Source organism: Eptatretus burgeri, chromosome 1 (genome assembly GCF_056783735.1).
Source record: "Eptatretus burgeri isolate ZD-2024b chromosome 1, Ebu_testis_v1, whole genome shotgun sequence".
NCBI lineage: Eukaryota > Metazoa > Chordata > Myxini > Myxiniformes > Myxinidae > Eptatretus > Eptatretus burgeri.
This window is the reverse complement of record NC_140961.1, coordinates 120,084,437-120,228,615: the sequence shown is the minus strand read 5'-3', so window position 1 is coordinate 120,228,615 and position 144,179 is coordinate 120,084,437. Positions and strand designations below refer to the sequence as shown.

Below are 144,179 nucleotides of genomic sequence, written 5' to 3'. Positions count from 1 at the left end.
GGACAAAAACTAATGGAACATTTTTCATCAATTCATGACCTCCTCATCCTACATTGTTTTCACTTCATGAATACAATTATGTTGTCAGGCCTTTCAGCCCCCACGGGCCCCCAATTTTCTTGCAAATCAAACTAAAACTCAACTTTATCACCTGATTCACCCCAACTACGACCACCCTCCAATGGCAGACGAGAGTCTGTCCCACTTGGGGCTATTGGGTGGTTGCTAGAGTACCCTTATTTCGGGTTTTGTGTGTGTGTGTGTGTGTGTGTGTGTGTGTGTGTGTGTGTGTGTGTGTGTGTGTGTGTGTGTGTGTGTGTGTCTGGAACGTGAGGCTCCACAGCACAAACCAGCAAACCGATTTCGATGAAACTTGGCGAACAGGTGCCGGATGAGCTGGGAGTGTACGCGTTTGAGTTTGGTTGCTAATCAACCACCCGTTGCTATGCAGCGGCCGAAGAACCGCGTACGGTATTTTCAATACTTGTCCTACAGTTTTGAATGTGGAGAAACGAGACTTCGCAATTAAATACTTGGAGATATTTAGGAAATTTTACTCAAGCCGATTTTGATTTAGATTTTACTTTTCAATGGTAGTCCTTCAAAAATAGGGTGTCTATTTACCGTCATTTTTTTTGTTTGTTTGTTTATATGTAATGGACAGCTGGGGAGGCCAGAGGAGTCAACCGATTTTGATGAAACTTGACAGGAAGGTTCATACCAGGATCTAGTTCTATGCTTTTGAGCACCGTTGCTATGGACACCACCGTTGCCTAGCAACGGGACTTTGAAATGTTTGAAAAATCATAAAAAAAATATTTTTTCGAAAATCAAAAATGGGCTTCCAGACTTTTATGTGCACTATAATCAACCTCTTTGTCAAAAAATTTCAGCCCGATCCGTCAAAAACTGTATGACTAGTATGCAATTATGTCGCGACTACACATGTCGCCGACCAGCTTGTTCATTATTTAATTCATAATCCCTTGAGATGATGGAATCTCGCTTTATGTGATGGACATACAAATAGATTGGATTTAGAGATAATTAGTTAATTATCTCACCACCTGGATGGAAATCAAACAAAAAGGACTCAATTAGTTTTTGCACATTGACATCTTGAATCATCATTGTGAGTTTCAAAACTTTCCTTTGAGCCTTGAGTTTTGAGTGGAAACAATCCTTTCCCTTGGAGTAGGGAAAAAATGAAAAATTATAGAAGGACCCCCCTGCCGGAGTGACTGAAGGAGATCATTATGGCTTTAGCAGCTCATTTCGACTCCATCATAGATGAGCTAATAAGTCATAATTATGTCAGAAATACCGTGTAATTATTATACCTCCTCCTCCTGCTAGATGGGAGAGGCTTATAGCTGTTCTCGGGTTTGATTCTACAATTAGCACCCCCAATTTTAATGGTACCCCAGAGTTGTTTAGACCCCTAGGAGTACTAAATCACCTTTTAAGTCTTTTTTTCTCCGACAAGGTCGGAGATGGGGAACATTAAATTGAGCTCCATCCGACCGACCAAACAACCTTCTGCCCATGTACTTTTGTGTACTGTGAACGAAATATTTCAAAACCATTTAACATTTAGCTTTCATATTGCAGATATCTATTCCTTATGACGTTATCTCAACCTGATTAGATCATGGGTGTGATTGGCTGAATTCTGTTGGCACAGCAATCATCTCGGTAACTTGGCTTGTGTACGTAATATTTCACGTACACAAGCCAAGTTACTGAACAGTTCAAGATTTAGCTTTCATATTGCACAGATCTATTCCTCATATCATCCAAAAGGCAGGGAACCAAGAGTATCACAACCAAGCTCCTTTTTTTTTTTTCCTGCATCCTAATTTCCAAATTTCAAAGCTATATTTTGGAGCTGGCTAGGACTTTCGGAATTAAATTTTCCATCAAATATGTGACTTGAAAGTATGTGGAGTTGACATTTTAACCTTGATGTAATTTTCAAGGTCATGACCTAATTGTAGACATTTATACATTTTTCACCATAAGTCGAGTAAGGTTGGTCCGATCAGAAAGAAATCATATGCCTCCGATTTAAGGATCTAAGACTTCAACCACAATGAGTACTAAGCCACCATTTAAGATTTTCTCCAATTTTTCTGCCAATGTCCGAGCTGTATCTCGGACCGGCTGGGGCTTTTGGGATGAAATTTTGCATCAATAATAGGAACAAAATACTATGGGGGTTGACAAAAAAAATTGTGACTGAAAATTTTTTTAAGCTCATGACCCAATTATAGTCATTATAATATTTTTCACCATAACTCGACTCAGGTTTGTCCGATCGGAATGCAATTGCCCTCCATAGACAACCTAGAGCAAGGCACATTTACATTTCATTTACATCATACCCTTCGGAGTTAAAGATCAAGGTAAAATGACAATGTGAAAAAAATATAATGTGGTCAAGGTCAAATATTGGTCTGAAAAAAACATTTTTTGGTTCACACTCAATTTTGCCAATGCAGAATCTCAAAGACCACGTGCCCTTCCAATATGTTCTTGCAACATAATAGTGGATCTGCACCGAAGTTGTGCACCTGTTATTTGATTATTGTCGCTGACCTACTTTTTCGGATTGTGACCTAATTAACAAAAAAACCCCATCTTTTGATCATAACTTGAATAATTTTCCTCCAATTTTCTTGATGTTGAGTTTTCTAGATAAAATGAAGATGGGGGGACACATTTTCTTAATCTACACTCTGTCCTTAAATGTTGAAGGTCAATATCAAATGGTGCTTTGAAAATATATGGCCATCATTGGATTGTGGGCCAAGGGTAAGTCAGCGTGCTCACCAATAGTCCAGCAGCATAGTCTGATATTTCGGATCAATTGTTCAAATTTGCATAAAAGCACCAAAATTGGTACACATGTAGAATAATGCATCCCGAACAATTCTAGGTATGGAGCCACCCAAGATTGTGCCTTGGTCAGCTTCGGCGACCATTTTCCAAAATGGCCACCATTCTACTTTAGCGAAATTGGCCATATGCTCTTATTTTCTTATTGCATTGGTGGTAGATATAAGGAAAGTGTAAAATTCAGTAAATTGACGATGAAAAGATATATTCAAATATTATGAGCCAGTATTTTCGGTAAAAAGGGCATTATTTGATTTGTAAATTGCTGCTCTCCTTAAACATTTCGCTGAAAAGTACCCATTATTTCATGGAGAGCAGAGTCAAATGATATTCATCACATTCAATGGGTTTGGAATCAACAAAAATTGCATTAAAGATTACATACTTTGCTCTATTTTGAAAAGGGAACTGATAATTATCAGTTTATAATCGTGATAATGAGTTTATAATCGTGATAATCATTATCACGATTATAATCGTGATAATGACAAACTCAGAAAATATAGTTAAATTATTGCACACTTCACTTTGAAGCGGCTAAGGTTTACTGTCGACTACCAATCTACCAGGACACATGGTACACGCATACATCAGTCTAGTACAATATGAGTTTTTGAGCTCAAGTGTACTGGCTCTGGATCAAGAAGTCAATACTCTTACAAGCAATGCGACTTTGCATTTGCACATTCTAAGCTAGGCTGATATCTCAGTCTGTGTCTACAGCGTCTGTCTACTGGCATTCTCCTTCACAAGCACACAGTCCAGTGCATTGCAGATTAGCCTTCTGTCATTTGCAGCGGTTTCTACAGCCTTATTTGCAGCCGCACGACACCAGCTCGAAGCAGCTTTTTGAACCCTCAGGGAGTGTGGTCCAGAGTGGTTCGTAGGATGCATCCTCTGTTTGCCGCCAGCCCCAGCTTGTTGGTGATGGAAGCACGGGTTGAGGGACCAAGACCTGCCCCCAGACATAGCCACTCTGGAAGATTGATCTCTTCACATGCTGTTCCAAAGCATCGTAGGTTGGTGGGATGTGCTGGACGGAGTTCCTCTTCGTGAAGAGTTTATTTCTGTCCCCGTTGACGTCCATATATGGACTTGTGTGGTCATAGAGGAGCACCACAAACCTTTCAATGCAGTGCATTGTGTCATCCTGGATGTTGACTGGCGTGGTGGTCAGGGTCACAAGAGAATCTGTCAGTTCTGGAAACGAGTTCCATGTGGCCCAGGCAGATTTCTTCCCATGCTCCACGAATGCTGATACCGTGTCACATCCGCTCATGGCGTGGAAGACAGGGAGGGTACGTGCCTTCTGTGGACCGAGGGAGGCAGCTATTTCATGGGCAGGGATGTAGCGGTAGTTCTTGCCTGTCCCAAAGGCAATCCAGAGTTCATCCATGCATGGTAGTGCCTGGGCTACCATCACCGCCAAGACGACGACGTCGGTGTCTACGATTCGAACTTGAATTAGACGGTGGTCATGTTCTGCAGCATAGGCCACATGTAGCATGATGCGAGTGTCCGCCTCTTCTTGACCGCATGGAGCCAGAGAGCTTTCGTCTTCCTGCCTTGGAAGGCAGATGACTGCTTCACCATCAGTGACTACCAGCTCCTTTGCCTCGTCATGGAAGGACTGCATCAGCACATCGGACAGGAAGGTGAAGAGCTCCACCTTGTTTGCGTCGACACGTAGGAAACTCTGCCAGTTTCCTGGTATGGCTGTGGTGCTCAGCATGTGCCGTCGCACCCCTTTTCCTCGTTTCTCCCTTGTCGCTGTCTTCAAGGAGCCATCTTTGTATCTATCCCAAATGAGGTCGAGACGTGAAGCACGACACAGCTGCCCCTCGACGTATGGGATGAAGACTTGGTGGGCATATTCTTCAAATGTCTTGGCAGTGCCAGGCTTCAACATCTATACAATGATGGCGCCATCAAGGACAACAGAAGTGACAGCAGGTGCATCAGACTGAGCTTCAGCAACGCCTTCAAGGTACACCAGCAAGTCGCTTTTGCTACCCAGGTGTAGCTTACCTGCATCAGATAACGCGGGAGGGCATGCTTGATTTTCATGATGGAAGAACTCATCCAGGTTCCCATCGTGGTTCTGGCAGCCTATGTAGAGCCTTGCAAATAAGGCTTATCTTTCTTCAAAGATGTTTCCTTTCCTTTGGGTGCTTTTGGTATTCTGTCTGTTCTGAAGAGGGGGAGTTTGTTCCTCTTTATAGGTTTGTCAATAGTCTTGGCTCTGTCGATGAGGCAATCCTTTGAGTATGCCTGAAACTGTTCTTTTCCAATCTACTTGGCAGTGTGAACTGTTTCAATCACTGCAGGATCGGCAATCTCCTTGGTGTCTAGGACCAGCAAATCTGGACTATCCTCCTCAAAGGGATTCCCCAGCTCTTCAATGACAGCCACAAGTGATTGTACATCTTTGGCAAATGCTTCCTGTGCACGTGGTGTTTCTTCATGGTGACGTGTCTCCTCATTGGCATTTGGATTGGCACCACCACAACAAAATACTTCTGAATCTGTCACCAATGCTGTGTGCGAAAATGGATTTTCCCACACAAATGACCATTGTTCCCCAATACAATGGTTGGAAATATAATAAATCAACAAAAATGACATTTGTATTATTTTCCTTTGTAAATGCACATCACATGGAGTATTTATCACCTCTGAGTAACCTACAAAGAGAATAACAATGACAGATTTCCCATGTTGTTAAAGTAGAATGGCAAAATCTGACCAAGGCAAAATCTCGAGTGGCTCCATATCCAGAATTGTTCAGAATACATTAGTCAACATTTGTACCAATTTTGGTGCTTTTATGAAAAGTCGAACAATTGGTTTTCTATGCTGCAGTACTACAAGGGTAAGCTTACCCCCTGGCAATCGCTTTATGATTGCAGATATTTAGTTTGGTTGTATTGTGTCAATTAATTTACTATAACGGATGATTTTGAATCTTTTTTTAATGCAATGTTTTGTCTTGTGGAGAAGCTAGAACATAGAATGGATCAGGACACACCAGAACAAAAGGAAAACAGATAGAGAGGGGGGGTACCAACAGCAGGGGTGAGGGACAAATAGAGGGAGAAACAAGGGATGTGGGGAAGAAAGAGAGCACAGGAGGTGAACAACATAGATACAGCTACAAACTCAGGAAGGATCAACTGGAGAGTTGGAAAGAGGTGAGCTTGGGGTGGGTTAATTGGGGTAGAAACGATCGTGGTTGTGGATGACGAGGGTCCAACAGAACGAGAGCGTGTCTTGTCAGAATTGAAAGACGTATTCCAAGTGTTTGACCAGCTTGTGAAGCTCTCAAGGTGTGAAGAAAGGGAAGAGGCTGTTGCATGCTTATCAGAAAGATGAGAGATGTTATCTCTTGACAAAGGTTATCAACAGAGCAAGCCTTTGGGGAGATACCATGAATGGATCTCTGATTTCTTGCCTTTATTGGGTCAAATACAATATTAGGTACCTGAGTACTGCATTAGGATCCTTCCTGTTATTTGACAGACTAAAAGTCCACTTCAGGCTGGCAGGATAGCCAAGGTGTATGCACCCTCCCTGCTGGGCTATCAAGACTTGGTAAAATCTCAGCCCAGCTATAAACTGTTATCCTGGTATTTCATAAGCAGGGTGAGGTATCAATAAATGCACCATCCCTTGGATGTACCTGAAACTGGGTATCCCATCTGCCAGAAATATTGGTAGATGTTAAAGATCTTATGTTGTCTTTCACAAAGAGGAGGTGAGCTATCACAAACACCCTGAAAAATTAACCATCCAATACTAAATTAAGGATAGAATGACCGATTTATCATTGGGATATAGAGAAGCAGATGAAATGTTTACAACGATTGGAAGAGGTCATCATTTCTCTCTCTCGAGGGTTTTAAATATACACCAATAAATGTTGAGGGCTTTTCAGTTGTGTTCTCAAAACGCATGGTGTGCATTTCCTTAACATTGCGGGATTCACGCTCACCAAATGCTTTGCAGTAGTCATGGATGCGACAGGCACTTAGCTCTGAGTCGATTTCATAATCACTCTTCTTTCAGAATGTGCAAGACATTTAATATGACAAATTAAAACCATTCCTTTCACACCATCAGATGAATAGGGCTGCCATGACAGTTTCATTGGCTTGGGGACACAATCCAAGATTAGTCGCCACTCCGTCGCAGGATATTTGAATGGCTCGTTTTTCCCTGATCTGGTACTCATTTTGACAACCTTGGAATGATGAGAGGCTGAGTCATGAATTACACAGAACACCTGTGCCCAGTTGCTCAAAGCTCGGATTTGCACTATCCTTTGGATAAATTACTTATCCGTTGGATAAAATTTTCAAACTTTTTCATACAGGGTGGCCTGAAAGTTCCTACCCTCATGAAGTCATCCGTAATACAACCGGGGCCTAAGTGTTCTGTGTGATTAATCACCAGCACTCTGCAAATTATCATCCTGGAAGACAGGAGATGTGCAATGTCGAGCATGTGCAACAACTACAGAATTACAGGAATGCCCATCAGTCACCAAGATGACAATGAATCTCTAGGAATACCATGCTTAATCAGCACCATAATGTGCTCAGATATGTGGCTCAGGTGTATATACTGTATATATGTGCTCCTAGTTGTCGATGCAACAAATATCACCCTCTTTCATGTCATAAACATTGATATGAGGCTCACAGATTTAAAGGTTTGTCTGCGCTTCAAACTTAATTTATCAGTGGACGCTAAATGAGTCAAGTCAACAGTTCAGGCTGTTGGCAGTGTATTTACCGTTTAACAAACATTGAACGATCTTGATTTAGAATGTATCATCTCTCCACCAAACCTGATGAGATTCAGGGAGTGTTCTTTTTAATAGACTGAATACTATTACACTACTTACATATGCAGATGCAACCGGGCATATTGGCGTGCACCTGTAATCCGGATAGTCGGAGGCTTGGGTTGGAGGATCGCTTGAGGACGGGAGCTCTGTGCTGGGCCGCGCTATGAGAGGGTCTAGGGCAGCCCGGAATCATGGCAAAACCCAATCCTCATCCCTGTGTCGTAAGAGGCAACCAGGGTTGCGTCAGGAAGGGCATCTGGCGTAAAACCTATGCCAAATCAGTATGCGCATCATACTCTTGGGTCTCACTCTTAGCCCTGATCTCTCATGGGCAAGCCACATTTCAAAATTGGCTTCCAAAGCTCAGCGCCAACTGGGCCTGCTCCACTATGCAAAGTCCTTCCTTGGCACACCTGAGCTCCTATCCATGTATAGGGCTTTCACCCGCAGCTTGATGGAATACTGCTCTTCCATTTTGGCTGTCGCCCTTGCCTTACCACTTGCTCAGCTTGACAGTGGGAAAGAAGGCTTTGAAGATCATTGTTATTTCTCGCAATGAAGCTGAGTTACTGGGCCAATCACTTCACCATGACTGACAGGTCAGTGTTCTCTCCGCCTTCCTCTGTCTCCCTTCTGGTCTTGTACCTCTGTCCTCTCTATGCTTTGTCCACCCCAGGTATCTGCAGGATGCACACAATCTAACAGTAACCCCCTTCTTGAGAAACTGCCTAAATCCATATCCACTGCTCAACTCTTCTTTTTTTCCCCATGCTCTTCAATCTCTTTCCTTCCAGCAGGTCTTCAAGAAAGCTGTTCACCACTGTCTCAGGTCATCCTCAATCCAAAACATTGATCTTTTCTACCCTCGTTAAGCACCCCCCACCATTCAACACCTCACCATAAGCCTGATTATTTCCAAATTCCAGCTTTCCCTCCTGAGTGTTTCCTTCTGCATCCATCTTCTCCAATCCATGCATACTCTCCTGCAACCAATTCCTCCCCATACCCATTGTTTTTTGCAGATCTGCTTCTATCTTGGCTTTCAACTCTGCTGTTGTTATTGTTATTTTCCCTGTGTCACCCCCCGTGGGCGGGTCACTTCGGTTTGTTCAACCACATCACACTTTCCACCAGTGTTTCCCATTCTGCAAATTGTTACAAGATCACAAATACAACAAAACATGCACTTCAATGCAGCAATGATAAAACAAATGCTGGCCAGCACTATGACAAAACAACTATATATATGATTGTCAACTCGAACCACATACCTCTCACACAATCACACACCACAACACAGCGAGCTGGGTCTCAAAACCCCTCTCTCTCTGCGGAGGTGGGATACCAACCTCCTCCTTTTGGCCAGAGGGGATGGCCTTTCCTCTGTCACTGCTGTACCAAGTACAGCGAGCTGGGTAACGAACCAGCTCAAGGCACGGCGGAGATTTTAATTCCCCGTGAAGAGATCCCTGATCTCAGTTCAGCCCCGTAGGCTTAAGCGGTCCCTGACCACAGGATCCTTTCAGGCCTATCAATAAAGATTCTCTCACATGTACTTTCCTTCGTTCATGTATGTTACCCATTAAGGGGCAGGCACCCCGTCGGGGATGGGCGAATGCTCTTCCCTTACCTTCTAGTCTGCGATGCTCAAGCGTTTGCCGTCCCTCTGGTTCATGGGCTGCCTGCAGGGATTAGTACATCCTAGTCACGGCACCAAATTGATGTGGAATTCTTAAGTATATTCAGTGCAAAGTCCTATTACACAATTTCGCAACACTCATAAATGATCCACTGTCCACACAAGGAAAGTACATTCAAATTAAAGAAAATTTATTCATGATCGTGGAGCCACAAAGCATCGAATGTAGGACATTACAATGGTTTGTGCTATAACTGAGCTTACATTCTTGCTCCACATATATGCCTTGGGAGGAGTATGGGAGGGTTGAGAGAACAAAGGGATGGATGGGAGTTTGGTCATGATGACCTACAGCTGGCCTTGATAAGTCAGCTAATTTGACATGGGAAAGACATCTTCGATGTTTTGTTGTACTGGTCAAAAGTTTGTTACACAAATCGTTGAGAAGGCCTGACTCAAGATACTACAAACAGACAAGGAGGGGAGAGTGGTGGGAAACAGAGTGAGAAATAAACAGAGAGAGAAAGAGAGTGTGAGATAGAGGGTAGTCGAGGATAAACGGGGTTTCTAAGGCATCCATGCAAATGAATGGGGAAAAGGGGGAAAAGTCTCTGGATCAACCCCGGAAAACCCATAACAGGAGACTGATTCCTCCCCTCCCATACAAATGTATAGGGGAAACTCTCTGACAACACCTAAAAAAACCTTAAACAGGAGAATGCTTTTCTCTCCCCCCCCCCCTCCTCAAAGTCCCTGTCGCATCCATCGTGTTTACCCTGTGGTCCCCACTCCATCCCTTTCCCTTCCACAGATTGCCTCATGTCTCTGTTCCACACTGTTTTTTCCCCTTCCCTCTCCCCCCCACCCCCGCCCCCTCTGACTCTCGGCCCATGGGGTCAAAAGAGGAGTCCGATCTCTGCCCCATTGAGCACATGTTAAATTGAGACTTACTGATTTCCTTTTATATTTTCATTCCACTCAGAGTGATCCAATGATTATTTGTCCATGTTCTATTCGAGGTAATAAATTAATTTTCCGATAACATTCATCACCATCGAGTATATTCACAAATATTATTTTAGAACTTCGTTCTTGGTTTATGTCTCTTTGTTGGACAGAAATAAAATGATAAACTCCTCTTAATGCTCTTATTTGACCACCTCCTGATCCACATATCATTTTGAGATTGTAGTAAATTGTTTTTCCATTGTTCAATTGATAACCATCAAAGTTTTCAGGCCATTCAAGGATATTTATTTTTTTCTTGACATCCTCTAACTTACTTGTAATTCAATTTATCCGCTTATTTGTTTTATTTACTTTTACCGCAGTTATTTATTCAAGAAGACTTATTTGATACTTCTCACATTCGTTATGTTTCCAATTTAAATACCAAGGCTGATGACATCTCCACTCTTTGGTTTGATTATTGCTTGGTTCTATCATTTATAAATCAGTAAAAAGACGCCCCTAAACACTGATACTTTAAACCATAAGGGATACTTCTGATTCCATTCTCTAAAATATACCTTTTATCATCAAAAGCTCCTCAGGCTTTCTTATTTATCTCTTCTGTATATAATTGATGTTTATAACTTCTTATTGTATTCATATTTCTGTACTCTTCCTTCTTTAAGGTTAAACAGGTGTAATAATGTTTAAAGTTTATTGTTTCCTTGATTATATTTTACTTTATTTCCTTTAGCTTCTTATCACAACTTTCAATGTTATAATTATGAATATACGTAAAAGCATAAGACTTTGATCTCAAACCCACAAATTTACTCATGACCTTCCCACCCAACTCATCCTTAAACTTACCAATAACCTTTTTATTCTTTCATGAAAACAACATACTTTCAGACTTATAATTACTTGTATCATGTTCGTCTTTTCGGCTGCTCCCGTTAGGTGTCACCACAGCGGATCATCCGTTATGATCCGCATATTGATTTGGCACAGGTTTTACGCCGGATGCCTTCCTGACGCAACCCTGGTCGCCTCTTACGACACAGGGATATGGATTGGGTTTTGCCATGATTTTGGGCTGCTCTACACCCTCTCATAGCGTGGCCCAGTGCAGAGCTCCCATCCTCAAGCTTTCAGGCTGCCCTACACCCTCTCATAGCCGCGGCCCAGTCCAGAGCTCCCGTCCTCAAGCGATCCTCCAACCCAAGCCTCCGAGTAGCCAGATTACAGGCGCACGCCACTACGCCCGGTCTTATAATTACTTGTATCATATATATCAATATTATCAATCATATCCTCATATACATCACTTGTCTTAATTTCTAATATAAAACTATCTGTATCCATATATAACAATTAATACATCAGCGAGGGGTGTCCTTGTCTGCAAAAAATGTACCCTAAGTTACTCACTGGAATTTTGAAGTTGACCACTTCCCTTAACAGAAAAAACTTGGTTACCACTTCCATAACCCGGCAATAAGTGAGAAAAGATAGAAAATAAGAACCCGGCAATAAGCCCCTCCTTCACACATGCCAGGACCACATCGGCTCTGAACTAGTAGACCAATTTGAACGATTCATTTCAAAGTGTTGTGAGGAAAGTGAGACATTCAGGTATTGGACCACCTTTCTACACCTGGTGTCTCAACTTGAGAACCTAATTTGGGGTGATCGCGAGGGAAACTAGAACCTTCAAGTACAAGTCATTCAAGATCTACTACCCTTGTTTGCTGCTTTTGATTCCATGAACTACTTGAGATGGTGCTCCCTCTACCTTGAGGACAGGAGGCTGCCTGAGATAGCACCAGAAGTGCATTCAGAGTTTATGGAGGGCAATTTTGCCATAAAAACGAACAATGGGACGTTTCAAAGTGGTTGGAGCAGACCTTGCGTTGGAACAGACTATCAGCAGAGCCCAGAAAAGTGCATCAGGAATAATTGGTAGTTCAAGAAAGAAGAAATTTGTTGCCAAGTCGGAACTGATATATCATGAGATGCTTGCCATCACAAACCTTCACAGAGAACTTGCTAGTAGAAGTTCCTCCTATGAGTTAGAAACCAACAGGTCATTCAGCAAAGCAGCAACCGAGTTTGAGGAGGCCAATATTCAAGTCATATTAAATGTCATAGAGAAGAATGAGAATCCCTTCCCCACTCCCCAAAAGAGAAAATGCTCCACAATATCTTAACCAAGGAAGTCATGTGAGAAGATATCAGAGAACAGCTGTTCAATGTGAAGACAATCGGCAACGAAACCTACTAGAAACTTCGTCGAGAAAGGTATATAGAGAAGACCGTTCGACTGTCAGACACGATTCATCGCATCAACCTTAAAACCTTTTGCTGAAATCCACAAGAATTCATTCCCACACAAAGGAAAAGCAAAACTCAACAAGCGAGAAGATGCTCAGATGAAACGTACACTAGAGATTGCAAAGATACGAGGATGGACTATGGAGGAACTCCTGCAGTATGAGGTGTACGTCTCCTCTCTTTGATGACAAAGGCCTAATGACCGAGCCAATTAAAAGTGAAATTGTCCATGAACTTGAAGTTCATCTCAGCGACCAGGACTCAGGAACACCGAGACCTGATGACTCAATGGGAACATGCTCTATAGTTGATGTGATGGCAAACATTCGCAAGATCCAAACAAAGAGTTCAAAAAATTTTGGTGACTTCTGTGATGTCTTTCTAGGCTATGTTGCCTCTACAGCAAAGGGCACCACGAGAATTGATTTTGTGTTTGATTCCTACATGGGAACGTCTTTGAAGGATTCTGAGCGGCAAAGGGGAGAGAAGAAGTCACCCATAGAACTGCATGATGTGTCCAGGGAAACCCCTCTCCCTCGAGAAATGGACAGGTTTTGGCGATCCAGTGTCAACAAAGCAAAATTTGAATCCCTCATTCATGCAGAGGTGCTGACAAGGAATTGGAGTGCTCCTACGTTGGAGATTATAGTCAGTCATTTCTGTGGACCAGACAGCATCGTCGTTTCGTGTTGGTCCATGACATCGAGACCTGAAGAGGTTCCACAACTCAAGTGTAATGTAGAAGAGGCTGACATGAGGATTATACCACATGCAATGCATACTGTTAAACAAGGTAAAAATCGTATCATAGTCCTATCGTCAGACACGGATGTGTTCATTTTGTTGATGTTCTACTGGAGCAAGCTGAATGTGAACGGCCTCGAAGAACTTTGGGTGAAGGGGTTGGTGACTCGACAAGATACATTCCGATACATATCCTCTCAAAGAGGATCGGACGAAGTTTGTGTCAGGTTTTGCCCGCGTCAACACATTAACTGGGTGGAACTACGCAAGTAAAGTTGGAACCAAGCATGCTGCTCTAATAGCCAATCCAGAGATGTACTTAAAGAACTTTGTGGTGACGACAGGTAACCTGGATACAGTAATTGATAAAGTAGAAGCCTATCTGACACAGGTCCTTAAGAAAGGAACAACGATGAAAACCATTAACCAGCTCTGAAGCAACAGGTATCATCATGCCAAGCGGTCATGTTTGGATGATCTGCCACCCACAAGTCATGCCATTCGGTTGCACATTTTGAGAGCCTAGTTTGCTACAAAAGAGATGGTGTCCCTCCTCTCATCATGCGAACCCTCTGACCCAAGACAATTTGGTTTCGACTTAATCGATGATCTTCTTGTCCCAAGCAGGGGGAACAATCCAATTCCTGAAGACATTGCAATCCACTGCACATGTCAAAAGTGTGGAACTCCGAGATGTCCTTGCCGCGGTTCTAACAATCCCTGTTGTACATTTTGCACTTGTCAAAGTGACTCGGAAAAGTCAGGATGTCAAAATGTATTTTGTGTCGTCAGAAAGTGAGTGACTGACTGACTCATAAGTTGATGCACATTTCCAAACCAGAATCACATTCCACCAGTTGCTATGTGTTTACTTACTATGTTGGAGTGGCAGTTTTCGTTTATTGTTTCGTTATGGTGGTCGTTAAGTACATTCCATTCATATCTGTCCATTCATATCTGTATTTTTTGTATTTATTCCAAAAAAATTGACCCCAATAGAGGACAAAAATATAGATCTGGCATGTGCTGTTTTGCATTTTCCACGGAAATTTTCACTTGATCCCAATTTCGGTGACCTTTTGACCTCTAGTGACCTCATTATTGGTCCAATCTCCATAAAGGTAATATGCCATGGAAGAGTCTTCTAAGGCAAATAGTTTAAGCGTTAATTTGTCTATCTAGGGTGAACGGGCATGACATAATAACCATTTAAGTTTCCCAACAGGAAATCGTTTAAGCGGTGGCCAAAAAGTGATCAGATTGAAAGTCGACCGCTTTCCATTCTGTGCTGTTTTCATTTTATTGCAACAAATTCCACTTTATTCATATGGTTCTGTTCCGTGGCACCTATGGTGATGGGATAGACTCTCACAGAGGGTAAAATATGGATGTGGCATGTTCTGTGGGGCATGTTTCAGAGATAGGTGAGATTTTCACTTGACCCAAATTTTCGTGACCTTTTGACCTAGAGTGACCTGATTCTTGAACCAATGAACCGAATTTGCATATCATATGAACGAGGGTCTCAAGACCGACATTTTAAGGGTAGTTTGTGTTTCTATGGTGTAAGACTGCAAAGTAACAGTCGTTTTCATTTCCACTACCCCCAATAATTGGCCCGACAATTTCCGTTGGAACCCCCAAAAGAGGCACCATGTTCTCACTTATTGCTGGATTATGTTAATGGTAACCAAGTTTTTCTGTGAAGGGAAGTGGTCACCTTCAAAATTCCAGTGAGTAACTTCGGTTACATTTTTTGCACACGAGGACCCCCCAAGCTGATGCATCAAATTACACATTATCCTTCCACTTTAATTATAAATTATTACAGTAATAATCATACATTAACGACTTTGACAAGTCAAGAATTGTTGTTCCTATATAAATAGGTTTATAAATTTCAATACTCCCTTTTGTCAAATTAATAGCACAAAAGTTCTCTGAAAACACCTCCGCTCCTTCAAAATTTGGTCTATTAATTAACTTTGAAGCCTGCTTACAAGATGTAGAAAGTCTTAAGTTTTGTCGATTCCTAACATTTTCCATAGTCTTTCCAAATACAGCATTAGTCATTAATTTATAAAAGTCCTTCTCAAAATCTGTTTTTGCTTCTGTTCTCCTTTTTGTAATAAAATCAATTCATTTCTTTAACCAATGACTTTGTTTAAATTTCAAAATTCGATGAATTTTTCTCACTCTCAACCCAGCAGATAAATATTGTCTCAAGTTCCTTTGATGTAAAATATAACTTTCTTTACCATTTAATGTTGTAAGTAGTTTTACTGGAGATGTACCTTTTATATTAAATGACTGTTGGTAATCACTTAACCATTCTTTTCTTGGACTTTCTTTATCAGGGGCATAAGGTAGGTCTTTATGTTTGTGATGAAGTTATTCTGGATATTTTAAATCAACCTCAAAATAATATCCAACTTCAGCTTCATCCAATTCTTTTTGAGAGGAGACAACAATATCTTGTAAAACTTTTTCATAATGTTTTTCTTTTACCCATTTAAGTTTTCCATAAGGTATAGATTGAGACATAGCCCACCTATACAAATTGATAACATCAAAATACATCAGGTCAGAGTTATCCTCATTCTTATTATAATCAGGAAGATATTTATTATTTGCTTGAGCATATCTCTTGGAACATACATGAGATATTCCTCCTCTTTTAGCCTTCTCTATCCTTAAAAGCAAATTTATATCACTGATTAATTCCAAATTTTGTTTTGTCATTTTTAGCATATTTTTAGCATAGAACTTCAAGACAAGCACGGGGTTGTGTAATAGTGAACGGGGTCTAATCCATAAGAATTTTTATTATGACAGATAAACATTTTTCTAGAAGTTTCAAACACATCAACCAAAAACAATACATCAGTTTTAAGATAAAAATAATGATATTCTCCAAGATTGTTTATATTAAACTTCTCCCATACCTTTTTAGCTTGTGTATAATCTCTATCGGAAATATGAGTTTTATTTAACTTTCCATAGATACTTTTCCTTGAAGGAAGTTGTGTTTCTATAAACTTCTCAAATGAATCCATATAGTCATACGGATATATTCCCTTTTGTGATAAGAGATCAATCTCTTCTTGATTTGAGAAATGTGATTTAAGATTCGGGAAGTTTTTAATATTTGATACTAAGTTAGATCATGGACTTGACATAAACTTGTATGTGTTAAAAAATCTGATATGGGTTATGGGGGATGTATGAATTGTTTATGTGAATGAGATGTATTTTTGATCTGTGTTAGGAATGGCAGAAATATCTCCAGATGTCTTTGAAAGTTCATTTAGAAATAGATGTGTGTCATAGTGAGCGTTGTTGTGAAGAAAGACAGGAATAAAATTTGGAGGCTTGTAATTAAGATTACAACGGGAATGAGCTGGACCTCTATATTTACAAGTAAGATGACAGTGATCCCTAACCTTGATGTCTCCCTCAATTTTCTCCTCACAAATATGACAGGTACTGTTCTTTCTAAATTCCTTTTTCTCTCCCTTTGTTAATGACATTGGTTAATAGGATTTCACCATAATTTCTCTTAGTCTTATACAGTCTTTTTTCCAATCGTCTTACAAACTCCTCTGAGCCATCTTCTCTATAAAGTTCTAACTTGTTGTATTAATCACCAACAGCTGATTTTCTATAATAACAGAAACAACAAGGAGTATGTTTTTGATGTTTATTTGTGTATGATTTATTTGGATTTGGAGAAAAAATATCTATCTTTTCAGGGATACTTTCAAAATCAGCATATATCACAAACCGAGGTTTTATCGATTTGTTAAAGTCTTTGAATGAAATGTTTGAACCTGCTTTTGGTAAATTGATTACGGTTGATTTATAATTACTACAATATTTCGAATGTTGATTAAATCCTTCTTTTGTGTGAAAGGAGTTGAGACATCTCTTCCAAGGATACTTTTTACATTTTCTCTTATATATTTGTGATTTGGTTAATCTTGAGAAATTTTTGATGAAAGCCTAATGTGATTTTTCCTTTGAAGTAAAGTAGAGAATGTCAATGTGTGTTTCATCATTTTTATAGTTGCTTGAAATTTTTAATATCTGAACTTTGTTTGTATCTGTTAATCCATATACATTAACAGATAGATTAATTATTCATTTTCTCAAATTTGGAATATCTCACAATGACATTGGAAACTTTAAATCTTAACATTTAATGTATTCTCGAATTTCTTATAATGGTCAACCCTTTCAGGATTCCATTGTGGAGGATGTAAGTGAGCAAGAACAGAGCATAGAAAACATTTATTATCTTTGTTTTGAATATTAACAACGGCTTTCTTAAGTTTTATCTCTTTTGGTAAATCAATATGAGAAGAAGGTTGAAGAGGATCTGATTTTAAGATGTGTATATCTAAAAAGATTATTTTTGTGAGAGTAAATCCACTACCGACTAGAGTGTTAACAACATCTTGTTCTTGTCTCTCGAGTTCATCTGAAACATCACATCTTACAAAATATTGAAATGATGAGAAGAAGAGAGGGTTTGTCCTCGTATAGGGAGTTGTTTCATCGTCTTGTCTTACCATTTTCAATTTTAGTCCCATATAAAACTTAAAAGTTTTCATTTCACTTAGTGTGTTTTTAATTATAGTTTCAATACTTTGTTTCACCATATCAACAGCTTCCATGATTAAAGATGGTCCAGTGACTTGAAAACGAAACAATCTTATTTTTATATGCCATTTAAAGGCCCCATCAGTGTTTTCAATGGAAAATTTAGCTTCCCTTTCTTCATTTTTCTGGTGTTTGAATGATTTAAGGTGTTTATTATAAAAAAATTAAAGAATGTCATTGTCACATCTATCATAATGTATAGTTTCTTGGTCAAGTGGAGATATTTGTCTGAAAAGATTGAATGTGTGTTTGTTGATTTGAAGGTGTTTTTTATAATATTTCTTTTGGTAATTCCAAACATCACAGTATGTTGTATTCACCTTATTTATTTAACAAAACTGTGCTTAAAATAAAATGTTCCTGATGAAAATTTGATTTAATTTATAGATGAATCTGTGCTTATAACCATTTTATCCTCCAACTTTTTTCACTTAATAAATACAATGTATAAAGACACAAAAGACAAGTTTCAATCATTCTCTTCATTTGTAAAAGATACTGAGAAATATGTCAAGGATGTAAAATTGAACAAAGATAAATATAACAACTATTGGATAAAAACAATTATGGTGAATAATATGAGTTCTTCAATTTCCTTCAGTGGAAGGGTTTTTAGTATATCTGGAAGAAAATCAATTAAAGAATCTCGAGAAAAGTTTCCCCTCTCCTTCTGGTAATACTGTATATTCAAAACTAGAAAAAGCAATGAAACAAGAAAAGGTATAAAAAATAAAAACCTTATGGATGAATCTTTAGAAAGAAAAGATAAGACCATCTGTAATATGCAAGGAGAAATTTGTATTTTTGTCTGTAAATCCTGATGAAATGAAGGATGTTAATATATCAGGTGAAATGACATTTCATTCAAGAGTAGTTAAGGATCATTTTAAAATTACCTTTAATACAAAAAATGGAGTAGTTGAATCTGTGAATGAAAAAAAGTGTATATATATATATATATATATATATATATATATATATATATATATATATATATATATATATATATATATATATATATATATATATATATATATACTTTTGTTATTTGGAATATGCTGTTTTGCATTTTCCATGGAAATTTTCACTTGACCCCAATTTCTCTGACCTTTTGACCTCTAGTGATATATATGTATATATATATATATATATATATATATATATATATATATATATATATATATATATATATATATATATATATATATATATATATATATATATATATATATATATATATATATATATATATGTATATATATGTATATATATATATATATATATATATATATATATATATATATATATATATATATATATATATATATATATATATATATATATATATATATATATATATATATATATATATATATATATATATATATATGTATATATATATATATCGATGGTATTGTTTTTTGGACTAATTAAATATGAGTCGTTATTCAACTGAAAATTTTGAAGCTTATGAGAGTGATGACAGTTATGATACCGAGAGTTTGTGTTCAAACGACAGTTATGATACTGAGAGTTTGTGTTCAAACGATAGTTATGAAAGTAGTTTTATAGATTATTGTGAAAGTACCGAAGATGATACTGAAGATGAATTTTAGTTTAAGTAAAGTTTTACTTTATAAATATGTTAGATTTTGAGCCTCTTGAATTCCCTGATTCTCCATATGACAAATTTGAGAATTGTCCTGCGTGTGAAAGACGGGGATAAAAACAGAGTCAAAAGCCTATAAACTATGTATATTCTGTGATTATCTTCTTATTAATGATAATAAAAAATATAAAAAGGAAAATAATTCTTTTAGATTTACACCAAAAATGAATTACTTCCAAGATTGATTTGAGAAATGAATGTAAAGTATGAGGATGATAACACACCTTTCCTTGCCATGGAAGAAACTGAACGTCGAAGATAAATGTTCAAAGGATTGTTGTTATATATTATTCACGATTGTCATTTTCAGGGAAATATCAACACAAGATATTGTATAAATAAAATAATGGATTATCTTGAAATTAAACCCGAACTTAGGATAAAATATAGAGTTTCAAAAAAAGCCAATAATAAATTAAATAACCTGTTTTCCAAATATATAAATGAATGATTTTTTACCCATTTGGGAAAATAATATAAAATTTAACAATCATAAAAATCTTCCAATTTCATTAAGATGTCTCATAGTTGGTTCAAGCGGATGTGGAAAAACCTGCTTACTTTTAAAGATGCTCCTGACTCCCAACTTTGTCGATTATAATTTAATAATTTTCACAAAGTCGAGTTTTCAACCTGAATATCAACTACTCTCATAAGGTTTTAATGCTGGTCTTCATAAAGAAGATATAATCGGTTTATTTTAACTTCAAAGCAAACTAAATGATAACAACATTGAAGATATAATATAACTATTTTGTGATACACAGAGATATAAAAAGAAATCAAGACTGATAACTTTTATTCTTCCTGATAATACAGTTGATATACCCTCTCCCCAAATTTTGGATAAATCAAAAAAGAACCTCGTTATTTTGATGATTGTGTTAATGAGAGAAACCAAACGGTAATGGACAGCTACTACACAAGAGAGAGAGACATTCTTCTTGTAATTGTATTTATCTTAGTCAATCATACTTTCAACTCCCTCGTCATTCCATAATAAACAATGCTCATACTTTTATTTTATTCAAGTTAAATTCAGTAAATAAAAACAATTTTTGGAGAGATAATTGTTCTACATTATGTAGTAAAAAGGAATTTCGGGATTATATGAAGGACACGATGGAAAAAATATAAATATATTGTTGTGAAACAAGATGAGATAGTAAGGGATATATTTTTTGTTTTATAAACAATTACATCCTTGGACTTATAAGGCATATGATTTCAAGGGGGAAGAGATTTTAGGTTCATTTTATTCACAGGAATTATAAAAGACAAATATAAACAGAATTTTTTTGACTCCGCCCCTTTTTTACTCCGCCCACACAAGCCCCTCCCATATACACGTAAACCCCACCCCACACAAGCTCCACCCACATTCATCATCTATATATATATAAAGTTGAAAGTGTGTCTGTCTGTCTGTCTGTGTGTGTGTTTGTCTGTGACCTATGCACGTGAAAAGTACTGGACTGATCCTCACCAAACTTCAGATGCTGACAGAACATGTACCCAGGAGTGTTGTGATGTAAAAGAATTGTACTTCCGACTTGCGGTTTCCGAATTATGACGTCATCACCTGATTGCTTAACGTTAATTTTTCAAGTTCAGCCGATTGAGATGGGACCAACGGAATTTGCTAGAGAATGAGAATTAATTAAGTCATTGATGATGACATGAAACCAGCCACACATTGTTGAGGCATTATGGTTTTTTATCTGATGCGGCAATAAATCTTAACATTTTTGAACTCGAGTCTTCTTCATATAAAACATGGCAGGGAAAATATAATATTATAGTGGTGATGAAAAAAAAAAATAATGGTGGCAGCCTCTACAATTTTACAATTAACTGTGACATATACTCCTTCAGACCCGCCGTCATCCACGGGATTCCTGTGCGGAGCACGGGTATCCCTGCTAGTATTCACATAATTAGTGATTACTTAATTAGGTAATTAGTTCCCCACACACAACATGTTTAATTAACAAAAATTATCCACCCATCCACACAAGCTCCATCCACACAAACCCCACCCACAGAAGCCTCATCCACACAAGCCCCGCCCACACAAACCCCACCCACACAAACCCCGCCCACACAAACCCCGACCACAGTAGCCCCGCCCACGTAACCCCCGCCCACACAAACCGCACCCACACAAAACCCGCCCACACAAGCCACGCCCACGCAAGCGCCGCCCACACAAACTCCATCCACCCAAACCCCTCTTACACAAGCCCCACCCACCCCCCTCATCCACCCTGTGTGCCCCCCACCTTTGACCCACCACCTCCCTCATCCCACTCCTCACCCTTCCCCACACACACACGGGGAGGGGAGGGGTGGGATGAGTGGGTTATGTGTCGTTGGGGGAGCGCACATACCCCCCCACCCCTCCTTTACATCTTTCTTCTTTTCTTGTAATTAATCATTAAATAATTAAAAGCAGAGCATTTATAATTAAACAACATTGAAAATATTGAACATTCATTGATAAAAATAGATGATCTTTTCCAGCAATCTGTTTCAGATGTCTTGAGTGCCAGGTCAGATTCCTGCAGACAATTAACTTGTGTGCTTGGTTCAACCAGACAGGTGTTTCAACTGAAAAATGAAATAAAAAAATCAAATCAAACTCAAGAGAGATAGAGACAGAGAGACAGAGAGACAGAGAGAGACAGAGAGAGACAGAGAGAGACAGAGAGACAGAGAGAGAGAGAGAGAGAGAGAGAGAGAGAGAGAGAGAGAGAGAGAGAGAGAGAGAGAGAGAGAGAGAGATATTCGGGGTCATTGGGGTCTTGGTGGTCATTGAGGGTCTTGGGCGTCTCAGGGCTTTTGGCATTCTTTGGGTTCTTGGGTGTCCTTGGGATCTTCGGGGTCTTTCGAGTTGTTCAGCGGTCTCTTGGGGGTCTTCCAGACCTTTTGTAGTCTTCAGGGTTATGTGGGTCTTCAGTGTCTTGGGGTCTTCGGTGTTTTGGGCAGCTTTGGGGTCTTCGGGGTCTTTGCTTTGGTGTCTTTGGATCTTGGTGGTCTTTGGGGTCTTTGTGGTCTTTTAGGGTCTTTGGGGTCTTGTGGGTTTTCAGAATATTTTAGGTCTTAAGGGTCTTCAGGGTCTTTGAGGGTTTTCAAAGGTCTAAGCCCTAAGGGGTCTCAGGAGTCTAAAAGGTCGAAAGGTACATTCCAATGGTATGTAGATAATAGACATATAGTCACACGGCTGGATGGACGGACGGATGGAGGGAGTGACGGAGGGACTTCGGGATGGTGGGAATGAAGGATGGACGCGTGCCAAGACCGACCTCTTTTTATTCGTAGAATATGTCAACACATTATGGTGCATTCGTCGATTTAAGTTGCGTTCGTCCGATATAATGTCGTTCGAAATTTTAAAGTTCAGTGTACTTCCATTCGTCTTATACCCAGGGTGTGCATCGTTGTGAATAAACTATGTAACTAAATGCATTTGTTTGCTTTGTTCACCCTCCAAAAATCTAAATCCATTGGGACCAGACTCTGTGCAGAGCATGGGTGCTGCCAAAGCAGTCTCCTGGGCTATTGGGCACAATCCTGTACGGGTCGTCACTCCGACGCAGGATACTCGAATGGCTCAATCATGATACTCATTTTGCTGACCTCGGAAGGATGGCAGGCTTAGTCAACCTCACCTGGTATTAATTCAACGGTAGAAACTGGATTTTAACTCAGGACCCGAGGATCCCAAGCCCACCACCCTAACCATTAAGCGTTCACCCTCCAAGTGTACTAATTTAATATGAACATGAAGTCACTTGGTCTCTGAGTGATACAAGTTGCCCTGACCGCAACTGGCTTTGCATATTAATTATCTGTTAAAGGACATTTTGAGTTGGGGTGATTTGCGTCTGCATGGAAAGCACCCTGTGCCCGGCATAGTGATCACTTGAACGCGATTTGGCTGCTGGGTTTGAGAGAGTACCAACACGTGCTGAACCAGCCCAGATACTCCACCGAAGCACGGAAGCACCTGCTTCTCACCCTCTGTAGTCCCTCCACTCTCAACCTGCAACATAAATTGTCTATTTGTATAACTGCAGTGTTTCAATCATGTTCTGCATTGCTTTGTTTCATTTTTGTTTCCAATATGTACTTGAATAAGGGTTGTGAGGTTAGAGTGACCATATTTTTCCCCATGGTAACACATCCCCCCATAATTGCACTGTTCTGGGTAAGTCGTATCCAACTGACGTTGTTTCGTATAACGTCGCTATTTTCATTAATGCATCCACGACGTAAGTCAGTGCCTTTATTATATACGTCATTAACGCTCAGATGGATTCCAATTGAGAGTATGAAAGACGATGCAATCTTCCTTTTCCACTGCATGATTTCCGAGATCCATTCTAAATTCGAAGGCCATTAAAAACAAGGAAGACTGAGGCACAAATGTCAGCAAACTTAGAGCAACACTGTCATGCCATCGTCACTGATGCCTTCATTTCAGTGAGAGTTCCTCTGAAATTTTAACTGTCCCCAAACCACCTCCCCTGCTCATCCTGTAATCACAAGACTTGATGAATCAAAAGTGAACCTGTGTATATGTGACTGAAGGAGGATTTCTTCATCTTATCAACTTTGATTAGTAACATAATTTCTTGATTTGCAATCTCCATGAGACAAGGTAATGAGAGTCAAGTATGAGTATAAGTGGCAATTCAAGAATTAATCTTACCTCGTCTTTTGGGATTGGGGCCTGATTTCCCAGTAATTGATAAATCATCTCAATTGCATAAAAACACCTTCATGCTGATTTGTTTGAAAATAAACTTCTTCAAGCAGACAAATTCAGTTCTGCTGTTATAGTTTATGAGTAAAGCGATTAAATCATCTTTGTTTTACTTTCCATTATTTTGTGACAATGTTAGAAATCTTGCCAGTTCTTCCTTGTGCTTTTTGTCATTTTTTAAAATCTCTGAGCACATGTTTGCTCGTTTTGCTTGGCTTAAAAATGTGTTTCGTCACTTCTTCGGATTGCATTTTCTCAAATGACAGTGGAAAAGGTTTGAGAAAAGAAGGAGATATCATATTGGGAGGACTATTTCCTGTACACTTTGGCATCGGTGAAAAAGAGGAGTCATTTACATCAACACCAGCATTGCCCGGATGCACAAAGTAAGTCTTTTTTTATGCGATAACGTTTTTTGCTCCACATTAAACGAATCTTGTTCTTTGATATCTATAATACAGTTTTGTCGTACTGCGTTTACCAGGGCTGTGACGTGTTATTTGCCTGAAATAATCGGTTAATGCGATTTTCAAAATATTTTTGATGAACGTTTCCAGTTTTTAATTTTTTATGTAATTTTATTACATCCGCCACCGAAGGTGAAGGAGGTTATGTTTTCACCCCTTTCTGTCTGTTTGTTTGTGTTCAGGATATCTCAAAAAGTTGCATACGGATCCGAATGAAATTTTGTGGAGGGGTTTGGTGTGTGACAACGACGAACTGATTAGATTTTGGTGAAGATCCAGATCTGGATCTGACTACTAGAATTTTTTTTAGTGATTCTTCACCATTGAGAGATGGGGTCAAAAACGATACATAGCAAGGCATCTCAAAAAGTTGTGGGTGGATTCAGACGAAACTTGGTGGACAAGTTGGGTGTGTGATAAGGACAAAGTGTTACGATTTTAGGTGAAGATCCTAATCTGGATCCGGATCTGATAATTTTTAAAGTGATTGTTCACCTTTGAGAGATAGTTGAAAAATGTATTGGGCCCCATATGTTTTCATGGATCAGGCATTACGTGGCGCAGGTATGCGCTGTACCGAGTGCCCTTCTAGTTTTTCATTGGATTCTCAAGACTGAAAAATCATTTTTATTTAATTTATCTGTTTCTCTAACTCAGACCACAAATTTTTCAAAAGACAGTAAGGAGGTTGAAATGCTTTAAGACAAGCCATGTAGGAGTTTCGCAAGTAAATGGTCCTTTATATATTTTGATTTTCATAACAACATGAAGTAAATTAGTTTCTTCATTTATATTTTTCGAAATCTTTGCAGGCACATAGAGTAAATGCTTATTCGAAACTTTGTGAAAAACTGGGCATCACGTTTGTTGATGATTTTCCAATGCATCGATTTATTATTAAAGTTCAAACATTGTCCGAGTCGATGCCTATCGTGTTTCTCACCCATTCAGGTAGTTGTGGCCAATAACTTGGTACAGACCTTTTTCGCCAATACCTCAGCAGAGTTCGCAGGTCTTCACTGATTATGACACGAATGGTGACGCTAAGACCTAAGTCGACTTGGGATTTTGCTGGGCTAACTATGTTTGTGCTGATGGTTTGCAGAATTTAAATTTAGCTGTTAAAGCTGGCTGGCGGGATGACCTAGAGATATGCACACTCACCTCTGGGCTGTCTGCGTTCGAATCTTGGGCCAGCTATAAACTGTCATATTGTTGTTTCACAGGCAGGGTTATTCATGGATGTGTGTGCCGTCCCTCGGATGGACGTTAAACTGGGCGTCCTGTCTGCCGACATTGGTTGTTGGACGTTAAAGCTCCCACAATGTCCTTCGCGAAGAGTAGGCAAGCTATCACTGGTACCCTTAACAAATTCCAAATTCCTTTCCTGATTGGAGTATTGAACCATCCAAGATTGTCGTCCCAACCCTAACAGCAAGCCCGAAAGAGCACCACAGATGATGTGCATAGAACATGGTACACGAATGAATGCTCAAGCTGACTTTTATATTTCTCTTCCCTGATATTAAAAAAAATAAACATGCTCAGTGATAACCTCCGACACTGAAGGTGGAGGACGTTATGTTTTCACCCCTTTCTGTGTGTTTGTCTGTTTGTCTATGTGCAGGATATCTCAAAAAAGTTGTGGACGGATCCGGATGAAATTCTGTGGATGGGTTGGGTGCGTGGCAAGGACGAACTGATTAGATTTTCGAGAAGATCCGGATCGGACTATTAGAATTTTTTAAGTGATTATTCACCATTGAGAGAAAGGGCTAAACTGATATACAACATGATATCTCAAAAAGTTGTGGACAGATTCTCGCAAAACTTGGTGGACACGTTGGATGTGTGACAAGGAAGAATTATTCAATTTTGGTGAAGATCTGAATCTTGAGCCGGATTTGACAATTTTTTAAGTGATTCTTTACCATTGAGAGATAGGGCTAAACCGATATATAGCACGATAGCTCAAAAGACAGTAGACGGATTCGGATGAAACTTGGTGAACACGTTGGGTGTGTGACAAGGAAGAAATGATTCGGTTTTAGTGAAGATCCGGATCTGCATCTAACAATTTTTCAAATGATTCTTTACCATTGAGAGATCGCACTAATCTAATATATGGCATGATATCTCAAAAAGTTATGGACAGATTCGGATGAAACTTGGTGGACAAGTTGGGTGGTGACCACAACGAATCGATTCGATTTTTGTGAAGACTACTATAATTTTTTAAGTGATTCTTCACCGTTGGGAGATCGGGCTCAAAAACGATATTTAGCACGATATCTCAAAAATGTATTGGGCCTGATATGTTCTCGTGGGTCAGGCATTACAGGGCAGAGGTATGCGCTCCACCGAGTGCCCTTCTAGTTTTCATTGTGCTTACTGGGCGACAAGCATAATTGTTTGTGTACTGCCATCGACTGATGGAGTTGCGTTGTTTTTATTGGAATACATCGCATTGGAACACTCATTTGAACTCAATGAGTCAATTTCATAGCATTTATGGCGGATTATGATGGGGGTGCTTTCATACTTGTGTGTTAAAGGGGCCACACTTTCGGCCACTAAGGGCCACCAATGGCTCGCGGGCCATGCACCGAAGAACAAAATATTGAAGGTACCCTCCGAACAATCTTCACATGTCGTGCAATTTGTTTGTAGGGGAACCTGTGTTGGGTTGACACTTGATACATCATCAAAATAAACCCCATCTCCTGCCGCAAACACTTTGTTTCATGCATTCAACGCCTCCAGCCGCATCCTCCGAGCCATCTCCTCTTGTCCCCCAATGCTCTCCATCAAATTCACCAACAGCTCAGGCACGTTGCGAATCTGGGATTGATTCCTCCTTCGGGATCACAGCGAGTTAAAGCGAACTAGCCAGATGATGACTTTTACCAAAAAGGGAAATAAACATCATCAGGAGAATCAATCCCCGGACGTCCCAAGGACTCGAAAATCCAAACAACATCGAAGACAAGCGAGATGGACGGCAGAGAATGAATTGAGGTGTCATGGAGGGACAGAGCTGGGTTGGCTCTTTGTGGACTAACGGATTCCGGGTGGAAAGGCCATGTTATGAATCGTACACGGACAAAACACAAGTCTGGATCATACTGCTTCTCTCTCCCTCTTTTGCTTTGCTTGCAACTTCCAGCACAAACCAAGGTTGAAGGAGCAGCTTCATGGACCGGGCCGTTTGCAAAAATTTCACGGAAACTGAGGGGACGGACTCGGGAAGTGAATCGAAATATCAGAAGCACTTGTTCGAATCAGACGAGCAGATCCCGAACAGTTCAGGTTACATGACTTTGATAGGTGCTTAACGCAGAAAAATCGAAGGATTGTTGCACGCCAGCTAAAAGTGTAATTTCTTTTGCATGATTATTGACTGGAGTTCTGAGAGCAAGAAAATCCATGGCTCAAGCTCAATTCTTAACATGATGGATTATATTCCATTTTTGCTGACAGGGGCGTGTGGAGACAGGTTTGTGAGAAGCCAATTTCTCGTGTTTTGGAAATGGCAGATTTGAAATTGCAGACGTCATTATGACGTCATATTAACGTCATACTTTATTTTTTTTTGCAGCCATGAAAAAAATCCGACAGTATGGTTCCATGCAATGATTAATTGAAACAATAACAATTTTGGTCAGCGTGTTATGATAATTTCATGAAGCCACTTCACTAAATTTTGCTTAGAGTGTGAATTGCACAATATCTCAAAAAGTTATGGAAATATTAGGAAGAAATATGGTTGACAGCTTGGGTGTGTGACAAGGAAGAGTTTATTGGATTTTGGTGAATATCCAGATTCAGACACTATAATTTTTAAGTGATTCTTCACCATTGAGAGACAAGGCCAAAAACTATTAGCCTGCAACCTGAGATGATGAATTATGCTCAGATAATGCATTTCGCTGCAATCTCTCAATTATACGATTCCTATACAGTTTCAGTTAGCAGAAAACATGCCTGACCTCGTGTAAATTTTTTTTTAACTCTGAACTCCTGCAAGTTATTTCATGCAGAGAGGTCAACGTTGGTCATGGTGAGCTTAAAAAGTGCCAATTTGAGCCCCGATGGCAACTTCTCGGTGCAGTATTTTCCTTACGAAATGTATTTGTGCCTCCGTATTCTTGTATTCTGGACAGCCGTGGACCTTCTTGGGTATATATATATATATATATATATATATATATATATATATATATATATATATATATATATATATATATATATATATATATATATATATATATATATATATATATATATATATATATATATATATATATATATATATATATATATATATATATATATATATATATATATATATATATATATATATATATATATATATATATATATATATATATATATATATATATATATATATATATATATATATATATATATATATATATATATATATATATATATATATATATATATATATATATATATATATATATATATATATATATATATATATATATATATATATATATATATATATATATATATATATATATATATATAAATATATATATATATATATATATATATATATATATATATATATATATATATATATATATATATATATATATATATATATATATATATATATATATATATATATATATATATATATATATATATATATATATATATATATATATATATATATATATATATATATATATATATATATATATATATATATATATATATATATATATATATATATATATATATATATATATATATATATATATATATATATATATATATATATATATATATATATATATATATATATATATATATATATATATATATATATATAAATATATATATATATATATATATATATATATATATATATATATATATATATATATATATATATATATATATATATATATATATATAAATATATATATAAATATATATATATATATATATATATATATATATATATATATATATATATATATATATATATATATATATATATATATATATATATATATATATATATATATATATATATATATATATATATATAAATATATATATATATAAATATATATATATATATATATATATACACATCTGCCCTCCTTTCGGGGGTGGCTCCACCTGTGGACCTGCCGTTGTGTGTAGGGCTAACCTGTCTCACCACTACTGGGCGGTGCTCACCCCCCCCCCCCAAGTCAGGGGCCTTGCTGCTTCATAATGTGCTGCGGCATCAACCGCCTGACTCATGTTGAGTGGGTGCCACATGGCCAGCTGAGCCCCACAGTCAGAGTCCGACAGGACCTGCATGAAATGGTCCAGCACCAGTCTTTCCTGGGTGGATGCTGCCATGTCCGCATATGCGATCCCTACTGCGCAGCGAATGTCGTAAGCCAATTCCCCAATGGACTCCTGGGGTTTCCTTTTGCGGTTTGCAAGCTGAGTTTTAACAAGCTCGCTCTGCTGTTCTATGCCGAATCGATTGTTTAGAGCCAAACTGAGGCCTGCCAGCTTCATGGCCCCAGGGGGGAGGGTGGTGCGAGCCTCGGCTGCCACACTGCACAGTGCTTTTACAAGGTGCATCCCACCTTCGTCCGGGCCCCAACCGTTACTCCTACACACGTGATCGAACTGCACCAAGTATGCCCTCATGTTGCCCTTGCCGTCATACTGTGCAGCTGCACCGCACGGCTTCCCAGGGTTTGAATCCCATACGCCGGTCCATACTGGACTGAGGCTGGGGCGAATCCTCCGGGTCCACATGGTGTACCGTGCACGGGGGACTCATGTCTCCCATCTGTCCAACTACCCGCAACTTCTATCTGAGTCGATGCATGACCGACATTCTCTCACTCAACATCACACTCCATTCTCGCACATTCTCTTTCACTCGCTTTTGCACACACTCCATTACATTTACACTCTGCGCATTGGGCACTCCAAGAAACCCCGGGTCTGTCACTCATTAGCATCATGCACCTAACCGGACTCGCCATGATTCACCTTCTCTGTCCTCAACTCCTCCCGGTTCATCTCAAGGACCTGAATCCTCTTCGCTTGATCTTTGAGCACTTTGTAACGCCGTAAATATAACATGTCCATGCATTCAATAAGCTCCTCCTTTACTCTACCACCTGCTTCTACCTGTTTTGCTTTGGTTTCAGTTATCTCCTTCCTTACATCATCCACCTCCTCTTTTACCTTCGTAAATTCCTGATGCGCCCCTTGTACTTCCCCTTCTAACATTGACTTAGTTGTTTCTATTTGTGTTTTCATCTCCCGTTCCTTTGTCCCCATCATCAGCCTCACCTCCTCTACTCTCTTCGTCAGTTCCTCGTGTACCATTTAACATTCTTTTTTAATTGCAGCCATCTCACTTTTTGATTCCTTCTGGGTGGCTCTTTATCGCCCCTGGATTCCTCTCCATTTGTTCCTTCAATTAATTCTGTCCTATCGTCAGTCCTTCTACTCCTTCGTTATGTTCCCAATCTCTCCCATCAGTCTGGCCTCGCTCTCCCTCATCTCTTCCTGGACACCGGTCCAACACTTCCTTACCTCCTCTCGCACCGCCGCCATTTCTCTGCCCATCGCTTCACTCATCCCCCTTTTTATTTCATCGCCCATCACGTCCATTTTTCTGCTGTTTTCATCCATTTTTCTGCTCATCACGTCCATTCTCCCGTTGTTTTTTTCGCTGATCATTTTTATTTGTGCCTTCTTTTCTTCACTCATCCTCTCCATTCTGCTGCTGTTGTTTCGGTCCATCATAGTTATTTGTGCCATTAATTGCCTCATGCACAACATAGTGTCATTATTGGGCTGCACTGGCTGCGATAACCCACCGTTCTGCACTATCAGTGCTGCACTTTCCTGAGGCCGAGGGTGGGGGTTATTTTCCACCTCTCCCATTGCTTCCTCTTCATCCTCCATTGTGACTTCATGCGAGCCCTGGATCGATTCCTTATCCATATTTATATCATCTACATGGCCCACCCAGATCTGCCTGTGTTGGTCCGCCATTGTCCGCACCAATAAATTGAAATATAATTTTCTCGAAATAGCTCTGAATTTTGAGGTGCATGAAGTGCACCACAGGTCCAAATATCCCACTCCTGACACTAGTTTGTTATGGCCTCGGGTACCGAATGTACTATGAGGGAGTTAAACCTCATTTCTCCTCGGAAGAACTGGACCTGGGGTCACTGCTCATAATTAACTTTATGGAATGGTGGGTTGCTTGAACACGAACGCCAATCAGTTAACCACGAGTTCCAGTGTCCATTGTCTAAGTTGCCATTTAACTAGAGGTCACGTGGCCTCCTGACCAGGGAACGTGCCCTCGGCGATGCACCAATCCTTCTTGTTTAGATCTTAAGTCAAGCAGCCGAGCATTTACCTCAAGTGCACGCAGACTATGACAGGTTACTTCGTTTGGGAATTACCACCCAGTCTATCTTGGTTCAGACAATGCTGGATCAATTGAAGGAAAGGACAAGCACGGACAGGTTGAAACATCAACAAGGAATTTATTAATAAGAAAAATAAATAAACTGAAGAACTTTTTATTTCCTTATGGTGTAAATGGATGAATTCAAATAAATCAAATTGATCTCCAACAAATAAAGAATTCAACAGACATTGATAGAATAATAGACAAAGAGCAGATGCATATCAGTTTGCCTTACTTAACAATTAAACACTAGACATGGGTTCCCAGCAGATCATTCAGGGGTGAAAGAAATTCGGTCTCGGCTTACCAAGGTAGAAGTCATCGTGTAGCCAATAAAATATCCCAAAATGTGTGAACATGCCTTGGTCCGCTGCCAGCGCCCTGCCTCGCCATGCACCCACCTGCAAACAGGCTCGACCACCAATTGACATCATGTCATCACCTCGAGGAACCAGGGACACCAATAATCAGGTACGCCAAGAATCAGGTACACCAAGAATCAGGTACACCAAGAATCAGGTATGCCAAGAATCAGGTATGCCAAGAATCAAGTACTACAAGAATCAGGAACGTCAAGAGCAGGTACCAAGCAGAACCAGCAGGAATGGTCCAATCGTCACCAACTGTCAGGAGCTATCAGGAGCCGTAACCAATGGGCAACTGTAAGGACCTATAACTAATGGGCAGGAGCTATAAAGAACCATCACCAGCTGTCAGGAACTGTCGCCAATGGTTAGAAGCTATAAAGAACTGTCACCAATACTCAGGAGCTGTAAGGAACCGTAACCAACTCTTAGGAGCTATCAGGAGCTGTAACAAATGGACAGCTGTGAAGAGCTGTAAGTAACAGTCAGGAACTGTCAGAAACCATAATGATCTATCAGGAGCTGTCAGCAACTATCAGGAGCTATCACTAACCATCAGGAAGGCGGTCCTCACATCCTTTCTTTAAGGTAACCAGTGTGGGCAGAGCATCAAGCAGACTTCAGCCAAATCCAGCTTACCTATTGGCGAATCGCTGCACGTGACTTCCAACTGTCAATCTCACGATCATCCCTTCCTCAACATCGAGTGAGACGCAACGCCCAATCAACACAGGCCCTGCTTACGACACCATGTTTGGGGCACTGGACAAGCGCAAATGGAGAAAGCAGCCATTTGCCAGAACAACTGAGTAGGGGCGTGAAGTGCTCACAAAGCGTCAACAATGGCCATCACCTCCCCTGCCCGGGCGACACGTTCAGAAGCCAACCAGAGTCCACAGAGCTGCCGAATGGGGCATCGGGCGTCAATGGAAAAAGGTGGATGTCAACGTCGGTGAAAGAGAAGTGGAGGTCAAACTTCAATGAAAGAGAGGTGGGTGAGGTAATTGATGCACAGCCGTATTTGACCATCAGAATGAATGAAATGTGAAAAACCTGCGGTGTGTTTAATCAAATGTCCTGTCGGTCCAAAGTTTAAATAAATCATCTATTTCCAAGCCAACGTGTCCTGATGGAAACAGGTAGAATGAATCTCTGTTGGGCTAACAGCTATCTCTCGCATGCATGAACGTATTGTAAAGAGGAAAAGGTTTTCTCATAAGAAAGGGAAACTGTTCTATACCCTTCTCCAATGCATCAAAGAGTTAGAATCCCACCAGACAAGGGGATGGGTCTATTCTGAACATGCATTTCTGGAAATAGATACCTGAGGACCTGGATGTTGTGTGCATTAGTCAGATCCAATTCTGAAATCCATATCAAAAAATATAGATATGTGTATATATATATATATATATATGTATACATATATATATATATATATATATATATATATATATATATATATATATATATATATATATATATATATATGTATATATATATATATATATGTATATGTATGTATACATATATATATATATATATATATATATATATATATATATATATATATATATATATATATATATATATATATATATATATATATATATATATATATATATATATATATATATATATATATATATATATATATATATATATATATATATATATATATATATATATATATATATATATATATATATATATATATATATATATATATATATATATATATATATATATATATATATATATATATATATATATATATATATATATATATATATATATATATATATATATATATATATATATATATATATATATATATATATATATATATATATATATATATATATATATATATATATATATATATATATATATATATATATATATATATATATATATATATATATATATATATATATATATATATATATATATATATATATATATGTACACATATTAGCCTGGTGTTGGCGCAGTGGTTAGGGCAGCGGCTTGGGATCCAAAAGCTCCTGAGTTCAAGCCCCGTTCGGCCACTGAATTAATACACCAGGGGGTTGACTCAGCCTGTCATCCTTCCGAGGTCGGCGAAATGAGTACCAGTGTACTGGGCCGGTGTATACCCCGGTTAAAATAGGTGTACCATATCCCTGTGTCGTAAGAGGCGACCAGGGTTGCGTCAGGAAGGGCTCCGGCGTAAAACATGTGCCAAATCACTATGCGGATCATACGGATGATCCGCTGTGGCGACCCCTAACGGGAGCAGCTGAAAGACGAAGAAGAAGATGTACACATATTGGGTGTCATTGCCTGCCTTGGAGGTGCGCCGGCTTCGCAGAAACGCAACAATAAATTGTTGGAGTTTCTGCCTGGAAATTTCACTTTGAAGTCTTGTATCTCAAAAGTGTCAGATACTGTTTGACATGTCCTATAAAAGTATCTTCAGATTATGCAATCAGCTCTCCAAAATGAATCAGAGAAGGGAATCAATTAGGATAATATATATATATATATATATATATATATATATATATATATATATATATATATATATATATATATATATATATATATATATATATATATATATATAGTACATTACCACACAGAAAACCTGTTGGAATCACTTGTCAGGAATTTTGTTGATGTGGGTTCCTTTATCCTTCCGAGAATAGTGTTACGGATCCAGGGTTCGAGGCTTGCCACAGGGGAAGTACTAGTGTACCTCCTGAACACCCGATCCTGAGGCTGGCAGGTACAGATAACTCCGCACGCCGACAGGTTGCAAAGCAACCACAAACGCAGATTGGTACTGCCAATGCTGACAGGGTTACACTACTCTGCATGATACCTTACCTATGGATGGACATACCTGACATATGGATGGCTAACCCGATACAACTTCTACAATCTTGTCATCACGCAAACATAACAGGTACCATCAGAAAAAGACCCAAGGAAAATTAGAGAGCATTTGGAAAATAAGAGAGCAATTGGAGAGGTTGAAGCATTTTGGAGCAGCTGTGGAGTTTGTGGTGAGGATGTTGGAGCATTTGTTGCAGTTGTGGTGAGGAGGTTGTGTATGTGTTATTGTGAGGATTTTTAGGAAGGCGTTATGGTGGTTGTATGAAGGTTGTAGCATTGTTGTTGGAGTATGGAGAAGGTTGAAATGAAATGTCCTTTGGGGAATGATGCGCAGTTTGAAACGGGGTTCTGGTGGTATATGCTAATGAAGCTGTCCTGTTGCTATCTACTTGTGCCTGCTTGCGTGCATGAAGGAGAGGTTGTGTGTGTAAAGTGAAGGAATAAAATTAATGAAGTTATGGTTAATGTATTTAAAGAACTACCTAAAAGCCCTCGCAATGCATTTTGTTCCATCAACCCACAAGACATAAGGGAAGGGCTATCTAAAATGGATACGAATGAAATAACTGTCTCGGGCCCACTATATGTTTATGTTTTGTGCATTTGCCTTGAGGAACGGCGGTTTCGCAGAACTGGGCACTCCATTTATTGTAACTCAATGTCAAATTTTGTATTTGTCATGCTTTGTTAATTGTTCCCTGAGCAGGCATATAATTTATCTAAAAAGGCATTTTTCTTTTCATTTAAAAAAAGTCTTTCATGTCCTATCTGTACAATTCACTGCTTTAGCTGAAAAAAATGAATGTATATTTTTTTTCAGTTTCTACATCGGAGGCCTCCAGTGGGTTATGGGAATGGTGTTTGCTGTGAATGAGATCAACGAAAATAGCTCCTTGCTTCCCCTGACAACACTTGGCTATGCCATATATGACACATGCTTTAATATGCCTAAAACGATGGAAGCCTCTTTGCAATTCATGAAAATAGACTCACTTGACAGCAAGATTTGCACACATCCCGTTATTGTTGGCACCTATGGATCTACACTTGCTATGATGATGGCTCGTCTGTTTGGACTATATTCCATTCCTCAAGTAAGAATTGTATTACAATCCGTCTTTATGAAAGCCCATCTCGATTTCAGTTGGCTAAAAAGTTAAACAATGGAATTTAAATATTTAAAGCTGATAAGAGTATGCAACCACAGTTGGGAGATGAGTCTGATATTTTTGGGAGTGAAGCCTTGAGATTTGTAAGATGGTGTTTTATTGCTTGCTTCAGGGTGGAACTGCATTTGATGCAAGCCTGATGGAATGATCCAAAGTCGCCCTCAGTTGGTTTAGCTTTCCATGTTGAGAAATCAAGCTCATTGACTGCAACCACCTCTCCATTGGATTCAGTGTACCAAGGACTGGAAGGTCGATAAGTAGCCACACACAGGACGGGATAAACTGGTGCCTGAGAGAAAATAGGCCTTTTGAAAGCATTCTCAGTTTCATTCAATAGCAGGTGTTGTGCAGATGGTAGCTCAATCATTTTGTGAGATGGCAGATTGAAATCCCTGCCAGTTTGCCTGTGTGAACAGCCATGGACTTTGCCAAGAAAGCTGTGAGAAGGGCCAAGATGGGTAGGAGAGATTTGATGGAAAACTAGTCATCACTCGGTCCAGGAGGAAGGACATACCATTTGCAGAAATCTGAGTTGAAAAACTTACGTTTGGTCAGACTCAGAGTCACAAAAAGCCTTTGATGCAATGTTCTGGCTGCTTGCTGCAGAACCAACACCCAGCCAGCTGGCATATTGACAGTTGAAATTTCCACATATAAGGAACAGCAAGTTAGGATGGATGGTTATGTTGATCCATATTTGAGGAAATAGAGTTGTATCTGGAGTTGTCAGAGATGGGTGGATGGTATATACCACCCAGGCTAACATAGGTTGGTTTCTGAGAGGACGAGGCTTTTAAGTGCTTATGGAGTTGTGATTGAAGCAGGACATGCAATCAGAACTGGTTTTAGTATTGGAAGAAAAGAGTGGTCGTCATTGGGAAAATTCAAGATGTGTTAGTTGCGGTGTTCCTTGGAAATCTCTTGTTTGAAGACCATTATCAGTGAAAATGCCAAGAGAAGTCAAGGGGTGGATATGTGAGAAGGGAGGGGTGGATATCTAGGATGGGAGGGTGGGACTTTGAGCAAAATAAAACAAAAAAATTATACTTATGGTCCCACAGCTGAACTGACATGTTTTACAAAATGCACCTTAAATGTCACAAATCATCATCCATGCTTTATAAACTATGTACATCTACTCACCCCCTCCCCCCATTCCCACAAATATTACAGTATATTCCAGTGAGGGGTAAATATAGAGGCAGAAAAATAACGTGGTGGTTGATCATGGAGGTAAGCTGTGTAATTAAGCATATGTAGAAGGCATTCATGTATTAAATAAATAACAGGACTAGAGCCCGACACAACGGTATAGAAGAAAACAGAGCCTCGTTAATGAAATAGCTCAGGAAGCTGAAATATAACATGAAGAATCCTGAGCCCAAAATATTAACATAACAGCAACACATTCTTGAAGTACAGAATGTAAAGGGTGAAGAGGAGTGGGGGCCCATTAAGGAATAGCACAGGAGAATTGGGTGAGCTTGCAGGTTTATGAAATTATTTTGTTTCTACATTTACACAGGAACAGTCAGGGAACTGTGAGTATAGTGAAAAAAACGCAATACATTTGTGGGGAAAAAAAGTCAGGGAAAAAGTGAAAAAATAGCACTGCAACCACCGAAATCTCCAAAATAGTTTAAAAAAAAATAGGAAATGAAACCTATATTTTTGCTATTTTTGAGGGAAAGAGTTTTTAAATAGCACTGAAATACCAAAAATAGACTAAAAATAGCCCAAAATAGGTTATTTTTGCTTTCCGAGAATCGAATGTTCATTTCCCTGAATCAGCTCATTGCAGTCGGGAAAGTACCAGATGATTGGAGAACAGCAAATGTAACCTTTATGTAAGAAAGATAAGGAGAATTGGAGAACTCTCGAATTGTTAGTTTGACTTCAGTTATGGGGAATATTTTAGACATCTTAATTGGGGATCAGATGGGGAATCATTTAAATAAATTCAAACAAATTAAAGGCAGTCAACACGAATTTACTTAATGTAGTTCATTCTTAAATATTTATTGTAGTTATATTGAGCGTTTTCCAACTAGATGGATAAGGGAACTGCAGTGAGTGGATCATGTCTAGATTTTGAGAAGGAATTTGATAATACATCACTTAGAAGGCGGTTAGTTAAGTTGAAGACTTATGGAGTAGGTAATGGAGTTGCTAATTGGATTGGAAACTGGCTTAGTGATATGAAGAAAAGAGTGACTGTGAGTGGGGGCATGTCTGGCTCTGAGAACTTCCATTGATCTGTCTGGTCTGCAATTTGATGGTCAATCCAACGATACTGTCAGATTCGTACTTACAGGTCGGGCATTGAATAACAAAATGTGCATTCCCTACAATTAATGGGTCCTATCTATGAGTAGGGGTTCATGGTGTTAGCCCAACATTATAACGGATTATTCCAACCTAAGCCAACATAAGGCCAACGTCACTTTGCTATGAGGGACAGTGTCCTTTGACAAAGAGTAGGTCATTTAACAATGGAAGCCTCAACAACAACATAAAAACCCTTGGTCAATATCCAGAAAATCTAACCTCCCAGAGGCCCTATAATAGCTGCACTGCTGTGCTCTCAGTTTTTTGAAACAGTTGCTATGTGCTGCAGAATAAGACAAGAAAACTGCAAATTGGGTTTCTCTGCTGGTCTAGTTATGTGGAAATTTACTTTTCTTGCTCTGACATCAACATTTTTTTCTCCTCTAACACACATATAATTTTACGATGTTTAGAATAATTCCATTTACAGTTATGAATCAATGTTTTGCTCATGAGTTAATTTTTATGCTGTGTTTGATGGACACAGGTAAGCTATGACTCATCCTGCAAATGTCTCAGTGATAAATCACAGTTCCCATCTTTTGTACGTACTCTACCAAATACGAAAAACCAAGCCACGGCACTGGCATATCTTGTGCAGCATTTCTCGTGGCTATATGTTGGTGCAATTGCAGTTAATGACGATTATGGACGACCTGCTGTGGCTCAGTTTGTGGAGGAAACAGAAAAAAATGGTGTTTGCATTGCATTCCATGAAATTCTTCCTCAGGTTAAAGATCCAGAAGCAATTATTCTCCTCGGTAAGATTGGAATTAAATAGGTGACATAAACCTTCCATCACCACCCACTTACTGCCTCACATTTGTTACGTAAGTTGCGCTATTGGTTGGGCACATGAGCATTACAATAATCCCGTCTGTCGGTTTATTTATTTGTTGGCAGAATATCTGGACAGCGGGGGCAACTAGAATTGCCCAAAATTTTCACAGAGCTACAAATGTTTCACATTGTGAATGTTTCAGATGAGTTCAACTTTGAGCTCACAAGGAGAAATCCATAATGAAAACAAGATGAAAGAGCAATCAAAGATTGCAGACCCTCGCCAGGACTTGCTTTGTGTGTAGTTTTGTGTGATGTTTGTGTAGTTTTTTGTAGTGTATTTTGTGTGGCGTTTGTGTACTGGTGTGGTAAGTTATTAATAGGAGACATGATTAGAACTGTCAATTTATAACTTTCTAAGTTTATAACTGTTTGCAGTGATGACCGGGTACCAAGATGTCCCGCTTTGGTGCAACCTCACTTTGATCGGACACCTGACCCTGACCGATGACGTTTTCTATTATCATTCATTTGACTTCAGAATGGGATTAGAATAAATTCAATTCAGGTCGAATGGAAGACCAAATATGTGCAGTACTGCATTTGAGTAATCAAAAGGAACCCAAACAAGCAAAAATAAAAAAATAAAGTCATCAGGAGGAACCTGGAGAGAATTTGCATTTCAGCTGATGCTCCTCTACCCTCAAACACATCCAGTCACAGCCAAGTGACCCTGATAAAAAAATAATAATTAAATACTTCTGGCTGGCAGACCATGTGTCCGATCAAGTTGAAAATTAAAACATGTATTCCCCATCACTACGAGATTACAATTGTGAAGTTTCACATTGAATGACGAACTGGTTCCAGAGAAAACAATTTAAATATTTTTCTTAAATCCAATATGGCTGCCAAACCAAGTGACATCAATTATTCTTCAACAACCTTGTACAAACATGCCTTGGGGAACATTTATGTGAAGTTTCACCTCGATCTGTCCAGCTGTTCTTCAGAAGAATATTTACCCTCCCCAAAGTAGAGGGTATTGCATGAGTTTGTTTGTTTGTCTGTTTGTCCACACAGAACTTTCATGTTTTTTTCCACAACAGCTTGCCGGATTTGGACGAAATTTTCAACATTCGTGCGACTACTCATGTAGCATGTTTTAATTATAATTGTGATGTAATAGGTCACGTGGTGTGGCAGCTATGTTGGAAAAACTGAAAAAAAATTCGAACTCTATATCTCTGAAACTGCACCAAGGAAAAAATTGAAACTTGGCACATGGCAAGTACTCCTCATGGCGAATGAGGGTGATTTTTTTATGACATCATAGGTGCCTTCATTATAATGTCATAATTGCATATGTAGAATGCTACATCGAATCAGTATGAAAATGTTTGAGGGTCATACAGGAATAAAATGGTCCACAATAATTTTTTGATGACGTTGTCAGTCACGTGATTCAGCAGTCACATTGTTTTTAAAATATACCTTGAAAAATCTTCTCTGAAGTGGCTGACCAGATCGAGGTGAAACTTCACAAGTTTGACCACTTATCCAGGAGGAACAAAAGGTTCACACATATGTTGTCATAGGTCACATGGTTTGGCAGTCATATTGGTATCGTATTACTCCCAAAAGTACCTCACCCCATCAATACCAAGCCTATTCTCCTTTTCATCCAGCCTTCTCCCCTCGCTCATCTGCAAACACCTACAATCTTTCAATAACTCTCCCTACCTCCCCCCCACCCTCTTCCCTCATCCTACCATCCCCCTCCCCCACCCCCCTGCATCCAAAACCTCCTCCCCTCCCACTTCCTGAACAGTGTGGACCTCAAACATCCGGGACCTTCGTTCAAACCTGACAGATCTTTCCATACAGGTTACCACTGACAAACCAGACATAATCTGCATAACAGAAACTTTCCTCCTTCAAGACGTCTCTGATTCTGTAGTATCCCTCCATGGTTACTCCCTTCTCCGGTTTGACAGACGGAGCTTTGTCCTGGTGGCAGAGTTGCTATCTTCATCAAAGACTCTATTCCTCATTCACCATGCACTGTCCTCTCTCCCCCACACCCCCAGGAATATGTCTGGCTACGGCTTTCTGTTTAATCCCACATCATGTTTATATGTGTGTAGTACCATCCCCCAAACAGTGATGACTTCATTTACATCTTGCTCTCCGAAAACATGGACCAACTTATATGCTCTCATCCCAACTCTTTCTCCTCCTCATATGTGGTGACTTCAACTGTCATCATGCGAGGTGGCTGGGTGTGGGTACCTCTCTCACCTGCCATGGAACTTCAGCAAATGACTTCCGTGACTCATTGGGACTGACGCAATCTGTCAACTTCCTGACCCGGACCTCAACCAATCGTACTCCATCTCTTCTGGATCTGATTTTGACCAATTCCACTGAAAATATCTGCTGTTCTCCCTCTACTCCATTCGGTTCATCTGACCGCATGCTTGTTGAGGTAGACGTCTCCTCGCTGTTATTAGAGCACCATCTCAGTGCCATCAAGTTTGGCATTTCACTCAGGCTGACTGGCAGGGACTTCAAGCAGTCATTAAACTTCTCAAATGGTTTCCCATCTCTACTTCCTCCGACATCAACTCATCCTGGGAAATGTTTCATGGAAACTTGCTCTCTCTCATGCACAGATTTATCCCATTTCATCTTCATTTGTGCTACTTTTCCTCTCCGACCATGGTATACTGAAGCATGGAACGAGGCAGTTATCCTGAAACAATTTGTGTTCACCTCATGGAAGGATAACTCAACTGAAGGCAATCTCAGTTCCTTCCACAAAGCGCATAACAAGTGTGTGTCTACCCTCAGGAGAGCCAGAAAACAACAACTTTCTCATCTCAAGAATGAACTCTCAAACTTGTCTCCCTCCTCCAAATCATGGTGGAATCTAGTTAAGTCTGTTTCTGGTGTAGGTTCCCCCTCCATCCCCTCCCCAACCTAAAATGACCACACAGCTGAAACCGCATGTGAAAAGGCTGAATGCCTAAACTTTGTGTTTGCTTCTAAATCTTGTGACCCAAACCATCGCTTTCTGCACCCAACTTACCCAGTCACACCCAGCTGTTCCTGGACTCTGTGTCGATTTCTCCTGACAAGGTGGAGAGTTTGATGTCAAACCTCGACTCAGATTCTGCAACCGGTCCACACGGCATCAGCCCACGTCCCATACAAACCTACTCTGCTGCTCTTGCTCACCCTCTCTCTGTTCTATTCACCCTCTCATTTACTCAATGTCATCTGTAATATGCTTGGAAATCGGCAAACATTACCGCTCTGCATAAAAATGGTGCAAAAACATATCCCTGCAACTACAGACCAATCAGCCTTCTCCCAATCATCAGCAAGGTTATGGAATCCATCGTCACTTCAGACATTAAATCCTTCCTCTTTCCCCAATGGCTTGATTTCCGGTCATCAATTTGGATTCAGACCAGGACGCTGTACCCTGGATATGCTGCTTCTGCTCTCCCAACAATGGATGGAGGTCCTCATTGCCAGACATGAAATCAAAGCCATCTCCCTCAACATATCACTTGTCTTCGATATGTTCTGGCACCCTGCCTGCTCACCAAACTCTCCCACCCCCCTGCTCTGGCTGAGATATGTCCCTCCCCCCCATATTTTCACAGGGCACTCAAGGTCTGCCAGCAACTCCCTTCTGGTAAAACTACCAAAATCAAGAATCACTGCTCATCTTCACTCTTTCACTCCTCTTTTTCTCCACATTTACAACAAACACCCACACTCTCTTCAATCCACTCTCCCCTCCAGGTCCACAAAACAGCTGTTCACCACCATCTCTTATCATCCCCTATCAAAAACCACGATCTTTTCTACCCCCACTAATCCACCCTAAACCCACCTATTCAAATTTCCTGCTTCCCTTCCTGAATGTCCCTGTCGTGCAATGACCTTAAAATCCCTGTGGTGCCCACCTTGTTTACTTTGTGTTCCCTGCCCCATCCCTCTCCGTTCCACAGATCTCCTAATGTCTCTGTTCCCCACTGTTTTTTTTTTCTTCCCTCTCCCACCCATCTTGTGGGTGGGAGGTCTTTCAGGTCCCACCCTCCTGCTCCCCTTGTTGTGTCTCTGTGTGTTAGCTCTCATACGAGGTTCCCTTTGCCTATCTGTGAGATCATGACCTAATTATAAACATTCTAACATAACTCAACGAAAGTTTGCTCGATCAGAACAAAATTGCCCTCTAGACAGCCCGTAAATGCAAGGTGCATTTACACTTAATTTACATCACTAGCAGAGTAACCACCCTACATGCGATCTTATTCCAAGGACGCAACACATTCTTCTGACGCATACCTTAATTTGGGCAGTGTATAGGCAACTGACAGCTCGGTGTAAGCAAAAACAAAACAAAACAAAAAACCCATGAAGTTACCTGCATGATGCAAAAACATATCTACTGCTTATAATTCAAAACACCTCACAGCACTGGAAAAGGTAGGGACAGGAATATTGTCCTGTAAATGGTGGAGACCCCTAACTGGAGGCAGCGCTACACAATACATATTTACATGAAGAATTTGCATCTCCCTGCTTTCCCCCAAGATCACCGAAAAAGATAAAAACAACTCCCTACATTAATTGTGGTCAGACTGATCCTATGTAGCAAGTCTGGATGGAATCGGCCCACAACTGTAGGAGGAGTAGAGTGACAAACAAACACACAAACACGGGTCTTTGAATTATAGTAAGGATAAGGGAAGAAAGGGGGAATGATTGTGAATGAAAAGTTCCATCTCTGCTTACTTATAATATTGTTTGGACCAAATGGGGACAGGAACAACGCATGCAAGATGGACCGAATGGTCTTCTCATGCCCAAAAATATATTTGTGTATATTTTTGTAACTTTGTTAAGAACGGGAAAAAATGGGGATGAGAGGACAGAGAGTTGGGGGTGAGGATGCATGGACTTGGAAGAGGGAGATTGAGGCGTCGCGAAGTGGGGGGGGCTATTGAGGACTTGGGATTGGAAGGGGGGTTGAGTATATGAGGTGAGGGACAGTCGAGGACTTGAAGAAGAAAGGGGGAGGGGAAGACCGAGTTGGGTTATGGGAGGGAGGGCTGAGAGAGGACAGAGTTAGGAGGGGTTTGAGGAATTGGGTGATTGTCAAGATATTTTGGATTCTCCAGGTATTTTGGGTCCTTGTCATCTTTTAGGTCCTCGATATCTTTTGGATCCCCTGGGTCTTTTGTATCCTCTGCTTCTTTTGGGGATTTTCTGTCTTTGGGGTCCTCGGGGTCTTTGGGATACTTGAGATATTTTGGTGTTTTGGTTCCTCAGGGTCTTTTGGGTCCTCAGTGTCTTTTCAGTCTTTTGGTTCTTCCGAGGATTTTTGGTATTCTAGGTCTTCGGGGTCTTTGGGTTATTTTGGGGTCTCCAGGGTATTTTGGGCCTTTAATGGTCTTCAGGGTCTTTTGTGTCTTGTAGTTTTTTGGGGGGGTCCTCAGGGTCTCTTTGGTCTTTCGCATATTTTGGGTCTTCGAGGTATTTTCAGTCTTTTGAGTCTTCTGGGTATTTTTGGTCTTTTGTGTCTTCGGGGTCTTTGAGCTATTTTTCGGTCTTTGGGGAATTTTGGGTCTTTTGGATCTTGAAGGGTCTTCTCATTCTTTGAGGGTCTTCAGGGTATTTTGAGTTTCTGGGGTCTCTAATTCAAAAACACCTCACTGCACTGGAAAACGTGGGGACAGGAATGCTGAACCGTAAATGGTGGAGACTTGTAATACCCTCTGCGACCTCGAGGCGGTGCTACGTGATACACATTTACATAGAGAATTTACATCCCCCTCACCCCCCTTCCCCACTCCCCCACTCAAGACCACCGGCAAAGGTAAAAACACCCCTGCACATTAATTGGGGTTATGCTGATTCTCTGGAGTAAGTCTGGATGTAATTGGGCCAAAACTCTAGGAGTACCATGACAAACAAACCTATAAACAAACAAACACTGGTCCATGAATTATGGTAAGGATATGCCTTTGGTTTAAAGGTCAAGGTTTTTCATCCCTAGGCGTATAAAACCACCATTACGTTTTTCTCCCTTTTGTTTTCTGCCAATGTCCGAGGAATTTCGGAATGAAACTTTGCCTCAATAATGGCAATACAAAGTATGTTGAGGTGACGTAATGTTTTTTTTGACCTTAAGTTAGTTTTTAAGGTCATGAACCAATTAGTCATTTTACCATTTTTCAGCAAAACTTGACTTAGGCTTGTCAAATCAGAACAAAATTTTCCTCTATAGATAGCCAAGGCCCTAGAGCAAAGTGCATTTATGCTTTATAAACTTTTACCCTTCAGAGTTAAAGGTCAAGATATTTGACCCCTAGGAGAACTAAACCACCATTTAGGTTTTTCTCCCTTTTTTCTGCCAATGTCTGAGCTGTATCTCCGATCCAGCTGGGACTTTCAGAATTAAATTTGCATCAATATTGGGGGGAAAAATTATGTGGCGTTGACATAACTTTTTTGAGATTGAACTAATTTTTTAAGGTTATGACCCAAGTATTGTAATTTTTTTCATTTTTCACGAAAACTCCACCAAGATTTGTCAATTAGAAGAAAATTTCCCTCTCGAGATAGGCACATTTCTGCCTAATTTACATCATACCCCCTGAGTTAAAGGTCAAGGTCAAATAGCACTATGAAAATTTTTTTTTTTTTGTCATCGCTCAATTTTGCCAATGCAGAATCTCAAACACTGCTTTGTCTTTCATAATAGTCTAACTGCACTGATGTTGTGCACCTGATATTTGATTAGTATTCTTGAACTACTTTTTTCGATTGTGACCTAATTAACAAAAAATGCATTTTTCATCATAACTTGAATAATTATCCTTCGATTTTCATGATGTTGTGTTTTATAGTTAGATTCCAGATGGGGATATATTTTCTTAATTTATACTTTATCCCTAAATGCTGAAGTTCAATGGCATCTGGTGGTCTGAAAAAAAATGGCCATCATTGGATCACAGGCAAAGTGCAAATCGCAGTTGATCGCCAATGTTAAGCCTCCTCCAATCCGGGGTGGCTTATCCTTGGCAATAGCTTTGTGATTGCAGATATCTGGTTAGGTGGTGTTGTAAGACTTGGCAAATTTGTCAGACATTGTTCCAGTTAACGACCATGGTGTGCCTAAATATGTTGGTCCTAAGCCTCTGTCCACATGAATAGTAGATTGAGCTGGGCTTGTCTTGTGTTTTCTAAAGATATATTATGTACATGGTGTTTCCATATGTTTTGTAACTCGAGATGTTTTTTTTTTTTTTCCAAAGGAAAAGTCGTGGATAAAACTAAATCAAATGCTATATTGGTGTACTCAACTGAAATTGATTTTCTACAACTTGCTGATGAGCTATTGAAATATAATTTAACTGGAAAGGCTTGGCTCGCAAGTGATGGCTGGATAATATCTGAGGCTCTAAACAAAATAAGATATGCTCATTTATTTGAGGGAACAATGGGATTTACTTTTCACCAAGGGAAGATTGAAGGTTTGGAAGATTTTTTCATAAACATACGTCCTGGCCCATCATTGGAGGTAAGGAAGTATTATTACATGAGCATATATTCCTCACTGTTCGATTTCATTCCAATTTGGCTAAAAAAAAGGATTTTCAAAGTATGAAACTAATTCAGTGGTCAGATATATATATATATATATATATATATATATATATATATATATATATATATATATATATATATATATATATATATATATATATATATGTGTACTTCAAGTTGTAATGTGTAATCCCTCACCAAAGTGGCATTGAAATCGTTGCTCCCATTGATATATGCTGATTGGCCATTCTTATCAGTCAAAGCAATTTTCTGTTATTCAAACAGAACATGAAACAAATGACACACAAGCAGCATAGAGTTCAAAGAGAGACCGTTTCTATCTCAAGTGCACCTCTCAGTTCAAGCTGGAGTTCACATGAATGTATAGCAGGAAATAATACCAAAGGTAAAACATTAATATCAAGGAAAGTAAACACCAATAAAAACCTTTATCTCAGCAAAAAATCTTTCAATATTCACGGAGTCTCTGAAAACAAAAAAGGCAATCAAGGAAATGACAATGTTTTAAATCCCTTTTTGAACGAACTTTGGGAGAAAACCTTTGACTGCACATGGAATACTTTGAAAAGTCACCTCAACCTTTGCACTGGCAATGAAAATATTTTGACAGTTAATTCGCCCTTCACAGAAGTTTCTCAGTTTAAAAGTCCCTACACCACATATTTAGCTGTATACAGCATAGCATATGGCTTACATGATCTCCAATCATGCCAACCTGGTCAGGGACCTTTTTGGAACAACTCTTGTACCAACATAAGCAACTTTCAACCATGGCAGGTAACTCAGAATAATGGAAATTGTACAAGTACTGCACATGAAAATTATTATGAAAAAATTATTATGAAAAAAAAAAAAAATTTGTTTTTCTTTCATTTGCATTTCAGTTGCTGTATTACATTCGCAATGTCAAATTCATTCACAATCGGAATGAAGTGATGTATTTTGATAAAAATGGTGACCCTCCGGCAAAATATGATCTTTTAAATTGGCAAGTTGTTGATGGAGAAGCACAGTTCATACAAGTTGGTTATTATGACTCCATCCCACCTTTCAAGTCAAATTTTTATGTTAATCGTGAAACTATTCGCTGGGCTAAAAAAAACCAGGTATTTTACTTGGTCAAAACAGAGTATAGATATAATTAAATAATGAATCAGGTAACATGTTTGTTTGTTGAGATAGCAAGGATAATTGAAACAAGTTGAAGCCAAACTCACTGCTTCAGCACAATTATTCACAGAACACACTTCGAAAAGATGATGACCTTGTATCCCATAAACTGGAAAAACCAGTGGAAATAGAGTAGGAGCAACGTGAGAGTTCTGCGGCAAATTGAAAACACAAAATTTGTAAAATCAATCAGAGAATTTTTTTTTAAATCAAACAATTGAAAAATTAAATAAGTAATGAAATAAATGATTCAATTAAATGAATACCAACCCCCCCCCTCCACTGCCCATTGATTTAGCATGTACTACTGGGTGGCCATGATTTAGTAAATCATCAATTAATCTAAGGATGTTTTCACACTTTTTCGCAGTTGTTAGTTTATTCCTGCACATGTTCTCAGACTTGTACATCTGCAGGAACAAATTTGCAAAGAAAGTGGCTGTATATGAACCCACGAAATGCTGAATTATCTTATTGTCAAATGTATATAAATTATTGTTTTGGAGAAATCTAATACTTTTTACCCTCACCGAAGGAGTGGGTATTGCATTTGGGACAGTTTGTTTGTTTGTCTGTCTTTGTTTCTTTGTTTGTTTGTTGGTCCACACAGAACTTTTGTGTATTTCTCCACAACCGCTTATCAGATTGACACAAAATTTTCAGCATTGGTGTGACTATGGATGTAGAATGTTCCAATGATAATTATGATGACATCAGTCACATGGTATGGCCAACATCTTGGAAAAACCGAAAAACATTTTGACCTCTATCTCTGAAACCACCAAGGAAAAAAATTGAAACTTGGTGAATGGGCAAGTACTCCTCTTGGGGCATGAGCGTGATTTTTTTTTATGACATCCTAATTGCAGAAGTAGAACACTACATTCAAACAGAATGAATATTTTTGAGGGTCATCTCGGGATAAAATGGTGCACAAAAGTTTTTGGAACATGTCATCGGTCACATGATTCGGCAGCCATATTGTTTTAAAAAAACAAACTCAAAAATCTTCTTCTCTGAAATCGCTGAACAGATCGAGGTGAAACTTTACACATATAACTGCCTATGCCATGAGGAACAAAAGGTTCACATATATGACATCATAGGTCCCATGGTTAAGCAGCCATATTGGAATTACCCTAAAACCCTAAAAATCTTCGTCTCCAGAACAGCTAGACAGATCGAGGGAAAACTTCACAAAAATGTTGCCCAAGGCTTGTGTAGTAACAATTTCTCTGAAAACGAGCAGAATGGGGTTGAGGGAGATAAAACAAATAATAAATGTTGATGATTAAAACTTGATATTAAAATAAAAGTATTAAACCTGAAATAGAAAATGTACTCAAATATGATATGACTTCATGTGTATCTATTAATATAAATATATCTTTACTTTGTATGGAAGGAACATTTGAACAGTAAAGCTGTGATGATTGCGCAGATTGACCTCCCACTAAGACAGCATTTTCTATTATTTAAATATATATTGAAGGATTTTATAACATGATAATGTAAGGTACTAGAAAGCTGGATAAAGGAATGTCATTACAACCCAACTAATAATGTTGGTCGAAGTTAAAGTCCAGATGTATTCAAAAAAATTAACCTGCCTGCTTTATGTTCCCAAGTTTGCTTTGAGGAAGTTGAACCTTCTCCTGCCCATACCATAAAATTGTATATGATCCATCTTCGTGCCCAAAATGATTGCAGTGTTGACATCATTCCTGAGCTTGGAGGGAAACTGCACATCTGGATATTAAATATATATATATATATATATATATATATATATATATATATATATATATATATATATATATATATATATATATATATATATATATATATATATATATATATATATATATATATATATATATATATATATATATATATATATATATATATATATATATATATATATATATATATATATATATATATATATATATATATATATATATATATATATATATATATATATATATATATATATATATATATATATATATATATATATATATATATATATATATATATATATATATATATATATATATATATATATATATATATATATATATATGTATATATATATGTATATATATATATATATATATATATATATATATATATATATATATATATATATGTATATGTATATATATATATATATATATATGTATATGTATATATATATATATATATATATATGATACATATATCATACAAGCAATATCATATCATGATACATATATCATACATTCCCTCCCATACAAGTAAGTGCAAAATTGAGGCTATGTAAGATTGAGACTTACTGATTAAAGCACTTTTCCCTTTCATATTTTCATTCCACTCAAAGAGCGAACCAACGAATATTTGTCGATGTTCGACTTCAGGGAATAACTCAATTTTCTTACAACATTTATTTCCATCGAGTATATTCACAAATAATAAATTGGAACTTGGTTCTTGGTTTATGTATCATTGTTGTGCAGAAATGAAATGATAAACTTCTCTAAATGCTCTTATTTGACCACCTCCTGAGCCACATATCATTTTGAGATTGCAGTAAATTGTTTTTCCATTGTTCAATTGATAAACATCTAAGTTTTCAGTCCATTCAAGGAAATTTATTATTTTCTTTACATCCTCCAACTTATTTGTAATTAAATTTATCCACTTATTTGTTTTATCTACTTTTACCCCAGTTATTTCTTCAATAAGACTTATTTGATATTTCTCACATTCTTTAAGTTTCCCTTTTATATAGCAAGGCTGATTACCTCTCCACTATTTGGTTTGGTTATTGCTTGGTTCTATCATTTATAAATCAGTAAAAAGACGGCGGTAGCCTGTCAAAATTCCCAACTCAATATCTTCACTCTTATACTTATAACCATAAGGGAGACTATTGATTCCATTCTCTAAAATATATCGATAAATATATCCATAAAATATATCATCAAAAGCTCCTCATGCTTTCTTATTTATCTCTTCTGTACATAACTGATATTTATAACTTCTTATTGTATTCATTTTTCTGTACTCTTCCTTCTTTAAGGTTAAACAGTTGTAATAATGTTTAAAGATTATTGTTTCCTTGATTATATTTTTCTTTATTCCCTTTAGTTTATTATCACACCTTTCAATGTTATAATTTTGAATATACGAAAAAGCATAAGACTTTGATCTCAAACCCACAAATTCACTCATGACATTTCCACCCACCTCATCCTTAAACTTACCAATAAACTTTCTATTCCTTGAGGAAAACAACACATCACCTAATCTATAATAACTTGTATCATATATATATATATATATATATATATATATATATATATATATATATATATATATATCAATATTATCAATCATATCCTCATCTACATCACTTGTCCTAATTTCTAATAGAAAATTATCTGCATCCATATATAGCAATGACCCATTATCCTTATACTTTGATTTTAAATTATTATAGTAATAGTCATCCATTAACGACTTTGACAAGTCAAAAATTGATGTTGCTATATAAATACATTTATCCATTTCAATACTCTCTTTTTTCAAATGAATAGCACAAAAGTTCTCTGAAAACACCTCCGCTCACTCAAAACTTGGTTTATTAAATAACTTTGAAGCCTGTTTCCAAGATGTAGCAAGTCTTATGTTTTGTCGATTCTTAACATTTTCCATAGTCTTTCCAAATACAGCATTATTCATTAATTTATAAAAGTCCTTCTCAAAATCTTTTTTGGCTTCTGTTCTCCTTTTTGTATTAAAATCAATACACTTCTTTAACCAATGACTTTGTTTTAACTTCAAAATCCTATGAATTTTTCTCACTCTCAACCCAGCAGATAAATAGTCTCAAGTTCCTTTGATGTAAAACATAACTTTCTTTATCATTTAATGTATTAAGCAGTTTTTCTGTAGATTTACCTTCTTATATTAAATGACTGTTGGTAATCACTTAACCATTCTTTTCTTGGACTTTCTTTATCAGGGGCATAAGGTCAGTCTTTATGTTTGTGATGAACTTCTTCTGGATATTTTAAATGAACCTCAAAATAATATCCAACTTCAGCTTCATCCAATTCTTTTTGAGAGGAGACAACAATGTCTTGTAAAACTTTTTCATAATGTTTTTCTTTAACCCATTTAAGTTTTCCATAATGTAAAGATTGAGACATTGCCCACCCATACAAATTGTTAGCATCATAATTCATTATGTAAGAGTTGTCCTCATTCTTATTACTAGTACGTGCCCGTAAAAAAAAAAAATAATAATAATAATAACAAAAATAATAATAATAAATAAATAAACCACACAGGCCGTTTCTTCGCCCTCACGTGCCCGTACGTGCGTGACCCGGAAGTTCGATATTATTCGCAGTTATGATTATTTGCAATTTATTTATAATACCCAATTATTCAATCAGCGCCAACGTATTTTACCTTTTCACAATGTCGTGGCAAGGAAAAACAAAAAGAGAAGAGAGAGAAAAAATTTACTTCCTGGTTCAGAGCATACCAGCACTCTGATGTTCCCGAAATTTATACACCGTCTAATATGAAAACGATCATAACTTGGGCCATTGTGTTTATCTATAAATGCGCATAAGAATCGAGAAATTATTAGAATACACGAAGTCATCATTCTCGGGAAGTCCGTACGTTGTAACCCGTAATGGGGAACGTGGCTGTGCTTCCCTTCCCCATCGGCCACGCCCACGCAACAACGTGTCTTGTCATTCATTTGGTAAATAAATGGCCATAACTTGGGAAGCACTTGTCCGATTAATATCAAACCTCGAAAAGGCACATCCTCAGGTCCCCAGAAATATACCTGGCAAGTTTCAATTAGATCGGACCAGTGGTTGTCGAGAAACAGCGGTCACACACAAACACACACACACACAAACACACACACAGAGATTGCTGGAATTATAGATAGATAATCAGGAATATATTTGTTATTTATTTAGCATGTCTCTTTGAACATCCTTGAGATATTCCTCCTCTTTTAGCCTTCCCTTTCATTAAATGCATATCTATATCACTGATTAATTCCAAATTCTGTTTTGTCATTTTCAAAGCAGCAATCCAACCCAAAAACCGGGGCCATGTAATAGTGAGCGGGGTCTAATCCATAATAATTTTTATTATGACAGACTTATAAAAGTTTCAAACACATCAGCCAATAACAATACATCAGTTTAAAGATACAAATCATGATACTCTCCAAGATTCTTTCTATTAAACTTCTCCCCAATCTTTTTAGCTTGTGTATAATCTCTATTGGAAATTTGAGTTTTATTCAACTTTCCATATAAACTTTCCCTTGAAGGAAGTTGTGTTTCTTTAAGCTTCTCAAATGAATGCATGTAGTCATATGGATATATTCCCTTTTGTGATTATCAATCAATCTCTTCTTGATTTGAGAAATGTGATATATGATTCGGTAAGTTTTTAATATTTGATGCTGAGTTGGATAATGGACTTGCCATAAACTTGTATGTGTCAAGAAATCTGATATGGGTTATGGGGGATGTATGAATTGTTTTTGTGAATGAGATGTATTTTTGATCTGTGTTAGGAATGGCAGAAATATCTCCAGATATCTTTGAAAGTTCATTTATAAATAGATGTGTGTCACAGTGAACGTTGTTGTGAAGAAAGACAGGAATAAAGTTTGGGGGCTTGTAATTAAGATTACAATGGGAATGAGCTGGACCTCTATATTTAACAGTAAGATGACAAAGATCAATAACTTTGACCTCTCCCTCAATTTTCTCCTCACAAATATGAAAGATACTGTTCTTTCTAAATTCCTTTTTCTCTCCCTTTGTTAATGACATTTGTTTATAGGTTTTCACCATTATTTCTCTTAGTCTTATGCAGTCTTTTTCCAATCGTCTTACAAACTCCTCTGAGGCATCTTCTCCTCTCCAAAGTTCTAACTTGTTGCATTCATCACCAACAGATGATTTGATATAATAACAGAAACCACAAAAAGTATGTTTTTGATATTTATTTGTGTATGATTTATTTCGATTTGGAGAAATAGTATCTATCTTTTCAAGGATACCTTCAAAATCAGCATATATCACAAACGGATGTTTTATAGATTTGTTAAAATCTTTGAAAGATATGCTTGAACCTGCTTTTGGTAAAGTGATTATGGTTGATTTATGATTATAACAATATTTCGAATGTTGATTTAATCGTCCTTTTGTATGAAAGGAGTTGAGACATCTCTTACAAGGATACATTTTACATTTTCTCTTGTAGAGTTGTGATTTCATTAATGTTGATAAATTGTTGATGAAAGCATAATGTGATTTTTCCTTTGAAGTAAAGTATGGAAGGTCAATGTGTGTTTCATCATTTTTATAGTTGTTTCAAATTTTTAATATCTGAACTTAGTTTCTATCCGTTAATCCGTATACATTAACAGATATATTCTTCATTTTCTCTAATTTAGGAATATCTCTCAATGACATTGGAAACTTTAAATCTTTTACATTTAATGTATTCTCGTATTTCTTATAATGCACAATCCTTTCAGGTTTCCATTGTGGAGGATGTAAGTGAGCAAGAGCAGACCATAGAAAACATTTATTATCTATGTTTTGAATATAAACAACCGCTTTCTTAAGTTTTATCTCTTTTGGGAAATCGATATAAGAAGAAGATGGAAGAGGATCTGATTTTAAGATTTGTATATCTAAAAAGATTATTTTTGTAATAGCAAATCCACTACCGACTACAGTGTTATCAACATCTTGTTCTTGTCCCTGGAGTTCATCGTAAACATAACATCTTACAAAATCTTGACATTATGAGATAAAGTGAGGGTTTGTCCTCATATAGGGAGTTGTTTCATCACCTTCTCTTACCATATTCAATTTTACTCCCACATTAAACTTAAAAGTATTCATTTCACTTAATGTGTTTTTAATTATAGTTTCAATAATTTGTTTAACCATATCAACAGCTTAAAGGATTGAAGATGGTCCAGGGTCTTGAAACCGAAACAATCTTATTTTTATGTCCTTTAAATGCCCCCATCAGTGTTTTCAATGGAGAATTTAGTGGCACCTTCCCTTTAATCATTGTTCTTGAGTTTGCGTGATTGAAGGTGTTGATTATAATTTTTTTAAAAGAATATCATTATCTCATCTATCACAATGTTTTGTTTCTTGGTCAAGTGGAGATATTTGTCTGAAAAGATTGAATGTGTGTTTGTTGTTTTGAAGGTGTTTTTTTAATAACATTTCTATTCATGATTACAAATGTCGCAGTACATTGTATTCACCATATTATATAACAAAGCTTTGCGAAATAAAAATTTCTTCATGAAAATTACATTTAATTTGTAGGTGATTTTGTGCTTAAAACCATTTTATCCTCCAACTTTTTTCTCTTAATAAATACAACGTTTCAAGACACAAAAGACAAGGTTCAATCAATCTCTTCATTTGTAAAAGATACTGAGAAATATGTCGAGGATGTAAAATTGAATAAAGATAAATATAACAACTATTGGAAAAAAAACTTATTCTGCTTCTTCTTTTGGGTGTTCCCATTCGGGTTCGCCACAGCGAATCATACGTTATGATCCGCATAATGATTTGGCACAGGTTTTACATCGGATGGCCTTCCTGACGCAACCCTGGTCACCTCTTACGACACAGGGATATGGTACACCTATTCTAACCGGGGCATACACCGGGCCCAGTACACTGCTACTCACTTCGCGGAACTCGGAAGGATGATAGGCTGTCAATCTCCTGGTGTGTATTAATTCCAGCGGCCAACAGGGCTTGAACTCAGGACCTTTTGGATTCCAAGCCTACCCTAACCACTACGCCAACACCAGGATATAACTATTGGATAAAAACATTTATGGTTCATAAAATGAGTTCTTCAATTTCCTTCATTGGAAGGGCTTTAATATATCTGGAAGAACATCAATTAAACTAGCTCTAATAAAAGTTTCTCCTCTCCTTCTGGCAATATATTGAAAACTAGAAAAAGCAATGAAACAAGAAAAAGTATCAAAAATGAAAAACCTTATGGATGAAGCTTTAGAAAGAAAAGATAAAACCATCAGTAATATGCAAGGAGAAATTTGTATTTTTTTCAACAACCATAAAGATGTCAATCCTGATGAAATAAAGGAAGTTAATATATCAGGTGAAATGAGATTTCGTTTTCATAGTAGTGAAAGACCATTTTAAAATTGCCTTTAATATAAAAAATGTCGTAGTTGAATCTGTTGATGAAAAAAAGGATATAGATATCGATGGCAATGTTTGTTCTACTAATTAAATATGAGTCATTATTCAACTGAAGATTATGAAGATTATGTGAGTAATGATAGTATCTCTGTTGGAGCAGAAGACAGTTATGATACCGAGAGTTTGTGTTCAAACGATAGTGATGAAAGTAGTTTTATAGATGATTGTGAAAGGACCAATGAAAGTACCGAAGATGATACAGAAGATGAATTTTATTTGAAGGAAAGTTTTACTTTTTAAATATGAACAGTTTACGAGATTTTGAGCCTCTTGAATTTCATGACTCTCCACATGCCAAATTTGAGAATTGTCCTGCGTGTGAAAGACAGGGATTAAACACAGAGTCTAAAGCCCAAAACAATGTATATTCTGTGATTATCTTTTTCTTTTTCTTTTTGTATACGTTGTCGAGGCTCGTATGAGAGCTAACACACAACTCACAGCAAGGGGGCATGAGACAAGAGGGGCGGGAGTGGAAGGGACAAAACAGTGGGGAACAGACACATTAGGTGAACTGTGGAAGGGAGAGGGATGGGGATGGGACGGGGAACATGGCGAAGAGAAGATGGACAGTACAGGGACCTTCAGGAAGGAAAGCAGGGGAATTGAAGGAAGTGGGCTTGGGTGCATTGTCAGGGGTAGAAAAGATCGAGGATTTGGATGGGGGAAGATAAGAGGTGGTGGTGAACAGCTGTTTTGAAAGCCTGGAGGGAAGAATGGGAAAGAATAGAGTGAGGATGTTTATTCCAAAGGCGGGGAAAAAGAGGAATGAAAGAGTGAAGATGAGCAGTGATTCGTGATTTTGGTAGTTTTACCAGAAAGGGGGTGGTGGCGGACCTTGAGCGCCCTGTGGAAATGTGGTGGGGACAAATTGCAGAGAGAGCAGGGGGGGCAAGGCTGGAGAGGAGTTGGTAGAAGACAGAAAGACCACCGACCAACTTGCGGTGATAAAGTTAGAGGCCCAAAGACTCAGCTTCATTGCGGGAGATGCCGATGATCCTAAATGCCCTGGTTTCGACAGCGTGAAGCCGAGAAAGGTGGGAGGCAGGAGCACCAGCTCAGAGGGGAGAGCAGTACTCCATCAGGCTACGGACAAAAGCTTTGTAAGTGGTCAGGAGCTCAAGAGGGCCAAGGAAGGTCTTTGCACGACGGAGGATTCCCAGTCCGCGACTGGCTTTTGAGGCGAGGTTGGAAATGTGACTTTCCCAGGAAAGGTCATTGCAGATAGTGAGACCCACAAGCTTGAAAGAAAAAACTTCTTCCAGAGGATTGTTGACAAAGTGGATGGGGGGTTTCTAAATGGTCCTTTCGAAGAGACTTATGTGTGTTTCACTTCACTTAATCTACTTAATCTCACCAATCTGTGAGATTTTTGTGGATTGAAAGACATGTTCCACGTGTTGGACCAGTTTGTGATTTTACCAGATCTGCAGTGAGCGAAGAAGCTGCTGCTTGCTGGTCTGAGGGATGACAGATGGTATGGCAGAGGGTGGAGTCGTCGGCAAAGAGAAATAGAGGATTTTCCAGAGAGTCGGAGAGATCATTGATAAAAACCAGAAAAAGAACAGGGCCCAGAACGCTATCTTGAGGAACTCCAGCCTGCACAGGAAGAGAGGTTGAAAGAACTCCATTTAGGGCCACACATTGACTGCGACAGGAGAGGAAGTCTGCGAGCCATGAGTGGAGATGGCCTTGAATACCATGGGAAGAGAGTTTGGTGAGAAGTGCAGGGTGTCAGACTGTGTCAAAATCACATGATATGTCCAGGGATACGGCTCGGATTTCCTGTCTGGCATTGAGGACCTCCATCAATTGATGGGAGAGCAGAAGCAGCATATCCAGAGTAGAGTGACCTGGTCTGAAACCAAATTGATGATCGAAAATCAAGCATTGGACAGGAGGAAGGATTTCATGTCTGAAGCGATGATGGATTCCATAACCTTGCTGATGATTGGGAGAAGGCTGATTGGTCTGTAGTTACAGGGATCTGTTTTTGCACCTTTTTTATGCAGGGCAGTGATGTTAGCAGATTTCCAAGCAGATGGCAGATGACCTTGGGCAAATGAGAGGGTGAATAGAACATAGAGAGGGTGAGCAAGAGCAGAAGAGCAGGCTTTGAGGACACATGGGCTGATGCCATCTGGACCGGTAGCAGAATCTGAGTCGAAGTTTGAAAGCAAGCTCTCCACCTTGTCAGGAGAAAAGGATACAGAGTCCAGACACAGTTGGGTGCGACTGGGTAAAGTGGGTGGAGAAAGTGATGGGTTTGGGACACAAGATTTAGCTGCAAACACCGAGTTTAGACATTCAGCTTTATCACGTGCGGTATCAGCAGTGCGGCCATTTGAGGTAAGGGAGGGGATGGAGGGGGAGCATACACAGGAAACAGATTTGATTAAACGCCACCAGGATTTTGAGGAGGGAGAGAGGTTTGAGAGTTCAGACTTGAGATGAGAAAGATGTTGTTTTCTGGCTCTCCTGAGGGTAGATACACACTTGTTCCGAGCTTTATGTAAGGAACTGAGATTGCCCTCAGTTGGGTTTGCTTTCCATGAGGCAAAGGCAAGTTCTTTCAGGACAACTGCCTCACCACAAGCTTCAGGGAACCAAGGGTGGGAGGAAGGGTAGGATAACTGAAGATGAGAGGGGATAAATCTGTGCATGAGGGAGAGCAAGTTTCTTTGAAAGAATTCCCAGGATAAGTTGATGTTGGAGAAAGTAGAGATAGCAGACCAGTCTCTAAGTTTGAGGGCTGCTTAGAGACCCTGCCAGTCGTCCTGAGTGAAATGCCAGAGTCGACATCGGTGAGGTGGTTCTCTGATAATAGCCAGAGAGATGTCCACTTTGACACGGACGTGGTCAGAAGAACCGTTTTGAGCGGTGGAAGAGCAGCAGATATTGTCAGGAAAATTTGTAAAAATCAGATACAGAAGAGATGGAGTACCATTGGTTGAGATCCAGATTGGGAGGTTGACCGATTGAGTCAGTCCCAATGAGTCGCAGAAAGCTTTTGCTGAGGTGCCATGACAGGTGAGAGAGGTACCCACACCTTGCCAACTGGCATGATGACAATTGAAGTCGCCACATATGAGGAAGAGAGAATTTGGATGAGAAGATAGAAGTTGGTCCATGTTTTCAGATAGTGAGTTGTAGATGGATTCATCACTGTTAGGTGGACGGTACAGTACACATATAAACATGAGGTGGGAGTGGAGGGGAAGCCATAGCCAGAGGTATTCCTGGGGATGTGGGGGAGTGAGGGCAGTGCATGGAGAGTGAGGAATAGAGTCTTTGATGAAGAGAGCAAATCCTCCACCAGGGCGAGGCTCAGGTCTGCCAAACCGGAGGAGGGAGTAAACAGGGAGATATACTTGGGAGTCAGACACGTCTTGGGGGAGGAAAGTTTCTGTTAGGCAGATTATGTCTTATTTGTCATTGGCAACCTCTATGGAAAGATCGGAAAGGTTTGAGCGAAGGCCCCTGAAGTTCATCTGAAGGTTTGAGCGAAGATATTTGAGGTCCTTACATTTAATGAAGAGGTAGGGGAGGAGGCTTTGGGTGCAGGGGTGTGGGGGTAGGACAAGGGACGAGGGGGGGGGATGTAATGAGTGTTGTTGAAAGAGTGTGGGGGATTGCAGAATAGCTAGGGGAGGGGGCCGAATGAGGAGGAGAAAAGGCTTTGTGGTGCTGGGGGAGAGGGGTGACAAGAAGGGGGAAGAAGGCAGTTGAAGATTTGAGGAGGTGGAGTGAAGAGATGGAGGTGAGAGGGCAGTGGAAGGAGACAGCTTTGCGGATGGGAGCAGGTGTAACTTTGGGAAGGATGAGTGAGGGGGATGAATGGTGGGAGAAAGGTGAGGGGGAGTTTTTAAGAGAGGTGAGAGGGAGGCTTGGAGAGAGAAGAGTGGGATGGTTGCTTTGAGAGTGAGGGGTGAGAGGAGTGAGTTGGCACTGAAGTTGGAAAAAAAAGAATGGTTGATGGAAAGGAAACATTCATAGCAAACTGTTTTTTTTTTTAAGTTTTAGGTCAGTTATGCGATTAAACACATTTCTTGAGGGATGCAATAAAGGCAAATTCAGAGAATGGACAGAAGAAATGCTGTAACAGTTGGATTTTTTAAAGCAAGGTCTGAAGGAAAGGTCGAATTGAGAGCAGTCTGTTTAAATAGCAGAAGAGTAGTGCATTCTGATACAGTAAAGAGTACCACATGTGTGAAAGAGGAAGACGAAGCATTATAAGAGATCGTTTTTGTTATTATTATTAATGTTTGAGAGAGTTTGAAACAGATTAGGTCATGGAAGTGTTGTTGAAAAAATCGAGGAAGAAGAAGAGGAGGAAGAAGAAGAGGAGATGAAGAATAAGATGAAGAAGAATCGAGACTCCTGAGTGTGCAAGGAGAAAGGTTACGGGGTTTTTTTGGGTTTTTTTCTTTAAGATAAGAAATAAGAGTGATTAGTTAGGAGGTATGGGAGACGTTAAGAAAGTGGGAAAGATAGAAATTGAAGATAATGGGGAGAAAAAACAAATAAACGCGGTCAAACACCGAAGGGAACAAAGGGTAGGCCTCAAGCCTCAAGGATGGGCCTCAAGCACCCAGTAAGACAAGTTCGACAAAATCTCACAAAATAGCACGATTTTTGAAACAAAACTGAACTAGGAACAGACAGTAACTTGTAGGTGAGAAAATAAACAGTTAAAACGGGACAGATAACGACCGGAAACTTAACTTTGAGATCGTCAGCAGGGAGTCCCCAAGGAGACCTGCCAATGCTCCAAACCCAGAACCAGAACTATATATTTCTAATAGACTTGGCAATTCTTTGTTTTCCTCCTCGGTGCATTGAGATTTATTTATTTTCTGAAATACCTTTGATCTTTTTATAATCTCACTGGTTTCCATATTTTTATATCTATTTATTCTCTCTTTCCTCCCTCTCCTTCTCTCTCTTCTCTCTCTTCTCCCTCTCCTCCTTCTCTCTCTTAGTTTCTTCAACTCCTTCCTCATCCCTTACTATCCTTGAACCACTTTGACCAAATAGAATATCATACATATATTCGTCTGGATTCTGTGATACTCTTGAATCCACAATTATTTTTCTCATAATAGGAAACCAATAAGATGTGTTGATAATTTCTAAAAGAGTTTTATATTTTATCACCTTCAGAAGTTCATTTTTAATTAATATTTCAATCAAATCTCTATTTGTAGGTTTTTAACATCAGTATAAGGCCAGTTCTTAATTGAAAACTCCATGTCTATGTGCCCATTCATAAGGAATGCAAAATCGAACACCATTTTCTTGTCGGTATCCTTAAATGCAAAAATTATAATTTTCTTGAAGCCTTCTTGCTGTCATTTATGTTTCAGAATTATATGACAGATTACTATGATGACACGTAATTCCTCCCCATCTTCCCTTAGTTAAAACAGTTTGTATTGCTCGACTTTGTAGAATGATCCAATTTCTGTCTTTGTCAGATAAACTATTGCTTCACCATCATATAATTTCCCATTCCCAAAATCGTGTATTTGTTGTTTGCTAATTGTGCTTTCACATATCTCCTGATTCTTACCAAGAGGATAATATTCTTCTTTACGAGACTGATATAAATCTTGTAGGTCTTCTAGGTTGAAAGAAAAAGAACAATTATATCCTACATCTCACATATTATACCTCCATTTCTCTATTCCCATATTAACTAATCTTCCTTCCTTATAAAATCCAATACTAACCAGATAATTGTATTAAATAAGAAAAGGTGTATGGTTTGTTGAACCAGGTTTTGTGGTTGTAAATTAGACTCCTTCAACAAAACGTGCCGTTTTAATTAAGGATATATTTTGCTAAATCACTTAATCTCACCAAGTCATTCGCATCAGTCGGGCTTGGATCATTTATTAATTTATAAGCATTTTTCAAATTAATATTTTTTGCTATGCTATATTTCTGGCATTCAGCCTGTGTCTTTGTGTAATAATGTGATAAATCAATATCCAGTTCTTGGGATACACCAAAGATAGAACCATCTTTTCCAACATAATCATTCATATTAGATTAAAAATAATGTCATACAATTTTTTATTTTTGTTGAGTTGAAATAACACATCTAGACATAATTGACCACAACACTTGGAATTTAATTCTTGGACTTGAAATGTTTGATAAACACCATTCTGTAAGAATTTTATTTCTTCAAAAGGTGGTGGAAGACCAAAACTATCATAATAATATTTGTCTTGACTATTATAAATACAAACCCAATGAGAACCTTTCCCATTATTATCTTCGAAGTTCATAATAATATTCTTTGTAAGTTTGGACATGTTTGTTAATTCATCACTCATACAAATAACCACATTATGAATTTTTAATTTCTTACAATATTTGTTTAGTTCTAAATATAATGTTGTATTCTTTCCAAATTCTTTAAACCACTCATCAATGCTCATTCATTTATTAGAAAGATATAATTCATTACCCCTTTTAGTTAATTTTACACCTGCTTGTGAGAAAGAAAAAGCATCTCTCCAACAAACAATCTTGCATTATCAGGCAGAGTTTCAAGTTTTTCAGAAAAATCTACAATTACACAACTTCCACTAATTTGTTTCTCCAACTCTTTGTTATGTCTTTCCAATTCTTTTTTTATCCCTGAGTTGAGCCTTCCTTTCATTGGCAGTTTTCACTGCTGCTGAAATACCACCCATCAATGCTCCAGCCGCACTTAAACCAGCAAATAAAGGAATTATAAATGGGAGAAAACCTCCACTCGAATGTCATTGAATATTCATTCAACATTGGTTTTGACATTTTCATTTTAAGTTAGCCAGTATCGTTCAAGATTTTCACCTGTTCTCTTGTGAGAAAAACGTCAATTCTTACTGCTCCTTTTCTCTGTATTGTATAATCGTTAATCATACAAGGCTTTTGATTTTGAATACAAGATGATGGTTTATGAAGATTAATTTGATTAACATATACCCCAGTTGCCAGTTTACTACTCATTTTTTTTTTTATCAAAAAAATTATGTGAGACCAATCATAACACCATTATCTGTATTAATCTGTAATTCGGTTTCTTCCAAAAGCAAACAATATGTATCAACTTCATCACTCTCTTCTCTTTCAATGTATAACGAAGTATCCACTCAATTAGACTTTATAGTTTCCTTTTGAGCACTCAGGTCAATCGCAGAGCTTGTATACAGACTTTGAAATGATGTCAAATCCAAAATGGGTTCTCTGTTTCCATTGCATTCACAGTCCTTTTGGTAAGACTTGTATGCTTCAGCATAATAATTTTTTTCCCAATTAATTTCCAATAAATGTCGTGGATAAAATGTTCCATCGAGAGAAATGCGAAGTTGTTTCACCTTCGCATTATCACTCAACGCATTATTCTTATCATTTGGAGTATCACGCTCTGTATTTTTTTTTTTAAATGAGCCACAGATATCATGGCTTTCCTTCCAGAACACCCAAATTCCACGTGTAAGTGGTTTGGTTCAGTTTAACATGTTGACATCTTATTTTAAGGTATGATACATTGAGTGGTTTCTTTGAGTTAAGTCTTCTATTCAACATCTCTTTTGTTTTCTGATTAGGAGTATATTCACGAATATGCCAACTAATTTCATCAATTAGATATTTATTCTGATCAGCAAAAGCATTAGCCACACCAAAAAGCAATCTATTTTCATTATCATTCCTTTGGAGTTGAAATCTAATTTTAAGACCATACAGAACTTTATCATGATCACAAAATCCAAATATTCCTTTTAGAGGAACTGCAACAGAAAAACTATGACCTCTTTTTGTATCATCAATGTACTTTCCTTTCCTTTGACTCTATCCAGGGTCTTTGTTTGTGCCCATTGCCATATCAGGAATAAAACCTTCGGCAGCTCCCTTTCCCTTTCTATCACGAAATGAATATAGTGTAAATTTCATCATTTCAGATGCAGCAGAGACAAAATCAACTGCTTCAATTTCTTGTGTTCCAATGTACAAACAAACACTATCAAGCATTTTCCAGAATAAATCATTTACGAGTGCAGCATTTGTGTTATTTTTTTTTATCTTAGTGAATGTAAATTAACACAACAAGAAACTTTCGGCAAGATTAAAATAAGTTTTTGGATTATTTATTTCAAAACTTTTGTTCCACTTGCATTCCAGTCTGTTCCAGTTATTGCATTTACCTTGAAGTAGTCTTCTTTTTTAGTAGAGTTTGAGATGACAATGGTAGTATCCAAATCATAGATACTATCAATTGATTGCATACTTGTATTTATTTAGGAAAAAAGATGTTAGAACTTTTGAAACCCTGACCCAAGTATTTGTATTATTTTCCGTCATTCTTGGTGAGACAACTAAGGTTTGCTTTTCTTAATTTCTTTTATTGCTTGCAATTTATGAGATTTATTTTGGGCATCAATTATACTCTTTATAGCACCCGCTACATTTCCCACAGCAGAAGCAGTTGAACCAATTAGGTCTTTATGTTTAAGAATAGTTGAACCTTTTCCCATTTGAGAATCAATTATCCCATCTTTTTTTCTTAATTGATGTCCAACACCCCTTTGACTCTTAGGTTTATAGTATCCTCAACCAAGATAAATACCTTCACCCTTGTAGTATGGGGAAAGGAACAATTCATCCCCTATATTTATTTTATATTTTCCAAACTCGTGTTTCCTCACAATAAGCATCGTATTTATTCATTGGAAAACTTCACGTCGGTGAATTCTGATGGATATAATTTCTCCATTAAAAGAAATCATACGATTATCTTGGTCAGTGATCCTAAAATTTACTCTGTTTATGGTTTTTCCTGAAACAGGTAGATAGACCAGATCTTTGGGTTCCATATTGAATTTATAACCAATTGGGTTTGAGTTTGCGCTGAATGAAAATATTGTATTTGTTCATATTCCATCATTATAAGCACCATCAATCAAATCACAGTGAATTAATGCCGAAATTATGCTTGAGGATATTTGAATGACATTATCACTGTAAAACGTCCCATTAGTTTCAATCATTTATGAGAAGAAACCCAAAAACTCTCTGAATGAATTAACAATTGTGAAATCAACCTTGTAGTTATTTTTAAGTTTAATCGTTGATTTTGAAGTATGTTTTTGAATATCTATAGCAATATTTTTTGGTTCATCACCCTATTCTTTCATAAGGTGAGCAATTTCGGAAGATATTTGAGAAATCTCATATGCTCCGGGTGAAACTGTTATCGTTGTGTATCTACTTCCCGGATTATAACTAAACTTGTCATTTTTCTTGGTGATATTAAACAAGGTATTATAAGTTTCCATGGACAATGAAGATGGCTAATATTATTTTATTGCACCATGTTGTAGTGGGTATTGAAATGAAGATGCCTAGTCACTTGTTGTGAAATTAAAACTGAGGATTGTGCTTCTCATCTTATCTAATATGGAATAAAATGTCTTCGTTTTGACATTTATTAATTATTTTCATGTTCATCAACTGGTCTAAAAAGGCTGATGCTTCATGAAAGCAATTGTTATTTCCAGCCTTATTACTACCTAACAGCAATAAAAATATATTAACTCATTGTGATGGGTCATTTGGAAGAAAACTAACACGTGAACCAAGCCTACTTAAAGCCTGAATCATGTGTTTCTCCTTCTCATTCTTCCTACTTTTAGCAAATAGACTAACCCTATAATTAAGAGAGTCCAGCAGATCAATATGTACTCTATCATCCTTATTTTTCATATCCAATGGTTTATCAAAATACTTTGATTCATCGCTCACAGATGAACCTTGCTTCCATCTTTTGTTAGAAGAAACCTTAATCTCGGAGTTAGTTCAACAGGGGGTTGAGCAGAACTCAAGAACCTTAATTCATCATTAAATGTCAATCCCTTTTCTTGAACAAGATGAAATATTGCTGGTATTTTTTGTATTGATGTATTGTTATTGACTGATGTGTTTGAAACTTTTCGAGCATTCTGTCATAATAAAAATTTTTCTGGATTAGATGCCGCTCACTATTACACAGCACAGTTGGATATCATTTTGAGGTTGATTTAAAATATCCAGAACAACTTCATCATAAACATAAAGACCTACCTTATGCCCCTGATAAAGAAAGTCCAAGAAAAGAATGGTTGAGTGATTACTAACGATCATTTAATATAAAAGGCTAAATTGACAGAAAAACTACTTAGTACATTAAATGAAAAAGAAAGTTATGTTTTGCATCAAAGGAACTTGAGACAATATTTACCTGCTGGATTGAGAGTGAGGAAAATTCATCAGATTTTGAAATTTAAACAAAGTCATTGGTAAAAGAAGTATATTGATTTCAATACACAAAAGAGAACAGAAGCAAAAACAGATTTTGAGAAGGACCTTTATAAATTAATGAATAATGCTGCATTTGGAAAGACTATGGAAAATGTTAGGAATCGACAAAACATCAGACTTGCTACATCTTGGAAACAGGTTTCAACGTTAATTAACAGACCAAGTTTTGAGTGAGCGGAGGTGTTTTCCAAGAACTTTTGTGCTATTCATTTGAAAAAAGAGTATTTAAATGGATAAACCTATTTATATAGGAACAACAATTATTGACTTGTCAAAGTCATTTATGTATGACTATTACTATAATAATTTAAAATCAAAGTATAAGGATAATGTGTCATTGTTAAATATGGATACAGATAGTTTTATATTAGAAATTAGGACAAGTTATGTATATGAGGATATGATTGATAATATATATATATATATATATATATATATATATATATATATATATATATATATATATATATATATATATATGATACAAGTAATTATAAGTCACGTGATGTGTTGTTTTCATCAAAGAATAAAAAGGTTATTGGTAAGTTTAAAGATGAATTGGGTTGGAGGGTCATGAGTGAAGTTGCAGGATTGAGATCAAAGTCTTCTGCTTTTACGTATATTGATAATTAATAATAACATTGAAAGGTGTGATAAGAAGCTAAAGGGAATAAAGAAAAATATAATCAAGGAAACAATAAACTTTAAACATTATTACAACTGTTTTACCTTAAATAGCCTGGTGTTTGCGTAGTTGTTAGGGTAGTGGCTTGGGATCCAAAAGGTCCTGAGTTCAAGCCCCGTTGGCTGCTTTAATTAATACACACCAGGAGGTTGACTCAGCCTGTCATCCTTCTGAGGTCGGCACAGTGAGTACTTGTGTACTGGGCCCAGTGTATGCCCCAGTTAGAATAGGTGTACCATATCCCTTTGTCGTAAGAGGTGACCAGGGTTGTGTCAGGAAGGGCATCCGGCGTAAAACCTGTGCCAAGTCATTATGCGGATCATAACGGATGATCTGCTGTGTAGTGGCGACCCCTAATGGGAGCAACCGAAAGAATAAGATGAAGAAGAAGAAGAAGAAGAACAAGAACAAGAACAAGAACAAGAACAAGAACAAGAACAAGAACAAGAACAAGAACAAGAACAAGAACAAGAACAAGAACAAGAAGAAGAAGAAGAAGAAGAAGAAGAAGAAGAAGAAGAAGAAGAAGAAGAAGAAGAAGAAGAAGAAGAAGAAGAAGAAGAGGACAACTGTTTTCCCTTAAAGAAGGAAGAGTACAGAAAAATGAATACAATAAGAAGTTATAAGCATCAATTATATATAAAAGAGATAAATAAGAAAGCATTAGGAGCTTTTGATAATAAAAGATATATTTTAGAGAATGGAAGCAATAGTCTCCCTTATGGTTATAAATGTTAAGATATTGTGTTGCAAGGGCATAGCCAGATGTCCAAAAGCGATGAGGCGAAAAGAGGTGATCTTGGTTGATGTGACGGAGCATGTAGCACAGCGTTGCGAGCGCCAATGGCGCGAAGCTATTACGGCGAGGGGTCTGGGGGCCTTGAGAGGCCCCAAGAAGCAAATGCATTTTTGATGTCCAGAAACCTATTCTTGGCTAATTTCAATGCTCAAAATTTTAAAATGTTAATGTTCATTTCAACCACATTAATTATGAATATATATATATATATATATATATATATATATATATATATATATATATATATATATATATATATATATATATATATCCATACAGTCAAACAGTAAATTTTGTTTGTGTCAAAACATTTTAGCCCCCATGGTAAACCCACCCCACTCCCTCACCACGCCCGACCCCACATGTTCTGTCATTCAATCGCAATGACAGAGCCAAGAGCACGAGCTGGTGCCTCATGAGATCAGTGTACTGGGAGGAGGGTTGTTCAGTCACTGTTGGGGGTGGGGGGGGTATTGTCCTATTTAGGTAATGTGATAGCAGTGGAGATAAGAGTATTCAGAGCACTGCTGTGTCGCTTTGATATTTTACTCCCCAGGGAGCTTTCATGGCCAGAGGGGTCAGGCCAGATCATATTTCAGGAAATGAGCGACGAGGCAACTGCCTCGTCTTCCTCAGCCTGGCTACGCCCGAGGGTTGGGAATTTTAACAGTCTACCGCCATCTTTTTACCGATTTATATATGATAGAACCAAGCAATAACCAAACCAAAGAGTGGAGATGTAATCAACCTTGGTATTTAAATGGGAAACATAAAGAATGTGAGAAATATCAAATAAGTCTTATTACCAGTGTAAAAGTAGATAACCAGTGGAAGGAAGAAATAACCAGTGTAAAAGTACATAAAACAAATAAGCAGATAAATTTAATTTCAAATAAGTTGGAGGATGTAAAGAAAAAAATATCCTTGTATGGACTGAAAACTTTGATGTTTATCAATTGAACAATGGAAAAACAATTTACTACAATCTCAAAATGATATGTGGATCAGGAGGTGGTCAAACAAGAACATTAAGAGGAGTTTATCATTTCATTTCTGCTCAACAAAGACACTTATACCAAGAACCAAGTTCCAAGTTATTATTTGTGAATATACTCGATGGAAATGAATGTTATAAGAAAATTAAGCTATTCCCGAAATTAGAACATCAACAAATATTCATTGGTTCACTCTTTGAGTGGAATGAAAATATAAAAGGACTGTGATTATGCTGGGGGGAAGAAGTGCTTTATTCAGTATGTCTCAATCTTTCATAGTCTCAATTTTACATTTGCTTGTATGTGAGGGAAGGGGATAGGTTGGGAGAAAATCAGTCTCCTGTTTTGGGCTTTTGGGGCTTGAGTCAGAAAGTTTTTCCCTTTTCCCCCATTCATTTGAATGGGCGTCCCAGAAACCCCATTTAACATCTACTTTGGACTCTGTAATAGAACCGAAGTTTATTGTCTTCCAAATGATCCACAAATTGTCGAAATTACATCAATTTTTTACCCTGTGGGGTCTTACACCCCACGGGGTCTAAATGCCGCTCACATTCTCTCTTTGCTTGTTTATTGCTATAAATGTGCATTTTCTCAAGTTAAAATATTCTGTGATTTTTCAGGTGCCAATCTCCATCTGCAGTGATCCATGTGCACCAGGAACTCGCAAGTTGGCTCGTGTTGGACAACCTTTCTGCTGCTTTGATTGCATTCTTTGTAACAAAGGAGAGTATTCCAATACAACAAGTAAGAATAGATACAGCACATTTATTTATTTATTTTCTTGAAAAGAGCGAGGCTTATGGAAGAGCAAAGTCGAAATGACAGTGGGACAATCATCAAGGGATTGAATGAAGGGGACAAGAGGAATTTGGAAGTTGGGAGGAAACAATGAAACAAGCAAGTAAGATGTTTGAATTTGGAAAGGTGAATGGGGTAATTAACATAAAGGGTTAAAAATGTTTTAAAGCTTGCTTAATGAGGAACACACTTTTGTTACAATTATTCCTGAGTGACACATCACCTCTGTCTTCTGCATGCTCATCTTCATCCAATACTTCCAAAATGCTTCCGTCCACTCCCCCAGTACTTCCTGCATGTCCCATCCACTCTCCACCACAACAGCCAGATTGTCTGCATGCAGCATCCTCCACTTACTACCCCTCAATCTCACCTTTAATTCCTGATTTCCATCTCCATTACCAAGATGAACATGAGTGGGCTGAGGGCACTTCCCTGCCTCAAACGAATGTTCACACTGAACTCCTCAGACATCCCAGGACAAACCAAGACTCTTCTCTTCTTTCCCTTATTCATCCCTTCCACGATCCCACCTTCTGCTTCTGGCACTCCCATCCAACTCAGTGTCACAATCATCATCTCTCTTGGGACATTGTTGTAGGACTTCTCTAGATCCACAAATCCCAATGCCATCTCACCTTGCACCTCCAACCTCTTCTCCACCAGCTGTCTCAGAATGAATATCCCATACGTCATCTCCCTACCCTTTATAAACTCCAGCTGCTCTTTTCTGATCTCCATCTTCACACTCTTCCCTATGCACCCATCCACAATCCTCTCCAGAACATTAATTACATGACGCAGGAGTGCAATGCCCTGTACTTCCCCGGAACTTGAACACTGCCCTTCCCTTTCCATATCAGCACAATTAACCCTGGCCTCCACTCTTCCAGAAATGAACCCTCTCTCATACATATGTTCAACAGCATTTTCGTCCAACTGACTCTGACTCCTTCCAATGCAATGATCATCTCCGTACACCTCATCAATGCCTGGCGCTCTTCCCTTCTTCATCCTTTTCAATGCCATCTGCACTTCCTCCTCCATGATCTCCAACAACACCACTTTCCCCTCTACATAACATGGTAACTCCAGATCGCTGTTGCTTCCTTCCAGCTCACTGTCACCGTCACTGTCAACAGCTCTTTGAAATATCCTTCACACTCCTTCAATACTGCACCCCTCTCTGTCATTAGCCTCTCACTACCATTCTTAATCAACACCCCCCACCCTCCCCCCCCCCATCGCAAGCCAATTTATATATCATCTTCCTCCCACCATCCTCTTACAACTTGTTGTACACCTCATCTTCCATATTGTCCTCACATTATCCACAGCTCTCCGTGCTGCTTTCTTCTTCTACCCACACAGATGTAGCAACTCTGCATCCGGCTGCCTCTCCTATCCTTGATATTCTCTATCCTCTTCCTAACCTCCTTCATTTCACCAACTTCCTTCGCTACCTCCTCTGTCCACCATACTTGGTTTCTATCCTTTGACGATGCACCCTTTCCTGATGTCTGTCCATCATACTTAGTTTCTATCCATCGTTGATGCACCCTTTCCTGACGTTCTTCCATCCAAAATTTCTGCAATTCCCCTAAACACCTCTCCATACTTCTTCCACTCCTCCAAACCTTCTGCTTCTTCAATGAGTTGATCATACCTAGACCTCAACCTCTCCTTGTACTCAATGATGACGTTTCCCCGATACTTCCCTCATAAAATAATCTTCCGACCACTGATCTTAACCTCCCTCTTTTCTCCATCCCTACCACAAATGCTACAGCCTTGTGCTCAGTGGTAACATGCTCTCCCGTCATTGCCTTACAATCTCTAACCCTCCACAACTGTCACTTCCTTACCACCACCAAATCCAGTTCTGTTCTATGATGTCCACTCCTTTAGGTAAACTTGTGGCTTTCCAGCTTTTAATATAATTAACCAACAAAGCCATCCCATTCCTCACCACCAGATCTTGAGCTTCTCTTTTCCTCATCCCCCAATCGAATTTACCAACACATTCCTCTCTACCTGGCTCAGCTACACTCACATGCATGTTAAATTCTCCTGCAATGCACAGCAACACATCCAGCTCAACCATTCCCACATCATCCTCTCAAGCGTGTCCCTGAATTCCTGCTTCTCCACCCTAGTCCTTCACCTTTTTCGGCCCACATACCGATAAAACGCAAACCATTTTCTTCTGTACAACCACCCATGCCATAACTATTCGTGAGTCCCAGTAAAGTGTGACCATCAATTTTCTGGCTGATGGTTGACTTTTGAATTTCGTTTTGACTGGTGATGTCGGAAGTTTCCACTCTATTCTCTGGCGTTTGCACTCTGGCTCGTAATGGTGGGTTCACATCTCGTCTTCAGTGACAATGCATCTCAAAAAAGCATTCTCCTCATGAGGAAAGCTGTTTAGAAGGCTTTGGCACATTGTCACAAAATTGTGCTTATGCTCTTCTGTGAGTTGCTTTGGAACACATCTTGCAGAAACTTTATGAAAGCCAAGTGAATTGTTGATGATTTCATACGCAGAACGATGACTGATGTTCACATGTTGTGCCACTTTATCAATAGTCGAATGCGGTTATCCAGAATCATGTCGTGGACTCATTCAATATTATCTACTGTTGTGGACATGGATGAGCATCCAGATCAGTCATCATCAACAACACTTGAGGGACCGTTTTTGAACATGGTAATCCAATCATACGCACTCCGCTGTGTAAAGATGTTCCCATATTGTGCTGAAATTCTGTGATGGATTTCTGCCACTGATACACCTTCAGCCCAGAAAAATTGTAGCACTGCACACTACTCTTTTTTGGTGCAAAAGGGCAGCGGAGCAGTCATGTTAACTGCCTTACAACGACACAACTACTGACTGCTCAAGGTCGAAACTGCTTCACAATGGTGCAGACAGTTTGTGCTTGCACGCACAAGTACAATAAACAATGTAGTCAGCACAACACAGTTTTTCAGAAATCATTGCGGATACTTTTCAACATATATAATATTGTTGCGGATTCGCGCCCGCCGGCGTGCAAACGGCCACGTAACTCGAATCGCGGCACGTCGCCCACCGGACGGACAATCCAGTCGTGACCCTCTCGGACTAACGCCGGGAACTAGTCACGGGTGGACCTTTCGGCCTCACCACGATCGTGCCAATCGGCCCCCCGCGTGGGATAGGGTTGCTCGCCAAATTCGACCTACCTAAGTACCCACACGGAGGGTAGACCGGGCGATCGCACCTCACCGCAGGTGGACTTCGGACACGGGCCACTTTAAGTGACCCGTTCCGTACTATCGGGATAACCGAGCGGTGTTATCGTCGGCCCCAACGGTTCGATTAATTATCGGGCGTTTTAGCCCACGACCAACCCTTTACGTGAAGTAAGATGGAGATTCAATAAAGGAAAAGACAAAGCGAAACGGGAAAACAGTTCAACAATAAGCACATTTATTTCGCGATGAACGGAAAGCACACATATACAATTACACCAAAAGCAAATGTAAAAGGAGAAGAAACACACAATTTTACACAAAAAGCAAATATAAAAGAAGAAGACAATGCAGAGCTATCCGACTACCGAGCACACGGCAACACTTATACAATTTTACTTCACAGACGGCGCCGACAACACATATACCCAAAGCAAAAGAAAAGGACCACCCTCAAGGATGAGGCGGGCCTGGGGCCGAGACCGCGTCGGGCCTACCCGTCTGATGATGAGACGCAAAGTGGCGGTGGCGCCCCAACTCCGCGGGCCTCGCGGACAGTGTCTGGTAGGAGGTGGGAAAGGGGCCCCCTTGTCGCATTATCTCAGCGCGGGGGGAAACAGGAGGGGGTTGTTGATGCTCGGGGGATGGAGGATATCTCCCTGTCTCGGGTCCCGCGACGAGCGTCTCCACCACGACCTCGGTCGCACCGCCGGCCTCTCCCTCCGTAGCTCCCCGAATCCGATGCCAGCACCCCCCTCAACCGCCTTCGCCGCCGCCGCCTCTCCACAGCTTCGTCCGATCGCCCTCTCCGTCTCCTCTCTTGACTCGTCCCAACTCTTCACTGGCTCCGCGAACTCCCAACTGCGAACTGCGAACTCCTTGACTGACGAACGCAGCCGTTTATATCCCCCGTGGCCTCGCTCCTTCACCTTTGACCCTTTACCTCCGACCCTTCACCTCTAACTGGCTCCCCATTGGACCGAGGAAAAGTGGGCGTGAATGCTTTTTGATCCATGAATTTGCATATAGCGACCACGCTCCAACGCCCGGGAGGCGGGGCCAAATCGCCTCACGCTCACCGATAGGACGGAACAGAAGTGGGCGTGAGTCGTTTTTGATCCGTTTTCTTCGGAAAGTCTGTGATGTTTCTGAACACGCTGCTCGGTGCGCGCCCTGCACGAGTCCAGTATCGGTGCCCACAAGTGGCGCAAGAATGGTGGTGATGCGATGGTGGCGAGTTGTGACGGTAAAGGTCGTGGCTGTTGTTGTGAAGCGGCGTTGTGGTTGGTGGTTGTTGTGTGATGGCTGTTGAGACGTGGTTGGTGGTGGTAGTAATGGCGGCCGGTCCAAAATAAAGATAGTAAAAGAAAAACGGCTATCTAAAAGGGTTGCAGCCCGCATGAATGACATTTATTCCCCTCTAAACAACGGGTTTGGGCCTAACTACACATATACTTACAGAGATATCTCACCTAAGGGACCTGAATGGTGGTTTGCGAATTTCGTCAACCACAACACTATATATATATATATATATATATATATATATATATATATATATATATATATATATATATATATATATATATATATATATATATATATATATATATATATATATATATATATATATATATATATATATATATATATATATATATATATATATATATATATATATATATATATATATATATATATATATATATATATATATATATATATATATATATATATATATATATATATACACACACACACACACTGATGAGCCAAAACATTCTGAGCACCTGCCTAATGGTGATTTGTGCCTCCAAAACAGTGCCGACCTGCCGAGGCATGGACTCTGAAAAGTGTCCTGTGGTATCTGGCACCAAAACATAAGCAGCAGATCCTTCAAGTCCTGTAAGTTGTGAGGTGGAGCCACCGTGGATCAGACTTGTCAGTCCAGCACATCCCACAGATACTCAATCGGATTGAGACCTGGAGAATTTGGAGGCCAGGGTAAACCGTGAACACTTCATCATGTTCCTCAAACCATTCCTGAACAATGTGCAGTGTGGCAGGGCATATTATCCTGCTGAAGGAGGCCACTGCCATCAGGGAATACCATTGCCACGAAGGGGTGTACCTTGTCTACAACGATGTTTAGGAAGGTGACACGTGTCAAATTCACATCCACATGAATGGCCGGACCCAAGGTTTCCCAGCATTACATTGCCCAGAACATCACACTCCCTCCACCGGCTTGTCGTCTTCCCACAGTGCATCCTGGTGCCATCACTTCCACAGGTAAACAGCACACACGTACATGGCCATTCACATGATGTAAAAGAAAACGGGACTCATCGGACCAGGTGACCTTCTTCCACTGCTCCAAGGTCCTGTTCCGATGCCCGCGCGCCCATTGTAGGTGCATTTGACGGTGGGAAGGGGTCATCATGGGCACTCTGACCGATCTGCGGCTACACAGCCCCATACACAGCAGGGTGTGATGCACTTTGGATTGTGACACATTCCTCCCGTGACCACCATTAAAATTTTCTGTGACTTGTGCCACAGTAGACCTTCTGTCGGTTCGGACCAGACAGGATAGACTTCGTTGCCCTCACACATCGATGAGCCTTTGGTGCCCAACACCCTGTCGCCGGTTTGTCGTTTGTCCCTCCTCGGAGCACTGTTGATAGGTACTCACCACTGCTGACCGTGAGAACCCCACAAGCCTTGCCGTTTCAGAGATCCTCTGACCCAGTTGTCTGGCCATAACAATTTGGCCCTTGTCAAAGCCGCTTAGGTCTTTACTCCTGCCAATTTCTCCTGCATCCAACACATCAACTTCAAGAACTGACTGTTCACTTACTGCCTCATATACCCCACCCCTTGACAGATGCCATTGTAACAAGATAATCAATGTTATTCACTTCACCTGTAGTGGTCATTATGTTTTGGCTCATCAGTGTATAAATATATATATATATATATATATATATATATATATATATATATATATATATATATATATATATATATATATATATATATATATATATATATATATATATATACTGCACAAACACACACACACACTCGCTTGGATCGGCTTGCTATGCTTGCCTCAACACACATCGCCACAATGGGACAAACACCGCCACGTCATGCAAAGCATCTCACCATGACGTAACCGCAATGCAATTCAAAACACCTCACCACCACATTATTAAAAACTTACCACGTGATGAAAAACATCTCACCGTCACATAACCGTTATGTTTTTAAAAACACCTCACCTCCATGTAATTCAAAACAACCCCCGCTGTGCAATTATTCTAAACACCTCATCACACGTTTCAAAAGAGACAGGCTTAGTTTAACAGTGGGATAAGTACATGAGTTGCCGAATTGTCGTGATTTACACCGATCAGGATTAAAACAATTATTTTGCAAATTAATTTGTAATATTTGTGAGATTACATTTTTAGAAGCAATTGAAGTTGAAAATTAAAGTTGATTTTTTTTTCTTCTTTTAATTTTCAAAAAAAATTCAAAACAAATACCCCTAGGACATAAACAAGGGAGGGTAGGTACATCACAGAAGTTTGTTACGATTTCACAAAAGTTTGAGGGAATAGTACAGTGACAACACAGGGCAGACATTGCACACATATAGACAATGTAGACTGGTGTGGATCTGTTCGCTCCGCTCGCCTCACCACACGTCACTAAAGTTGGACAAACACCACCACATTATTAATCCTCACCTCCATGTCATTAAAAACACCTCATCACCACATGATTAAAAACACCTCATCACCACATTATTAAAAATACCTCATCACCACATTATTAAAAACACCTCACCTAAATGTTATTAAAAACACCTCATCACCACATTATTAAAAACAACTTATCGCCATGTTATTAAAAACACCTCACCTCCATGTTATTAAAAACACCTTATCACCACATTATTAAAAACACCTCACCACCACATGATCAAAAAACCTCATCACCACATTATTGAAAATACCTCATCACCACATTATTAAAAACAACTTACCGCCATGTTTTTAAAAACACCTCCTCACCGCATTATTAAAAACAACTTACCACCATGTTATTAAAAACACCTCATCACCACATTATTAAAAACAACTTTCCGCCATGTTATTAAAAATACCTCATTGCTACATTATTAAAAACAAATTACCGCCATGTTATTAAAAACACCTCATCACCACATTATTAAAAACAACTTACCGCCATGTTATTAAAAATACCTCATTGCTACATTATTAAAAACAAATTACCGCCATGTTATTAAAAACACCTCATCACCACATTATTAAAAACAACTTACCGCGATGTTATTAAAAATACCTCATTGCTACATTATTAAAAACAAATTACCGCCATGTTATTAAAAAACCTCATCACCACATTATATAAAAAAAGCTTACCGCCATGTTATTAAAAACACCTCATCACCACATTATATAAAAAACTTACCACCATGTTATTAAAAACACCTCATCACCACATTATTAAAAACAACTTACCGCCATGTTATTAAAAACACCTCATCACCAATTTATTAAAACAACTTACCGCCATGTTATTAAAAACACCTCATCACATTATTAAAAACAACTTACCGCTATGTTATTAAAAATACCTCATCACCACATTATTAAAAACACCTCATCACCACATGATTAAAATCAACTTACCGCCATGTTATTAAAAACACCTCATCACCACATTATTAAAAACAACTTACCGCCATGTTATTAAAAACACCTCATCACCACATTATTAAAAACAACTTACCACTATGTTATTAAAAAATACCTCATCACCACATTATTAAAAACACCTCATCACCACATGATTAAAAACAACTTACCGCCATGTAATTCAAAGCACCTTAAGGCCACGTAATTGAAAATACACCACGATGTTATAAAAAAAAACACCTCACTGCCTTGTGACCGCAATGTTTTTAAAAACACCTCACCACATAATTCAAAACACCTCACCACACGTCTCTATAGGGACAGGCTTGTTCACTGAGGATAAGCACGTGAGTTGCCATGTTGTCATGATTTACCCCAAGCAGAATTCAAACATTTATTTTACAAATTTATTTGTGATATTCGTGACATTACATTTTTATAAGCAAATGAAGTGGAAGATTTAAGTAAAAAAAATATAAAAAATTCAAAAAACGTTTTTGTTTCTTCAAAAAAATTAATAAAATACCATTTGGACATACACAGGACAGATAGGTGTAGCCCGAAATTTGGTACGATTTCACAAAAGTTTGAGAGAGTATAATCCTTGCCACCTGGGTTTAGTTGAAAAGATAAGAGCTCATTGGCTCTTCCCTCCATTCACAGGTGAGGTGGGTCTCTCTTTGATATTTATATAATAACTGCTTTTGACGTTTGCACGTGGTACATGCTTGGGAGCCTCATTGGTGTGCATTGCTGTCTGCGCTGTCACCGATGATTCGCCAATTTACGATGAAACCAGTCCAGCAGCTGAGGTGGTGTGTAGCATTGGGATTCTCATGTGTGTACTAATTAGGAATGTGAATTGTGAATGATGAATAAAATCATCAATTTTCATACAACATTTAAAAAAAAATTTTTTTTTGAAAAATTAACAACATTGTTCAAACTTGGCACACAGATAATGAATGATGGCCTACATATGCACATCTATTTTTTTTCAACATAAGATCCAGGATGGCCAACCGGTGGCCATTTCGTTACTTAAACATGTCCCCAACCAGTTCCTGAACAAGCATTGTCTGATTTTCTTCAACCTTGGCACAAGCACAGTCCATGATGGCAAACACGAGAACAAATTTTGTGAAATGATCAAAGATAGCTGAATGGTAGACTGGTGGCCATTTCAGTTGTACATAAATATGGGCTAGTGTGGAAGTGTAAATAATTATTTTACAATATATCTGCTTTTGTCTGTTAATTATAAACACATCTGCTCTTTTAAATTCACCAAGTAAGTGTTAGTTTCTTCATTGTACTGGAATCAAAAGAGCTGTCCAATAAAAGCCAGTTCTAAGAATCCTCCCTCTTTTAACAGCCTTTTTCACTTCCATATTTTTTATAAATATATATATACATATATAGTGTTGTGGTTACCAAATTCGCAAACCACCATTCAGGTCCCTTAGGTGAGGTATCTCGGTAAGTACATGTGTAGTTAGGCCCAAACCCGTTGTCTAGTGGGAATACATGTCATTTATGCGTGCTGCGACTCTTCAGGATAGCCGTTTTTCTTTTGCTATCTTTATTTTGGACCAACCGCCATGATTACCACCAACCACAACATCAACCACCAACCACAACGCCGCTTCACCACAACTGCCACGACCTTCCCGTCACACCTCGCAACCGTCGCATCGCCACCGTTCTTGCCCCGCTGTGGGTACCGGTGTTGGACTCGTGCAGGGCGCGCGCCGAACAGCGTGTACAAAATCACGGATTTTGTGCTTCAAAAACGGATCAAAAACGACACACGCCCACTTTTTACCGTCCAATCGGTGAGCGAGGGGCGAATTGGCCCCGCCCCCAGGGCGATCGATATATGCAAATTTATGGATCAAAAAGCCTTCACGCCCACTTTTTCTCGGGCCAATGGGGAGCGAGGTGAAAGGTCGAAGGGAGGGGGTCAAAGATGAGAGGGCGAAGCTACGGGGCTGATAAAAGGACCGTGTTCGTCAGTCCAGAGAGTCCAGAGGCGGAGAGTAGGAGAGTCGAGAGGCGGAGAGTAGGAGAGTCCAGAGGCGGAGAGTAGGAGAGTCCAGAGGCGGAGAGTAGGAGAGTAGGAGAGTCGGAAACAGAGAGTCAAGACTTCGCGGGCGGTGGAGTTGGCAAGAAGGAGCTGGTCGTCGTGTGCGTTGGAGTCGGAACGGAGGGACGGAGCTGTGGAAAGGCAGCGACACCAGACGAGGGGGTGCTCGCGTCGGGAGCTGCACCCCAGGGAGGCCGACAGCGTGACCTGGCCGAGGTGGAGACGCTCGTCGCGGGATAATAAAAATCCTCTATACCCCGAGCATCAGCAACCCCCTCCTGTTTCCCCCCGCGCTGAGATAGTGCGACCAAGGGGGCCCCTTTCCCACCCCCTACCAGACACTGTCCGCGAGGCCCGCGGAGTTGAGGCGCCATCGCCGCTCCGCGTCTCATCACCAGACGGGTAGGCGCGACCCGGTCTCGGCCTCAGGCCCGCCTCATCCTTGAGGGTATTCTTTTCCTTGGTTTTGGGTATGTGTTGTCGGCGCCGTCTGTGAAGTAGAATTGTATAAGTGTTGCCGTGTGCTCGGTAGTCGGTATTAGCTCTGCATTGTGTTTTCTCTTTTATATTTGCTTTTTGTGTAAATTGAATTGTGTTTTTCTTTTCTGTGTGCTTTTGGTGTAATTGAATATGTGTGCTCCCGTGTGCCGCGAATAAATGTGCTTTGTGTTGAACTGTTTCCCGCTTCGCTTCGTCTTTTCCTCATTGAATCCTCATCTTGCTTCACGTAAAGGGTTGGTAGTGGGCTGAATACGCCCGATAATTAATCGAACCGTCGAGGTCGACGATAACACCGCTCGGTTATTCTGATAGTACGGAACGGGTCGCTTAAGTGGCCCGTGTCCGAAGTCGACCTGCGGCGAGGTGCGATCGCCCGGTCTACCCTCCGCGTGGGTACTTAGGTAGGTCGAATTTGGCGAGCAACCCTATCCCACGCGGGGGCTGATCGGCTCGATCGCGGTGAGACCGAAAGGTCCACCCGTGACTGGTTCCCGGCGTTAGTCCGAGAGGGTCACGACTGGATTGTCCGTCCGGTGGGCGACGTGCCGCGATTCGAGTTACGTGGCCGTCAGCACGCCGGCGGGCGCGAATACCGCAACACTGGTGTCAGGAGTGGGATACAAATTCATCGCCCTCCTCGCGGCACTGGTATCGGAGAACAGGAAAACGGGCTCTCCTGTCTCCGGCTAAATTCACGGGAATCGGTCCAGGGGTGAGAGAAGCGACCCCCGATTCCCTCCAAATTACGAGCAATTCAAATTAACCCTTTAAGAGAAGCAAGATGGCGTCTCAAGGCGAGCGGGAGCCGGGGGTATTAGAAATGGATGTAGAATGTGTAGGATCCATGGTCCAGGATGGAATCCCCGAGCAGGAAATGTTGATTGTGCAGGAACACGGACTCGCCCAACTGAACCCAGAGCCCGAAATAGGAGCGGCAGCGGCCGCGGTGTATGACACCTCCCCCCCCCTCTCCACCAAAACCCGCCGACCCTTGCCGAAACGGCTCACCCAAGCGCACCCGACATGGCCCAGCTATTCGCCATGCTGACGGCAATGACAGCGAAAATGGATGTAAACGCAAATGAATTTATAAACGAAATGAAAAGCATGGGCAAGCAAATGAAAAAAGAAATGAAAGAACTACGGGGTGAGACGCAGAACATGGGCCGATGCCTGCAGGCGGGCATGAAGGCCGTGAGCAGGGAACTTAAAATGGCGACTCCACGTGTCGGAACAAACGAGCTGGAAGGGGGTGCAACGGCTGACAGGCCCGCGGTGGAGGCGGGTAAGGAAAAAGTAATTCGGGAGACAAGAGACGAGGTGAAAGTAATTGCGAGGGAGAGAAAAGAACAATTAATACGGAGAACAAGGATGAGGTACGCGGAGATCGTGAAAGAGCAAGGAGTGAAAAACAGGGAAGGACGGGAGCGACTTAAAGAGAAAGCAAGGTTGACCTACATAAAGATAAGGGAAAGACGCCAGAAAGAAGCAGAGACCAATAAACACGATGAAGACGGGGTAAGTGACGCGCACACACACACGGAGGTAGTGGAGGACAATGGGGGTGAGCTGGCGGACTGTGTAGGGACCCAGTGCGAGCACCTGGATGGCCTCCTCCAGGAACGAGGGGAGGGAGTATGCCCCCTTGAGGAGAGTCACGACCAGGTGAGTTCGGTCGTGCTTTGCGAGGTTGAGAGGAGGAGTGCTGTGGACGGGTACACGGAGAGCTTGGGGGGTATAGAGGCCCCGGAGACCCTTGTGGGGACTCGAATCCCCAGTGTGGTTGTCCCTGTGTGTGTGGTGCAAGGTGTGAGTGCGTCCCCGTGTGTGGAAGCGACCCCGTGTGTGAGTGGTGTGGTGGCGATGGTGCCGGAGTGCGTGCTTCCCAGCACGCCGTGTGTGGATGAGGCACCGTGTGTGAGTGAGGCCGTGTGTGTGGATGAAACGGCCAGTGTGAGTGAGGCACCGCGGTTGAGTTCCCCCGCGTGTGTGAGTGAGGGACGGTGTGTGGATGAGGCACCGCGGTTGAGTGCCCCCGCGTGTGTGAGTGAGGCACGAGTGAATGGAGCACCACGTGTGAGTGGTATGGGTTATGCAAGGGAAACCGTGTGTGTGAGAGAGCGTTATGTGAGGGAGATGTCGGTTGGCATGCGGGAGCACGCAGCCGCGTCTCCCGGTGTGAATGTGATGGAGTGGACTGTGTGCGTCGTAACACGCAGGTATGCATGTGTGGAATGGAGACGGAGACGGCGACAGAGGAGAGAAAGCCGAGTAGCGGCTGGAGTTGTTTCGAGGACCGTGCCGGGTTCACCCAGCAGTGAGCACGCGGTCCGTGCTGTGCAACGCACGAGACCACCACGTGCTCGCTTGCGAGAATGAAGTCCCGGTCCGGAAACGCACGCGGTGGATTTGCCGATCCCGCGGACGGACAAAGTTTAGGCAGGTAAACGGATTTGGACCGGACGGGTTCTCCACGCGATCGTGTGTGTTAAGCTCCAACGGGCAAAGCACATGTGTTCGCGTGGGGAACCCCTCGAGACGTGGGGCTTGTGGTTTTTTTTATGCGCACGGTGACGCCATGGCTGCACGTGGGGTTGGAATCCGGCAGGAGGGGTATCTCTGCCGGATGGTACCGTCCAAGGAGGGACGAGGAACACGTGCAGCTGCATGACGTCACGGGCAGGTGCAAAGTGCGCGAGTTGCCGCGCAGGTGCTGCGCATGAAAAAAAAAAAGAAAAGACAAGCCTCACTTTCGGGTGCACAGGATTCCTGGGCAAAGGGTGGAAGACCCCCTTGACCTGGGCACAGGATGGAAACTAGTTAGGGGGAAGGGTTAGCTTAGTTAGACCGACTTCATGGGGCAGGGGTAAGTCCTCATGGAGTCCGTGGAATGGATTAGTTAGAGGGATTGTAGCCAGATTTAGGTTGGGAAATAAATTGATTTTTGGGACATTTGGGGACAGAGACAGACTTTGGATGTGTAGAGGGGACGTAGCTTAGCTACGTAGGTTAAAAGGAACGTGCTACTCGTTTAAGGGACGACGTGGGAGCACGAGTTAGTTAGGGGATGTAGTTAGAAGGATGGCAGAGTTCAGCGGTGTGTGTGTTGAAGAGTTGTTGGTGAGTTGTGAGGTGAGTACTTGTTGAGTGAGTGAGGCCAGCGGGTCTGTGTGAGTGGAGCGAATGGGGAATGCATGGTGCGATGAGTGATTGGGGGGAGGAGTGACTCCCGCCCAAGGGACCCCGGGGTCAGTGTAGATTGAGTTAGCTGGGTTAGTCAAATTGAAAAATGGAGGTCGTTTTGTTGTTGGTGGGAAAGTAGGCTCGAGACCCATTTGGAGGGGTGCAGGAGCCCTGTTGACGGGCTTGGGAGCGTGACTGCGAAAGGTGAGTATCGCTGAGTGGGTACCCCGGGCACCAGGCTAGTCGGCCGCGGTAGGCCATGGGCCCATGGGGGGCCGGGATAGAGTAGTGGGCACGGGTGCGCCTGCTTGGTGCGGGGGCCCGGGGCGCCATTAGCCGCGTGGGCAGTGTTGTGGGCAAGGGTGACCCTCGGAAAGGGGCCTGGGAAGCCAGCCTGCCACGTGTGCGTTTCAGGGGAGGTGCCATGGGGGGCACTCCCCGGTGTTAGGGAGCTGGTAGGCTCGGAGGCAGTGTAGTGCCCGGGGGTGCCATAGCGGGAGATTCGGCAGAGGGTCGTGCCTGCCAAAGGGAGCCACGTGTCCCAGCCAGGAGACCGTGTGAGGGCACGGAGAGAAAATTGGGGGGGGCGAGGCCCGAAATTGTGAGGACACCAACACAGGCGACGGGAATCTGGGTTGTTAGAACCAATAGTTTAAGCGAGAGGCGCTTGTTGAAAGCCCCGGGGTAGTTTAACAGTTAAATGGATAGGGTAGATTAGGAAGTGTACCTCTCCGCACCATCCATCCCCTCGCTGTCGTTGTGGGCCGCTGGACCCACTTGGTGTTAAGATCGCCGAACTCTGGGGAGGCCATTCTGAGGCTTCGTTGGGCCTCGACACAGGACGTTAGCTCTCCCTTATTCCCCTCCGGGAAGGGAACGTAGGGGTTGGGAGTAGGCTAGGTGACAGTATAGGTTAGCCGAACAAAGACGATAAAGGGGGTTAGGGGACGATTTATAGTGGGGGAAGTAAAAATAAAAAAAAATAAGTTGGGGCTAAATTGGGGTTTGACAAATTAAGGGAGTGGGTATGTACAGTGACAGGCAAAGGCGATAGGTTGGGAGGGAGACAGGTAGGTAGGTCCGAGCCCGCCCTCCAAGTGGCCAGCACCACCGCACTCCCTCCACCAACCTCCACTGAACGGCAAGAGCTGGCCAACTTCATCGGCTGGCCGTGTTTTGCTTCAAGGCGGAGGCCGGCCAACTTCATCGGCAGCTGTTGTTTTGCTGCAAGGCCTGTGCCATCGGCTGGCCGTGTTTGCTTCAAGGCCTGTGCCGGCCAGTTCATCTGCTGGCTGTTTTTCTTCAAGGCCTGTGCCGGCCAGTTCATCTGCCCGCTATGTTTGTCTGCAGTGGCCTTCTTCTGCGGGCTGTGTTTGCCTGCTCACCTTTGCCATGCCATGCCCACTGCCCATGTTCACCAGCCCCGTTCAATTTTGCTTTGCCCCCCCCCCTGTTCATTTTCATGTGCGCCAGGATCCGCAAGGCAACAGTTTGCAAGCTGCGAGAACTGCCCTGTTGGCAGCTACAACACGGGCCAGCAGTGGCGGCCCGTGCACCGTGTTTGTGTTCATGCATCCATTCGTTGTGCTCATTGCGTGTGCCACTTGAGCTGGCACGGAGACTGCGTTTGTGCAGCCCATGCACCGTTGTGGTTCACTGCGTTCAGTTCAAAAGGGAAGGCCTTGGACTGCGTGTGAGCAGCCAGCCACGTTCCCTGTCACCTGCATTGTTTGAGCCAGAGACTGCATGCGGGCAGCCTGGCTCCCTGCTAACTGCTTTCTTTTTGCAGAGTTCAATGATCCTGTGCCATGGTTCAGTGTAAAATTTGTAAGTTAAGGTTAAGATGTACTGTAAATATGAGTGCGCCCCCCGGCATGTCTGTCTAGCGCCGGCAATTTTATTTAAGTCGTTCGTGTGAGTGAGTTTGTTTAGATAGTTACGCAGCCCTCAGGTTATTTATTTTGGGGACACGAATACCATGAATGTCGCACTCAGGGATCCGTAGGTAAAATGTACAAGGGGAAAACTACACATGATGGCACACGAAAATTTGACGACTCGGGACGAGTCTGTAAAAAGGGGAGGGGGTAGTGTTGTGGTTACCAAATTCGCAAACCACCATTCAGGTCCCTTAGGTGAGGTATCTCGGTAAGTACATGTGTAGTTAGGCCCAAACCCGTTGTCTAGTGGGAATACATGTCATTTATGCGTGCTGCGACTCTTCAGGATAGCCGTTTTTCTTTTGCTATCTTTATTTTGGACCAACCGCCATGATTACCACCACAACCACAACATCAACCACCAACCACAACGCCGCTTCACCACAACCGCCACGACCTTCCCGTCACACCTCGCAACCGTTGCATCGCCACCGTTCTTGCCCCGCTGTGGGTACCGGTGTTGGACTCGTGCAGGGCGCGCGCCGAACAGCGTGTACAAAATCACGGATTTTGTGCTTCAAAAACGGATCAAAAACGACACACGCCCACTTCTTGCCGTCCAATCGGTGAGCGAGGGGCGAATTGGCCCCGCCCCCAGGGCGATCGATATATGCAAATTTATGGATCAAAAAGCCTTCACGCCCACTTTTTCTCGGGCCAATGGGGAGCGAGGTGAAAGGTCGAAGGGAGGGGGTCAAAGATGAGAGGGCGAAGCTACGGGGCTGATAAAAGGACCGTGTTCGTCAGTCCAGGGAGTCCAGAGGCGGAGAGTAGGAGAGTAGGAGAGTCGGAAACAGAGAGTCAAGACTTCGCGGGCGGTGGAGTTGGCAAGAAGGAGCTGGTCGTCGTGTGCGTTGGAGTCGGAACGGAGGGGACGGAGCTGTGGAAAGGCAGCGACACCAGACGAGGGGGTGCTCGCGTCGGGAGCTGCACCCCAGGGAGGCCGACAGCGCGACCTGGCCGAGGTGGAGACGCTCGTCGCGGGATAATAAAAATCCTCTATACCCCGAGCATCAGCAAACCCCTCCTGTTTCCCCCCCGCGCTGAGATAGTGCGACCAAGGGGGCCCCTTTCCCACCCCCTACCAGACACTGTCCGCGAGGCCCGCGGAGTTGAGGCGCCATCGCCGCTCCGCGTCTCATCACCAGACGGGTAGGCGCGACCCGGTCTCGGCCTCAGGCCCGCCTCATCCTTGAGGGTATTCTTTTCCTTGGTTTTGGGTATGTGTTGTCGGCGCCGTCTGTGAAGTAGAATTGTATAAGTGTTGCCGTGTGCTCGGTAGTCGGTATTAGCTCTGCATTGTGTTTTCTCTTTTATATTTGCTTTTTGTGTAAATTGAATTGTGTTTTTCTTTTCTGTGTGCTTTTGGTGTAATTGAATATGTGTGCTCCCGTGTGCCGCGAATAAATGTGCTTTGTGTTGAACTGTTTCCCGCTTCGCTTCGTCTTTTCCTCATTGAATCCTCATCTTGCTTCACGTAAAGGGTTGGTAGTGGGCTGAATACGCCCGATAATTAATCGAACCGTCGAGGTCGACGATAACACCGCTCGGTTATTCTGATAGTACGGAATGGGTCGCTTTAGTGGCCCGTGTCCGAAGTCGACCTGCGGCGAGGTGCGATCGCCCGGTCTACCCTCCGCGTGGGTACTTAGGTAGGTCGAATTTGGCGAGCAACCCTATCCCACGTGGGGGCTGATCGGCTCGATCGCGGTGAGACCGAAAGGTCCACCCGTGACTGGTTCCCGGCGTTAGTCCGAGAGGGTCACGACTGGATTGTCCGTCCGGTGGGCGACGTGCCGCGATTCGAGTTACGTGGCCGTCAGCACGCCGGCGGGCGCGAATACCGCAACAATATATATATATATATATATATATATATATATATACATATATATATATATATATATATATATATATATATATATATATATATATATATATATATATATATATATATATATATATATATATATATATATATATATATATTAGTGAAAAGTGGTCGTTCGCACGCTGGGCGGGGTGGATTCGTTGTTCTGGGATATGTTGTTCTGGGATTATATATATATATATATATATATATAAATATATATATATATATATATATATATATATATATATATATATATATATATATATATATATATATATTGTTGTGGTTGACCAAATTCGCAAACCACCATTCAGGTCCCTTAGGTGAGATATCTCTGTAAGTATATGTGTAGTTAGGCCCAAACCCGTTGTTTCGAGGGAATAAATGTCATTCAGTCGGGCTGCGACTCTTCAGGATAGCCGTTTTTCTTTTACTATCTTTATTTTGGACCAGCCGCCATTACTACCACCACCAACCACAACGCCGCTTCTCAACAACAACCACCAACCACAACGCCGCTTCACAACAACAACCACCAACCACAACGCCGCTTCACAACAACAACCACCAACCACAACGCCGCTTCACAACAACAACCACCAACCACAACGCCGCTTCACCACAACCTCCACGACCTTTACCGTCACAACTCGCCACCATCGCATCCACACCATCTCGCGCCACTCGTGGGCACCGATACTGGACTCGTGCAGGGCGCGCACCGAGCAGCGTATTCAAAAACATCACGGACTTTCCACAGAAAACGGATCAAAAACGACTCACGCCCACTTTTGTTCCGTCCAATTGGCGAGCTGGGGCGAATTTGCCCCGCCTCCAGGGCGTTGGAGTGAGGACGCTATATGCAAATTCATGGATCAAAAAGCATTCACGCCCACTTTTCCTCGGTCCAATGGGGAGCCAGTTAGAGAGGTGAAGGGTCGGAGGCAAAAGGTCAAGGGTGAAAGAGCGAAGCCACGGGGCTTATATAAACGGCTGCGTTCGTCAGTAAAGCAGTGTGCGGAGTTCAAGAGAGTCGTCGGTGGAGCTGGAAAGAAGTGGGAGAAGTCAAGAGTGAAGAGTTGGGATGAGCCAAGAGAGGAGACGGAGAGGGCGAGTAGACGGAGCTGTGGAGAGGTGACGGCGGCGAAGGCGGACGAGGGGGTGCTCGCGTTGGTGCCGGGAGCTGCACAGGGAGAGGCCAGCAACGCGACCGAGGTCGAGGAGGAGACGCTCGCCGCGGGACCCGAGACAGGGTGATATCCTCCTACCCCGAGCATCAGCAACCCCCTCCTGTTTCCCCCCGCGCTGAGATAGTGCGACAAAGGGGGCCCCTTTCCCACCCCCTACCAGACACTGTCCGCGAGGCCCGCGGAGTTGAGGCACCACCGCCACTTCGCGTCTCATCATCAGACGGGTAGGCCCGACCCGGTCTCGGCCCCAGGCCCGCCTCATCCTGGAGGGTGGTTCTCTTTTCTTTTGCTTTGGGAATATGTGTTGTCGGCGCCGTCTGTGAAGTAAAATTGTATAAGTGTTGCCGTGTGCCCGGTAGTCGGTTAGATCTGCATTGTTGCATTTGCTCTTTGTGTAATATTGCATTGTCTTCTTCTTTTACATGTGCTTTTGGTGGAATTGTATATGTGTGCCTTCCGTTCATCGCGAAATAAATGTGCTTATTGTTGAACTGTTTTCCCGCTTCGCTTCGTCTTTTCCTCTATTGAATCTCCATCTTGCTTCACGTAAAGGGTTGGTCGTGGGCTAAAACGCCCGATAATTAATCGAACCGTCGAGGCCGACGAATAACACCGCTCGGTTATCCCGATAGTACGGAACGGGTCGCTTAAAGTGGCCCGTGTCCGAAGTCGACCTGCGGCGAGGTGCGATCGCCCGGTCTACCCTCCGTGTGGGTACTTAGGTAGGTCGAATTTGGAGAGCAACCCTATCCCACGCGGGGGCCGATTGGCACGATCGCGTTGAGACCAAAAGGTCCACCCGTGACTAGTTCCCGGCGTTAGTCCGAGAGGGTCACGACTGGATTGTCCGTCCGGTGGGCGACGTGCCGCGATTCGAGTTACGTGGCCGTCCGCACGCCGGCGGGCGCAAATCCGCAACACTGGTGTCAGGTCGTGCGATATAAACTCATCGCCCTCCTCGCGGCACTGGTATCGGAGAACGGGAAAACGGGCTCTCCTGTCTCCAATTAAATTCACGGGAATCGGTCCAGGGGTGAGAGGAGCGACCCCGATTCCTTCCAAATTACGAGCGAGCTAAATTAACCCTTTAAGAGAAGCAAGATGGCGTCTCAAGGCGAGCGGGAGCCGGGGGTATTAGAAATGGATGTAGAATGTGTAGGATCCATGGTCCAGGATGAAATCCCCGTGCAGGAAATGTTCGTTGTACAGGAAAACGAACTCGCCCAACTGAACCCAAAGCCCGAAATGGGTGCGGCAGCGGCCGCGGTGTATGACACCTCCCCTCCCCCTCTCCACCAAAACCCTTCCCCAACCCCTGCCGAAACGGCTCACCCAAGCGCACCCGACATGGCCCAGCTATTCACCATGCTGGCAAAAATGAATGCGGAAATGACAGCGAAGATGGATGCGAATGCACAAAAGATAAATGCGAACATGAACGAAAAGATGGATACAAATACAAATGAAATGAAAAACGAAATGAAAAAAGAAACGAAAAAGCTGCGGGGTGAGACGCAGAACATGGGCCGATGCCTGCAGGCGGGCATGGAGGCCGTGACCAGGGAGATAAAAATGGCGACTCCACGTGTGGACGCGAACGAGCTGGGAGGGGGTGCAGCGGCTGGCGGGCCCGCGGTGGAGACGGGTAACAAAATAATTCGGGGGACGTGTTGGGCGAGGGTCGTGACGATGACCGAAAGGGAAAAATTAAATGGGGAGACCAAAACGTGTGAGACGAGACACGAGGTGACGACAAAGGAAATAAAAATAGTTGAGACAAGGGAGGTAAAGGGTGAAGAGGTGACTGAGTGGGCAGACACACGGGAGATGGGAACGATAGAGGGAAGACTACACGATGAAGACGGGGTAAGTGACGCACACACACACACGGAGGTAGTGGAGGACAATGGGGGTGAGCTGGTGGACTGGGTGGAGGCCCGGTGCGAGCAGCGGGATAGCTTCCTCCAGGAACGAGGGGAGGGAGTATTCCCCCTTGAGGTGAGTCACGACCAGGTGAGTTCGGTCGTGCTTTGCGAGGTTGAGAGGAGGAGTGCTGCGAACGGGTGCACGGAAAGCTTGGGGGGTATAGAGGCCCCGGAGACCCTTGTGGGGACACGAATCCCCAGTGTGGTTGTCCCTGTGTGTGTGGTGCAAGGTGTGAGTGCGTCCCCGTGTGTGGAAGCGACCCCGTGTGTGAGTGGTGTGGTGGCGATGGTGCCAGAGTACGTGCTTCCCAGCACGCCGTGTGTGGATGAGGCACCGTGTGTGGAAGAGGCCGTGTGTGTGGATGAAACGGCCAGTGTGGATGAGGCACCGCGGTTGAGTGCCCCCGCGTGTGTGAGTGAGGCACGAGTGAGTGGAAGGCCGCGAGTGAATGGAGCACCACGTGTGAGTGGTATGGGTTATGCAAGGGAGACCGTGTGTGTGAGAGAGCGGTATGTAAGGGAGATGTCGGTGGGCATGTGTGAACATGCAGCCGCGTCTCCCGGGGTGAGTTTAATGGTGTGGAGTGTGAGCGTCGTAACACGCAGGTGTGCGTGGGTCGAATGGCGACGACGGCGACATGAGAGGAAAGGAAGCCGAGTAGCGGCTGTAGTTGTTTCGGGGACCGTGCCGGGTTCGCCCAGCCGCGAGCACGAGGTCCGTGCTGTGCAACGCACGAGGCCCCCACGTGCTCGCTTGCGAGAGTAAAGTCCCGGTCCGGAAACGCCAGCGGTGGATTTGCCGATCCCGCGGACGGACAAAGTTTAGGCAGGATCTCGGATTTGGACCGGACGGGTTCTCCACGCGATCGTGTGTGTTAAGCTCCAACGGGCAACGCACATGTGTTCGCGTGGGGAACCCCTCGAGACTTGGGGCTTGTGTTTTTTTTATGCGCACGGTGACGTCATGGCTGCACGTGGGGTTGGAATCCGGCAGGAGGGGTATCCCTGCCGGATGGTACCGTCCAAGGAGGGACGAGGAACACGTGCAGCTGCATGACGTCACGGGCAGGTGCAAAGTGCGCAAGCTGTGAGTTGCCGCGTGCTGCGCGTGTAAAGAAAAAAAAAAAAAAAGCAAGCCTCACTTTCGGGTGCACAGGATTCCTGGGCCAAGGGTGGAAGACCCCTTACTTGGGCACAGGATGGAAACTAGTTAGGGGGAAGGGTTAGCTTAGTTAGACCGACTTCATGGGGCAGGGGTAAGTCCTCATGGGGCCCGTGGAATGGATTAGTTTGAGGGATTGTAGTCAGATTTAGGTTGGGAAATTGATTAATGGGATTATTTGGAGACAGTGACAGACTTGTGAATGTGTAGAGGGGACGTAGTTTAGCTACGTAGTGTTAAAAGGAACGTGTTGTAGTTTAAGGGACGACGTGGGAGCACGAGTTAGTTAGGGGATGTAGATAGGAGGATGGCAGAGTTCAGTGGTGTGTGTGTTGAAGAGTTGTTGGTGAGTGGATTGGAAGCATGTGCTTGGTGAGTGAGTGAGGCCAGCGGGTCTGTGTGTATGGAGCGAATGGGGAATGCATGGTGCGATGAGTGATTGGGGGGAGGAGTGACTCCCGCCCAAGGGACCCCGGGGTCAGTGTAGATTGAGTTAGGGGGTTAGTCAAATTGAAAGATGGAGGTCGTTTTGTTGTTGGTGTGAATGTAGGCTCGAAACCCGTTTGGAGGGGTGCAGGAGCCCTGTTGACGGGCTGGGAGCGTGGCTGCGAAAGGTGAGTATCTCTGAGTGGGTACCCCGGGCACCAGGCTCGTCGGCCGTGGTAGGCCAAGGGCCCATGGGGGGCCGGGATAGCATAGTGGGCACGGGTGCGCCTGCTGGGTGCGGGGGCCCGGGGCGCCATTAGCCGCGTGGGCAGTGTTGTGGGCACGGGTGACCCTCGGAATGGGGCCCGGGAAGCCAGCCTGCCACGTGTGCGTTTCAGGGGAGGTGCCATGGGGGGCACTCCCCGGTGTTTAGGGAGCTGGTAGGCTCGGAGGCAGTGTAGTGTCCGGGGGTGCCATAGCGGGACATTCGGCAAGGGTCGTGCCTGCCAAAGGGAGCCACGTGCCCCAGCCATGAGACCGTGTGAGGGCACGGAGAGAAAATTGGGGGGCGAGGCCCGAAATTGTGAGGACACCAACACAGGCGACGGGAATCTGGGTTGTTAGAACCAATAGTTTAAGTGAGAGGCGCTTGTTGAAAGCCCCGGGGTAGTTTAACAGTTAATGGTTAGGGTAGATTAGGAAGTGTACCCCTCCGCACCATCCATCCCCTCGCTCTCGTTGTGGGCCGCTGGACCCACTTTGGTTATAGATCGCCGAACTCTGGGGAGGCCATCCTGAGGCTTCGTTGGGCCTCGGCACAGGACGCTAGCTCTCCCTTATTCCCCTCCGGGAAGGGAACGTAGGGGTTGGGAGTAGGCTAGGTGACAGGATAGGTTAGCCGAACAAGGACAGTAAAGGGGGTGGGGACGATTTATAGTGGGGAAGTAAAAAAAAAAAAAAGTTGGGGCTAAAAAGTTGGGGTTTGACAAATTAAGGGAGTGGGTATGTACAGTGACAGGCAAAGGCGATAGGTGGGAGGGAGACAGGTAGGTAGGTCCGAGCCCGCCTTCCAAGTGGCCAGCACCACCGCACTACCTCCACCAACCTCCACGGAACGGCAAAGGCTGGCCAACTTCATCTGCAGCTGCTGTGCTGCAAGGCCTGTGCCGGCTGGATCGTCTGCAGCTGCTGTGCTGCAAGGCCTGTGCCGGCCCACTTCATCTGCCGGCTGGCTGTTTTTCTTCAAGGCCTGTGCCGGCCAGTTCGTCTGCCGGCTGTGTTTGCCTGCAGCGGCCTTCTTCTGCGGGCTGTGTTTGCCTGCTGCCTTTGCCATGCCATGCCCACTGCCCCTGTTCACCAGCCCCTTTCAATTTTTGCTCCCCCCCCTGTTCATTTCCATGTGCGCCAGGATCCGCAAGGCAACAGTTTGCAAGCTGCGAGAACTGCCCTGTTGGCAGCTACAACACAGGCCTGCAGTGGCGGCCCGTGCACCGTGTTTGTGATCATTCATCCATTCGTTGTGTTCATTGCGTGTGCCACTTGAGCTGGCACGGAGACTGCGTTGTGCAGCCCATGCACTGTTGTGGTTCACTGCGTTCAGTTCAAACCATTCATCCATCCATTCGTGTGTTCATTGCGTGTGCCACTTGAGCTGGCACGGAGACTACGTTTGTGCGGCCCATGCACCGTTGTGGTTCACTGCGTTCAGTTCAAAAGGGAAGGCCTTGGACTGCGCGGGAGCAGCCGGCCACGTTCCCTGTCACCTACATTGTTTGAGTCAGAGACTGCATGCGAGCAGCCTGGCTCCCTGCTAACTGCTTTCTTTTTGCAGAGTTCAGTGATCCTGGGCCATGGTTTATTGTAAAATTTGTAAGTTAAGGTTAAGATGTACTGTAAATATGAGTGCGCCTCCGGCATGTCTGTCTTCGCGCCGGCAATTTTATTTAAGTCGTCCGTGTGAGTGAGCTTGTTTAGGTAGTTACTCAGCCCTCAGGTTATTTATTTTGGGGACACGAATACCATGAATGTCGCACTCAGGGATCCGTAGGTAAAATGTACTAGGGGAAAACTACACATGATGGCACACGAAAATTTGACGACTCGGGACGAGTCTGTAAAAAGGGGAGGGGGTAGTGTTGTGGTTGACCAAATTCGCAAACCACCATTCAGGTCCCTTAGGTGAGATATCTCTGTAAGTATATGTGTAGTTAGGCCCAAACCCGTTGTTTCGAGGGAATAAATGTCATTCAGTCGGGCTGCGACTCTTCAGGATAGCCGTTTTTCTTTTACTATCTTTATTTTGGACCAGCCGCCATTACTACCACCACCAACCACAACGCCGCTTCTCAACAACAACCACCAACCACAACGCCGCTTCACAACAACAACCACCAACCACAACGCCGCTTCACAACAACGACCACCAACCACAACGCCGCTTCACAACAACAACCACCAACCACAACGCCGCTTCACCACAACCGCCACGACCTTTACCGTCACAACTCGCCACCATTGCATCCACACCATCTCGCGCCACTCGTGGGCACCGATACTGGACTCGTGCAGGGCGCGCACCGAGCAGCGTATTCAAAAACATCACGGACTTTCCGCAGAAAACGGATCAAAAACGATTCACGCCCACTTTTGTTCCGTCCAATCGGCGAGCTGGGGCGAATTGGCCCCGCCTCCAGGGCGTTGGAGTGAGGACGCTATATGCAAATTCATGGATCAAAAAGCATTCACGCCCACTTTTCCTCGGTCCAATGGGGAGCCAGTTAGAGAGGTGAAGGGTCGGAGGCAAAGGGTCAAGGGTGAAAGAGCGAAGCCACGGGCTTATATAAACGGCTGCGTTCGTCAGTAAAGCAGTGTGCGGAGTTAAAGAGAGTCGTCGGTGGAGCTGGAAAGAAGTGGGGAAGTCAAGAGTGAAGAGTTGGGACCAGCCAAGAGAGGAGACGGAGAGGGCGAGTAGACGGAGCTGTGGAGAGGTGACGGCGGCGAAGGCGGACAAGGGGGTGCTCGCGTCGGTGCCGGGAGCTGCACAGGGAGAGGCCAGCAACGCGACCGAGGTCCAGGAGGAGACGCTCTCCGCGGGACCCGAGACAGGGTGATATCCTCCTTCCCCCGAGCATCAGCAACCCCCTCCTGTTTCCCCCCCGCGCTGAGATAGTGCGACAAAGGGGGCCCCTTTCCCACCCCCTACCAGACACTGTCCGCGAGGCCCGCGGAGTTGAGGCACCACCGCCACTTCGCGTCTCATCATCAGACGGGTAGGCCCGACCCGGTCTTGGCCCCAGGCCCGCCTCATCCTGGAGGGTGGTTCTCTTTTCTTTTGCTTTGAGAATATGTGTTGTTGGCGCCGTCTGTGAAGTAAAATTGTATAAGTGTTGCCGTGTGCCCGGTAGTCGGTTAGATCTGCATTGTTGCATTTGCTTTTTGTGTAATATTGCATTGTCTTCTTCTTTTACATGTGCTTTTGTTGGAATTGTATATGTGTGCTTTCAGTTCATCACAAAATAAATGTGCTTATTGTTGAACTGTTTTCCCGCTTCGCTTCGTCTTTTCCTCTATTGAATCTCCATCTTGCTTCACGTAAAGGGTTGGTCGTGGGCTAAAACGCCCGATAATTAATCGAACCGTCGAGGCCGACGAATAACATCGCTCGGTTATCCCGATAGTACGGAACGGGTCGCTTAAAGTGGCCCGTGTCCGAAGTCGACCTGCGGCGAGGTGCGATCGCCCGGTCTACCCTCCGTGTGGATACTTAGGTAGGTCGAATTTGGCGAGCAACCCTATCCCACGCGGGGGCCGATTGGCACGATCGCGGTGAGACCGAAAGGTCCACCCGTGACTAGTTCCCGGCGTTAGTCCGAGAGGGTCACGACTGGATTGTCCGTCTGGTGGGCGACGTGCCGCGATTCGAGTTACGTGGCCGTCCGCACGCCGGCGGGCGCGAATCCGCAACAATATATATATATATATATATATATATATATATATATATATATATATATATATATATATATATATATATATATATATATATATATCTTCTTCTTCTTCTTCTTCTTTCAGCTGCTCCCGTTAGGGGTCGCCACAGCGGATCATCCGTATGATCCGCATAGTGATTTGGCACATGTTTTACGCCGGATGCCCTTCCTGACGCAACCCTGGTCGCCTCTTACGACACAGGGATATGGTACACCTATTTTAACCGGGGTATACACCGGCCCAGTATACTGGTACTCATTTCGCCGACCTCGGAAGGATGACAGGCTGAGTCAACCCCCTGGTGTATTAATTCAGTGGCCCAACGGGGCTTGAACTCAGGACCTCTTGGATCCCAAGCCGCTGCCCTAACCACTGCGCCAACACCAGGATATATATATATATATATATATATATATATATATATTTATATATATATATATATATATATATATATATATATATATATATATATATATATATATATATATATATATATATATATATATATATATATATATATATATATATATATATATATATATATATATATATATATATATATATATATATATATATATATACGAATCTACCCCGCCCAGCGTGCAAACGACCGCTTTTCACTCATAGCAGCCGCACGCCCACCGGACGAGCAATTCAGTCGTGACTTCCCAGAACAACGCCGAGAAGCAGTCACGGGTGAGCCGTCAACGCACACCACGGCCCAGTCCATATTCTACCCGCACGCGACAGGGTCAATCACCGAATATCGATATACCTAAGTATTCACGTGGGTAACCTACCGATGGACCGTACCTCGGCGAAGGCCTGTTTGGACACGAACCGCTTAAGCGGTTCATTCCGTTCTGGGATTCAATGGGGGAAAATGACACTACGAACGGGGTACATTTAAACCAGCACATTTATTTTACATTTATACAAAGAATGCTGGTATTATACAAGCACGTATACACAAGCAAGGAATTCAAAACACGCATTCGGTTGATTTGCGTTGACTGCGGGATGGGAGAAAGACACGAGCAAGGCGAAAACACTACAACCGACTATTGTTTTACCATGTACATGTACTTAAGCAGGTTTTACTTACAGGACTCAGCGCCACAACATTCACTCAAAAGAAAAGCAAAGAAAAGACCCCCTCACAGACAAGGGAGTCAGACTGGGCCGTGGGCCTTTATAACGTGGGGCTATGGAGACCGAAAGGGCCCCACGAGACCGTTGCAGGTTACCTGCACCCTTGTGGTGCCTTGATGGGGCGAGTCGCGATGTCCCGTCCCCACGGCAGCTAGTGTAGCCAGGGTTGAGCTCAGGCCTCCCGCGTGGCAGGCGAGCTCTCTCTGGCTCTTCCCACACACATGCGCAGGTTCGCGCGATACAGCAGGGCTGTGCCTCCAGCCTGCATCTTCTTCACGACGCCCAGACCTCCACCGACTGACCGCTCCAAGCTCCCGACTCGGACATGAGCCCATTTCTCCACACAGCTCCTGGGCTTCTCCAGACTCTCCGAACCCCGACAGACACTCTCTCGACTGACCGCGAACTGGCGCTCCGCTCGCCCTTGTATCGGGTCCGTGAGGTGAGATCTGACCTTCGATCCCTTACCTCTGACCTCCGACCTCTGCGTGGAAAGCGGACATTGTGGAAATCATCGGCGCTGCACGGCAAGAGAACCCTTGCCTCCGACCTCTGACCTCTGCGTGGAAAGCGGGCGTTGTGGAAATCATCGGTGCTGCACGGCGAGAGAATGCTTGCCTTCGCCTGCAGCGATGCCGTTTGATCGGATCTCGCACTGCTGGCACAAAGATGGCATCTTTTCGGAGACGTAGGTGAGGCGATGTTTGTGGTGCAGAGATGTTGACGGTTGCTGGCGAAGTGGTGAGGTTGGCGTTCTTTGTTGAGAGGAAGGTGTGGTTGTGGTGGTGGAAAGGCAGTTGGTCTGAAGTGGTAGATGAGAGCGATATTGGTGGTGGAGGTGGTTGTTGTGAAGCGGTTGTTGAGAGCGATGTTGGTGGTGGAGGTGGTTCATCCAAAATAACGATAGCAAAGAATAACGGCTAACTCAAAGATCACAGCCCTGATAAAACGAATAAATCCCTTTCGACCACGGTGGGGAAATCTATCTGAACACACACTTAGCGATATAACTGAACTCAGGACCTTTATGGTGTTCTGCGAATTTCCACGGCCGTAACAACTCGAAAGACCCCGAAGATCCCAAGGACACCCAAGAACCCAAAGAATGCCAAAAGCCCTGAGACGCCCAAGACCCTCAATGACCACCAAGACCCCAATGACCCCGAATATATATCTCTCTCTCTCTCTCTCTCTCTCTCTCTCTCTCTCTCTCTCTCTCTCTCTCTCTCTCTCTCTCTCTCTCTCTCTCTCTCTGTCTCTGTCTCTGTCTCTGTCTCTGTCTCTGTCTCTGTCTCTGTCTCTGTCTCTGTCTCTGTCTCTGTCTCTGTCTCTCTCTCTCCTTGTTGTCACTTTTGCACACTTTGTTAAGCGAGTGTTTGGTGCCATTGGAATGCTTGTGTCGATATGTTTTCCCTCAACTTTATCTAACTTCTCGTCGTAAGGTAGTTTTATAACTCTTCTTATTGGCTGACCAACAGATGACCACTGCTGGGGCCTCAAGTCCTCATTCTCCCTCCCTCTTGAAGATAGTCACAATGCATTTTTTTTAATCTGATGTCTGTCAAGTCCTTTGTGTGTAACTATTTTCAGATGTCTCCCCATCTCACCCCTTCCCCTTTCTGTTTAAGTATAAAAAGGCTCTGATCCATGAATAAGATCAGAGAGAGGATGACATGCGATATTGCTTATACCTTGTATTGCTCCTGTTTAATCAATCCTCTCTCTCCATGCACACGTGATAAGTGTTTCAAACTCCAAAGGAGAAGAACTGATATTCTTCTCCACGAGCCCTTTAACTGTGTATAGCAAAATTATTAAAACAATGTGGACTATGATATTTTATGTCTTTTTAACTTGTTAATTTATGTTTTTTTTTAAAAAAACATATGTGATGTTATCATTGGTACCAAGTTTGCTTCCAAATGCCCAACACATGCACAAACATCCTTTTATTTATTAGATTGATGTGTTCATTACCTCTGCCACCGAAAGTGGATGGAGGTTATGTTTTCACCCCTGTTGTCTGATTGTTACTTGGAAAATTAATTTTTCAAGTATATTGGTCAGTAGTATCTGTCTATTGGTCACATGATTTTTGGCTACTGTTTTCAAGCAATCCTTCTGAAATTTTCGGTGTCTGTAGGTGACTGTCCAAGGACAGCAAGACACATTTTTGGTTAGGATCCAAATCTGGATACTAGAATTTTTTAAGTGATTCTTCACCATTGAGAGATGGGGCTAAACTGATATACAGCACGATATCTCAAAAAGTTTTCAACGGATTCAGACGAAACTTGGTGGACAGGTTAGGTATATGACAGATGAATGCATTCGATTTTGATGAAGATCTGGGTCTGGATACATCAATTCTTGGAGTGATAATTATTCACCATTGAGAAATAGGGCCAATAACAATACATCGCATGATATATCAAACAGTTATGGACTGATTCGGATGAACATCAGTGAATGAGTGGGTGTGTGGCAAGAACAGGTTGATTAGATTTTTCCTGATGAATGGATGCAGATCCGACCTATCAGTGGGCTGCAAAACCTAAACTGGTCAGCCAGGCAGAGGTATATGCTCTACTCAGTGCTGTTCTAGTTACCTCTGCCACCAAAAGTGGACGGAGGTTATGTTTTCACCCCTGTCTGTTTGTCTGTCTGTCTATTTGTTACTTGTTGAAATAATTTTTGCCCAATATGTTGGTTTGTAGTGCCTGTTTGTCTGTCTGTCTGTTTGTCACATGATTTTTGGCCACAGTTTTCCAACAATCATTCTGAAATTTTTTGTGTGTGTAGCTGTTGTGTGTCCTTGGCTGTGTAACCAGCCAAGGACAATACGCTTTTTTGGTCAAGAGCCGGATCCATATACTCTAATTTTTAAGTGATTCTTCACCATTGAGAGATAGGGCCAAAAATGATATATAGCACATATATCTCAAAAAGTTATGGACAGATTCGGACGAAACGTAGTGGACAGGTTGGGTGCGTGACATGGACAAATTGCTTTGATTTTTGTGAAGATCAGAAAGCGGATCCGGATATGAGAAATTTTATATTATTTTTCAAGTGATTCTACACCATTGAGAGATTTGGACCAAAAACGATATACAGTGCTGTATTGCATGATATCGAAAAAAGTTGTGGATGAGTTATTACAAAAATAGGTGGATGATTGGTTAGGTGACAATAACAAGCCAATTTGATTTTGGTTCAGGACCAGATTCAGAACTGGCTTATCAGTGGGACACAAAACATGAAATGTTCAGCCTGGCAGAGGTCTGCGCTCTACCGAGTGATGTTCAAGTTCATTCTGTTTCGCAAAGTGTCGCTCTGTCACGATTAGTGATTTCTGATTTCTCTGTCTGTCTGTGAAGAGGATATCTCAAAAAGTTGTGGATGGATTTGGACAACATTTGGTGGACAGGTTGGGTGTGTGACCGTGACAAATTGATTCGATTTTGGTGAAGATCCAAATCCGGATCTGGATACGAAATTTATTGAATTTTCAAAGGGATGCTTCACCATTGAGAGATTGGGCCAAAAATGATATATTGCATGATATTTCAAAAATGTAATGGACTGATATGTTCTTATGCATCAGGCATTACGTGGCAGAGGAATGCGCTCCACCGAGTGCCCTTCTAGTTTTACTGTCACCTACATTTTTCTCATTTTTAATCATTATCTCATTGTATTCAATAATTAGAAGCATTGAATTGAAATTAGGAAAATTGTCTGCTTTTTAAATCTCATTGTATTTAATACAATATGCATTATATAGTCTTTTTATTTCCTTCAGACTCACAGGACTGCTTTCGATGCCAAAAACGTTTTGGTTCAAGTTCACAAAGGGATTATTGCATCCCACTTCCTGAAGAGTTCCTTGCATTCTCTGACCCAATGGCTGTTCCCTTGTTTGCTTTATCTGTGCTTGGAATTGTCTTCACACTGGTCATAATGGTTACATTGGTTTGCTCCCAGAAACAGACAAATGACAACATTTGGATATATGGTGTCCTGTTGATGGCTGTGTGTGCCTCGTTTTCCAGTTGTTGGACATTTGCTGGAAGGCCAATGAATGTAACATGTCAAACACAAAATAAATTGGTGTCATTCAGTCTTACATTGACAACTTCCTGTTTGATAAGCATCATCTTGCAACTCTGCATTAAATCTGGAGGTAAAGAATAAATTTTAAACAATTAACGCAATTTGTTTTTGCTAACTATACAATGATAAACTCTTAAATTATTTTCAGGTTAAAAAAAAACAGTATATTAAATTATTCCAAGTAAAACATGCATCATATTAGTTTCAGAGAATACTCTTTTATGCCCATATCTTTCATACTCTGGAATGTTGCTGTCATGGACATTGAGAGATGTTTCACAGGATCGTCTTATTCTCCTTCTTTCCACTTCATAATGTGCAAGGGCCAACAGTACCAATCTTCTCTCCTGCCTTGAACACAGTACTCCTCCACTTCACTCTGTCCTTATCCAACCCTCTCCGCTCTCCAACCACCCACATTTTATTGACTATTCTCCCATCTCATCTGTGGTCTCCCTCCTTTCCTCCTACCTTGCTGCCTCGAGCTATCTGCTCTGTTTTCCATTCTCTCTTCCTTCATCTGCACCAAGTGTCCAGTCCACTTAAGCTGGATTTTTATTTTTTTCAATCTCCCTATCAAGCTTATTTGCACACAAATCTCCTCCTCAGTTCATCTATTCTCCTTATATCTACCCTCTTCTCTCCCGCAATCCTCCTGACCCAGTTGTTACCGCAGACCTGCAGCCTCTGTTGTTGTTTCTCTTTAGTGCCACCATCTCCAGACCATAAAGGTGGGCTGGCATTACACAAAACACCGGAACTATACCTTTCAATTTCCTTGATATTTTTCTGTCTGCCATCAATTCCTCCACCCACCTTCATGCATTTGTACCCACCTGAATTGTCCTACGCACGTCTGCCTCTGCCCCACAACTCTGCCATAAGTCATATCGGCTGCATACAACATCCTCCCCAGAATACCTTTCATTTTTACCCTCCTCCTTACTGGCTCCATCACCATAATATACATGAGTGGACCGAGAGAGCTTGCCTGCTTCAAAGCGATGTTCACTCTGAACTCCACTGACAGCCTAAGACCAACCAAAACTCTTCCCTTCATTCCTTTGTACATCCATTTAACCAACCTAACTTCTGCTTCCAGGACTCTCATCTCTCAGTGTCACCATCACCTTCCCTCGAAGGACAGTGTCATGACCATTTCCAAGGTCCACAAATCCCAATGCCATTTCACCTTTCACCTCAAACTTCTTCTCCACTAGCTATCAACTAGCATCCAACCTGTAACCACACTTTCTAAACCCATGTTGTTCTTCACTGATTTCCATGTCTGATTTTCCTTATCCTCCCCATCTAGAATCCTCTACATTACCTTAATGACATAACTTAGGAACATACCTTTCTGAAGCCTCAGTTCCACTCCGGATCTTGAACTTTGCCTTCCATATTAACACAAGAAGCCTTGTCCTCCAATCCTGCTTGTCCTACAATTGCTTCTGAAAGAATGAACCAGCTATGGCTATCCCATTCTTTGCCACCAGTTCTCAGCCCTCTATTCATCACTCCGCAACCAAATTTACCAACACATTCATCTTCACCCAGTTCTGCTACTCCCACGTGTGTATTGAAGTCACACACAATGCACATCATCACCTCCAGCTCAACTATTCCTGTCATCCTATCCAGTGTATCCCTGAACTCCTGCTTCTCTACCTCAATGCTTCCCACTCGTAACCCATATGTCACCATAACACACACCATTTGCCTCTATATTATCAACCATGCCAGAAATATCCATCCCTCCCATCTTTCCAATTTGACCAGCTCTTTGCTGATCATTTCCGATCCTATTATTCCCACACCATTGCTCCTTCCATCCCCTCCTATGTATAACAGCCTGTACCCTTCTGCAAATCTCTTTGTCCTGTCCCCTTTCCATCTGTTCTCTTGCCCCCACACAACTTCTGACCTCGGACTCTGCATCATCTCCACCACCTCGACCACTCTCACCTCCATTGATCCCACATTCAAACGACTTAGCCAGACCTCACTCCTGAATAGCTGTCTGCCTGCAGAGCTAGTACCATCTTTATCAATTTGGAATAAATCCGTAGTGCTATCCAAGCTCACATTCAAAAAAAATTCCTGAAAGTCTCTGTAGTGTCTATCTTCTTTACCTCCATGTACACTGCCCCATCCCTTTCCATTCCACAGATCTCCTCATGTCTCTGTTCCCCACTGTTTTGTGCTTCCCTCCCCCACCCCTCTTGTCTCCTGCATTGTTATATGTTCTACGTGTATTCACTCTTACATGAACCTCGATTTGTCACGTAAATAAAATATACGTGGATATCAGCAAAAGCTTTCTGTGACTCATTGGGACTGACTCAATCGGTCAACTTCCCGACCCGGATCTCAACCAATGGTACTCCATCTCTTCTGGATCTGATTTTGACAAATTTCCCTGACAATATCTGCTGCTCTTCCTTCGCTCCAATTGGTTCTTCTGACCACGTCCTTGTTAAAGTGGACATCTCTCTGGCTGTCATCAGAGAACCACCTCACCGCCGTCGAGTCTGGCATTTCACTCAAGCCGACTGGCAGGGTCTCCGAGCAGCCATCAAACTTACAGACTGGTCTCCCATCACTACTTTCTCAAACATCAACTCATCCTGGGAATTCTTTCAAAGAAACTTGCTCTCCCTCATGCACAGATTTATCCCCTCTCGTGTTCAGTTGTCTTACCCTTCCTCCCGCCCTTGGTTTACTGAAGCTTGTGGTGAGGCAGTTGTCCTGAAACAACTTGCCTTTGCCTCATGGAAAGCAAACCCAACTGAGGGCAATCTCAGTTCTTTCCACAAAGCTCGGAACAAGTGTGTATCTACCCTCAGGAGAGCCAGAAAACAACATCTTTCTCATCTCAAGTCTGAACTCTCAAAGCTCTCTCCCTCCTCAAAATCCTGGTGGCGCTTAATCAAATCTGTTTCTGGTGTTTGTTCCGCCTCCATCCCCTCCCTTACCTCAAATGGCCGCACTGCTGATTCCACACGTGATAAAGCTGAATGTCTAAACTCGGTGTTTGCAGCTAAATCTTGTGTCCCAAACCCATCACTATCTCTACCCACTTTACCCAGTCGCACCCAACTGTCCCTGGACTCTGTATCCTTTTCTCCTGACAAGGTGGAGAGCTTGCTTTCAAACCTCGATTCAGATTCTGCAACCGGTCCAGACGGCATCAGCCCACGTGTCCTCAAAGCCTGCTCTTCTGCTCTTCCTCTCCCTCTCTCTCTTCTTTTCGCCCTCTCATTTTCCCATCGTCATCTGCCATCTCCTTCGAAATCTGCTAACTTCACTGCCCTGCATTATAAAGGTGCTTAAACAGATCCCTGTAACTACAGACCAATCAGCCTTCTCCCAATCATCAGCAAGGTTATGGAATCCATCATTGCTTCAGACATGAAATCCTTCCTCTTCTCCAATGGCTTGATTTCCAATCATCAATTTGGTTTCAGACCAGGTCACTCTACCCTGGATATGCTGCTACTGCTCTCCCATCAATGGATGGAGGTCCTCAATGCCAGACAGGAAATCCGAGCCGTATCCCTGGACATATCACGTGCTTTTGACACAGTCTGGCACCCTGCCCTACTCACCAAACTCTCTTCCCATGGTATTCAAGGCCATCTCCACTCATGGCTCGCAGACTTCCTCTCCTGTCGCAGTCAACGTGTGGCCCTAAATGGAGTTCTTTCATCCCCTCTTCCTGTGCAGGCTGGAGTTCCTCAAGGTGGGGTTCTGGGCCCTGTTCTTTTTCTGGTCTTCATCAATGATCTCTCGGACTCTCTGGAAAATCCTCTATTTCTCTTTGCCGATGACTCCACCCTCTGCCGTACCATCTGTCATCCCTCAGACCGGCAAGCAGCAGCTATTTCGCTCACTGCAGATCTGGATAAAATCACAAACTGGTCCAACACGTGGAACATGTCTTTCCAATCCACACAAATCTCACACTCTCACTATGTCTCTTCGAAAGGACCGTTTACAAAACCCCCCATCCACTTTCTCAACAATCCTCTGGAAGAAGTCTTTTCTTTCAAGCTTCTGGAATCTCACTATCTGCCATGACCTTTCCTGGGAAAGTCACATTTCCAACCTTGCCTCAAAAGCCAGTCGCCGACTGGGAATCCTCCGTCGTGCTAAGTCCTTCCTCGGCCCTCTTGAGCTCCTGACTACTTACAAAGCTTTTGTCCGTAGCCTGATGGAGTACTGCTCTCCCCTCTGGGCTGGTGCTCCTGCCTCCCACCTTTCTCGACTTCACGCTGTCGAAACCAGGGCTTTAAGATCATTGGCATCTCCCGCAATGAAGCTGAGTCTTTGGGCCTCTCACTCAATCACCGCAGGTTGGTCGGTGGTCTTTCTGTCTTCTACCGACTCCTCTCAGCCTTGCCCCCCTGCTCTCTCTCACGATTTGTCCCAACCACATTTCCACAGAGGCGCTCAAGGTCCGCCAACAACCCCCCTTCTGGTAAAAACTACCAAAATCACGAATCACTGCTCATCTTCACTCTTTCATTCCTCTTTTTTCCCGCCTTTGGAATAAACTTCCTCCTCTATTCTTTCCCATTCTTCCCTCCAGGCTTTCAAAACAGCTGTTCACCACCACCTCTTATCTTCCCCCATCCAAATCCTCGATCTTTTCTACCCCCGATAATCCACCCAAGCCCACTTCCTTCCAATTCTCCTGCTTTCCTTCCTGAAAGTCCCTGTAATGTCCATCTTCTCCTCGCCATGTTCCCCGTCCCATCCCCATCCCTCTCCCTTCCACAGTTCACCTGTGTCTGTTCCCCAATGTTTTGTCCCTTCCACTCCCACCCCTCTTGTCTCATGCCTCCTTGCTGTGAGTTGTGTGTTAGCTCTCATACGAGCCTCGACCAAGGTATACAAAAAAAAAAAAAAAAAAAAAAAAAAAAAAAAAATACAACCTCCCGTCCACCCCCTTTATACCGAATTTTTTAAAACATTTTCTGAACAATCTTTGGAACTTCACAGGTGATGAAGGCGGTGGTCAAGTTCCATTGGAATCGTTTATGTAGTTTCTGAGAAGAAAGCAAATACCTCTTTTGGGGGGCCAAACCCTAACCCTAACCCTAACCCAACTGCACCCCACATAGACCCCGATATTTTTGAATGTTGTGAACAAATGTTGGTGCATCCCAGGTGGTGAACTTTGGTACATGTGAGTGCCTTGGGGTAATGCCCCTATGTTTATCACCCTGCGTTCGTGAAGCGAAATGCAAGGTTAAGTGATCATTAGCTTACGTACGCATGTCACATGTCGTACTTGTCTGCATTTTGTTGATAGTTCATCGAAAATCGTTCAGCAGAGGAAATTGAAACTTACTACATGTTACATAAATTTTACTACATGTTACATAAACTTTACAACATGTTACAGGATGGAGTGGGTGGAGAAGAGTTGCAGGAGTGATTTGTGACAGAAGGGTAGCAGAAAGAGTGAAGGGGAAAGTATATAAGAAGGTAGTGAGGCCAGCTATGTTGCATGGTTTGGAGGCGGTGGCACTGACAAAAAGACAGGAAGCGGAGCTGGAGGTGGCAGAGTTAAAGATTCTGCGATTCTCGTTGGGAGTGACTAGGATGGACAGGATAAGAAATGAGTACATTAGAGGGACATCGCAGGTAGGACGGTTTGGAGACAAAGTGAGAGAGGCGAGATTGAGATGGTTTCGACATGTGCACAGGAGGGAAGCAGAGTATATTGGGAGAAGGATGCTGAAGATGGTGCCACCCGGTAGGAGGAGAAGAGGAAGGCCAAAGAAGAAGTTAATGGATGCGGTGAGGGCGGACATGCGGGTGGTTGGAGTGTAAATGGAAGATGTGGAGGATAGAGCGAAATGGAGACGGATGATCCACTGTGCCGACCCCTAACGGGAGCAGCCGAAAGAAGGAGAAGAAGACTACATGTTACATGACCATTTGATAAAGCAGTCACTCTTTTCGGGTGAACATTGGCAGAAATTTCAAAAATTGTCAATTTTAATCCAATTGACTTGAAATTTGAAAATAATTTACACATTTCGTCATTGAATTCAACTACCAATTTTTTTTTTTGAAACTACCAAAACATCTTTTTTTATTTAATTCACGATCTCCTTAGATGATGAATCTCATGATACGTGATGGACAAACAAACATAGATTACATTTTGAGTTAATTATTTAATTATCTCACCATCTGGATGGAAATATGACAAAAAGAGTTCCATTAATTTTTTCACATCAATGTCATTAATCTTCAAGCCAAGTTTCAAAACAATTCATTGAGCCACCAAGGAGGAATAGGGAAAAAAACAAAATTTTTAATGGACCACCTCACTGCCTGACTGACTGAAGGACATCATTACTGATTTAAGAGCTCATCTTGACTCTGTTTTAGACAAGCTAAAATATAACCCGGTTTTGAAGTAAAAACATGCCGACTGCCTATGTGTATGTATAATACATACATCGTGGTTATACATCATGCTCAGATAGATTCCAATTACACTGGCCTATACTGTAGGTTGACACCAGAGGTCTGAAGCCTAAGGACTGAAGCCTTTACAAGGCCCATTTTGCCGATCTGCTCCAGCCTTTCAATACTTGATTATTAACCTCCGCCATCGAAGATGGACGGAGGTTACTGTTTTCACACCTGTCTGTTTGTTTGTTTGTGAACAGTATACGGAAAAACTCCTCGACGGATTTCGACGAAACTTGGTGGGGGGATTAGGTATGGTCCAAGGATCATGCTATTAGATTTTGGACGTCGTCCAAAGTCCAATATGGCCGCTATGGCGGCCATTTTGAAAAAAATATTTGAATTTTTTTTTTTTGCATTTCTACATGTTATAAGTGATTTCCAACAAAAAAAAAACATGCCAAAATTATAATTGCGGCTGATTTTGGAACTTCAAGTGGATATACCCACGTAAAATCAATTTCTGACTCAAGGAATCTAGTTATGACGAATGAATTGAGTATGTAAAAGTTAAAAGTAAAAGGGAAAGTTGCAAACTATAACTCTGTGAGCACTGTTGACGTCAAATTGAATGAATAGGATATCAGGTTCACTTGAGTGACCTAGCAGTATTGGCGGTGGAGGTTTTGCACTCTACCAAGTGCTCCCCCTCTAGTTTTAACAGTTGTTTTGGTCGTTTTACACTGAAGGGAAAACTTGTGGGGATGGCATAGTGATTATGAATATGACAGCTCTGAAGATGTCTTTAGCTTCACGTTGTGCCAACATGGTGGCCATATAATTTTTCAGAGGAGATTTGTGGGTGGAGTCAGTCCAGCTGGCCAACCAAAGGGTGGAAAGGAGCATTACACACGGATGGACGAACAATTATGATTTTGATTATTTTTTAAAATGGGAAGGAATAAGCCGAAGTACCAACAACAGTGCACTATGTATAAGCAGGGAAATATATTAACTACAATTGAAAAATGTACTCCCTCTTTGAAATGTATGCAAGTCACCAAATGCCACCTCATTAAGCACGATAGAAATGGAAACATCCAAGCTCTCCACAGTGGTTGTCTGGACAAAAAAGAACACAACAATCAATATGTAATGGAGTTAGTGAGCTATAACAAAGGGAATGCGACCTAATTAATTATAAATGAGATGTGGAGATGTCAGACAACAGAGCAGGTTAAGGTTACAAGCAGAACTAGAAGTGGACAAAAGATATGAAACCACAAGATCAAACAAGTTCTCTTACTATAGCCTAGTGAAGGACGTTGATGAAGAGTGCAAAGTGCATGCTTCTCTGGATGGGCAAAACAAGGACAGTGGCTTCAATGGGACTCTGCCATGAAATTCAACATATCATGGAAGAAACTCCTGCATGTATGGACACCCGAACTAGTCATTTCACATTAACTCCATCCATGATATACACTGCAAGTAAGAGGTTGAATCGTGATCATTTTATTGACATTTGCATAAAAGGTGCTTTTTTTCTTTCATGTTAAAACACAACAATAACTACTTCCAATATTTTCAGGTAATCCCTTGATGGAAATCAGAAAGTTCTTCAATCAAAACACTGTGATTTATTTGTTTGTAACACCACAATTAATTTTTGATGTACTTTGGGCTCTGCTTGGTTTTTCGCATATAAGTTACAACACAAATGATCGTCCAGGAAACATTATTTTGGAATGTGTGGATTCCTCAATTGCCTGGTCAATATGTGCTTTGGCCTACTTGGTGATTCTTTTCATCATTTGCTGTTCCCTGGCATCCAAAGCCCAATGTTATTTACCATCTGTTGGTGAACCAAGGTTCATCACTTTCTACATGTATTTCTGTATCTTGGTAACTGTTGCCTTTATTCCTGCCTACCTCACCACGCAGGGAAAGTTTGCTGTGGCGACTGAAATATTCACTATCATCCTAATAAATTATGGTTTACTTGTATCTATATTTGTCCCAAAGTGTTTTAATGTTATATTCAAAAGAAAATAAAATTTTCTCAGTTCATACTTTGACAAAATGGGGTATTTGCTTCACTTTAATTTTCTTAAATAATTTCAATTACCAAAATGTTATTGTAATTTTTTATTATAATTTTAACATTGATACTCAGAAGAACAATGTCAATCCCTTATTACCTCCCATGTCTTTCTCAAAGATGTGGAGAAATTCCTTGATTGCTTTTCATTGACGCAAGTTATCGAGCAGGAAATGTGTTCCTTTTGTAAGAAGGGTCTCCTGTGTCTGGTCATCAGTCGGAAGAAATACTTTGATCTGTTTGGTTGCAGGTTGTAAACCGCTGGAAGAACCTCAACCTCCTCTGTTTCCCTTTTTTCTGCTCCCCAAAACATGTACTCCTTCCAGGGCCTACTCAAGCCAAATGTATCAAGCTATTCTGGCTGAAGACCTGGCCCTCTCCTTCCTGGCAACTGAGTTGTAATTGGTTTATTGTCACTGAAGAAGAGAGTATATGCTGCTGCCAGGTGGAAATATGTTTATGGATAGGTATCAGACTATGTGTCTGGTTCGTGATGTCCTTTGTGAGTGTTTATGAAAGAGAGAGATGAACCACAATATGCACTTGCATCGTGGCTTGTTAAGTACAAGTGAGATGAAACAAGGGGCACTTTAAGTTCCGATGACTCTCGCCATGCATCCTTGCTATAATGAACTGACCTTCTGCTGAGTTAATATATGAAAATAACAGCCCTTCGAGTAATAAATGGAGGTGCAAAGGCTCAACCAAGAGGCCAGGAGCATCTCTCTGGGTATTACTTAGGTGTTTGACAGTCTAAAAGGGGAGGGAGTGGAGATAAAGATTTAAGGGGGTTGGGGGGGATCAGAAGTCTGGATGGAAAAAACCCGAATGAGACCTTGTCACAATTACTACTTTTATACCTGGGTCCTGGAATCTATGCATCATGGACCTTGTGTTCAGATGAGAATGCCAAACAGATTAAACCTTGTTCTCTGAGTATCTCTGCTGTTATAAACATTGACTACTGTTGGGATTTAATCTCCAAGTCTTATTCTTTCTGATGGTTCATCTCGATCCTCATTTTTTTCATCCTGGTGCACAGAAGCTTGGAGTGAGACAGTGACAGTATTAGTTTGCCCTTTTTTGCATGAAAGAGTGAGATAGCAAAGAGAAACCAGGTATCTGTGATCACAAAGCAATCGCCAAGGGTATGCCTCCTCCAACCTGGTGAGGCTTACCCAAGGCAACATCCCCCAACTTATCCTTGGCCCATAATCCAATGATAGCCATATTTTTCTCTGGATAACCATATGGCCTTGAAGGGGGGGAGAGAGAGAGAGAGAGAGAGAGAGAGAGAGAGAGAGAGAGAGAGAGAGAGAGAGAGAGAGAACGAGAGAGAACGAGAGAGAACGAGAGAGAGAGAGAGAGAGAGAGAGAGAGAGAGAGAGAGAGAGAGAGAGAGAGAGAGAGAGAGAGAGAGAGAGAGAGAGAGAGAGAGAACGAGAGAGAGAGAGAGAGAGAGAGAGAGAGAGAGAGAGAGAGAGAGAGAACGAGAGAGAGAGAGAGAACGAGAGAGAGAGAGAACGAGAGAGAGAGAGAACGAGAGAGAGAGAACGAGAGAGAGAAAGAGAACGAGAGAGAGAGAGAGAACGAGAGAGAGAACGAGAGAGAGAGAGAGAACGAGAGAGAGAGAGAGAGAGAACGAGAACGAGAGAACACAAAGGAACTATGTCTCCATCTACAGAACAATCTATCCAAAAGACATCATGAAAATTGGAGGAAAGTTAATCAAGGTATGATCGAAAAAGTGTTTTTGTTAATTAGGTCACAATGCGAAAAAAGTAGGTCAAGGACACGAAATAAAAATCAGTTGCACAACTTCACTGCAGACACAATATTATGATGCAAGTACATCTTGGAAGGTCAAGCAGTCTTTAAGATTCCACATCAACTATTGTTTTGCAATTGGTCACTGGCTTGGAGACCAATACAAATTTTTATTATGGACCCGAGGCATCATTGTTGTGGACATAAGCTCCATATATCGAACGAAGAGTTTGAATTGGAGCAATTCACTGCCATTAGAACATTTAAATTTCATCAAATATGGCAATAAATGCAAATTGTTGTACCCAGCTTGTTGGCTCAATGACAGGAGATCCCATTTGCATTTTGCCAGCTCCATCCGTTTAGAATCCCAATGCAGTCACGGGCAACTTGCTATTTGGCAAAATTGAGTGATGACCAAATGACGTGTTGTGCTTTTTCAGACAACCATTTGACGTTGACCTATAACTCAGATGGGTATGATGTAAAGTAAGTGTAAATGTGCAGTATACAAGGAGAGTCTGGCCATATTTTGTTCTCTCCATGGATTGCTGTGATTGGCCGATCGCAGACACGTGGTTTCAAGGTGCCATGTTGCCTCCCGTTTGAACATCAGAGTTGACGTATATTCTCCATCGACATAAATATCGCTATTTTGAGGAATAATTTTGAGGAAGATGGTTTGTTGTGTGGCCATAGGCTGTCATACTCATGATGTGTAGGGTATAGCTATGCATTGCTTCCCAGGGACTCTGAGAGATGGAAAAAATGGGCCACCAAAGTGAACGGAGATCCCCAAAAAGACGGATTGAAACCTCACGACAAATCGTACTTGTGTGCTGCAAGTTTCTCATTGATATTTATTGGGAAAGGGATATTCATTGAGCTTACAGCTTTTCTGCCAGGTAGCCATGTGTGCAGAATCTCAATTGTGATCCCCGAGGAATATTTGGCCAGGCCTGCTCTCCTCACAGCTCAACCATGCATGCTCAGCTGATTCAAGTTTTATACCAATAAAAATCATCATGGTCGATTTAGGGATTCCCTCTCATCTGTGCACACAGTGCATGTTCTTATTGATTCTGATGCACTGATATTTGGTTTGGAATAAGATTATAATTGCCATGTCAGGCTGACTGACCGGTTGAGTTAGACATGTCAGGCTGACTGACCAGTTGAGTTAGACATGTCAGGCTGACTGACCAGTTGAGTTAGAGGTTGACACAGGTTATCAAATATTGTGAGACACTTGCTTCATTATTTGTGGTTTCATGCATGATTTCAACTCTTTCATAAACACTTTGATGGGATTAGTGGGGTCTCATGACCAAAATATTCACAATAACTGTACATTTTGTGATAAAACACCAAATTTGGCACAGAGATAAACTAATATACGATGTACAGATCTGGATATTGGAGCATTGTAGATTTGGCCTCTGATGGCCGTGGCAACCATCTTACAAAATGGCCACCAGTGGTTGCAATGACTTCACAGACTTGCTGAACTCTGAGGATGAGATGGTGGAAATAGAGGCTAATTACCCTAAGATTAAATAAGACACCTGTAAACATGGTAAAGAACAGATTCCTGAGGAGTTCTTCTGCCACGAGAACCAAGCGTGCCCTCCAGCACTCCACCTAGGTGCCAAGAAAGACCTCCTTGCATGTTTGAAAGACCTTTTGGAGGGACAGTCAGATGGTCCTGCTACAACCAGTGTAGCTCTTGATGGGGCTGCCAGCATCCAGATATTGAAGCCAGCCATCGTCAAGAACTTGAATGAGTACGCCCATCAGATCTTTATCCCACACCTGTCCACAAGACTTCAAACTGCGTCATGCCAAGACATGGGGTGGGACAGCTTAATTGCCGATTCACTGAAATGCACAGCAAGAGCAAAGCATGGCTAGGAAGTACACAGACACGTGGTGGCTGCAGCAGCCATACCAGGAAACTGGCAGAGCTTCCTCCGCATTGACAGCAACAAGACAGAGCCGCTCAGTATCCTCTCAGAAGCTCTCCTCAGATGGATTGATAAGGACAAGCTGCTTTTCATCACTGATGGAGAGGGAATGCATTAAGGAAAGCATAGACACAAGACATCCACTAAACAATAAGTTGCCATCGCAGACCAGGCTGAATTTGAGAAAGAGTTTCCTCATCAATACATAACTGCTTAATTTTGACCATGCTCCGACAAGGATCCAAATGTGGCGTGAAAGCCTAATAGGCAATTATGACACCGCCAGACTGGAGCTGCTGTACAGCAAAGGCATGCCAGCAGGATCCAACAAGCCTTGGAAAGAATAATGATGTCTTAACCACATGCACGCTGTGGTAGTACACTTAAATGTATCTCTCAATAAGTTGGAATACAGTAATGATCCAGTGATATGCAACCACCAAGAGGAGCCCCAGATGATATCGTATTTGTTACTCTGCCGGAATCTTAAACAAAAGTGCACCTTGAGTGGAAGCGGGGGGGGGGGGGTGGGGGGTAAGCATGGAAGCTTGTGGTGTGGACACGACAAGAAGATTTTTAGGAGAGTTCTCATGCCAGTTTTAGTCTGCAACACAACCTTGGTGCATAGTTGACTCGTTTTTTTTATCTCCCCTTTGAATCCCCCTGTTGTTCTTAACTTGGCCTACTGGGGTGAGTTGCTTTCAAATTTAGCACCCTCTGTTTTCTCGAATTACAGAACGATTCAGCTTTCATGACAACTTGCTGCTCAGTTGGATTACCTTCTGTAAAGTCAGATCCTCTCTCGATGGTAGGTGATCAGGCAACCCATCCCACCAGTGACAACATTATCTGCCACCGAGGGTGGATGGTGGTTTTGTCTTCACCCATGTTTGTCTGCCTGTATGTCTGTGAACAGGATATCTCAACACATTATGGACAGATTCGGACGAAACTTGGTGGACAGGCTGGGTGTGAGATGAGAACAAAATGATTAGATTTTGTTGTTAGATCCAGATAGATCCTGACAGTTTCATTTTTTAAGGGATTCTTCACTATTGAGATATCAATCCAAAAACGACATGCAGTATTGCATGATACATCAAAAAGTTATCTACTGATTCGGACAAAACCTGGTGGACACGTTGGGTGTGTGATAAGGTCAAATTGGTTCGATTTTGGTGAAGATCTGAATCCGGGTTCCGGATACTAGAGTTTTAAAGTGATTCTTCACCATTGAGAGTTACAGTACCCTCCCTCAGTATTGGAACAGTGAAGTCAGATTTGTATTATAGCTATGTACCGTATGAAATAAATTTGGATTTGAAATCAAGGGATGAATATGAGGCAAGAGTACAGAAAGTCAGCTTTTATTTCTTGGTCATTCCATGCATATGTTTTACCATTGCAGTGCAATTGCACTTTTTATGTTCAGTCCCCCCATTTTAGGTAAGCATAAGAAATAATAATAATAATAATAATAATAATAATAATAATAATACCATTGCTTTCATGCCATAAAAGCACATGGGGCTGCCAAGGCAGTTTCATTGGCGAGGAGTACAGTCCTGGACAGGTCACCACTCTGACACAGGTTACCACAAATTGTTATTACCCCAGTACACTGGTACTCATTTCCATTAGTTTGGATTTAGTACTTGCTCCACAGGGGGGAGCCTGCCCTTTAGTTGGGTTTGAATGTTGTATTTATAGCTCAAAATAATTAGAATTCACTGAAACTTAAAGAAGAGGAAGCCAACTTTCATGATTGTCAGGTGGATGATGGAATCTATTTTCTTGACTAAAAGGGATCTTTGGAGGATGGTGGACAAAATTGTTGATTTTTGTTGGACATATTATTTGTTATCACAGTCCTTTTCAATTGTGCTACTGCAACATTGCCCTCACGAAAGGCACCTTCACTGATTGCCTCATGCTTTGAGAGGAAAATTACCCCTCTTTAATTGTACAAACTTAAGAGGCATTTCTAAAATTGTGCAAATTGGAACACTAATAAATACTGCTGCCCTTTCTCCATACAAATAGCAAATGAGGTGATTGTTTTTGAGTATATATACAACTGAGATTTCCTTAGATTTTAGCATGTTGTTTAGGCGTAAAAAAAAAAAAGGTAAAATTTTGATGTATCATGTAATGCAAGTTAGATGCTTCTATAAGAACCTTTGTCAGTCTTATTTAAATACATGGGCCCACTAAGTTTTATTGAATCATAATCTGTGTTTAACCTTGATTTTGTTTGTTTCCAAGTGTTGAGATCAGTTGAACTTTGCAGTGTACATTTTTTTTCTAATGAAGCTTTGGAAGAGCTTCCACCAAAAGATTGGTCGATGGGGAGAACCCAGATTTGGGTGATTGGGCATTCAACACGTGATCAAGGCACGACCCCTTCCTGAGGAGATGAGACTAGCATGTAAAAAAACCCCCACTGAAGCGAAGGTTGGAGAAGTCAAACCCCGAGAAGGCAAAGACTTAATGTCGCCGTTGCATGGTGCCTGCCTCGGGGAATGACCCCAACCACACACGCAAATTGCTGCTCTGCAGATACGTTGTGAACTTGCCGTGGTCGCACAATGCACAACGAAAGCCATGAAGGTCTATATGGCGAATCAACTGCAACATGTGTCAAATTGTGCAGTTGTCCAATGGTGCATAAGTAAATAAAAAATTGGCAGCTGCTCTGAAACTGTTTGTGAATGAAACTGTGGATAGTTTAGCAGATATGAATATCTGCTCTGTAGATGTCGTGACCTTGCCGTAGTTGCACAACACACAATGAAAGCCCTGAAGGTCTATACAGTGAGTCGTCTGCAACATGTGTCCAATGGTGTGGGGGGGGGGCTCGTGGAGCCATCGCAGCTGCCTTCAATGTGCATAGCTCGCTTTGGCGAATCAATCTGATTGCACGAACTGCTGCTGCGAGGCCCCAAATTCTGCTGGGGCTGAATCTCTGGGTCACATCTCGAGTCCTCTTCACCTCCTTCAACCCAGTGTCATCTGTAACTCAATGCCAGGCCCAAGCTCGTACCTGCCAGGATCTACCTTCTCTGCAGCTCAAGGAGTGTCTAAACTGTGTTTCCAATTGGGTACTGCTCTCTCTACACCTTGAACTGCTTATCTTCTGGCTTCGGGCAGCACACCTTTACAACTCACGATAGTTTCTGACAAACAGGCCATAAACTAGGCGGAAACACTTTCATTAACCCAAATGGGGCACGATAAAGATGGCCGTTATCCAGCATTATTCTCCTATGAGCGCTCACTGCCATTATTGTGGGTAAACTTGTGTAAGGGATATATTTCTTCCATTAAGAATGGTGTTTGGTGATTACGTGTTATATAATTATGTAAATTTGTTCTGATTAGCCCAAAGGGGGGGGGGGGGGGATGTGGAAGAAAAAATAATTATGTTCATGTATTCTCAATTATATTCTCTTGTTGTGCTTTTATCTAAATGAAATACATATAACCTAGACTGGTATCTCCAGTGTTTAAATGAAACTGCCCAGCTGCTGGAGAGAAGAATGCCGAGCTGGCAACTCATAGTCTTGCAGAAAGTAATCCACCCAGTCTCTGTTTTGTCCTAACCCTGTTATCACCCTCTCCTCAAGGCTGAACTGTTGTTCACACTACTTCATGCTCGTCAGCCCTCCAGTTCATTTGCCCGTGCCAGATGTCTAGCCCTCCCCTGTCTTTTTCTGTCCAAAATAGTAGAAAGAGGATTCCTTTGTGCATTTTGAGCAGAAAGAGGATCTTATTTGATATTGCTTGTCCTGTATTTCCTTATTTCCCATGCACATGCTTCTTATTATTTGTTGTTGTTGTTTGCTGTTAATAAGTGGTCCCAGATTCCGACAGAGAAGAACTGAATTTCTTCCACAGTCCCAGTGGATGGATGGAGTGGGTCCTGGTGTCCAGCCATCTGGCCATTCTCAAGTATGTACGTACGTCCGTTAACATTTGACTGAAACATCTCACAAACTACCCGAATTATGTTGACCAAATTTGGTACAATGCATCAGGAGTCAGGAGTGCAAGGTCTCATGGGGTTGTGCTCCCCGTTCAGATGTACCTCCTATTAAGGGGATAAAAGAGGGTTTTTTATTGTGTTGTTTAGTTTTTCTTGTGTTTACTATTTCAGGTTATTGTTGTTTCGTTCTTCTTGTGTCGGTGTTTAGTATTTCTTGTGTTTAGTATTTCAGGTTATTGTTGTTGCTGATTCGGTATATTGGAATGTTCGGGGGTTGATGTCACCAGGGGTGATACATACGCATGTGCAATAACGCACTTTGATTATGGCTTCCATATGTCCGAGTCGTGTGCATATTTCCTCAGCTTAGAAGTCTGGAATACTCGGCATATTTGCTTTTCTGAGATACAATAAATTGGCAATGAGGGTTGTTGCTTGTTCAGGAGCCCTAAAGGATGCCTGTGTTAGGAAATATTGGCACATTCGATGAGAAAGTCGATTGCTTTGATGACCACATGGACAGATGTGTTGCATTTATGGTGGCAAATGCAATTGACGAGGGGAGAAAGACCACCGTTACTGGCGTTGGTGGGAGTGGCGAGGTTTAATATGGAGAAGAACTTATGCAGTGCAGATGCGACAAAAACAAAGTAATTACAATCTTAAGGGGCTGTTAGCAGACCACTTCACTCCCAAACCCATCGTGATTACCAAGCCGAACAAATTTTGGGCGGCCAATAAAGATGAGCAGGAGTCCATGGCTGAGTTCCGAATACATTTATAGCAGCTTCATTCTACGTGTGCATTTGGAGGATTTCTACATGAAGCCCTCAGAAAAGACTTGTGTCTGGACTTCACCCGAAAATGGCCAGAACACAAACAAATTTGTTATCAAAGGCAATTTTAACTTTTGAAGACACCAGAGTAAAATTTTTGTCCGATGAATTAGCTGGCAAAGTTAACAAGGAACACATGGGCAGCCAAACAGCAATAACTGAGGATGGAGCGATGAACCAACTTCAGCAGAGGAGGAGAACAAAGCAAGCCGGGCAAGCAGCAAGAGCGCCATTTTGTGCGCCAGTCAGTAGAAAGGAGGGAGCGCCATTTTACAGACTGTCTGGACCTAGGTGCAAGTGATGTGGATCATCGGGACGTCCATGCAACTGCTGTGGAGGAAATCATTTCCCTGAGAAGTTTTGGCTTTGAAATGTCACCTGATACGGGTGCTATAAAATGGGACATGTACAGAAAATGTGGCCGGTGATCAGTTCGACCAGATATGTGGATTTGTGGTGAGCGACAACACCGATTGGGACAGTGGTCTGGAAAAGGACCATGAAGCATCGGGTTTGTATTGTTTCAGTGAAGCAACTGGAAAGGTAAAGTCAGTAACGATCAATGTGACGGTAGGTCACACAGACATTGTTATGGAACTTGACACAGGAGCATCATGCTAAACTCTTTTTATAAACTGTAAATTATGAGTCGTCTGAATTTCCCTTTTTTCTTAACAATTGCTTGTCAGATTGAGACAAAATTTTCACCTTGGTGCGACTCATGTACTCATGTAGAATATTTTAATGATAATTATGATGTCATAGGTCACATGGTGTGGCAACTACTGCGGGGTAGGTACCCCGTAATCACCCCCTCCCCTCTCGGTGCTCTTCCTCGCACCAAGGCCTTCTAAAGACTGTTTGGTGTAAATATTGCATGAATACCATCTAGTTTTGTATATATGGGTCTGCATTGGATAAACTGAACATGGAGACATGCTTAAATTTCAACATATGTTTACTCAAGCAGCCAACTATCTGCCATGACCTTTACTGGGAAAGCCACATTTCAAACCTCGCCTCCAAAGCCAGTCGCCGACTGGGAATCCTCCGTCGTGCAAAGTCCTTCCTCGGCCCACCTGAGCTCCTGACCACTTACAAAGCTTTTGTCCACAGCCTGATGGAGTCCTGCTCTCCCCTCTGGGCTGGTGCTCCTGCCTCTCACCATTCTCGGCTTCACGTTGTGGAAACCAAGGTTTATTGGATCATTGGCATCTCCCGCAATGAGTCTGAGTCTTTCGGCCTCTCAATCAATCACCGCAGGTTGATTGGTGGTCTTTCTGTCTTCTGCCGTCTCCTGTCCAGCCTCGCCCCCCCTGCTCTCGCTGCGATTTGTCCCCACCACATTTCTGCAGGGAGCTCAAGGTCCGCCAACAAACCCCCTTTCTGGTAAAAGTACCAAAATCACGAATCACTGTTCACCTTCACTCTTTCATTCCTCTTTTTTCCTGCCTTTGGAATAAACTCCCTCACTCTATTCAATCCCATTCTTCCTTCCTCCAGGCCTTCAAAACAGCTATTCGCCACCACCTCTTATCATCCCCCATCCAAATCCTCGATCTTTTCTACCCCCGATAATCCACCCAAGCCCACCTCCTTCAAATTCCCTGCTTTACTTCCTGAAAGTCCTGTAATGTCCATCTTCTATTCTCCATGTTCCATATCCCATCCCTCTCCCTTCCACAGATCTCCTAATGTCTCTGTTCCCCACTGTTGGTCCTTCCCACTCCTGCCCCTCTTGTCTCATGCCCCCCTTGCTGTGCGTTGTGTGTTAGCTCTCTCACGAGCCTCAACAAGGTATACAAAAAAAAGTGCCGATCATGGAACACATACAATGGCTAATTAATAATTTTTGGTGCTGCACAATATAACCTGTGCATATGTCAAAATAGTTTAAGAATGAATACTTTACTGGGGGTGGGGAGAGCGAATTTGAGGCTGCCTTATACAACAAAGCCCTACTTCTCAAAGTAGAATGGGATCTACAAGAAATCTATAACTTGTTAACCTCCCCGATACTAAATCATCTCCCTTTTCTCTTGCCTGTCTTCTCGAGTCCATTGTCTCAATTTATTTTCAATAGCATTACAAGTCTGATTCCCTCCTCCATGTCATGATCTCTCTCACCCATTTTGACCTCTGAAATTAATTTCACCTGCAACTCCTTTCATCAAAATATGGTGCATCAATAAGTCTTTCTCCTGTTTTACTTTTGTCCTTTTCAGTGTCTTGATCCTTTGTTGAAAATGCAAAGAATGACAAATTATGCAAATAATTATCTTCAGCTGACTTGACCAGAATAAATCTTGGTAGTGAAAATTATGAGGACAAAGTTAATAGGCTGTGGATACAACAAGGATTGATGGCCCAGACGGCCTTCCATGTGTGTCTAATTTTCCATACACCTGAACTGAATTTTCTTGAATGATATATCATCAAACTTCCACGTGCACTCTATTTTTTTAGGGAAATTTTGCTGGTGGCACACCTTTTGTTAAATTTTTTTCTCCACATAAACTCTCACTAAAACCAAGAACACCATGTCGACTGGCAGAGCCAGAGAGAAAGCAAAATAACTACTATTTGCATGATAGACAATAAAACATGCTTGTTCCAAAAATGAAGTTGCAATAGAAAAAATTCCAAATTTCCAAAACCGCTTGAAAAGGTCACTACAAAACCGCCGACAGTCAACATTACAATCAGGGGATTAGTGTATTTGAAGGGTCAGTGTCTGCAATGGATTTTTCAATAGTGAGTAAACAAACCACATCAACATGACCTTTATACCAGTCAATGCCCTCGCAAAATGCCTTCTCGTTTTTCATAGGAGCTAAAGAGATTTTCATGTGATTATCTGCTTTCACGAGAAAAGCAGAAAGCCTGCTCAATGTTTTCTCCATTAGCATCTCATCGATAATTGAGCAGTTGGGGTATTGCCTTGACTCGCTCATTTAATCATGAACCTGTGCCCTACCCCCCCCCCCACACACACACACACACACACAGTGGGAGATGGAGTTTTTCAATCGTGTGTGTGTGTGTGTGTGTGTGTGTGTGTGTGTGTGTGTGTGTGTGTGTGTGTGTGTGTGTGTGTGTGTGTGTGTGTGTGTGTGTGTGTCGAGGACAAAATCGTTTGTATTTTTTGACTGTTTGAGCTTTTATCCTCAATAAACATTTATTATGAGAACATGGAGTTCACACACACAAATTATATATATATATATATATATATATATATATATATATATATATATATATATATATATATATATATATATTGTGGGGTACCAATGCTGAGTCATGGGAGGAATTCCCCATGGCACTATAAATGAGATGAAAGGCAATAATCTACTTTTATTATTTTGCGGGAAATTCACAGAACAATCGGCTTTACATTCCTTTGAAAGAGCAAATGTACTGGAAGCATTTATTTATTTATTTTGCCTTTCAACTCCTCCATTCTTTTCTCCTCCCCAGTGCATGACGCAACCTCTGAATGACACCACCCACTTACATTTGTCTTGCACAGAAATATAAAGGGGGAAACCTATTATATTTTCCCTCAAAAACTACCTCAGGCTTGATCATGCATGTGGTAGACATTATTGTGCTTTTCCTCGCATGTGTAGGGGTGGTCAGAGCATCTACTCATGAAAAAGTGGACATAGACAAGGTATGTATTACCTTTTTCACTTCCTAGTGTTATATTTCTCTTCTTTCTTTTATATTTAATTAGCACGATATATTGATAAATGAAACTCCATGACTGCAATGTGATGTACTAACGATAGAAATATGTTGTATTTATAGCTTGTTGGACAGTGGTATTCAATCTCAATGGTCAGCGACATGGCAGCTATTCATGAGATCCTCCAAATGATCAATTCAAGTGACCAATTTCTGTCTCGGTACCAAAATGAAACGCACCGTGTTTCTGCAAGAGCAAACACAATGCTGTAAGTGAACTTGACTATGATGATATCTCAATCAGGGAGAAAGCAATATACATTATGCATGATTAAGCATTCCAAAAGTTACTCTTTGATTATATTATTCAAATTTTTCTTATGACACTGTTATTCTGTAAATTCTTATTGATTGATAAGAGGATGTTGTGTGTTCCTGTCATGTAGTCAGGAAAGATGAAGGAGGGAGGGAATCTGTGCAAAGTGATAAAACAACTTTAGTAAAAGGGAGGACAGAGAAGAAGATTTATAATGGAGAATAAGGTACTGTATTTTTTAGGGAAAAGGGAGAGGGAGAGGACAAAATGTTTGGAGGAGATGGGTATAATGAAACAGAGGAAAATAATGATCCTTAATTAATATGTACTGGTGGATTTTCCAAGAGGTGACAGTAATTTGTCTTTTTTTTTCTCTCCAAATCAAATGTGGACAAGTTGATAGCAATTAATGGTGAAAACTACATCTGGGGTTAGCTTAACGGGGTGGCTGGCTTAAAATTTTAGGGTCTTGAATTCAAGCCCCTGTAGTGTAGTTTAATTAGCACCAGTCAGGTTGAAAACCTGTCATCCTTCTGAGGATTATGACTACCTGTCATCCTTCTGAGGATTATGACTACCTGTCATCCTTCTGAGGATTATGACAACCTGAGTGGGGTGAATAAAACTGATTCTGGCTCACTTTTCCCCATGTAAATGAATGGGGAATTTTCAGCGATTCATTTTTTTTTCCCCTAAAAAGTAAACCCCCTTTTTATCCCAAGGTATATTTATTTGTCTCCCCTTTTAACCCAGGGACACTTTTTTTCAAATAACCAATACAAAAAGATAATGATTTGTTCAAGCAGTAAAGTAGTACTGTGATTTGTTAAAGGTGATTCTAAAGAAATATCTGAAACATGTAAGCCTAGAGACACTCTTTTTCATATAACCAATGCATATTGTTTCGCTCACTCATTGAACCTATAAAGATTTGTTCATTCTCAAATTTCTTCGATAGTTTAATTTTCTTTGCACAATAATCCCCATCTAAAATATTTAAAAACAAAACATTTGAATCTTTATATTTTTTAAGATACCCCTTTTGTGCCATAATGAAATGATAAACTTCTCTTAATGCTCTTTTATGACCACCTTCTGAGCCACAGGTTATTTTTTTGTTAAGCCACGCCCACTTTTCATAGGCCCCACCCACTTTTTCCTAAGCCACGCCCACTTTTCAATGAAATTTTTATAAGTCCCGCCCACTTTTCCTTAATCCCCACCCACTTTTCCCGAAGCCCCACCCACTTCTCATGAGGTTTTTTTATAAGCCACGCCCACTTTTCCTAAGACCCGCCCATTTTTGCTAAGCCCCACCTACTCTTACATCATTTCCATTTCATCTCTGACTCACAAAGAAATCACCAGAAAATTCTAGAATGTTATGCTTTTGAAAAATTTGCCTGGGCTTGCCCAGGGAATTTCCAAAGGAAACCAAGCTGTTATATAGTCTTTCCCTATAAAAGCCTCAAGCCCAGGCTCCATTTTAAACATTTTTTTTTTTGCTGGCAATGGTGTGCTGTGTGCTTGCCTGGCGATCGACTACTTGTAATGAACTAAACCTTCAAGTTGATGAACTGGATTCAAACCTCTTATCCATTGAGGTAAGATTTTATTTCCCCATTTTCAGTTTGATTTAAGCATCGACTCATTTAATAATTAAATAACTTAATTAATACATTATTATTTTCTCTCACAGGAAATTGGATCTGAAAATACCGATTTTGCTACAACTTGGGGCCAAATTGTTGGCTTGGTTGAAGACCGTGTGAGTGACCAAGACCCACAGAATGAGCTAGGCCTTGAGTGGGATGACTTTGGGGTTCCTTGGAGTTCTACTACTTGTATGGAACTAAACTTTCAAGTTGATGAACTGGATTCAAACCTCTTATCTCTTGAGGTAAGATTTTATTTTCCTATTTTCAAAGTTTGATTGAAGCACACTCATTTAATAATTAAATCACTTAATTAATACATTATTATTTTCTCTCACAGGAAATTGTATCTGAAATACGAAATTAAAATACTGTTTTTGCCAAAACTTTGGGCGAAATTGTTGGCTTGGCTGAAGACCTTATGAGCGACCAAGACCCACAGAACGAGTTTGTCCTTGATAACCCAACCAAAGAGTTATACCTTGGAGACCAGCAAAATCCTGAAAAAGAGTTTTGCAACAATAGTACTCATTGTGAGTTATCAAGACAATACACCCTGAACAAGTTATACCTTGATGAGCTAGAATACAAGTTTTACCTTGGAGACTCACAAATTTCAGACATTTTTAAAAATGGAGTATTCCTTGATGATCCACAGTTATACTATGTGAGATTTATCACTGAAACCCATAAAAATTGGAAAAATGGAGTTTTCCTTGATGATCCACAGTTATACGATGTGAGATGTATCACTGAAACCCATAAAAATTGGAAAAATGGAGATTTCCTTGATGATCCACAGTTATAATATGTGAGATCTATCACTGAAACCCATAAAAATTGGAAAAATGGAGATTTCCTTGATGATCCACAGTTATACTATGTGAAATATATCACCGAAACCCATAAAAATTGGAAAAATGGAGTTTTCCTTGATGATCCACAGTTATACTATGTGAGATCCATCACCGAAACCCACAATATGTCTGGAAATTGTGATTCTACCTTGGAGTCTTGGATAGATGGTTATATTTTTGGAGACTTGAAATGTGGGTTCTGGCTTGATAACTCACAATGTGATACGTATCTTGGAAACTCAACAGGAATGTGGTTATACCTTGGAGACTTGGAAAGTTGGGTTTATTTTGGAGACTTGAAATGCTACCACTCTTTGGGATATAAACCTATCAAGAAAGTTCTTACTCCCCCTTTCTACGTCATCAAACCTGAAAGCCTTAAAAGACAGAATTGGAAGAAGAGAAAAAACATAAAAAATATATATTGTTAATTCTTGCAATAAAGTGCAGGCTTACACCCCCTTTCTACATCATCAAACCTGAAAGCCTTAAAAGACAGAATTGGAAGAAGAGAAAAAAGACGAAAAAATATAAATAGGTGGAAATCTCATTTTGAAAAAGACTGTTTTGGACGAGGGTTGGGGGGTTGGGGTTGAGATTTTTAATGTGAGGGTTGGGGTTAAGATTTTGAATGTGAGGGTTGGGGTTAAGATTTTGAATGTGAGGGTTGGGACACACACACACACACACACACACACACACACACACACACACACACACACACACACACACACACACACACCAACAAACAAAAGTTAAGCCTTGAATATTCAGTTGAGGATTCTGTGTTTGGGGATCACAGATCGAAGAATGTCCCTCTTCACACACATTATATACTGTTATACACCTCGGACTTGGCCCTCGATTGTCCACAATGGTGTATAGTAGGAGGGAGTGAAGGACCAATCCATTGCTCCCATGGGTATTATCTGTTTAGTTTTGTCTTTCGTAATTCCTGTGAATAAAATGAACCTAAAATCTCTTCCCCTTATAAATCATATATCTAATAAGTCCAAGGAACCGTATCTATTACATAAACAATTTTAAAAAGTTCGTTCGTCCATCGTTTAATATAACCTTTTCAAAATGAGATTTCCACATATATATTCTTACGATATCACGAACTTTGAACTTAGGTTTTCTCATATTAATCTCTTTTTCATATTTTAATTTTGTAAATGTTTCTGATGGTTTCATATTCGTTGACGTGTGAATCGTGTCATTAAACTTATCCACAATATCCTGAATAAATGATGACCATTGTTGTGAACCGAGTTTTGTGAATTTTTTTATATAGTCTCTCTTTTAAGGTACGATTAAAACGTTCAACAACAACGGCCTTCCCTTCATTAAAGGTACTGTATAATGCAATACTGTTATTTTTTAGAAAATTCATAAATGGCTTGTATAAAACTCCACTGTCATCAGTCCACATTGTTTTAGGTTTTCTCTTACTTTTATTAAATATCTGTTGAAAGGCTAACGTAAGAGTATTCCCTGTTTTGTTTTTTAAAGGGACAACCCATGCGTATCTACTCCTCAAATCAATAACGGTTAAAGCATACTTGTACCCCTTATCATTATTGAGTTCAATCAAATCAGCAGACCAGATATAATCAACTTCCTTGGAATAAATCTTCCTTCTATTAAACTTTGTGATTATTGCTTTATGTAATTCATCCGCTAATTGTTCTTCAATCTTAATGACATCATGAGAGCTGAGAAGTTTTTTGAATTTCCAAGCCCAAGTTTCAATTTAGCACTGATCATCTTTTTCACGATAAACCTTTCAACTTTTTTTCTCAATGTTGGATTTTGTATTAAAGATAAATTAGACAACATTTCTCAATCCGCTTCGTGTTTTTCTTCCAATGTTGTGCTGTTTCCATAATCAAAATCGTGCCTCTTGCAAACTTCATCAACCCTATTTAAAGGATTGCTTTACGGTTTAGGATTGTCAACCTCATCTAATCTTTTATCCAAGTTTGTGCCTGGACCACAGAAAGAATACCCTGGTAGATGTAATTCCTCTGGTATTCCAGGAGTTGTAAATTTACTTCCTGATAAAAACGTTTGTATATATCCTCCGAGTTTGTGTTTGGAGATAAATTGATTTTCTTTTGAACCACACATCGAACATATACCTTTTTGTATAACCCTGTTATTTTTACTTTTAATAGAGGAAATATTTTTAGTATTAGTTTTCTTTTTACATTTGAGACAATAACTCATTTATTTCTGAGAAAAATTCCTGCAGAGTGCAAAAACCTTTTTAGTTTCCAACATGCACATTTGAATCTTAATTTTTAAAACATAAATAATCCTTAGAAATGCCTTCACTCTCTCCTCCATTTATTTAAGAAAAAAAATAAAAATGAAAAACTTGAATTAAAATGAATATCTTGTCGATGTCAATAGTCTTGTCGAAAGTATTGCAAATGGACTTGTCAATTCTTCGTTTTCCTCCTCGGTGGGTTGAGTTATTTTCTGTAATACCCCCAATATTTTTTTAATCTCACTGGTTTCCATATTTTGATTTTATTCATTCTCTCTTTCCTCCCTCTCCTCCCACTCCTCCCTATCTCTCTCTCTCTTCTCTCTTTCCTCAATCTCTCTCTTCTCTCTCTTCTCCCTTTCCTCCCTCTCCTCCCTCTCTCTCTCTCTCTTCTCCCTCTCCTCGTTCTTTCTTCTCTCTTTCCTCCTTCTTTCTCTTCTCCTTTTCCTCCTCTTCCCTCTCTTCTTCAACTCCTTCCTCATTCCTTACTATCCTTGAATCACTTACACCCCATAGAATATCATACATATATTCATCAGGATTTCTTGTTATTCCTGTATCCAAAATATTTTTTTTTACAACAGGAAACCAATAACAATTTATTTTGAATTTCTAAAAGAGCCTTACCTTTTCTTAACTTTATAATTATTTCATTATTGAACATTCTAATTAAATCTTAAGTTGTCGGTTTATCAACATCAGCATAATGCCAATCTTTTATTGAAAATACCTCATTTTTATGTTGTAGAACATATTTATTAAAATACCGAATACCCATTTCGTGAAGGTATGCTTGGACACAGAAATGATAATTTTCTTGAAGCCTTCTTGCCATCATTTATGTATGAGAAATATATGTTAGAATAATATTATGGCACGAAACACCTCCCCATCTTCCCAAAGTAAAATCATTTTGTATTTCCTTACTAATTATATATAATCCCGTTTTTTCTGTTTTCCTGATATAAACTTGGGCAAAACCATTATTATATTTACCATTGTGGATAATGGATAATATTTTTCACTATACCAAGTGGATAATATTTTTCCTTACGAGACTGATTTAATTGTTCCAGGTCTTCTAGGTCAATTTTAAATGACCAATTATACCCTAAATCATTCATATCATACCCCCATTGTTCTATTCTCATACAAACGATACACCGTTCTTTACAAAAATTAACTTTAATTCGAACTGTGAATTCTGTATGACCTGGAGATAAAATCAACACTTCTTCTATATCTTTGGAATACACGGCCGTTTTATTTAAGGATATATATTGTGATAAATCAAGCCTGGTGTTGGCGCAGTGGTTAGGGCAGCGGCTTGGGATCCAAAAGGTCCTGAGTTCAAGCCCTGTCGGGCCACTGAATTAATACACCAGGGGGTTGACTCAGCCTGTCATCCTTCTGAGGTCGGCGAAATGAGTACCAATATATTGGGCCGGTGTATACCCCGGTTAAAATAGGTGTACCATATCCCTGTGTCGTAAGAGGTGACCAGGGTTGCGTCAGGAAGGGCATCCGTCGATAAAACATGTGCCAAATAACTATGCGGATCATACGGATGATCCGCTGTGGCGACCCCGTACGGGAGCAGCCAAAAGAAGAAGATATTGTGATCAATCACTTAATCTCACCAAGTCATTTGTGTCAGTCGGGCTTGGATATTTTTTTAATTTATTAGCATTTTTCATATTAATATTTTTGGTTATATTATATTTATGTTGTTCAGCCTGTGCCTTTGTGTAATAATTTGATAAATCAATATCCAGTTCTTGGGATACAAAAATGGTAGAACCATCTTTACCAACATCAGTCATTTATATTCGATTAAAAATAATGTTATAATTTTTTTTATTTTTGTTGAGTTGAAATAACACATGTAGACATAATTGACCACAACACTTGGAATTTAATTCTTTGACTTGAAATGTTTGATAACACCATTCTGTAAGAATTTTATGACTTCAACAGGTGGTGGAAGACCAAAACTATCAAAATAATATTTGTCTTGACTATTAAAAATACAAACTTAATGAGAACTGTTCACATTATTATCTTCGAAGTTCATAATAATATTCTTTGTATGTTTAGGCACAATTGTTAATTCATCTCTCATACAAATAACCACATCATGAATATTTAATTTCTTACAATATTTGACAAGTTTTAAATTTGATGTTGTATTCTTTCCAAATTCTTTAAACCACTCATCAATGCTCATTTATTTATAAGAAAGATATAATCGATTACCACTTTTAGTTAATTTTACACCTGCTTGTGAGATAGAAGAAAGAATATCTCCATCTAACAACCCCGCTTTATCAGGCAGACCTTCAAGTTTTTCAGCAAAATCTACAATTACACCACTTCCACGAATTTGTTTCTCCAACTCTTTGTTATGTCTTTCCAATTATTTTTGAGCCTGGAGTTGAGCCTTCCTTTCGGTGGCAGTATTCACCGCTGTTGAAATACCACCCGTCAATGCTCCAACCACACTTAAACCAGCAAATAAAGGAATTAGAAATGGAAGAAGTCCTCCACTCGTCTATCTTATTGAATATTTTTTCAACATTGGTTTTGTCATTTTAATTTTAAGTGAGCCAGTATCATTCAAGATTTTAACCTGTTCTCTTATGAGCAAAACATCAATTCTTACTGCTCCTTTTCTCTGAATTGTATTAACGTTAATTGTACAAGGCTTTTGATTTTGAACACAAGATGAGAGTTTATGAAGATTGAGTTGATTAACATTTACCCCAGTTGGTACTTTGCCACTCATTTATTTAACAAAAAATTATGTGAGACTAATCATAACACCATTATCTCTATTAATCTGCAATTCTGTTTCTTCCAAAAGCAAACAATATGGTTCAACTTCTTCACTCTCTCCTCTTTCAATATATAGGGAAGTATCCACTCGATTAGACTTTATAGTTTCCTTTTGAGCACTGAGATCAAACGCATAGATTGTATACAAACTTTTAAATTCTGTCATATCCAAAATAGGTTATTTATTTCCTTTACTTTCACACACCTTTTGGTAAGACTTGTATGCTTCAGCAAAATCATTTTTTTCCCAATTAATTTCTAATCTATCTCGTGGATAAAATGTTCCATCTTGAGAAACACGAAGTTGTTTCTCCTAAGCATTATCACTCAATTCATTATTCTTATCAGTCGCAGTATCACTATCTGGCTTTTTAAAAATGATCCACAGATATCGTGGCTTTCCTTCCAGAACACCCAAATTCCACATGTAAGTGGTTTGGTTGAGTTTAACGTGTTGACATCTTCTTTTGAGGTATGATACACTGAGTGGTTTATTTGAGTAAAGTTTTCTGTTCAACATCTATTCTGTTTTAAGATTTGGAGTATATTCACTAATATACCAACTCATTTCATCAATTACAAATTTATTCTGATCACCAAAAGCACGAACAACTCCAAAAAGTAATCTATTTTCATTATCATTCCTTTGTAGTTGACATATAATTTTAAGACCACAAAGAACTTTATCATGATCACAAAATCCAAATATAACTTTAAGAGGAACTGCCACAGTAAAACTATTAACTGCTTTTGTATCATCATTATACGCTCCTTTCCTTTGAGTATATCCAGGGTCTGTGGTTGTTCCCGTTGACATATCAGAAATAAAACCTTCGATAGACCCCTTTCCCATTCTATCACTGAATGTATAGAGTGTAACTTTCATCATTTCAGATACAGCAGAGACATAATGAACCGCTTCAATTTATTGTGTTCCAATGTACAAACGAACACTATCAAACATTTTCCAGAAGAAATCATTTACGAGTGTAGCGTTTGTGTTATTCCCAGCCTTAGTGAATTTAAATTGACACAACAAGAAACTTTCGGATAGATTCAAATAGGTTTGTTTCTTATTTATTTCAAAACTTTTTGTACCATTTCCATTCCAGTCTGTTCCAGTCATTGCATTTACCTTGAAGTTATCTTCTTTTTTAGTGGAGTTTGAGATGATAATCGTATCATCCAAATCATAGATACTATCAATTGCTTCCATACTTGTATTTATTCAGGAAAAAGATGTTAAAACGATTGAAACCCTGACCCAAGTATTTGAATTATTTTCTGTCGTTCTTGGGGGGACAACTGAGTTTTGCCTTTCTTAATTTCTTTATTTCTTGTAATTTATGAGATTCCTTTTGGGCATATTTTATGCTCTTTACAGCACCTGCTACATTTCCCACAGCAGAAACAGTTGAACCAATTAGGTCTTTATGTTTAAGAATAGTTGAACCATTACCCATCAGTGTATCAATTATCCCATCACCTCTAAATTGATGTCCAACACCCCTTTCTCTCTTAGGTTTATAGTATCCTCTACCAAGATACATACCTTCACCCTTGTAGTATGGGGAAAGGAACATCCCTTCCCCTGTAATTATTTTAAATTTTCCCAACTCGTGTTTCCTCATAATAACCATCGCATTTATTTATTGGAAAACTTCACGTCGGTGAATTCTCATGGATATAACTTCCCCATTAAAAGAAATCATACGATTATCTTGGTCGGTTATCCTAAAATTTACTCTGTGTATGTTTTTTCCTGACACAGGGAGATAAAACAAATTTTCGGGTTCCATATTGAATTTATAATCAATTGGGGTTGAGTATGCACTGAATGAAAATATTGTATTTGTTTTTATTCCATTATTATAAGCACCATCAATCAAATCACAGTGAATTAATACCGAGTTTAACCCTGAGGATATTTGAATGACATTATCACTGTAAAACGTCCCATTAGTTTCAATCATTTTTGGGGAGAAACCCAATAACTCTATAAATGAATTATCAATTTGAAATCAACCTTGTAGTTATTTTTAAGTTTAATCGTTGATTTTGAAGTGTAATTTTGAATGTCTTCTTCTTCTTCTTCTTCTTCTTCTTCTTCTTCTTCTTCTTCTTCTTCTTCTTTCGGCTGCTCCCTTTAGGGGTCGCCACAGTGGATCATCCATATGATCCGCATAGTGATTTGGCACATGTTTTATGCCGGATGCCCTTCCTGACACAACCCTGGTCACCTCTTACGACACAGGGATATGGTACACATATTTTTGAATGTCTATAACAATAATTTTTGGTTCATCACCCTGTTCTTTCATAAGACGAGCAATTTCGGAAGATATTTGAGAAATCTCATCTGCTCTGGGTGAGACTGTTATCATTTTGCATCCACTTCCGGGATTATAACTAAACTTGTCATTTTATCAGTTATATTAAATAAGGTATAATAAGTTTCCATGGACAATAAAGTTGCCTCATATTCTTTTGTTGGGTCAAGTTGCATTGGGTATTGGAATGAAGATGTGTGGTCGCTTATTGTGAAATTAAAACTCAGGATTGTGCTTCTCATCTTATTTAATATGAGATAAAATATCTTTATATTGAGATTTATTAATTATTTTCATGTTCATCAACTGGTCTAAAATGGCTGATGCTTCATGAAAACAATTGTTGTTTCCAGCCTTCTTACTACCTAACAACAATAACAGTCTAGTAACTCATTGTGATGGGTCATTTGGAAGAAAACTAATACCTGAACCAAGGATCCTTAAAGCCTGAATAATGTGTTTCACCTTCTCATTTTCCGTACTTTTACCAGAAACACTAACCCTATAATTAAGAGTGTTCAGCAGATCAACATATACTCTATCATCATTATTTTTCATATCTAATGTTTTATCAATATACTTTGATTCATCCCTCTCAGTTGAACCTTGTCTTCCATCTTTTGTGAGAAGAAACATTCATCTCGGAGTTAGTTTAACAGGGGGTTGAGCAGAACCCAAGAACTTTAATTGATCATTAAATATCAATCCCTTTTCTTGAACAAGATGAAATATTGCTGGTTGTTCTGTTGGAATGAGTCCTGCTTTGGTTTTTGAATACGCTGAATATTCATTATTTTGAAGAGTATTCACAATATAATCAGGGGGTCGATTCATCTCTTCCAGTTGTTAAAATAAACCTTCATCGTCATATTCTAATTCTCCGAAATGCTCTAATTATTCCTCCATCATTTGATCAAAATCTTTTAACATTTGAAGTTTTTTAGGAGTATATTCTACTGTGGGAACTGTGGAAACATCTTTCATTTTTTCTTGGTACGTTTTTAAAAGTGGTTTAAAAATTTTCTCTTGTTTTCTTTCAAATGCTTCTTTGCCCGTTAGTTTCTGTCTACGTTTCTTCTTTATGTCTTCCTGTTGTTTTACAACTTTTGAAACCAACTATTGATGTTCCTTAAATCTTCTTGCTCTTTCTTTGGCATCCATTTATTTATTGGAAAATAGCACTTAATGAATTGTAAAGATCAACAGGGAAATTTTCCTTTTCTTCATCATCCAAGTAGATGGGTTCAAATAAATCCTTTTCTTTAAATATTTCATGAAATTATTTATTAATATAACATTAATACGAGTTGTAATTTCTTCTTCACTAATACTTGCATCTCTGCTTTTCATATGTTTGCATTGTTTCTTCATCAACATCAAAACCGAATGATAAATCTTCACTCTGCTCAGATGTTTAATAATTTGTCTCATTCCTTCTGGATTAGTTTCTCATATCCCAAGACCACCAGATTTTAGTTTCCTTAACTCACTCTTACAATGTGAATATTTTGTTGTGCCAAGAGAAACCTCCTCAAATATTTGACCTTCATTCCTCAATCGCATATGTTCCTCCACTGAAATATCGTGATAATCTTCACTTTTTAATTCTCCAGTTCTTATTGCTCTAGTTGGTGTTGATACAATGCATATCACGGGGTGTTTTTTTTAAGTAAATTTGCAATATTCTCATTTGTACTACACAAGAACCTTGATTTATGAAAGTTTTTTACAGAAGCAGATTTACCCACAAGATTTATAATAATAGTTGTCATTTATATATGGAATTGTTCATAAAACAAAAAAATATATCCCTAAATATCTCATGTTGTTTCACAACAATATATTTATATTTTTCAGTCGTGTGCTTCATGTAATCCCCGAATTCCTTTTTACCACCCAACGGAGAACAATTATCTCTCCAAAAATTATTTATATCAATTGAATTTAACTTGAATGAAGTAAAAGTATCAGCATTGTTTCTGATGTAACGACGAGGAAGTTGAAAGTATGATTGACTTAGGTAAATACAATGACAAGAAGAATGTCTCCCTCTTGTGTAATAGCTGTCAATTACCGTTTGGTTTCTCTCAGTAACACAATCATCAAAGATAACGAGGTTCTTTTTTGATTTATCCAAATCTTGGGGAGATGGTATATCATCCGTATTATCACTATTAATACAAGTTATCGGTTTTGATTTCTTTTTACATCTCGGTGTATCACAAAATAGTTGAATTATATCTTCAATGTTATAATCATTTAGGTTTTTTTGAAGTTTATATAAATCGATTTTATCTTCTTTTTGAAGACCAGCATTAAAACCTTGTGAGAGTAGTTGATACTCTTGTTGAAAACTCGACTTTGTGAAAATTATTAAATTATCAAAATCTAAAAAGTTGGGAGTCAGGAGCATCTTCAAAAGTAAGTACGTTTTTCCACATCGGCTTGAACCAACTTTGAGACATCATTATGAATTTGGAAGATTTTTATGGTTGTTAAATTTTATCTTATTTTCCCAAATGGGTAAAAAATCATTCATTTATATATTTGGAAAACAGGTTATTTAATTTATTATTGGCTTTTTTAGAAACTCTATATTTTATTTTCAGTTCAGGTTTAATTTCAAGATAATCCATTATTTTATTTATGCAATATCTTGTGTTGATATTTCCCTGAAAATCACATCCATGAATAATATATAACAACAATCCTTTGAACATTTCTCGAATACGTTCAGTTTCTTCCCTTGTAAGGAAAGGTGTGTTATCACCCTCATAATTTACATTCCTTTCTCGAATCAATCTTGTAAAGTAGTTCATTTTTGGTGAAAATCGAAAAGAATTATTTTCCTTTTTTAATTTTTTATTATCATTAATTAGAAGATAATCACAGAATACACATTGTTTGTAGGCTTTTGATTCTGTGTTTAATCCCCGTCTTACACACGCAGGACAATTCTCAAATTTGTCATATAGAGAATAAGGAAAGTCTTGCATATTTATAAAGTAAAATTTTACTAAAACTGAAATTCATCTAGACTTTCAGTTGTATATTGACTCATATTTAATAATATTACCATCGATATCTATATACTTTTTTCATTTCCAGATTCAACTACAACATTTTTTTATCTTAAAGGTAATTTTAAAATGATCCTTAACTACTATTGAACGAAATGTCATTTCACCTGATGTATTAACATCCTTTATTTCATCAGGATTTACATCTTTAGTGTTGTTGAAAAAAATACAAATTTTTACTTGCACATTACAGATGGTCTTATCTTTTCTTTCGAAAGCTTCATCCATAAGGTTTTTATTTTTGGATACTTTTTCTTGTTTCATTGCTTTTTCTAGTTTTGAATATATTGCCAGGAGAGGAGAAACTTTTGTGAGAGATACTTCAATTGATGTTCTTCCAGGCATACTAAAAGCTCTTCCACTGAAGGAAATTGAAGAACTCATCTTTTCCAGCATAATTGTTTTTATCCAATAGTTGTAATATTTATGTTTGTTCAATTTTACATCCTTGACATATTTCTCAGTATCTTTTACAAATGAAGAGATTGATTGAAACTTGTCTTTTTTGTCTTGAAACATTGTATTTATAAAGTAAAAAAAGTTGGAGGATAAAATGGTTTTAAGCACAGATTCACCTATAAATTAAACGAAATTTTCATCAAGAAAATTTTAGTTGAAGCAAGGTTTTATTATATAAATATGTTGAATACAACGTTCTGCGATGTTTGTAATCACGAATATAAATATTATAAAAAAACACCTTCAAACCAACAAACATACATTTAATCTATTTCATCAAATATCTCCTCTTGAATTGGAAAGAAAACGTAGTGATATCTGCTCAAAGGTTGTTTTGAAAAGTAGTCACAACAGACATCTTCACTCAAAAAAAAACACAAGAAAAATGAGTTTAAAGTAAAGGGCGACTATTATATTGAAAACACTGATGGGGCATTTAAAGGGCATATACAAATAAGGATTTTTCAATTTGTAGAACCCGGTCCATCATCAATAGCTGAATCAATTGAAATAGTGAAACCTGATGTTGAAAAAGTTTTGAGAAAGACATTAAAAGAAATGAAAACTTCAAAGTTTTATATGGGAGTGAAAATGAATATGAAAAGACAAGATGAAGAACAAACTCCTTATATGAGAACAGATCTTCATTTTATAACATCATTTCAAGATTTTTTGAATAGTGGGGTTTCTGAAGAACTATCAAGACAAGAGGAGGATGTTGATAATACAGTGGTAGGAAGTGGATTTAATATTTTTAAAAAATCATCTTTTTAGTTATACACATTCTAAAATCAAACCCTCTGAAAGCTTCTTCTAATATTGAATTACCAAAAGAAATAAAACTCAAGAAGGCAGTTGTTGATATTAAGAACAATGATAATAAATGTTTTCTCTGGTCTGTTCTTGCTCACTTACATCCACCAAATTGTAATTCAGAAAGAGTAAAACAATATATGAAATATGAGAATAGCTTGGACATTAAAGATTTTAAATTCCCAATGCCACGAACATATATTCCTAAATTTGAGAAAAAGAACAATCTTTCTATTAATGTATATGGATTAACGGATACAAACAAAGTTCAAATATTAAAACTTTCAAACAACTCTAAAAATGAGGAAACACACATTGATCTTTTATATTTTAGTGTTGGAAAGAATTCACATTATACATACATCAGTAATTTATCAAGATTAATCTCTTCTCAGGTATTCAGAACAGCAAACAAAATATATCCTTGTAAGCCGTCTTAATTCATTTCATACAAAAGAACGATTAGAACAACATTCAAAATATTGTAGTAATCATAAATCAGCTGTAATTACAATGCCTAAACTTGGTAAAAAGATTTATTTTGAAGATTATAATAAATCTATCATGCACTAATTTGTGATATACGCTGATTTTGAATGTATCCTAAAAAAGATAAATACTGCTTCTCCTAATACAAAAGAATCATATACAAATAAATATCAAAAACATATTCTTTGTGGTTTGTGTAATTATATCAAATCATCTGTTGGAGAAAAGTATAATAAACTTGAACATTATAGTGGAAAAAAGATTCACAAGAGTTTGTAAAACGATTAGAAAAGGATTGTATAAGACTAACTAAATTAATGAATGAAACAAATGAACCGATGAAATTAACCGAAGAAGAAAAATTAGAATTTAGAAAGAACAATATCTGTCATATTTGTGAGGAGGAAATTGAGGAGTCTAAATTTAGTGATCATTGTCATCTTACTGGTAAATATAGAGGTCCCGCTCATTCCTGTTGTAATCTTAATTATAAATTACCTTCTTTTATTCCTGTCTTTCTTCACAACAGCACCAACTATGATACACATCTATTTATAAATGATAGACATCTTTCAATAACACCAGGGAATATTTCTGCCATAACAAACACAAGTCAAAAGTATATTTCATTTACAAAAATGATATTCACAAAACCTTTAACTCATATTAGGTTTCTAGATTCATTCAAGTTTATGGGAACACCACGAGCCGACCAAGCATCAAATCTAAGCTCCACAGGGTCTTTTCCAAATCTTTATTCATTCTTTCCAAAAGAGGAAATTCTAACTAAAGAGGAAATTCAGATTAATGAGAGAATTCAAAGTAAAGAGGAAATTCAAACTGAAGATGAAATTCTAATTATAAAGAAAATTCAAACAATGAATGAAATTCTAACTAAAGAGGAAATTCTGATTAAAGAGGGAATTCTAACAAGAGAGGAAATTCAAACAAGGAATGAAATTCAAAGTAAAGAGAAAATTCTTACAAGTAAGGAAATTTATCCTTATGATTATATGTATTCATTTATGAGATTTAAAGAAACACAACTTCCTTCAAAATAAAGTTTCTATAATAACCTTTATGAAGAAGATATAAGTGATTAGGAATATAAACACGCACAAAAACTTTGGAAAATGCTTAAGATTAAGAACCTTGGAGAATATCATGATTTGTATCTAAAAACAGACGTTTTATTGTTAGCTGATGTGTTTGAAGCTTTTAGATCACTCTGTCATAATAAAAGAATTGTTATGGATTAGATCCTGCCCACTATTTCACAGCTCCTGGTTTAGCTTGGAGTGCAATGTTGAAAATGACAAAACAAGATATAGATTTAATCAGTGATGTTGATATGCTTTTGATGATTGAGAAGTCTAAGAAAGGTGGAATATCACAAGTATGTTCAAAAAGATATGCTAAAGCAAATAATAAATATCTTCCAAATTATGATAGTGAAAAAGATAGTAATTATTTGATGTATTTTGATGCTAATAATTTGTATGGATGGGCAATGTCTCAATCTCTGCCTTATGGTAAATTAGAGTGGGTGGAAGAAAAGGATTATGAAAAGGCTTTGATGAATATTGTTATTTCTTCTCAAGAGGAATTGAATGAGAAAGAAGAAGGTTATTATTTTGAAGTTGATTTGAGGTACCCAAGTGATCTTCATAATAAGCATAAAGACATTCCTTTTGCATGTGAGAAAGAAACCCCAAAGAAAGAATGGTTAAGTGATTATCATAAAAGTTTTAATATTAAAGGCAAATCAACAGAAAAGTTATTAACAACATTCTATGATAAAGAGGGATATGTTTTGCATCAGAGAAGCTTAAAACAGTTTTTGAGAGTAGCTAAAATTCATAGAGTTTTAAAATTTAAACAAAGTACTTGGATGAAAAAGTATATTAAATTCAATACAGATATGAGAACAAATACAAAAGTAAAATTTGAAGTGAATTCTATAAATTGATGAATAATGCTGTCTTTGGAAAGACAATGGAGAATGGTAGAATCAGGCAAAATATCAGATTTGCAACATCTTGGAAAGAAGCTTCGAGATTGATAAATAAAACAAATTTTAAGAGAGAAGAGGTTTTTTTCAGAGAACTTTTCTGCTATTCATATGGAAAAGGAAAGTATTGAAATGAATCAACCAATTTATATTGGAACAGCAGTTCTTGATTTATCAAAGATATTGATGTATGATTATTTGTATAATGACTTAAAGAAAGAGTATGGTGAAAATGTTTCATTGTTGTATATGGAGACTGATAGTTTTATCCTCGATATAGAAACTGATGATGTTTATCAAGATATGAAGAAAAATATAGGAGTATATGATACAAGTAATTTTAGTAAGAAGAGTGAGTTATTTTTCCAAAAAGAATGAAAAGGTTATTGGTAATTTTAAGGATGAGTTGGGTGGAAAAGTAATGAGTGCGTTTATTGGATTTAGAGCAAAGGCATATGCTTATAAGTATGGTGATCAGATTGATGAGGATAAAGGGAATAAAGAAATATGTAATAAAGAAATCAATAACTTTTAGAAATTATTATAATTGTTTGATGAATAAGAAAGAAGAATATAGGAAAATGAATACAATAAGAAGTTATAAACATAACATATATCGTGAAGAAGTAAATAAAAAGGCATTAGGAGCTTTTGGTTAGAGATTTATTTTAGATAATGGAATAGATTGTGTTCCATATGGATATTGTATGAAAGAGTTTTTTGGATAGATTGTGTTTTGACGATGGGAAGATGGGTTGGGGTTTTTTAAAGGCTACCGCCGCATTTTTTCACAATATATAAATGGTCAAACCAAGTACTAATCAAACTAAAGAGTGGAGAAAATCTCAGTCTTGGTGTATAAATGGAAAACATAATGAATGTGAAAAATATCAAATAAGTCTTATTGAAAAAATAACTAAAGCAAAGGTAAATAAAACAAATAAGCAAATCAATTTAAAAACTAGTAAGTTTGAGGATGTAAAGAAAAAAATGAATATCCTTGAATGGACTGAAAACTTTGATGGTTATCAATTGAACAATGAAAAAACAACTTACTATCATCTCAACATGATATGTGGCTCAGGAAGTGGTCAAACAAGAGCATGAAGAGAAGTTTATCATTTCGTAATGGCACAAAAGGGGTATTTTAAAAAATATAAAGATTCAAATGTTTTGTTTTTAAATATTTTAGATGGGGATTATTGTGCAAAGAAAATTATACTATTGAAGGAATTTGAGAATTAACAAATCTTTATAGGTTCAATGAGTGAGCTAAACAATATGCATTGGTTATTTTCACAAGAGTGGCCCTAAGCTTACATGTTTCAGATATTTCTTTCGAATCACCTTTAACAAATCACATTACTACTTTACTACTTGAACAAATCTTCATCTTATTGCATTGGTTATTTGAAAAAAAGTGTCCCGAGGTTAAAAGGGGAGACAAATAAATATACCTTGGGATAAAAAGGGGGTTTACTTTTTAGGGGGAAAAAATTAATTGCTGAAAATCCCCCATTCATTTACATGGGGAAAAGTGAGACAGAATCAGTATATTCACCCTACTAACCTGTCATCCTTCTGAGGATGATGACAACCTGTCATCCTTCTGATGTACTCAGTAAAATGAGTACTAGCTTACTGGCAGCAGGAGGCATTGCATTATTGGCACAGCCACACCACAGAAAATGATGCAAACAAGCAGTCACAGGCTGCATACAAATATATGAAGAAACAAGATAGATGTCATGCAGCACATGATAGTTGCAAAATCCCTCAAACTAATTTGACAAAATAATTCGTGGTTGAATTCCGTAACCTGAGAGGCAAAATCTGTTCAAATTTCAAGTCAGTGGGATGAAAATTGAGGATTTTACAAATTACACATAAGGTATTGAACTTTTGTTGATTTACCTCAAAAATACTTGTTCCTTGAATTTCGTGACCTGATATGCAAATCCCATTTAAATTTCATTTCAATCAGATGAAAATTGAAGATTTTATAAATCTGAAGTTGTTGACTTTGGCCTTTGTTGGCCTTTTGGTTTCATTTTACCTCAAAAATAATTTGCTGGTTGAATTTAGTGACCTTAAATATAAATTCCTTTAAAATTTCAAGTGAATTGGATGAATGTTGACAATTTTAGAAATCTGGCCTATGTTGACCTTTTGGTCTTTGTTGACTTTTTGCCGATGTGGACCTCAAAAATAATTGGTTGGTTGAATTCAGTGACCTTAAAAATAAATCCTCTTCAAATTTCTTGTCAATCAGATAAAAATTGAGGATTTTATAAATCTGAAAGTTGTTGACTTTGGCCTATGTTGACCTTTTTGACCTTTTGATATCAAAAATAAAAGGCTTCTTGCTTATGAAAAACTATCAGATGGTTAAGTTTCATGAAGATCAGTTTAATATGGTTACTTGGCAGCAATTGACATACAAACAGACAGAATAATGCACAAGACCAACCAATATACTTGAAAAAATCTTCGATTTTCGTTAGTAAAAAGATGTCATGTATAGCAGGATACTGCAAAATCCAATAAAAATTATGCTTAAAGGTTTTGATCAGTGACCCAATATGCAATTTCTGTTCAAGCTAAATAATGGAACTACCCTCAGGGTGTGTGGAAATTGCTCATTACTTGTTGAAAAAAGTAGAGTCTTTGTCTTACAAGAAAACTATCATTGGTTGTGTGATGTGCGTCTCAAGGGGTCTAATGGTCAAAATAGTGTAAAGTACAAAATGTAAAGTCAAAAGAGTCTAAGTGTTTCAAAGGGTCTATAGAGTTCATTTATGGTCTTCAACATTCTAAAAGTCTAAGAGATCTAAAGGGGTCGAAAGATCCAAGGGGTATATTCCAATAGTAGTTTTGGTCTAAAGGGGTCTAAAAGGTCTCAGTCAAGTGGTATAAGCAGGCTAAAGGGTAAATAGGTCTTTAGGAGACTAAGTGGTCCAAGGGTTCTTTAAAAAGTCTCAAGGGCCTAAAAGGTCAAAAGCAGTGATCTTCACCATTGAAAAGAGGGGGGGGGCGCTTTTTCCGATAAGACATCAGTGTGAGAGTTGCGAACTCCATAATGTCTGCTTTTAGGCCCCGCCCTCACATACTCTCCTTCATTGTGGTTAACTTTGTTGGAAGCATAATTGTTTGTCTACTGCCATCTACTGATGTAGTTATGTTACTTTTATGCTTCGCGTTGGAACACTCAATTGAAACCATTGGGTCAATTTGATAGCATTTATGGAGGATTATAATGAAGTGTTTTCACATTTGTGTATTATCAGCCGCATGTCAGGGGCTGCACTTCAGGCCACAAGGGGCTGCCAGTGGCTCACAGGCCTTGCAATGAAGAACAGCGGTCTGAAGAGTCGAAAGGATTCATGGGGCCAAAGTAGTCCAATGGGTCTCAGGCGGTGTAAATTGTCTGAAAAGGTCAAAATGGTCTTAAAGGTCAAAAATAGTATAAAATGCCTAAACTGGTCTAACAGGTCTTACAAAGCCTAAAAGGGTCTAAAGAGGTCTAAAGAGTGTGTCCCAGCAGTAGTTATAGATCCAAAGGGTCTCAGGGGTTGAAAGGTTTTAAGGGGAGACAAAAGGGGTCGAACGTGTCTAAAGAGGGACAACGTGTCTTGAGATCAAGGGGTCTAAGCAGTCTACAGTACGTAAAGGTCTTCAGGAGTGTAAGGGGTCTTAAAAGGTCTGAAAAGTCAAAGTGGTCGAAAGGGTCTATTGGGTCGAAAGGCTCAAGGGGTTGAAGCAGCTTAAAGGGTCTGAAGAGGTCTAAAGGGTGTAAATGGTCTAAGGGAGTCTAAAATGTCAAAGGAATATAAAGGTCTAAATGTCGAAAAGGTGCATTCCAAAAGTCCGTAATTAACAGATGTTATCAATTGATGTCGTCATTTTCCAATAATACGTGAAAGGTCAAAAGGGATCTAAAGGCTCAAGGGCTCAAAGCAGTCTGAAGGGTCTAATAGGGTCAAAAGTATCTTAAAAGGTCCAAAGGGTCGAAAACG

General features: G+C 40.4%; 3 protein-coding genes across 3 annotated transcripts in view; all 3 read left to right on the top strand.

Annotated features, from left to right (window-relative positions):
- Positions 1 to 24,650: 24,650 nt before the first annotated feature.
- LOC147035290 (G protein-coupled receptor family C group 6 member A-like) lies at positions 24,651 to 111,203 on the top strand. The gene is made up of 5 exons (XM_085865530.1): positions 24,651 to 24,900; positions 70,574 to 70,697; positions 101,955 to 102,335; positions 110,292 to 110,724; positions 111,128 to 111,203. The coding sequence occupies exons 1-5, from the start codon at positions 24,892 to 24,894 to the stop codon at positions 111,201 to 111,203; spliced, it is 1,023 nt and encodes a 340-aa protein (XP_085721656.1). The 5' UTR covers positions 24,651 to 24,891.
- Positions 111,204 to 122,837: 11,634 nt separating this feature from the next.
- Positions 122,838 to 144,179, top strand: part of LOC147035287 (uncharacterized) — a 108,610-nt gene continuing 87,268 nt past the window's right edge. Inside the window, exons 1-2 of the mRNA XM_085896466.1 lie at positions 122,838 to 123,029; positions 123,167 to 123,312. Coding sequence (XP_085752592.1) covers positions 122,853 to 123,029; positions 123,167 to 123,312 — 323 coding nt within the window. The 5' untranslated portion in view covers positions 122,838 to 122,852. The remainder of the gene's footprint in view (positions 123,030 to 123,166; positions 123,313 to 144,179) is intronic.
- LOC147035289 (uncharacterized) overlaps positions 123,323 to 144,179 on the top strand; it is a 24,388-nt gene continuing 3,531 nt past the window's right edge. The window contains exons 1-3 of the mRNA XM_085896480.1: positions 123,323 to 124,963; positions 125,059 to 125,259; positions 125,355 to 144,179. The exon at positions 125,355 to 144,179 is cut by the window's right edge and continues 3,531 nt beyond it. Of these exons, the coding sequence (XP_085752606.1) occupies positions 124,871 to 124,963; positions 125,059 to 125,259; positions 125,355 to 125,381 (321 nt within the window). The 5' untranslated portion in view covers positions 123,323 to 124,870 and the 3' untranslated portion in view covers positions 125,382 to 144,179. The remainder of the gene's footprint in view (positions 124,964 to 125,058; positions 125,260 to 125,354) is intronic.

Coding starts and splice junctions, on each gene's coding strand:
- LOC147035290 (XM_085865530.1), top strand. Junction 70,698..101,954: donor AGAGTATTCCAATACAACAA/GTAAGAATAGAT, acceptor TATTTCCTTCAG/ACTCACAGGACTGCTTTCGA. Junction 102,336..110,291: donor ACTCTGCATTAAATCTGGAG/GTAAAGAATAAA, acceptor CAATATTTTCAG/GTAATCCCTTGATGGAAATC.